The 144,179-nt window shown below is 46.4% G+C and overlaps 2 protein-coding genes across 11 annotated transcripts; one reads left to right on the top strand and one right to left on the bottom strand.

The window, feature by feature from the left end:
- Positions 1-38,105: 38,105 nt before the first annotated feature.
- On the bottom strand, positions 38,106-64,531 carry LOC144158604 (uncharacterized). Of its 3 annotated transcripts, none has more exons than XM_077689611.1 (5): positions 64,175-64,531; positions 60,109-60,258; positions 59,987-60,046; positions 51,650-51,734; positions 38,106-39,211 (listed from the first exon to the last, which is right to left on the bottom strand). In XM_077689611.1, exons 4-5 carry the CDS (start codon positions 51,696-51,698, stop codon positions 38,241-38,243), a joined length of 1,020 nt encoding a protein of 339 aa, XP_077545737.1. In that variant the 5' UTR covers positions 51,699-51,734; positions 59,987-60,046; positions 60,109-60,258; positions 64,175-64,531; the 3' UTR covers positions 38,106-38,240. The 3 variants fall into 3 exon arrangements, with proteins under 3 accessions (XP_077545737.1, XP_077545736.1, XP_077545738.1); XM_077689610.1 differs by having other exon boundaries at positions 38,106-39,177; positions 64,175-64,530; XM_077689612.1 differs by lacking the exon at positions 38,106-39,211 and adding an exon at positions 45,346-47,690.
- Positions 64,532-65,503: 972 nt separating this feature from the next.
- Positions 65,504-140,040, top strand: LOC144158603 (uncharacterized). Of its 8 annotated transcripts, none has more exons than XM_077689607.1 (9): positions 65,504-65,969; positions 72,287-72,433; positions 72,499-72,561; positions 77,953-78,003; positions 78,583-78,673; positions 100,224-100,319; positions 105,966-106,028; positions 115,052-115,172; positions 139,910-140,040. In XM_077689607.1, the coding sequence occupies exons 4-9, from the start codon at positions 77,959-77,961 to the stop codon at positions 139,947-139,949; spliced, it is 456 nt and encodes a 151-aa protein (XP_077545733.1). In that variant the 5' UTR covers positions 65,504-65,969; positions 72,287-72,433; positions 72,499-72,561; positions 77,953-77,958; the 3' UTR covers positions 139,950-140,040. The 8 variants fall into 8 exon arrangements, with proteins under 8 accessions (XP_077545733.1, XP_077545735.1, XP_077545734.1 ...); XM_077689602.1 differs by lacking the exon at positions 139,910-140,040 and adding an exon at positions 136,833-139,342 and having other exon boundaries at positions 65,507-65,969; XM_077689603.1 differs by lacking the exon at positions 139,910-140,040 and adding an exon at positions 136,836-139,342 and having other exon boundaries at positions 65,509-65,969.
- Positions 140,041-144,179: the final 4,139 nt, after the last annotated feature.

The following is a 144,179-nucleotide window of genomic DNA, read 5'->3' as shown; positions in this document are numbered from 1 at the left end:
CCCAATATGTACTGCAGACACGCTACAAAATTTTTTTCCGCCCAGACACCATAAATCTCTAATAATGATGTCATTAGTTGTATTTACTACGGCATGTATTACGTTTCATTATTTTGGTGAGTGAACATTTAATATATCACCCCTAAACATTCACTGTTAGATTCATTCTTGCTAATACTAATAATATTGTGTGTAATTTTACAACTTAAAACCTAAAACCAAATGTTTTATTTGTGCAGAAATGTAATTCTCTATGTAATATCAAACTGCTGCTTTCTGCGTTTGTGATGCCTGTAGATACGTGCATAGTCCGGGACGTTAAATGGCTACGTTTGCGACAACCGCACGATGATCTCTAGTGGTGCAGGAAATAAAGAATTTATTTGAACTGGTAGGGTATCTGATATGCGTTTCTATTGCGCTCTACCAGTTCAACTCAAAAGTGCTGTTGCCGTCGACAAGTAAAATATCCAGTATGCCAGACATTACTGCGATTGAATTCTCTAACAGTGACCTCTGCAATGGTCAACTCCTCATATAACAAAAAAAAGAGCTTTAGTTGGAAATGAGTCGGAAAATTGGGTCTGAGAGTGTTTTGAACGACGCGTCTCCGAACTCTATTATTAGCAGCCGATAATAACACCACCACATTTCAAAAAATTAAAGCCGTTCCACTCAGTGTGAAAGCTGTAGAAAGTGCAGAGCAGTGATTCGCCGTATTGAGCTGCAGCGCCATTATCCGCTCACTGCTGCCACCCACAACATTTAAAATTTCCCGTCTTCGCAGTGCTCGCACGCACCCTGCCTGAAACTGCGCAAGTCCTGAACTGACGGAACGCGGGAGCTGCCGGTTAATTACGCATATTTTTCCTCAAATGTACCTATAGTTTTTTTTGCGGTTAACAACGGGAAGTATGACAAGCGCCAGCGTTTTACGAGTTTCGAACGCTTATGACAAAATTACCCCACCTTCCCGCGAGGGGAACCCTGTGGCGATGCGACGCACCTTGGGGGTTCACTTGGTGTTTCCGTTGGGTTGATTCTCTAATTGCGTGAAACGTGTAAGGAACGCGTATGATGTATTCTTTATTTAACACACGGCGTAACGTTAACGATGACGGCCTTGTGGTCGCTGAAGTGTACGGGTAGTGGATGGTGAAGTAACGGGACCATGCAGCAAAGATCAAGTCTATGCACGTGCCAGAAATCGGAACGCTGGTGCTGGAACGACCGCGGCTATGACGCAACGTGGCGCGGCTATGACGCAACACAATCCAACACAATCCACTTTAATCCAATCCAATCCAAGCCAAGCCAAGCCAAGCCAAGCCAACCCAATCGAATCCAATCCAATGCCCCTCGCGAGAGAGTGTTCGCTATCGGAGAGCAGAGGGGGTGAGCGGCGGAGAGCGCAGCTCGCACGGCGAGGAAAATGGGGGAGGGGTGTGGACGGACAACAATCACGCCGTATGGAGGGACAAGGCGAGTAAATGAGATGCAGTCGCATCTAAAATAAACCGGTGGGCTTTCGAAGCCTCTGAGGTACTCCGTGAACAACAGCGTTACCCCGGGACGCCGCCTTGGTGCTCTGTATACTTGGGTCGAGCGACCGTGCTAGGACAAGGCGAGCGCCTAAAGTGCCCTGCACTTAAAACTCTGAGCAACTAAACATAAATTGGTTAATTAATTGTGGTCCCCGACTTCCCGACGTGTTGTACAGGCATATACTCATGTATAACGAAATATTTTTACCACCTTAATGCAAATCCTCCACAGGGCTCTTGCATGCAAGTAAGCTCTCACTATATGTCCTAGTTGTTTATTGGTGTTGATGCCGATCTGTGTTCCCATAAAAGAAAGACAAGAAAAAATCCAAAGCAAAAAAATAAACACACGAACCTGGAAAAAAACGTTTCGGCCCCAGAAATAAGATCATGTGTTAAATATGTGCCATCGGCCATCCGTAGCTGAATACACCGGTTATTGTCCGTTAAAGAGAGGAGCTAAAGTTTGCAGAGGTAATCTCAGCTTGGTAGTGGCAGAAGTATCAATAAGTTCAGTAGCAGAGAGTGTTCCCGCTAAATGTCCTTCCTGCTGCACTTTGCGAGCGCGGTTCTTCGGCGATTCTCCGTAATGTAGAGGAAACGCAAACGGGCAATAGAAAGGATAATGGTACTATTGATACGACAAGATCTCAGTAGGATTCTAATGTTCTCTAAATCACTTTTTAAGTGCGAATGCACTTTATAAGCGACCCCAAACCATCCACCGCCGGCGGCGGCGGCGGCGGCGGCGTCCGCAGTGCTCCTCTATATTTAAAAAAGAAACAGCATCCGGCGCCAGGTTTCGATCCGAGGACTTTGCGGCCGCAGCGCGACGCTCTACCGACCAAGCCACGGACGCGACGCTGATATCAGTGTTAGTGACGCGCGTTATATCTTTAACGCATTCAAACTACGTCGTCAGCGGCGTGCGTTGGCGACTCAGCGGCGTTATAGCGGCTTGATAACTGCGTGGTGTACACGTGATACTACAAACCCGATGGAAGAGATGGAAGAGAAGGCGGCGAGGCGGTGGGCTGCGGGGGCCGAGCGCAAGCACCGCAAGCGGGCCGACAACCGTGCATTCGCACTTTCACATTCTCCCCCTCGGGGAAATGCGGGGGAATTTTTTATGAAGAGTGCCTGGGTGTGACTGACAAATATGGTCCCACTAGCACAGCGCTCTCACCAAAAGCTGGGATATCAAGCATGCGAAGAAGCACCGCTACACACACGCTGGAAGTTGCATATTTACATTTATTCAACCAAAGTATAAACAGAGAACTGTTTCATGGTCATAAAGAAGTGATTAAGCTATACTTCCTCTGAACATATTGTTATTTAATGTATTTTGACAAATGTTCCGGTTTCCATTTTACTCGCTGGCTTCTCTTGAGGTGGGTTTTGCGTTACAAGTCATGTTCGTTGTCCCACATGTCTCGGCTGTACGCTGTTATATTTTCGTCGCAGATGTCCCCAAACATATCCAAGCACAGTTGCGGGATAGTGTCCTTCACTTCATCGGCAACCCCCAACATGCATTCTGGAAGTAAAAATTCAGCAATATTTCTTTCGTTACATACTAGATATGATAGCTTTCTGATTCCAGCAGGTTGTACCTATGATCTCAATTAGTTACCCTAAGCAAATCTGAACTTTGATTGCCGAAATTAATAATGCTAGATGTTTGAGAAATATTCCACCCACATTTTGTTTGTTCTTGCAGCCAATGTTTTAAAAGGCTGGCCTCCATAAAACAAAACTTTAAACTTCGCCAAAGAGCGCCTCAGGTGGGTAAGGAGAGATGAAAAAGAAACCTGACATTTGAGGGCTTTATTTCTGCGAACAAAGCCTGTTGGTATTTATTCCCCAGAAATAAAGCCTTCATGCATGCTGGTAACAATTAAAATACTTTCTGCTTCTCGCAGTTATGGGCCTGACTTTCTTTTTTACCGTGCTTTTGTAAAGATCATTCTGCAAACTTTCTTGTAATTCCTAATTTCTATATCCCCAAATGAACTGTAAGGTGGTTGATGTCTTCAGATGTACCATTAACGCTCCACTTTTTCAGATATTTTGATAAAACAACACACTTGTGACTTTCAAAAACCAGTATTAATGTTGAGCGCTTTCATTCAGAATATATAAACTATCGTTCGCATCCTTTTACGCCGCCTTTACGTCTTCACACGCGGGTTCTCTGTCGCAACTCAAAGATGCAAACACATTTGTACTAATTATGGCCTGAAACACGTCGCAGATCATTCTTGGGAAAAATTTTTAAATAGACGCGTTGCCTTCTTGGACCTCTCTACCCAGTTTTCTGCAGAAATATATTGAAGGAACGCCGAAACGAGTTTTACTGCCGTAAAACAGCTATACGCACCAAGATGGTTCTTGAAGGGCATTTCCACTATGACGCAGCCCTTGTAATCGGTGTAGATCAAGCTCCCAACTTCCTCTTTGCTTTCATCTGAAAAGCAGAAAGCATGAGCCATCCTATTTACGTCCATGTCAAAAAGTTTCACCCAGAAAAACAATCCCTGTGTTCTGCTGCTTAGCCTATAGGAAAACAATAGAAGGAAATCGCCTATATCACATTACGACTATCAAGCTATGAGAACCTAGAGTAAAGCGATAAAATTTGTAATGTCTTTCCTAATCTTTCGAAAAATGTTTCCACCAATTAAGTTATCGTCAACCTCGCATGTGACAAAACTGGAATTTTTGTATCTCTTTTTCATGTCAAATAGCACCAACGTGTTCGAAAAATGTTTACACCCTTGCAGTTGAAAGCAACGTTTATTGAACTACAATTTAACTAAACGTTCTTAGAGATAGGCATGTTCCTAATTATTTCACCCGCTTTTGTTGCGATAGTTTAGAGTAAACCATCTTGCTCCCAGATATGAAACTGTCAGTTTTTTCTATCTTGAACGCGGCATAAACACATGCTTTTCTCACCACCTTCAGGCATATACACCGCACTGTCAGGAGTCGGTCCAGGTTTCAGGTTGAAGGTTATGTTTCTCCTAAGCGGGATAGAAATGTTCTGTTCATTTTTATTACGCGGTTGCATGTAATGTACCCAAAATACAGATAGAATGAGGCGTGCAGCGCATGCCGCAACGGCGGTCTACAAGAGGCAAATAAAACGACTTCTCCGGCCAAAGAAACTGCTTCCCAAGAGGTACTTTCAATAAGGTAAAGTTCTTATGGTTTCTTTGATAGACCCATTCCTGTGTTAGCGGGGTAAATAAGAAAAAAAGAAAATATTTTCTCAACAAAAAAATTTTCTCCGAAAATTGTGCGGAATTACAAAAATTAGTCACAAAAATTTTTCTCTACTACCCCCGACTGTTGTTTCAACTATAGTTATCAAGAAAATGACCCGTGACAGAGACATGCGTTGAAATGTGTCAAAGCATAACGCGCAATCTTAAGAGCTGAAGTCGCACCTTTGTGACATTTTACGGTGGAACATCTGTGTACAGGTCCTCAGGCGTATTGGAGCCCAGGAGACCGGTTAGTCCTTTAAAGGGACACTGAAGTGACTAGTAAACAATGCGGGATTACGAGCGCAAACTGTAGTCCGGAGTTCCTGGGCCCTGTTTCGACCACTCTGTGCGCGTTTACGCGAATTTATTTAGTAGAAAAATCAATTCGAAAATGCTGTCCTCCTCTCTTTACGCTCGCCCATTTTCTGTGGCGTTTTCGTGTGACGTCAGCAGGAGAGGAGCTGACAATTGGCTGCGCTACTGCACGGCTCGCCGACCTTCCGCGACCGAGTCAGTCGGCCCATCGTTTAGTCCGCCGGCCGCCGACGGGTCGTCGCAATTCGTTCGATCAGTTGAAACTAATCCACAACACGTTTGGGAATGGAAGAATGCGCCTTTCTTTACTTCGTTAGTTTGTACACTGTATCTAGCTCCAAGTCAAGGTCGCTTCACACAAGCGCTGCACAAGCGCACATGCGACGCTTCGCTGACTGGTACGCCAGTAGGAAAATATAAGGCCTCTTGAAGGGGGAGAAGAGTGAGCGAAGTCAATATAGGTACTAAGGAAATAAAATCAACTGATATTTTTACCGGACAGCGTAAAACTAGGGTGCGGGAAGCACTTTTTTGCGCTGGGCGAACAAGCAGAGCGGTCAGGAGCAAGACTACGCATCTGCGAACGCTTTCCCGTCTACGAAATGCAATTGCTAGACGTGAGCTATTGTGGAAACTCGGCGGACGCTTACTGCACGAGCGCAATACAACAAATAGTCACCTGAGCTGCTTGAAATACTACAACTAAATAAAAGTGTAAACTGGTAATACATTATATACCTAATATTTTCCATTGCCGCCAGCGGCCCCCTGTGGCCTAGTCGTCTGGTCCGCTAGGTATGTCACCGCAAGTGTTCTGCCAGTCACAAGTTCGAATCGCCGCGGGTACATGCTTTTTTTTTTATGAGTTAACTTTTTCGTTTTTCGCCGATGTTTTCTATACTGAGTTCACCTTTTTTTGGGCCGCAATGTTCATTGCTCCACGAACTAGTCCACAGAACTCGCGTAGGCTGGCACTGCCGCGCTTGTGAGTTCTCGTTGGCGTGCTGTTGCCATAAGCACCGACTGCTTGCGGGCAGTGGGCACAGGCCAGAATCGACAGACCCTTGGCCTGGTGCGAACACGCTTTTTACGATACAGGCATGAGCGAGGCAAGCTCCAAATATGGGGGAAAAGCGCATGCATTTGAGCGTCTGCGGGGACGCGGAGGGCGTTCATGCACTGCGTATGCCTCAGATAGTGAATGCTACGATTCCAAGCCGTCCTGGGAGGCTTATCTTATGCATTTTACAGCCGACAACATGGCAGAAGCGCGGTACTACGATAACTGGGATATTGAGAATGCCCATCCAACGACGCCATTGAATGTCAAACATGTTGTTTTACAGACTGAAACCGAAACCGAAACTGATTGCTAACCTTGGGCATCGTCTAATCACGGCGCCCCCTCCTCCCAACGTCACAGCTTCGTTTGTGCGGCCGCCGAAAACCGCGCATGGCAGTTTTTCTTCTTTCGCGCTTTGTAAAATAATTAGCGATTTGTCAACAGGATAAACAATGAAAAGCGTGCTAATTTGAGCCAGTCTACACAGTGCAAGCAAAAACGGGAGCTTCACAAATTCACTTCAGTGTTGCAGATACCGGCACGTCCGGGCTTGCTACAGGCTTTCTGTGGGCAGTCCTGCTTTTAGACCACGTGTAGGCGAGGATATTGAATAAAAATGAGGTTATTTTGCGCCCATTTTGTGTGTTTAGTTCAAGTATTTATTTGTGTGTTTCCTTGTGTTGAGTACATATTTAGCGCATCCAGGAGAGCTTACAAAAATGAAACACCTACTCGAGAATAAACTAACTTAGGACTTCCCTTTTACTCCTGCAAACATCGCACGGATTATGCGTACTACAGCTACATGTTGTTTCTTGTAAAGCACTGAAAATTGAGAAGATTACGTGATATTTGTTCTCTTTATTAAAATCGTAACCCTAGCAAAGACGACTTTTCTAAAACGGAAATGTGTAAAACGGTTTCATTGGTTCTGTTTTGCATGTCGCCGAAGACCGCTGGCAAGAGATTATTTGCGGGGAATTCTGCATCATATATAGCCTGTTTTCAGACTTTGCATGTTTTTCTAGAGTACAGAGGTATGCCCTTCAAAAACCCAGTTTGGCGTTGTGAGAGGAAGCGCGGGACACCACTTACTTTTCGTGTCCGTTGCCCCCTGGCAGGGACCAGACGTATGTGGCTGTATTGGCCTCTACGTCGATGTTGGTGCGAGTGCTTGTAACACAGTCAAGGTCTACGTCTTCATCTTGATCGAATATTGCCACCACGTAGGGGAATGCTTCATAAGCCTTAATAAAACGGGGCAAGAGAAAGTGTAGGCTCGTTAAATTTTGCAATATCAGCAGGATGACTCTCAAAGTACCTCTGGCCATGGCCTGAGCGTTGCGTCGTAATGAAAAGGTTTACTTCAAGTTTTCACCGATGGCTTTCCTGGGTACAGGAAGTGTGATTTCCGTTGCACATAAAGTTATTTACAAAATCGTCATGTACATTCATTCGAAGTTCGATTTCTCTGTGATTTGTATTGACATGCCTTATTAAAGACAACGAATTGCGGTTATACATCTGACAACAGTGACTTTCCACGTTTTTATGAGTTATGTATCAGGAAGCTGGTTGGAATTTTCTAAAAAGACAGCACACACCCGCCTTTCATCTGGGCAAGGGTTTTGAGACCTAACACTCATTTTCTTCTACGTAATGCTTCATAACACACCCAGTGCCTCTAGAATGACAAGTACAATTGCCGTCAGGAGTAATATGAGCACGGGAGCTGTGGCCGGACCGCATAGGAGCGCCGTGTAGCTACACCGGCGGTAAACGAAAGGAGCAGAACACGCATGAGCGCCTGCCGACGGTGATAGCCCATCTATACTTATCAACCCACTTCTTTTAAAGCGGCTTCGAGAATTGTTATTCGCAGCGTACTGGTCTTAGCGGTGGTGCGGTAAGGAGAGGCGGTATCTGGCAGCGTCGCTCACAGACCTTCAGCTCACGCGAGCTGCTGGAGAAGCGTCACAATCCCAGAGATATGAAGTGACAATTTTTCTTTTCTAATATATTTTACGTGGGTCTGCTACCAGCGCCATCGCTGAGACCAGTACGCTCCGAACAACGCTCGAAGCCGCATTCAAAGAAGTGGGTTGCGAAGTATAGAGGGGCTATCGGCATCGGCAGGCACGCAAGCGTGTTCTGCTCGTTTAGTTTACCGCCGGTGCAGCTACAGGGCACTCCTATGCGGTTCAGCCACAGCTCCCATGCTCCAATTACTGCTGACGGCCCCTGTACAAATATTTTCATAGAATATCCTAAACAAAAATAGGCCTCACCTTTTTTTACCTTTATAGCAAGAACAACCTAGCTTATTGAAATTTTTTTGCCCTAAAAAAAGAACTACCTACAGCAAACCCTGGGATGGAAAACGGAAAACGAGAATGGAAAACGGAAAACGGGTTCAGTGCTTCGACGTTCTAACTCACTGAATAGAACACATCTGCTAAAAGGAGTTATTCAGTTTTGTCCCGCATTCTTTTCTTCTTTGTCGCCACGGTACATTTGACATTTATCTTGAAACATGTTTTTTTCTGATTCCGAAATTTAATAAAACCGTACGATTGCTGTGGACGGGAAACGGGTACTATGCTGCGAAGTTATTTAGCCACAGTCCGAGCCTCGACTGTTTCGTATGCACTGCGTTATTGGGAACAGCAGTGTTTTCATACAATCACTATCGCTTCTAATAATAGACGCTGTCAAAGAGACGGTCGTCAAAATGAACGGGCCAACGATTCCATGAAGCGATGAAACGCTACTTTTCGCACATTAAGCACCCGGCAACAAATAACTCCAAAAGATTGTAGCAACGAGTAACCAAATATTTTTCTTAAATAGTAGAGGGAACATTATCCATTATTCGGTACTTTTCTTCTTTTTTAGTGCTTTCAGCGCCTATCTACGTAGATAGGGACCGACGGGAAATATTTATAGCTGCTATAGTGCGCATTCGGTAAACTAAGAACCGGGAGCGAACCGGGAACCGGGAGTTTGGTTTGATCAACTTCAGTGAAATTATCACAGTAAGAGTAACCTATGCCGTTGAACGGCATGCAGAGATATAAAAACAAAAGATGGCCGACTCACTTTTCTGGTATCTACGATCTCGTGGGGAAGCTTACGCTCCGCTTTCGCATCTGCCGAGGACAGAGTAAGGACTAAAATCACAACAGGAGCCAGACCTACCACTGGAAGAGATGGCATTGCTTCTGCTGTAAACAAGGCTGATAATCCATGCCAAGTTTTCTGATCGATATAAACATCCTCAAAATACTATTCTGAATAATACTTTTGCTCGCACTGAAGGCCTGCCAGTTACCTGCAATTTACTTTGGTTCCGCCACTAACTTCCCGTATTCCAAATACTCTTTTCTGGCTGCATTATTTCTTCCCGGGAGTTCATGCACGTTCTTCAATTAGGGTACGTGACACATATTTTACGTACTGACATTTCCAACACGTGCTACTATTACAATTCTCCCCTCGTGGGGAGCTGGTTTTCGCTTTGCGCCTGAGACATTACGGTGTGGTAGGTAGCAATGACCCGGACAACCACATGGTGAAGTGCAAAAACGTGTTAGATTTGAAGCAACACGAACAAAGCAAGTGCCGCAAAAAATGAAATGCCATAATTTCCAAGCCTCCCTAGAACTTAGGCAAACTTGTCTTCTCCAACTAAACAACGTGGTTCTATTAACCAGCCCTCCAACGCCGTCCTGCTTTATGAAACGTAAATACATCACGTATGTGGCACTTCCAATAGGGATAACAGGGAATATTTGCCATGCCACTTTTTTAAAAGCATGCCCTCACACGCTAAGTATCAAAGTTTCGTGTAACTCAAATTCATTGTGTGTCTAGATTCAATTTGCATCCGTTGGCGCAGAATTTTTTTTTATTTATTGCGGTACCCTCAGGGTTTCTAGTGCATCCCAGAGTGGAGCGGGATAAAAGGTTTTAAAAAAAGTGTAATATGACTGCATTGATTGATGAAGATCAGTGATGCTGGCGATTGGGACACCGTCACTGTCCTGATCGCCAGCAGTTTTTCGTACGAAAGAATTCAAGCACGAGTTTTTCCGTCACGATGGCACTTGAACCTTATATTTGTCGTCAATGCGTGAGGAAACTTAAAACAACTGAAGAAAGATAGCGCCTAGTCATAGTTAATAAAGTAAATTTTATGAAAAGGGCACAAGTAGGGTATTTTCCTTGTTGACAGTTCAGGAAGGAGTAACTGTACATTAAATGATGATCCACCTGATATACCAGATTAGTTGCGCACTATATTTCGGGCACCATGGTTAGGATAGATTCAACGGAGATAGAAAGGAATAATGAATGCGGGTTCAATATAAAAAAGTATACCCTAGGTTAGATCTGACACGAGATTGTACAACAATAGGTTTCAAGGAATAGGGGCTAGAAGAAAGTTACGGCGCAGGAAGCCTAACATATGTTTGGCGTTACTGGTTATGTAGGCAACGTGCGTTTGCCGTGACCAATCACCGCTTATGTGAACCCCAAAGTATTCGCACGCATTTACAGCGAAAAGAGGGCTAATCTTTAGTACGTAATGGTTGAGTATGCTGCTGTTGCGTTAGGTGTTATTCTCTTGGATTTTGAAAAGACGAAGAAGACGAAGACCGGTTCGGCCGGCTGGTTGTACCGGCTCTGCAAATTCTTCGCTTTTTTGTATTTGTTACGGTTTCTGTGCCATCCTCCTTCGCGCTGTCTCCTCCTAACCTTGCGGCGATCACCCGGAGGCGGGCCCACCGCATCAAGCGGCTTACCTGGAGCAGTGATCGGTCCCTGCGGCACAGCGGGGTACCCCCATCGCCTCCGCTCCATGCCGCCATAATGGAAAACCTCGACGGAAGCGTGCCACACCAGCCTCCACCTGCTGCACCATGCGACCCCGCTATGGACCAACAGTGCCCGCCAGCCCCGAAAAAGCGTGCCGTCGACCAAGCTCCAGAGGACACCACCTGTTCTCCCGAGGACGTGGTTGAAATGGACCAGGTGGCATTCACTCCTGTCACGTACAAGAAAAAGCGGACCGCCGGAATTCCAGTTGTTTTTCAACCGACAGCAGCAGGATGCTCATTCTGGAAAGTCAACCCCAACATCTTGGCCTCAGAGGTCGTGGCAACCGCACAGGAGAAGGTCCTAACGCATCGGTTGAACAAAGACGGCAGCCTTATGGTCACCGTATCAACTCTTGCTGCTGCGAACCGTCTTCTCCAGACTTCCAGCCTTGCCGGTATAACCACTGAAGCCCGTGTACCTCACTCCTACATGGCGACTTACGGGAGAATCCAAGGTGTGCCCCTCGAGTACACGGACGAAGACCTTGGACGCTACCTCAGCAGTCAGGGTGTCATATCTGCCCGCAGGCAAGTTTCCTATGCCCGTAATGACGACAGTGTCGTGACTGAATCGCGCCGACGATCTGTGATTCTCGAGTTCAAATCTGACTCACCACTGCCAGAACGAGTGTTTCTCGGCTTCTGCAGTTTCCCGGTGACGGAATACATGGGATCAGCAACTCAATGTTTTAAATGTCAGAGACATGGACATATTGCCAAGAATTGCCGAGGACCAGTGCGTTGTAAAATATGCGCTGGATCTCATTCGCACAAGGATTGCACCTCTAAGACCCAACCTCACTGCGCGAACTGCGGAGGTGCGCATCCCGCGTCGTACGGAGCTTGTCCCAAGAAAAAGGCTGCTACTCTTGCTCGCAGCGTCGAGCAAATCCAGGGAAAAGCTCTCAACCGACGTGAACCGCCGCCAAACCCTGAGGTTGTGTTTACACCGGTGACGTCATCAAATGACCCACCGCTTCACAGTTTGCTACCGGACAGGTCTTATGCGAGAGCCGTACAAGAACGGACCGCATCTACAAGTTCTCCAAACACGACAGATGCTCATGAGGGAACAACCTCTACGCAGCAGCGACGTACTCGTAGGGACCATAAGACGGCACACCAGCCCACCCAACCAGATGTGAGTTTTCTCATCCCCATGCTCTTTGCGGCTATCAAAGCCCTGCTGCGAGCCAACCCCTCCTCGAAAAGTTATCCTGAAGTCGAGGCCGTCTTGGCTTTGGAGCCTCTGGTTTTCTCATCTTTCAAGGCGTCGCTTCATGGTTGTGAGGTACAACAATGATGACTAATTTGGCGACCCCCCCTCCAACAGTGTCTTTAAACTCCAATCTCAAGAACTGCACAATATTTCAATGGAACGCCCGCGGCTTACGATCAAAACTTGCTGATTTTCACCAACTCGTACAGACATATCAATTCCCGGTCATCGTAATCTCCGAGTCCCGCGTTGGCGACCACTTTCGTCTCAAAAATTATTATTTTCTTCATTCGCACCGCCTTACCGGCATCAGTCGGCTATTGATTGGTTTTCGAACAGATATACAGGCTGCAGCAGTTCCCGTTCCTCCTCATGACAATGAGGAATATGTGTGTGCCAACACTGTGATTGGGACTCAGCGGTTTACGTTTATTGGCGCCTACCTAGAACCAGGATCAACCTTCGATGTTTCCAGGCTTGAAAATGTCATCGGTAGCACATCCCCACCCCACATAATTTGCGGAGACTTCAACGCACACAACGAAATTTGGGGAAGTGCACACACCAATCATCGCGGAGCAAGGCTTGCCGAACTGCTCATAAAACGTGGTATTGAACCATTGAATGATGGCAGCATTACTTACCTAAAAAATCCAACAGTCAGCAGCTGCATCGACCTTTCGTTTGTTTCAAACAACTTGATCCAAAAGTTCACTTGGTGTACTGACCTTGAGACGAGAGGCAGTGATCACTTCCCAATTTTAATATCCTACCTAGATGTGTCTGCGTCACGGCGCGAAACCAAATTCAAGTGCACAGACTGGGCAGCCTTCAAAAACCGTGTCGACGTGGAGATAACCGCCGCCACTTCCGATGACGACCTAATGCCAATCATGGCTCGTTGTATAAAGGAGTCCTCGAGAGTAGTACGGGAGCGCCTCGCTATGAAAACTGACGCAGAATACGAAAGGCTGCGTGCTATCCGTAGGCGCGCTGAGCGGAAGGCTCGCCGTACTAAAGATTTAGAGGATTTGAGGCAGGCCCGCAAAGCTCAAAGGCATGTGAGACGCTACTTGGAAAAGTTGCGTCGACAACGGTGGCGTGACTTCTGTAGTAAATTGGATGTCCGTCAGCCTCTCTCTCGTATATGGCGAGTCATAAAGGGCATGCGCAACAACAACCAACAGCTCAATCCATTCGGGGCACTGTCATTACACGAGGGAATTCCTCAAAAAGAAGCGGCTGAAGAGTATTGTAGGCTCCTGTCTACGATTTCTCTGCCTCCAGTGTCCTCTCTACGTGTTTCTGACACAGTGCCACCTGCCTCCGTACCTGCCATGGACCTTCCATTCTCGATAGGCGAGCTGAATGCGGCAATATCAAACGTCAAGAAACGCTCTTCTCCAGGTTGCGACGGCATAACATATGAGGCGATTTCCCACCTCTCTCATCACTCCCGCTTACGCCTTCTGGAGTATTATAACTCGACATGGCTGCGGAGTACTGTGCCTGCGGAATGGAAAAGAGCCAAAATTACAGCCATTCTAAAACCTGGAAAGCAACCAACACGGTACGACTCTTTCCGTCCCATAGCTCTACTTAGCTGCATTGGCAAAATCATGGAAAAATGATCTTTAAGAGAATGACTTGGTACCTGGAGAACAGGAATCTTTATCCACCGGAGATGAATGGGTTTCGAGAAAACCGGTCTGCTATCGACAACATCCTTGCTCTCGTGGCGTCCCTAGAAGAAGGATTACACCAGGGAGATATACCAACAGTGGTTTATCTAGACATCAAGTCTGCATTTGATTCGGTCTTCCATACAGCCATTCTAGAGTCCCTTGCTGCCCTTGGACTTGGTGGGAGGCTGTATGCATGGATTTCCAGCTACTTGGAAGGACGAGAGCTTTTTATGAGCACACCGGATGGTCCTACGTCATATTACAGTATAAAGAAAGGAGTACCTCAAGGAGCCGTTTTGAGTCCTCTGTTATTTAACATTACCCTAATCGACCTAAAGCGTGTGCTTCCTCCTCGCGTAAAGGTCACAATTTACGCCGACGACATCTGTATTTGGAGTGCCGCAAGGTCACGTCTAAATACACAACAGAGGCTCCAGAAAGCTCTAAAAAACATCTCTGAATACCTTGCTCCGAAGGGCCTCCGCCTCTCACCTGAGAAGAGCGTTGCCATGGCATTTACCCGCAAGCGGATGACTCAGTACCCATTAATCCTTGCGGGCCGTTGCCTCCCCTATGTGCGCACTCAAAGATACCTCGGGATAACCATGGATCGAAACCTCTCCTGGGCCCCCGAGGTTCGGAGGCTACGTACTCGCATTTCCGCGGCGGCGCAAGTCATTGGATACCTTGCCGGAAGTCAATGGGGCAGTGACTGTCGATCCATGGTGCTTCTCTCCAAGGCTTATGTAGATGGCTTGCTGCGTTATAGCCTGCCTGTTTTGCAGCGGCTGTCGACCACAAGCAAAAAGCAGCTTGATGGGGCAAGACATAATTGTATGCGCACCTGCCTTGGCCTTCCTAGGGGCTCTTCCTGCGCTGGTACCGTTGCGGAGGCTGGCTGCCTGCCCTTAGATGTTCTTCGGCTACAAGAGACATTCCGAATATACCTGCGGCATCGATTGCACACATCAACCAATCTTTTGACCCGTGTTGTACAACGCAACGAAAGCTCCAGCTTTGCACAGATGATAAACTCTATTAACATATCTGTGCCATCCCAAGCGCGACCAACCACGCCGTCCAATTTCCCCCCCTGGACTCTGTCACCGGTGTGCATAAAACTCAACATACCTGGTGTCACCTCAAAGCAAACACTCCCTCAATTCTGCCTCCTTCAACTCGTGCTCGCCCACATCAGTGGCTGTTATCCGCATACGGCCCACATTTTTACGGACGGTTCATCTACACCTCACAGTAGTGGATCGGGCGTTTACGTTTCGTCTACCGGCCAAGCGCTGTCCTACCGCCTTGAACGTGCAACGTCATCCACGTCGGCCGAGCTTCATGCAATTAAGCAAGCCCTCCGCTACATTCTTCGTCAGCCATCAGCAGAATGGGCTATATTCACGGATTCTAAGACAGCGCTGCAAACCCTACGGCATGCCAGTTGCTTCAGCCTCCACGACCACGTATCCCGCGACATCATCTACCTGCACCATCTAGCCTACGTCGCTGGGCATCGTGTGACCTTGCAATGGATACCCGCACATTGTGGCGTTCTCGGCAACGAGAAAGCAGATGAGGCGGCTCGCAGAGGGCTACAACTGCGCAATGTAAGGAAAATTTTCTTTACAAAGCACGAGGCTGCAGCGCTAGCGAAGCAGCTTGCCTTAGAGGAACGAAACCGTCTCTGGTCTTTTCCCGAAACTCACCACCCTTTTCTGTATGACATAGACTCTGACCTGAGAATGAGGCTCCCAGAGCGAATCCCACGTCGACTTGAGACGCTCTACCATCGGCTGCGCCTCAACGCAGCCCTTACGAACTCCTACCGACATCGCCTCGGTCAAACCACAAACCCTTACTGTGATAACTGTGGTTTGCCAGAAACTACTGAACACGTTTTATTAGAGTGTCCGGCGTACAAACAGGAAAGGAACGACCTCGCCAAGAAGATCGAGTGCCTCAACAATGGACTTTTATCATTGAAAGCTCTTCTTGGACCATGGTCATCTCCATCATCCCAGCGAAAAGTGTTAGATGCACTGTTTGATTATTTACACGACATCGGCGTCGCAGAGACACTGTAGAATTCCACATCGTCATCCTGTGAGAACACCTGGACTTTTACGTGACCCACGGAACACTCCATGTAGTCTTCTTTTTTACCTCTTCTTTTTTCCCCTCTCTTTCGCCCTACTTTCTTTAGGGCCTTTACCTCCTCCACCCCATCCCCGCAGAGTAGCATGTAGGCGAATACATGCCTGCAGACCTCTCTGCTTTCTTCTAATAAAGAGCTTTCTCTCTCTCTCTCTCTTGGATTTGCATTTAGGAACATTCCACCCCAATAACCATTCTCCTCACCGAGAGGAACTGCTGTTTGGGTCAGTGTGAATTGCTGAGCCGTCACTAGGATTAGTTATTACTCTGTAGATTATGCAATCGTCTTCGAAAAGTCCTTTTGGGGAAGTGATGTTAGGTTGATCGCTGATATACTTTAGGATTAATTTGATTGATTATGAGGTCTAACGCGCTGACGCTACAAAGGCGATGAGGCACGCTGTATTGGAGGGCTCCGGATACATTTTGAACACCTGGGGACCTATAAAGTGGGCCAAAATCTCGACACACGGGCGTTTTTGCTTTTCACCTCCATTGGGAAAGCGGCCGCCACGGCCGGGTAATGTATGTCAGGAAAACAAGGGGCCTTAACACAGACCCTTGTTGTACCGGGAGATACAGGGCATGCGGGCAAATTGTAGTTGTTAGTAGAAACGTACTGGGTTCGATTCGGCGAAAAGTTTTCAGTCCATTTCGGTATGTTATAAGCAATATCTAGTTTGCTGTGTTTCAGTAATAGATGACGGTGCGAGACCGTATCAGTGGCGTTTTTGAAGTGGATAAGGATCCTGTCAATGAAACGGTCACGGTCGGCGGTAGAGAATAGGTCATTCGTAAACAGTTCGAGTTGGGTTTATTAGAAGTGACACATCCTAAAGCCATGCTGATATTTGTTGTAGAAGTTGTCTGATTCGTGAATTGTAATAACAACGAAATAAACGACATCATCTAAATGTTTTCAGGGGGCACTGGTGAGGCTAATTGGTTGGTAGTTGGCGGGTTATGTTGAGTTACCCTGTTAAAGCACTGGCCCCACTCGTGCGCCTTCCAATCACTGGGCAGCGCCGAACACGGCAAGGTCCGGGCGCAACTTTTCGACGATGAAATCGATTAATATATTGCGGTATGTTTCCGAACCCGTTACGGCAAAAAACTCTGTTACGGCACGCCCTAGAACGTCATACGTTCTAAAAAAAACACCTGGAGACTAGTTTACGCCTCGTGTTGGATAGCTTCGTGCTTCAAAGACAAGAGACGTTTACTGCAAAGTTGTATACCTCTACCCCCCCAACGGTTTCATTTACGTTGACGAAAACACCAAGGCGCAAAGAATACACTTACACGCTGCATGCTTCGCCCCTCCCCAGGTCTCCCGTCAGTGGATATGTCCAGGGATTTTTTTTATAACATAACGCCTAACACCTATGCTTCTTAGCTCTCCTTGCCAAACAAGTCCAGTGCGGTATACGTAAAGTATTTTACACCTTATAACAATCCTATATAAAAAGTATTTCTGCTGTGTTGTAACACTCCCTAATTATTTTTGAAACGGATGTCCTAACTCCGAAGCTTCAACACTGAAATGTTTGTAATCTGCAAACTCTGTGGCATATAACAATCAATAACTGCAGACCAGTGGGCAATACAAGTACAACAGCGCGTTATTACACACGCCCACAGTACCTCCAGTGAAAAAACAATCAACTATTATAGCATTCACTCCGAATTCATTCCTGGCTACCAAGAACTTTATTAGAAACAACTACTACATTTGGCCATTGAGTATGATATGAAAAAATCAATTTATTCGGCCAATAATTTCGGATGCCTTCTGCAACTGGAGTTACTAGTACCAGCAATGCAAGCTGGCTCCTTCCGCTCTGCGAAGCCCATTGCAAAGCGAGCAACGTCATGGCTCTCCGCCTCATGTGGGCGTCTGAGAATGTCTTGGCAAAAACAATCGTCCTGCTGAGCGTGCTCTTCTCGGCTGAATATAATCCCGAATGGTGACCGCGTGGGCTTAGCTGAATCTCCAGCGTCGCGGCCTGAGGCTGCCCGGATTCGAGGGGAGGTTTCAGCGCACGAGCGTTGACGTTCCCTCGAGAGGGTCCAGCTTCCACACACAGCGCAACAGTAGCGCGTTCTCCTTTCTTAGCACGGGGCATGACACAGACGGGTTTCCCCTTCGGCGCTAGAGATGCGCTGTACTCAACAACAGAGGAACCAGTCACGCTTGTACGGGTGGTTACAATGCAACAGCTGTGTTCTCCCGTACCGCTGTGCACGGCGGCCCGAAGGGGGGCTCTGCCGCAACCACCTCCATCACCTTTGTTGCCGAGCGAAATATTCCTCTTGGTGCCAGCCGGGACAGAAAGCAGGGCGCGAGAAAGCACGTCAACGACCACATTGCTGATTCCCTTTCAATACTGTACGGATCGTACTGCTTTATTAGAAGAGCCCAGCGTGCTACCGCCCCGAGGGTTCTCAGAGTCGCATCAGCCAAGTGAGCACGCTGTGGTCTGTTTGCACCCCTAACTTCGTCCCGTCCGAATGGACGTTGAATTTCCGCAGCGCAAACACGATAGCGAGGCACTCCCGCTCCGTCACTGAGTAATTCCTCTCTGCGGGGAGAAGGGATCGGCTGGCAAAAGCCAGGGGGTGGAGCACGCCACCGTACTCCTGAAGGAACCCAAAACAGACGACTGGGCGAGTTGGTACATTGTCTTGCTTGGTAACAGCGCAAATAAAACAGGACACAAAAAGAAGAAGGAACGGACACAGCGCTGACTTACAACTTCCTGAAGGAAGATAGCTCCCAATCTCAGGTTGCTTGGGTCCGTTTGCGCGACAAACCCCCTGTTCAGTTGGGGAAACCTGAGCTGCACTGTGTTGGAAATAGCAACGAACAGGCTGCGAAACACTTTCCTGCTCAGGGCCCCAGTACCACTCGCCAAATTTCCCCAACACCCTCGTCAGGGGAGCCTGGAGCTTAGCGTAGGATGGAATGAACAGCCGATTAAAATTGGCCATTCCCAGGAAGCGGCGCTGGCGGGCTTCCGGACTTCCGGGCGGGCGCTGGCGGCGCTGGCGGACTTCGGTGGGCTTAGGAAAATCCAAGATAACCTGCAGTTTCTCTGCATTCAGCTCTATGGAGCCACCGCCCTCCGTGAATCCAAGAAGCTGAACTTGAGTTCACGCTACCTTCGCTTTTGCCAGAGAGTTTTAGCATAGAGGGTACCGTACGCTAACGCTACGGCGGCGGGGAGCGGGGCCCAACTGGGGAGAGCAAATTCGTTACGGTGGAGTGGATTAGTTCCGCGGGCCTGCCGTCGCCATGCCCGCTCATTCCCTCCGCTGAAAGGCACCTCCTCGAACTCCCCGCGCGCGCATGCGCAGTCAGGTCCCGCTAACCCGCCGCCGTAGAGTGAGCATCCGCTAGCCACTATGCTAAAACTCTCTCAGACCCGCTGCCTTGAGCCTAACGAGCAGATCCTCCAAATGACTAGCGTGCTCCTCCAGTAAACGCGAATATATTACAATCATCGAGGTAGCACATCGCATGTGAACACCTTGAATCCCCGAGAACCCTGTCTATCAGTATCTGAAGGGGTGCAGGTGCGTTACACAGCACAAATAACATACGTGTAAAGTCGAACAAACCCCGGTGGCAGATGAACGCTGTCCTAGCCTCATCCTACGAGTTCATCTCCGCCTGCAAGTAACCCTTTGAGGCACCCAGAATGGTGAAATACCTAGCCGATTCCAGGTTCCCAGCTATCGACTCAATTGTAGGCAGTGGGAGGCATCTTGCCAGGTGAGGGCATTTAGCCTGCAAAAGTAAATGCATAAGCGGAGACAGCAGTCTTTCTTTTCTACCGGGACTACAGGAGACACCCACGGGCTGTCGGAGCGCCTGACCACTTTTGCCGCAAACAACTTGTCTAGCGTTCCGTCAATGGCCCGCCGCTTGGCAAGGCTAGTTGGCCTGGTGGCGCCCTCCTCGATCCTGTGTCGCACGAGAACCGCGCAACGAGACAGGTCCATAAAAAGCTTCGCAAACCGGAATAAAATGCCCGAAGTTCGGGCCTTCTCCTTCTGATCCCATCCAACCGCATCAGCGATAAAGGGATGGACTGCATCATCGCGTGTGGCTTTGTTCTTCAACCAAGAAGCACTTGAACAACTTTGCTCTGCTCCGGGGTATTCCCCGGTTCACAGCCCTCCAAACGGCGGCATGCACCAGTGAGAGCCGGCACGAGGAGCAATCCTCACCTCTATGGGAGAAAGGATTGCAGACTACGCGCACCGCATAATGTGAGCATTCCCAATAATATCCCCACGTCGGGGAGTACTGGTGTTGACTGTACTTATGAAATTTGAGCTTTCACGTGCCGAAGCTGCTCGTGTGCTATAAGGTACGTGCGCCGTAGTGGAGGGCTCTGGATGAATTTCGACCAAATGATCTTTAACGTGCGGTGAAATCTTGACACAGGCATTTTCGCTTTTTGCCTACCTCTTAAAAGCGGCACAGCCGTGATCGGACCTTCATAGTTGGCCTCCGAAGCTTAACACCTTGGCCACTGAGCCACAGCGGCGGGTGACTATAATGTAAGGCAGCCACTTTGGAAATTTTGCATGTTTCTTGACAATAATTCAACACACTATTCCAAAAGAGTCAATCTTGCGGAATTGCACCAGTGAATTTGCTTGTTCGGCGACTTGACCACCAGGGGGTCGTTTTGTTCTTGACGCATGCACACTTACCCTTACCGAGGTCCACCCTACCGAGCTCCTTGAGCATTTGCTGGGTAATACAGCACCGACAGATAAATGGAAGTGTACTTGTTTATAACCCCCTGAATGATAAGTTATACGTATAATGCAAGAAGTATTGGTAAACGTGCCCAGGCATGACTGAAGTAACATAGCACGGAGTACTATGAGGATCACTGTGGAGAGAACATTGGGGCACATATGGCACGAGCTCCGTTGGGCGAGTTTGTACAGCATACTTCTGCATGACCGTGTAAAATTTCGGCGGGGACTAGCATGATTTTAGGCATGACACAAAACGCTATTTTACTTACCATCAACAAAATTTTCATTACGAGGTGCGCACGGGAACCCTAGCACGGTTTTGGTGATGTAAGTAATCAAAGCCGTGCAGGAACTCTAATAGATTTTTCAACCTTTGTGTTGGGTGGCGCTTTGTGTCATGCCTCTCATTCTGTTTACCGTTTTGCACTTTCTCGCAGACGTATACTGTGACAGCATCCTAATGGCACCTCGCAGAAACACCCTGCATGCTGTTGTGGGTTTAGGGAGTCCATTGCCCGCAATGCATCATCGGGCAGCAGAGCGTCGGCTCGACTCCGCGTGCTGCCGGCGCTAAGAAGCAGTCCCCTAGTTAGTGACTGTCAACCGCTATATCAGGAACTGGGGTGCTCAAGAAATTTACAGCCTTTTTTTCTGCATAGACACCCTGGTTTATGCAGTAAAACAAGAACGACTTGCCATCTTTTTTTTTTTATGACGCCCATCATCGTTCTGCAGTTGCGCAGTTTGCAAACATGAGCCGTCACCTTTATCTGCAAGACGTGTTGCAGTTCCTAAATCATGGCTATAACTGCAACCAGCGTGGTGTAACATTGCATCTGCCTACTACGGTGCAGTTTGTTGGCTGTCCATTTTAGAGCAAAGAAGCATTTGCACTCATCGCTACCTCAAGTGCAACGTGATTTAGCATGTAAGTTTTAAATTTAAAATTTAGATGTGCCACATCCAATTGGAGGTGAAACAAGGCACTTTAGTGAGAGGTTCTTCTGATTTAGACACTGTCTCTACCGCTCAAAATTACAGCAACAACATCATGTCAGAGGTACAGCCCTTAACAGCGGATGATGTCACTGTCCAATGCTATTACTACAGAGATCCCTGATTGCAGTGATTTATACAGCTAAGTATCAAGCAATCTGTCGCTTGCCTGACGCTCCCGCTCTGCGAGCGGTGCGGCCCACAGCTTGTCATTCGTGGTTGGTTACGTGTCCCTGTTTACGGCCATCTTCATGTGCCCAAACATTTTCAATAATGTTGAGGTCTCCTATCTCAACTCATGCCAGCTGGTCGATACCAAATAAGCAGGTGTGGCCCTCCATTAAGTTTGTAGTGTTGATGGCAGGCCCGTAGCCAGGAATTTTTTTCGGGGGAGGGGGGGGGCACTGCCTGTAGGCCTTGACTATTTGGAGAAAGTACCCATTTTCAGTGATTATTTTTGGTAAAAATTGCAGTATGTATATTATTTGAGTTTTTAAGGGCTATTCCGCTCTTTTATATCTTTAGTTTGAAAGTAATCTTCCAAATAGTACAATATTTTCATACGGACAATATGTCTCAACAAATGCCGCTTATAAAAATAAACGCAGTGTCTTGAGTGTCGTCCGACGGCTCTTTAGCGGGGCCTTGAAGTGCCGTCCGACGGCGCTGCAAGCGTATGCTCCCGTGCCGTCCGGCCGGCCGGCCAGTCCGGCGCTTGAGCGGCAGAGCTTTCAGCACACGGCCAGGACCGCGCCTTCGAGCTTCAGTCGTCCTAAGATACGATACGAAGATCGATACGATACGATACGATACGATACGATACGAAGAAGATTAAGAAGATACGAGAGAAAAGAATTTTCTAACGACGCACTAGCCAGCTCAAGATCGGACGCTCGCGGGAGGTTATATAATACGTTGTGTAAATGTATCCCTAGCTGTGAACAAGCGAGCCGAAACCAAGGTGCAATGTGCGCTCACCCAGTGACTCGGGCACGTCGGGCGCGCGACGCGTGTCGCGCGATGCGGCGGTGTTCGCACTTGCGACGAGAGATGACGCGACTACAATTGGAATAGTACTAAAGCATTGAGGGTTGCGCGAAGAGTAGGAAATAACGAACTCAAGCAGACATTTTTCATCGTCATATTACATCAAGAAATACACACGTTTGCTTTCACGCCACACCTGTATCCCAGACCGCAAAGTTCGCTTCTTTTCACAGACGCAAAAGTTCTGGCACCTTCGAACTCCACGTTGAAACTCTGAGTTTCAACGTGGAACAACGTCGGAACGTGTCGTACCGATACAGGTACGACAAGGCTGCAAGTCAGCCTATCGTCCCGCTATGCATCCATCTATACCTACGAAGACGAAGCTTGCTCTGACAAGTCAAAGTAGTTTCTGGGCACTGATGAGTCCCACGCTGTTCGTCGATTACATGTGTACGCTGAAGCCACTGAACAAAGAGCCGGCGAGCACGAGACGCTGCTTTCCGGCCCAGTGGGCCTGCCTTGGCGGGCCGGGCCCACTTTGACCGGCGGCGGCTCGCCCCCATTTGCCGTTGCAGATGTAAACAAACGTTTCGTTACCGACTACGTCAAGTGACTCTGCAGCCGTGATTAACTATCCGGTTTTGCGATGTCGTCGCGCGACGAGGGAAGAGCGATCAGCTCATCGCCGCCTATCGCTTCGCGAAGTGGCGCGGCGCGCCAATAGTCGCCAGTGGGAATGAGTACGCGCACATTGCACCTAATTGGTTTCGGCTCGCTTGCTCACAGGGATACATTAACACAACGGCTTATATAACCGCCCGCGAGCGTCCGATATTGAGCTGGCTGATGCGTCATAAGGAACTGAGCACTTTTCTTTCGTGCTGGCCGTGGGCTGAGAGCTCTGCCGCTCAAGAGTCGGACCGGCCGGACCGGAGCAAACGAAGCAAAGAGCCGTCGCACGGCACACTAGACACTGCGAAAAATAAAACTACGTTACTCAGGCCCAAAAATAAAAGGACGAATAGCCGAAATACTTTTTTTACGTTTTTATTTCTGAATATAACAGGTTAAAACCACTGCGGCAGAAATAAAGTGGGTTGAGGTGGAGGAAAACGGGGACCGGTGTCCACTTCTTTGAGGTGGGGCGGTCTTGAGCCCGGCTCTGCGAAGAAGCCGCCAGGTGATCTTCTTCCTTAAAAAAGCACTGACACGAAAATTGTATGTTACACTTTTATTGCTTTTATCGATGCTTCGTAGTCCGGCCAACCTGAAACAGCACTTCAGATACTTCAGCGCGCGATAGTTAATTACATTGAACGGCCTGAAATCGTTTGTTTCAAATTTCTGCGCTTTCATCCCGAACGGCGCATATGACAGAATCCCTGGCTGACCTCACCGCTTTGTGCGGACGTCACCGGCGCCCGCCTGAGAGGGTGTTGCGCCCGCTCGCCGCTCGTAAGGTCGCCCGCGTGAAGTGACGTCACGACTTTTTGACGACCGCTGTCGCGTCAGTTTCTATTCCTCTCCTGGAGTGATGTCACGCTGATGTCCATTTGCTGAGTGCCGCTCCGCGCGCTGCTCCGTCGGCGCGATAAATGAGATCCAATTGAACTATGTTCTTCGCGTCGCAGGCCGCTCATATTTCAGCCAGGGTATTCTGTTGAGTGGAGGAAGCGAACTGTGCAATAATATTAACGCCGAAAATTGGTGTCACTGCTCCTTTAAAGCACTGAAGAAATGCCTGCCAGAGCCGAAGTGTGTACGATGGGCCGATGTGCGATCGCGGATCGATCCACTCTCGGAAAGTGCGAGGTCGATGTCCGCCGAGGGACTGAAGTGATGCGTCACGGAGCGCTGCAAAAGCATGGCAACTCCACAGGAGATGCTCGGTAGCGCCTCTTGCAGGGCATGATGGGCGCGGTGGGGTCATGTATCAGCGCGAGTTAATGAGGTGCAACAGTGCTGGTGAGAGTCGTTAATAAGTCCGGGGTCGACAAAGACGTACCGCCTCTACACTCCGGGGTGTACTGGGCGGACTGCGATAGATTTCCTTTTATTGAAGAGCACGCTCGAGAGCTTCAGCCGAAGCCTGGCTTTGAACGCTATGGGCTAATCCTCCGCACTGGCGCCTTAAGATCGGGAGCCTAAAACACAAGCCTCCGTGCCTTCATCGTAAACGTTGCAATTACATTGCTCACGTCCACGGACTCCCTGTAGAGCGACATCAAAGCCAACCCATTCAACCGTTCCTCAACAGAGCTGTTGCGAAGGTAGGTCTTAAAGGGACCCAGAAAAGCCTTCTCTAAAAGTGACAAGAGGCCTGTATTGTCGCGTAGCACCAATATAGCGATGCAATGCCGTTACAATTATTCATCTACATTCAGTATTACCTGCGCCAGAAGCAATTGAATGCACCTATCCCCACTTGCCGATCGACTCCTCCTCCCTCTCTGCTTCCTTCAAAGCAGCTGGAAACACTGGGAATAGCCATGTGACATCGCGACGCCCGACTTCCGTTCTGCGCTAGCTACATTCCTGCGCCTAGGCACGCGTCAATCGCTGAGGACCCGCCTTTGCCGCTTTTGGCTCGGGATCACGCAGGAAAGAGGAAGAGCAGCCAGAAGCCAATGGCAGTGACGCCGCTGGCGGCCGACCTCGCCGGCGATTGGGCGAATCAGGGGCGCCTTCGCCATTGCGTCAGCCGTGGTCGGCTCGCTGCGGCGTCGCGCTCATCGGCTGAGAAAGGCGATCTTCAAAAATTGTTTCCAAATTATCTGTACAACGTATGGGGCTCACACTTGGCTAAAAAATCCCCCGTTATGTGTTCTACCACCCGAATGCATTTGATTGCCACCTTCACAAAGCTTTTCGGGGTCCTTTTAAGGCGCTTCAACGTCGAAAAGCTTCTCTCAGCTGCTGCTGTGGTGACAGGAAGTGTAGCAAGTATCCTGAGGAGAGTACTGATATTTAGAAACAGGCTGGTGTTGCACTGCTTCATGGCCTCGGTCGCATACCTTGGCAGCTCTTCTGGAGGTGTTGCTTGCCACTTCTGCTTCCATATTTCCCACTCCGCCTTGATCACTCTGAGATTTTTTGGTTCCATGTCCGCCATGTAGAATTCTACTGCCGGTTGTAACAACTCAAAGCTGCTCTCGGCGGTGTAATTCGGTAGCACGAGTTGAAGACTCTTCAACATCGCCCTGTGACCAGTAAAGCGCTCGTTTAATGCAGACTGCAGATCATTCAAATACGGGATAAAGCAAGTCCGTCTGTAATATTCTTCAGGAGAAGAGGAAGCATGGTTTTCTCTGTACTTCTGTGAACCGATTTTTCTGGGAATCTTTGGCTGAACGCCGAATCCTCTCGCCGTTGCTTCACATGAATCAAAAACCTCCTTGAACTGATCATTGGCATCTTTTCTGATGTCACTAAGCTGTTTCAGCACCAAGTCGGTATGCTCGAGGGCGAAGCTCATGTCGACGAAATTGCTTTGCAGGTACTGGGACAAACGAAGCGTAAGACTCAAAAACCTTTCGCTCACTGCGAGGGAGACGCGAAAGTTGAAGCTGCACAGACGAGTGTGAAGTGCGGAACCAGTCGCATTTCTCCCTGTTTCACTTTTCATTAGGACTTCCAGCGATTCGACAATGTTAGGCAGCGCTTCACTGAAGAGAATCACGGCTTCCTGCCGCTCAACCCACCTAGCCTCGCAGTACTTATGAAGGCGTGAAAATGTGCGCGAAGAAGACTCGAGGTGCTTCTTGAGAACATCGGTTTTTTTCGAGGAGCTCCTGAATTATGTGCAAACTTCCCCAGTCGTTGCGAAAGCGTTTCGGATGTATTAGATGCATCGTTCAAACAAAGGTTTAACGAATGCGAAGAGCAGTGCGTGTTCACTGCTAAAGGATACACTTCGCGAATCAGGGCCTGCACGTCACGAAATGAGCCACTCATGAACAGGCGCGTAGCCAGGATTTTTTTTCGGGGGGGGGGGTTAAAGTTGTGCTCAAGCCCCCTCCCCCCCCTCCCGACAGAACAAAAATCGCGCTAGTTTGTAAGCGTACCTAAAGGCTAAGACAAAATACATGGCTTGTTCATTAAATAGACTCCATTGTCCGGATAGCAATGATACCAATCTTATCGCAAGCTTCAAAGGGATAGTCGAGATATTAAAGAAAACCTAAGAAGCAGTGGCGAATCCCCAACCACTTTCCGGCGATTTCTCTATGACGTCACAGGATCCTGTTGGTACGATTGGCGCCCAACGACCTGAACCACCGCCACAAAACATGATCGCGCAAATGTTGAAGGGCCTCTAGTTAAATTGATCCTATCATTTGAATTTTAACTTGCTGCTAGCACCCTCATAACTACGTCTTAGTGCTGGCCTAAACTACACCACTGCTGCCGATATTACGTCACTGCAGCGCGAAAAGGGGAGGTGGGCGTCATGCTGCCTTATGTAACTTTCGTTAATGATTCATGACTGCATAAACAGCCGGGTATTCACGATTCTATTTTCCATATGGTCATGATCCATTGCACATACTCTCACCCCCAACAGCGATGCCATCGCTCACCCTGATCATGCTCAGCAGATAGGCCGCTACCGACTCTCTTCATCACAAGCTAGCCAGAGGGTGGTTTACTACCGCAAACACCACGTGGCGCAATTTTCTCTTGGATCCCCTGCTCTTCTCTGGACGCCTAACCGCCGGCTCCGGCTTTCGAAAAAAACTGCTGTCCCGCTATATTTTGCCCGTATCGTGTACTACATCAAGTATGATGTCAAGTATGAGATCTTGATTGATTGTAGGGTTTAACGCGCCAACGCAACGAAGGCGATGTGCGCCGTAGTGGAGGGCTCCGGATCAATTTTGACCACCTGGTGATCTTTAACGTGCGCCGAAATCTCGTACGCACGGGCATTTTTGCTTTTCGCCTCCACCAGAAAAGCGGCCGCTGCGGCAGGGAATGGAACCCGTGTCTTCATGCTCAGCAGCACGACGCCTTAGCCACTGGGCCACAGCGGCGGGGCGTATGAGATGCCCCCCGTTTCTCCGACCTCATGGAGTGATTTTTTTCCTACGGACGTCGTCCACATATTGTACAACTCAAGCCGTACCAACCGCCTCACCCCAATTCACCACACCGCTGCGAGGGCGCTTGTTCCGCCAGAAGGTAATGCCACACGGCAAACAAGAAGATGACTGACGAACGATGTGCTTATGGAAGATTCCCGCAGGATGAAAAAAAGACGTTCAGCGAAGGGTGTTGGTGGAAAGAGGTTTTAGATGCAACGCATCTCATGCTCGCCCCTCTGTCCTTCCTACGTCTGTCCGGCGTTGTCCGCACAGCTGCGCCTCTCCTCCTTTCCTCTCTCCGATAGCGAACACTCTCTCCCAAACAGCTGCGGGTTGGCGCAGCGCGCGCTCACTCCGTTGCTAGGTGCCGGTGGGCAGCGCTGCGCGCGCTGCGCATGTGCAGTACTCTCTCTCTCCGCGCTCTCCTCTCCTTCGGGCGCTGTGAATATAAAGCGGCATGCCGCGCTCCGACGGTCTCAGTCAACGTGTCGTCCGCGTTACGCTTGCACTCTCTCGCAGTACTCGACGATTGCTTGATGCAATCATCGAGCCCCTAACTGTGCACTTTACGGACCACAAGACACTCATTCTCGTCTGCAATAAAGACCGTACCTGAGCATACGTGTACTGCATGTGCATTGCATGGTGAAAATGGAAAATTACGCCCACCTCCCCTTTGCGTCAGAATCCCTGATATAAGCGTAATCAATACGATGGAAAACGCCAATGGAACCCCCCATGAGATGCGTTGCATCACACCAGGGTTCCCGCAAGGGGAGGTGGGCGTAATGTTTGGGTATCCATTCTGGATGTTAGTGGCAGCCCAGTTTTTAGCCATGTAAATAGTGCAAATACTGTGAATGAATTTTTGTGTACGGCATCCTCACCCCATAACAATATACTCGCTGATGGTAGAGCCAGGGAGGATTGCCAAAGACTGTGTCTGTAGTGTGAACAGCAACGAAACGGTAACGCTCACAGATTAAAAAACACAGAAATCTCATCCAAAGGTACTTTCCATGGCCGATACAAGAATAAAACACACCGGTTGGTACGGTGGGAGACTTCATTCTTGACTTTGCTAAAACCCAGAACTGGTGTCTTACATTTGCATTTGGAACTGCGAGATCGCAATGCTGGAAGGAGAGGCAGTGTTCAAATTTAGATTTGACAACGAATCATCTGTCACGTCAGTTACTGTTGTATCCTGACGTTGCGAACTTGCACGCTTGGTATCGTGACGTCAGTACCTCACGTGGATTTTCCTTTCCTTGAGCCACCGCTATAAAACGGCGAGGCTCACAAAATAAAGCGTTCACAATCACGGCGATCTGCGTGCTGTGTTGTAATCGTCCGGCCACCCTCAGTCCCCGCCGGCCCAGGCGGGATAGCAATGGCGACGAGTATCAAACCAGCCTTTTGAAAATTACGGAGGCAACCACCAACCTGCGGAAATGTCGGGCCAAATGCCAGAGTTCGACGACGCAAACGATAAGTGGACTTCGTATGTCATCCGCATTGAATCGTACTTCGAAGCAAACGGCATTGTAGATGATGCTAAGAAAAGAGCGCTTCTCGTCTCGGCACTTGGCACAAAAACCATCGATGTGTTAAGTGGGCGTTGTGCGCCGCATAAGGTTAATCAGTTATCCTAAGCGGAAACGGTGAAGTTCTTGTAAGATTTTTTGCACCGAAGCCGAACGAGATAGCGGAGAGCTTCAAGTTTTTTAGCAGAATTCAAAAGGAGGACGAATCTGCGTAAAGGTTCATTTTGGAACTTCGAAGCTTGGCCGACAGATGAAACTTCGGAGAAACGTTGGACCGCATGCTACGGGACAGAACAGTTTGCGGAATTCGAAGTGTCGAAATCCAAAGGGCCTTGCTGGCTCGACCGAAGTTGACTTTGCAGGAAGCGGAGACCATGGTGCTCGCGGCGGAAGCAGCGGGACAAGACGCAAAGCTGATGAAAGCTCCGGACGTGAAGGTCGAGCCAGAACTACACAAGCTGGCAAGTGAGCGTCGGCATAAGTCTTCATGGAAAAGCACCAAGGACTGGCACGGACCATCGAAAGCATGCGACCAGTGCGGCAGCCAGGAACACTCCGAAGCGACCTGCCCGTTCAAGAACGCCAAATGTTTCCAGTGTTGAAGAAAAGGCCACCTTGCAGCGTTGTGCCACTCGACAGGCAAGTGGAAGAAAAAATTACACCATCTTCCTGTGGGGAACCCTGATGAGGATGCGAAGCATCGTGGCTGTTCCGTGTGGTTCTATTGTGTTGCCGTTATGTTGAGTGATCTGGTTTTTACTAGCTCCAGAGGGAATTCCGCGTCCGGGTCCACATCGGCGGCAAAGGCACGCAAGTACTGTTGGGTTACGGTCCTCGAGGCGCCGAAACTCGTCCATCATGTTCTTGTCGATGTTGTCTCTGTGGTAGAATCGGTAGTCTCCGTCAGCTTTGGTGAGGTAAAGGTTGTTGACATTGGTGCACCGGCTGAGAGCAATGTACACGCCCTCCTCTTCGCCGCTTTGTCTTCTCCTTCTTCTTCTTTGGCGGTTCCCCTACGGGAAGATGGCGACGGTGGTTGAACGCGAACCTATCTCGTGATGGATTCTTTGTTTGGCCAATCCCTAGAGGCATCCTGCCACAATCAGCATCAGAGGAGCTGCGGACGGGGCTGGTTGAGTTGCAAGGCGCGTGGCGCTTCCCGCCACAGCTTTCCCACGGGAAATTCAACATCCTCCTCTAAAGTTTTCAGTTCGTCGTTTCCGTTGACGTTCAGCTTCGCATGCCTTCGTTGTATCAGTAGCTTCTTGACGTAGTTTGAATTAGTCAAGGACATAAGGCGCGTTCGTAGCACTTGCTCCTGTCCCGGATTTGTAGCGTAGTGGGAAGAGCACCGCGTACCTTTTGTTGCGGCCGGAGAGTCGTGGGATCGAAACCGGGCACCGCTATTTCTTTTTTTTATAGTGTAGTATCGCGCAGCTGTGGGTGTAAGGAGGAGAGTTCCGCATGCGCAGTGTGAGTGCAGACGGCGCCGACACCGACGCGGGACAGGCCACCGCTATAAGATGCTCCGCATCTAAAAGAAGTTTGCCATTACGGGTGACGTGGAGTCGGACGACGTCCAAACGCAGTCGCCGCAGCTGTCCTCTCTGAAGCAAGACCCCGTCGTCGAGGACAAGATCGTCGGGCCAGCACGGCGCAAGTTCTATTGGGACACCGGCTCACCAGTATGTGTGTTATCCTGGGACGCCTACAACAGCCATCGAGCTAGCTGGCCACCGCTCGGGAAGTTTGATTTGAAGCTATCGTGCTACTTGGGACCCCTGCCAGTCGCCGGTAAGCTGACTCTCCCATTTTCTTACGGTGATAAGACCGTTACTGCGCCAGTGACAGTGCTTCGTCAGTCAGGGCCATGTTTATGCGGTCGAGACCTCATACAAAAGCTAAACTTGGGAGTTCCTGTCCTTAGCTTGTCCAGCTCTGCCAGACACGAGGGAGGTCAGAACTTGGATACCATATTGACAGACTACAGGGATGTGTTTGAGCCGGAATTAGGCCTATTCAAGGTACCACCCGCGCACTTGTACGTGAAGGAAGGTGTGGTGCAGAAGTTCTTCAAGGCAAGGCCGCTACCATACGCCACGAAGGACAAGGTGGACGTTGCGTTGGACAGACTATTGGCATCCGGCGTGCTGTCTCCAGTGGCGCATTCTGAGTGGGCAACGCCCATCGTGTCGGTTGAGAAAACAGACGGGTCAATTCGGATTTGTGGGGATTACAAGTTAACCATCAACGCAGCGTGTGAAACGGAACAATACCCACTTCCCGTGATAGACGACATCTTCGCTGCTCTCAACGAGGGAGACTTGTACAGCACATTGGACTTGAGCGACGTGTACAATCAGATACCATTGAACGAAGAGTCCAAGACGCTGACTATCATCAACACCCATCGGGGACTGTTTTTTTATAACCGCCTGCCGTTCGGAGTGTCGTATGCTCCGGCTATTTTTCAGCACACCATGGAAACCATTGACAGGTATTCCAGGGGTACAAGTGTACCTGGATGACGCGCTGGTTGCTGAAAGAAAGCTGGACGGGGGAACCACTCTTAAGGCGGTACTCCAGCGGTTTCGTGAGAATGGCGTGAAGCTCCGGAAGAGCAAGTGCACCTTCCGCAGGCCTGAGGTTTCATATTTGGGTCACAGGATCAGCAGCGAAGGTCTACAGCCCCTGGAGAAGAAAATGGAAGCTGTAATGAAGGCTCCAAGTCCCAAGAACGTAAGCGAGTTGCGTTCTTACATTGGTCTTCTCACTTACTACAAGTTTCTTCCCAACATGGCTAGCCTGCTCGCTCCGCTCTACGACCTGGTAAGTAAGGATTCCCGCTGGGTATGGGGCCGGAAACAGCAGGAAGCGTTTGACAAGTCGAAGCTCGCACTGGACCAAGCCAAGATGCTAACGCATTTTGATCCCACCAAGCCACTGCGCCTCGAGTGTGACGCGTCACAGCACGGCATAGGAGAGGTGCTCTCTCATCGATTCGGAAGCATCCACAAGCCGATTGGGTTCCGCTCGCGAAGGCTGTTTAAGGCGGAACGAAATTATTCGCAACTCGAGCGAGAGGCGTTGGTGTTTGGGGTTACAAAGTTTCGGGACTATCTCCTTGGGCGATCTTTTATACTTGTTACAGATCACAAGCCATTGGTGGGTTTGTTCCGAGAAGACCGCCCCACGACCCTCGTGGCCGTGGCCCGGATCCAGCGTTGGGCTTTGCTGCTGGAGCCCATCAGTACAAGATCGAGTACAAGCCCGGGCCTGACAACCAAAACGCGGACGCCCTCAGTCGACTTCCGTTGAACACCCCGGAGGAAGTCACCGTGGAGCTTCCAGAGTACGTGCATTCGTTGAAACAATTTGACAACACGCATCTTTCGTCACAGGTGCTCCGGCAGATGACTTCCAAGGACGAGCTACTCCAGACAGTTCGAACTATCATACTCAACGGCTGGCCACGTGACCACAAAAGATCTGATCCACGCTTGCAACCGTATCTGTCAAGGAAGTTGGAGCTGACGGTGGTTCATGGACTCGTGTATTGGGGCCGTCGAGTCATCGTGCCGGCTGCTGCACGGGAACAGATGCTGGAACTGCTCCACGAGACTCACCAGGGGGCCTGTGCAATGAAGGCGGTCGCTCGCACGTGTCTGGTGGCCACGTTTGGATAGTGACATCGAACAAATGGCGAGTAATTGTCCCTCGTGTGTACAATTTCGGCCTATGCCACCGGCGAAGCCACCTGTTAAATGGCCGATGACGTAGGAGATCTGGTCCCGGCTGCATGTTGATTTTGCAGGGCCACTGAACGGCATGATAATTTTGGTGGTGGTGGATTCGCACACCAAGTGGATAGAGGCAGTCACCATGCCACACGCCACGGCCGAGGCTACTATCACGGCGCTGCGCGAGATCTTCAGCCGGTTAGGTATACCTAGAACGGTGGTAAGCGACAATGAAACCCAGTTTACGTCCGGCGCATTTGCCAAGTTTCTGGCTGAAAACAACGTCAAACACTTACGTACGGCACCTTACCACCCGCAATCAAACGGTCTAGCCGAAAGGGCCGTGCGTACCATATAAGGACGATTTAAAGAAGCTTCAGGTGGGCAGTCTACCTACGCGTTTAGCGAAGCTTCTTTTTAACTATCGAAGAACACCTCAGGAAGACGGACACTCCCCGTCTCAGCGGCTCTGGGGATACCAAATTCGGTCGCGCCTAGACACCTGCCTTCCTTCGCCTGTGTCTTTTCCGTTCTGTACGCAGGACAGCGAAAGGAGGCCTGGCCCCGGTGGCTCTGTCTGGGCACGCAATTTCGGCGAAGGAGAACGCTGGCTTCCAGGAACGGTAAAAGGAACCACGGGCTCACGCATGGTCACAATCCAGACGGATGAAGGTGAGCTGCAGCGACACTTGGATCAAGTTTGCCCGTCAGAGCACAGCAAAAGTGACGAAGGCCTCTTCGAAACAAACAGCGTCGGTGCAAGAAACGGCGTTGGTGCCTCCTGAGGAAGAAGCGGTGCTGGCGCATCCCGTTCCCGGTGAAAACAACCTGGTTCCGCAACTACGACGATCTCGCCGTAAGAAGAAACCAATAGAGCGTTTTTCACCTTAAGGGTGGAAGATTGTTGTATCCAGAACGTTGCGAACTTGCAGGCTTGGTATCGTGACGTCAGTACCTCACGTGGTTTTTCCTTTCCTTGAGCCACCGCTATAAAACGGCGAGGCTCACAAAATAAAGCGTTCACTATCACGGCGATCTGCGTGCTGTGTTGTTATCGTCCCGCCATACTCAGTAATTACTTAAAAGCAAAAATGACTGAAGGAAATGGAATCTCCTGACGAGCTTTGAATTCGAAAGCATTACTAAAAAGGAAATTATGTAAACAGTCTGTGAGCTTCTGTTGGCAGCTGTCATCTTCACTGGCCAGGCCCCATGAGTGGGTATGGTGACGTAGCCGCTCATTGACAATACGTAAACGGACTCTGAACTGTCAGTGGCACTGTCACTGTCATTGGCCAAACCCCTTCAGTGGGTATGCGATCCGACTCGAGAGAATTTAGAACTGTGTTGAGAAGCTATGAATTTGAATTTGGGTAGCCCATATCAAGTCGTAGCAGGGAAAGGCAAGTTATTGTAATCCAAGCACGCAATAAGACTGAAGTGCCTTGAAGTTCACGTTACATGTGGAACAAAGGTGTAAAGCAGTAGTGAAGGCACTTGATGGTCAACAAGTGTTGATTGGTTGTAGGGTTTAACGCGCCGATGCAACGCAGGCGATGAGGCGCGCCGTAGTGGAGAGCTCCGGATTAATTCTGACCACCTGGGGATCTTTAACGTGCACCTTAATGTCGTACACACGAACGTTTTTGCTTTTCACGTCCATCAGAAAAGCGGCCGCCGCAGCCGGAAATCGAACCCGCAACCTCGTGCTCAGCAGCGCAATGCCTTAGCCACTGAGCCACCACGCTGGGCGGTCAACAAGTGTCCCTGGCTTCAATGGTGTGCTTTGTCCTTTTTAGTGTGTAAATTTTGGGGCCATCTGCAGCTCAAACAGCTGAGATTTTCACTTCATAATGCTTTCGCATTAATGGTGTACTGAAGTGTCATTCTCGCCTAGTCGGGTACCCATTATTGAATAACAAGGGACGTCATGCAGTGCATTAACAAAGCCCCGCATATCCCCATCAGGTATGATTGTTTTTGAACAGCTTCACTAGGCAATCGCATTGGCAGGGTCAAGATCACCTACACCTATCAGATTTTTTTCATACCTGCATTGCACTTTCACACACACGCAATGAACTACCGACTATGACGTAAACGGAATCAAGGATGCATGTCCAAACCACACCTAAAATACTACTGACTGCCGTGTTAAGCTGCAGTAAATACCCCTATTTGAGATTCCCTACCTGTCACCTTTTATTCGACTTATAAAGCGAGGTGTAGACTTATCTGTGCCATTGGCATGCTTCTGAAGTTCAAAGGTCATACTTTCGTGTGCCGAAAAGCAAATGGATGATAATAGCGGGCACACTGCCACAGTGGTGTAGTGGCTAAGGCCTTGTGCTGCTGAGCCCTATGACGTGAGTTCGATTCCTGTCCCAAGCAGCCACTTTTCTGGTGGAAGCGAAAACTCCCGAGTGTTTGAGATTTTGGCGCGCGTTAAACATACCCAGGTGTCCAAAATTGATCAGAAGCTCTTCACTACACCGCGCCTTAGTGCCTGTGTTGTGCCGGCGCGTCAAACCTCATAATAAATCACGATACCAGAAACAGCACCTCGTATATGTGGGCAGCTATATAGAACCTGAAATATACGCGCTAAGTGGTCTGTGGAGGGCAAACCGTAAATGATAAAATAAGATCGAATGTCCCTTTCCTAAATGAAAAGGTAAAACACGCAATGGTTCATAGTAAATGTCCCTTTCCTAAATGAAAAGGTAAAACACGCAATGGTTCATAGTAAACACGAAATGCACAACCATTGAGGCTGAGCTTCATCTAACACAACTTACCATACATTATCAGGCTTGATTGATTGATTGTAGGGCTTAACGCGCCGACGCAACGCAGGCGATAAGGGCACTGTAGTGAGTGGCTTCGGATTAATTTTGACCACCTGGGGATCTTTTAACATGCGCCGATATCTCGCCCACACGGATGTTTCTGCTTTTTGCCTCCATCAGAAAAGCAGCTACCGAAGCAGGGAATTGAGCCTCCGTCCTCGTGCTCAGCAGCGTAACGCCTTAGCCACTGAGCTACCGCGGCAGGCTAAGGCGTTATGTCTATTTATGTTGTGTCTATTTATATACACTCATAAAGTGCGGTGGATTAGGCTCAGCTTAGGTTGTCATTGTGCACAGTGTGTTTGCCATCAAGTTATGCGTTTTAATTTTCTCGTTTAGGAAAGAGATGTTTAATTTTATTTGTATATGCGCACGCTCACGAGCATGTGCCCTTGCAACTACCTGCTCTTCCACTGAACGGATCACCCATAGCATACCCATAGACCTAAGAATGTGAATTCAGGTCGTCATCATTGTCAGTTCTTCATAAGGTTGGCTTTACTGTGTGGCGTTTGGCATACACACATCGCAAGTTCAAGTCGCTTATTTCAAGCTTTTCTTGAATAGCTCCATTATTCCTGTCAAAAAAGGTCACGTTCTTCCTGCCGAGAGATCAAACATCCACAACTTTCACGAGAGGTGTCTTTATTATGCACTTTGAAATACTTTCATTTGAGCACACAAACAGTCAACACTGAGGTGAGCACATATCTTAAGCAAGCGTTACATGTACCAGGCCGCAGAGACAAAAAAGCATGTGAGCGGACAGACAGTGGTCATCCACCATTGTTTCAGTTGCTGTGCAGAAGTCATGAAACGACTTTAGAGAACTTAAACAGCGCATTTGAAGTTTAAATTTCCGACATGCTTTGTGCACTTCATGTTGTGGCATCATTGCTTGATATCGATAGTTGCAGCTTTAATGATAGTGCTGGTTGAGCATCTATTCACGTGGCTACAGTTGAAAAAAAAAAGTAATTTTAATGGAAACATGTTTGCACAGGTGAACCACACCGCACTACGAGCAGACGATTGTTTATAAAGAGATATCTACGTATAGTTGTGGCTCCTATCCCCTCCACATCTCTTATTAGTCGTTTTTGCAGGAAATGCCATCTGAACGAATACAAAGGGTAGCAGACACATTATTTTGCCACACACATGATGAAATATATTTCACTATTATTTGAACTTTTGCTCTTTCTTCCATTTTCCCCCCAAAATGATGAATATACGAGGGAATTCATTTCAAAAATTAGGTTTCTCCCATTTTTTTCCGTCTCTGAAAATTAACTTCTGTGTACGTCTTTGCACACTGAAGGGACAGCACGTAGTTGCAGATACACCTCATTTGAATAAATAGGAATTTCGCTGCATTTTTCGAACACCAGGGATGAATTGCGCAATCAAAAAATGTGGCAGCAACCCGATGTGGCAGCAACCCGATAGCTGTCTTCTTTTTATATTTTTCCCTGCATACATGAAAGAAAGGCTGTGTGCATTTTCGGAGTGATGTCCCTCCTGCATGGAAAGTAGTACGAGGCTGGGCCATTAGTTTTGTTTGTACAAGTAGCAAAAAAACGACTTACTGCACAGGTTCTGTGCCGATTACATAAAATGTAGCAGGATGGAGCAGGATTTGCTCTCCGACATTGTTTGCCGCAGCAACGACGTCAGTGCCAATGTGCGTTAGTTGATGCTTGACCAAGTACTGTTTTACAGCGAAGCTTTTTTGACAAATGTTGCAGGCATAGGGTTTCTCCCCAGAGTGCAATTTTTTGTGACTGACCAGATGGCTCTTCTGAGTAAAGTTTTTTTGACAGGTGGTACACCTGTAGGGCTTATCTCCAGAGTGCAACATTTCATGATGAACGAGGCTTCTCTTTTTAACAAAGCTCTTCTGACAGGTGTTACAAATGTAGGGTTTCTCGCCAGTGTGTGTCCTTTCATGATCAAGCATGTGAGCTCTTTTAGAGAAAGTTTTCTCGCATATGCCACATGCATGTGGCTTCTCACCAGAATGCAATCTTTCATGAGAAACCAGGTTGCTTTTTCTAGTAAATCTTTTCTGACATGTGTTGCACACGTAGGGCTTCTTGTCTGAGTGCAATTTTTCATGACAAACCACGTGGCTTTTTTTTAGTAAAGCATTTCGGGCAGATACTGCACACATAGGGTCTCTCACCTGGGTGTGACATTTCCTGATTAGCTAGGTGGCTTCTGTCAGCGAAACTCATTTGGCAGATCGTACATACATAGGGCTTCTGGACAGAGTGTGTTCTTTTGTGACAAAGCAAGTGGCTACTTTTACTAAATCCTTTCTGACAGACGGTACACACATATGGCCTCTCGCCAGAGTGTGACCTTCCATGAGAAACAAGGTGGCTCTTTTTACTAAATCCCTTTTGGCAGATGTTACACACATATGGCCTCTCACCAGAGTGCAATCTCTCATGAGTAACAAGGTGGGGTTTGTTAGTAAATCCCTTTTGACAGATGCTGCATACGTGAGGCTTTTCACCAGAGTGCAACATTTCATGATAAACCAGGTGCATCTTTCTAGTAAAGCCCTTCCCACAGGTGCTACACACATAGGGCTTCTCACCTGAGTGTGATCTCTCGTGATAAAACAGGTGGCTACTTTTAGTAAACCCCTTCTGACAGATGCTACATGTAAAGGGCTTCTCACCAGAGTGCACTCTTTCATGGCAAACGAGATCACTTCTCTTAACAAACCCTTTCTGGCAGGTGCTACAATTGTAGGGCTTCTGGTCAGAGTGAGAACTTTCATGATAAACCAGCTGGCTTCGTTTAGTAAAGCTTTTTTGACATATTCCACAGAAGTAGGGTTTTGTGCTGGGGTGCACTCTCATATGTGCGTCCCGGCTGCGTTTTAGCTTGAAGACTTTCTTGCAAACTGGGCAGATGTAGGGCATCTCACTAGGAGCACCCACTCGCACATCAGCTCCTTGGTCGTACTGTTGATGACAGGACAGGCAGGAATGAAGGTTCTCTCCAAACTGCGTTCCCCCACTGTCGCTGTGAAGACTCCTTAGTGGATAAAATGACACAACATCCATCAAAACTGCACAAAAATAAGGCAGGAAGCAAGCTTAACAACAACTGCATGAATAAATGAACAAGTTTGGCAGCTAATAAATTAATACTGTTCATTCTAACAATACTGTTCTCAACACTAAACAAGAGAGGGTGTCTAGAAATCCTGTTTTCAGATATTCCTCCATAGTGTAATTTTAAAGCACTCTGAATGGCAGTAGATTTCATATGCACAAGCCAAGTTACCAGTCTAGCAGTTTACGTTTATAACAAACCAAAAGCAACTGTAATTCTGAAATTTGTAATCTATGCCTAAAGAACACAGCAATTATAAACACATCGAAAAGCAGGAACCCATTAATAGCGTAAAAATATGTTGCCGTGTCTGCATGGGTACTGCCACTACACCATGAAGGCAACTGCCAGAAATAGGAGGACGTGGCTGATATATTCAGATCTGTATTGTGGCTTCGAAGAAAAAGCCTTGATAAAAAGACAGGTGCCATTTTGACATTCCTCCATGTCTGCATTTACCAGGGATGACACGGAATTCTCTGTTATATGTTGAATACAAAGGTGATAAATATTGGTCACCAGCTTATCTGCTGGGGTCTGCCTATTATTTTCACCACAAAACATTCCAACTATATGCCTCTTTAGTCAACCCCAACATCCAATAAACAGCACTCACTAATGCGCACATGAATTATGGCTCTCCCGATGCAACAACACCTCACATTTGAAAAATCGGCCTCGTACACAGCTTGAAATAAACACCACAAAAGTGTCGCTCTATGCAGCTTGAAGCATGGTGAAACACCGGTTGAGCTTGCTATCACCTATAAGTATTTAAGGAGTGTTTTAATCACAATGGTGCATCCCACTGGTAGAACAAGTAAATAAGTACCAAACAATTGGCTGCGCCACCCTGGTAAATTCGCGTAAACCCCGTCATGTACTGTACCTGATTTCCTTCAATAAACTTGTCACTGACAAATTGATGCTCAGTTTATTCTAGGATAAAGCTGTTGGCACTGCATCAGTGTAAAAAAATCAGTGGTCAGCTGCGCTGTTATCTGACTTCAACATATTGCCATTTATGATACAAATCAGTTATAACACGGCTTCGTTATTTACAAAATACCTACGATAATCAAGATGTACCCCTCATCATCACTAAATACTTTTAAATGCAATATCAGGCTGCTTTACATAACAATCTTAACCTTTCAAAAATACATATTTTATCAATCAGAGAACTTTGACTATCTGACTATTTCGAGTTTTTGCGTACTGCCGAAATATTAACTTTTAAAAGGTTCAAACCGGAGAAACCGAAACGGCTCAGGAACGTTTCTGAGTTCCTCTCTTGTCTAATCCAAAATCCAATCCAAGAACACGTGGCATGCCATAAACTCCGCACATGCTTGCCATTTCGTTATTGTCATCTGACAGGGCCAAATGTCCTTGTGACTTCAGTGCAATGGTGGCCTATGACATGCATTCGTATACAGATAAAAAGAAAACTGAAGTCGTAGAATGCCATTGCCACGCCAGAAAAAAACATGCACGCGACATCTCGCCACTTCGGTTAGTATGAAAAGAAGATATGCGAGTGGGACAAAAAGTATGATAGTTTGCTCTGGCAGACCTTTGGCAAGGCCAAGCTTCGGCTAAAGTTGCCCAACGAAGCACCGGCAATGGAGCGCCGGGGTTCAATGAAGAAGTGGATGACACTTTTTTGAGTTTTGCGAAGGAGAATGATGTGCAGGACATGCTGTCAAAAACTGGCTCAGGGTGTCTACCAAGTTGACATTTTCAAGTTCCCTGAGTTTTCCAGGTTTTCCCAGAGTCTTTTTGATAAATCCCCGAGTGACACAGAACTCTGTTCTACGTCAACACAGGCTGACACCACTTCACTAGCTGCTGTCACCCTCTAAAAAGCACCTTTTAAATTAAATATGACATAATAAAGTTTGAATGCTAACCAGTAATCTTTATCTCAGTCAAAAAGAAACATAACACAGTGGTAGTAAAATTCACAGTGCATGAAAGGTAAATGGCAAAACCATACCGCCATGTTCTCAGCTCGTAGTCAATGCCTCAGTGCAGTATTTCACCACTTCAAAGAGTTTATTTTGGTTTAGATGAGGGACACCTGCATCTTAAACACCGTCAAGTTAGGTGCCCTTAAACGCTGCTATACTTCTTGCATGAAAGCTCTGTGCAAGGTGAGCGGGAAGAGTTTATTTGGGATTTGCATTAGAAATCAGAAACACCTCGAATACACACCGCTATGGTGACTCCGCGTAAAGTTCTTTTGGCATGCAGCGAAAGCTACAGAGCTGACATATGCTCTGCCTTTCCATGCAGTGGAATATAGTTCCAGCTTGCAGTTAAAAGTAACTCTTAAAACGGGGCACAGTGTCTATCTTTGATACTTAAGACGTATTTTGAACACAGCTGTGAAATGTTCAATGTTGAAAATTAAGGGAGTTGTGTTTTTATTATTACACCAGATTCACAAATCAAAGATTTGCAACGTGCGTCAACTAACTAGAAACCACAGTACATGGTGCCAAGTGTTCCAGCATAGGACTGAAAGCTACTACTGCCACTGCCAATGTAGACTGTCTTACGCTGCCACAACAAGCAATCGCAACACACATTTTCTTCCACCTTTCAGGAGTCCGGGAAACATGAAAGAACACAAGGGGAGTGCAGGGGGTCAAGAAGGGTGTGTGTGACTTGCAAGCTGTATGAAGCTAGTTCTCACTGGAACCAGAGACTTCAGATTGCGCCATCAGCCACGGCTCTGGAGGGCTGTCCACTTTTGACTTGCTGCTACTTGAGCCAGCATTACCATGAACTTTGCTTCCTTTATGAGGTACAGCTAATTTTCCCTGATAGAAGCACAAATCCCATAAATTTTCCCGGAGTTTTTCCAGACTATTCTAAATCCATGAGAATTCCAGGTTTTCCGTTTTCCAGGTTGGTAGACACCCTGCAGGCTTCTTTCTGATGAAGCTGTTAAAACAGCCTGCAACTCAAAAATTTTGTTGCATCGAGCTAGTACATCAAACGATAGACACAGAGGTTTGGCGTTACAATGTGTCGTACCACTAACAAAAGCCAGAAGACACCGGAAGATTTCTCAGATGCAGCAGAGGCCTTTTGCTCTTCCAGTAACACCCACCGAACACACTACACGTACAAATTGTTCAACATCTCAAAAAAGGACCAGACGATGGTTAGAATAGGTTCTCTGGCTAACAGGACCAACAAAGTGAATAGTAAGGACCCCATGCGAACTGGTAACACTGGTTGTGCAAAGAAGGGCTTTGCAGTCTTTATATTTATTAAAACTTTTCTCTCTAATGCACCACCTTATTTTTTTTCTTTTTCTGGGGGTGGGGGCAGGGAGGTAATAGAAGGTTGTCATGGAAGGTTAACTGCTTCGTGCTGCAATTTTGAATTATGGGGAAGTTCTGAACAAGGGCCCCTCGCCAAAATTCTTTGAACTATCCCCACGTCGAGGGGGGGGGGTGCAATTGCTCGTATTTTACGGTAATGGCATCCCTGGGCAATGCTTATCACGGACTTCTTTGGTGGTATGTGCATCATGCTCGCACCTGTTTTCACTCTTTTTTCTTCATGAAAATCACTTCGACATGCAGACTTGCAACCCTTCACACCACACGTTCCCAAGAATCGGAGTTCTGCATGCCTGGGGTGCGCTTGTCCGACCCAGGTGCCATTTATTTACTTATCACACAAAATAACATAGGCGCTGCATACACTCGTCCGCCAGTGGCAATCTGCTGAAAGACATTTAACAAGAGGTAGTGACAAGTTCGTCTCGATCTCTGAATACTCGTGCCAAAGAGGCAAACACAGACGATAACAGGCATGGCAGATTCTATACTAGGCATAAACAGGACAGCATTTGCTACCTGCAGTCTACCTGGGGCAATCTCTGCAGCAGGGGAACCTTAATATATTACAGCGTCGGTAGTCCTGTCAAGTAGGGTGATATGTTCATTGCGCAGCGAGGAAAGAAATCCAGATTTCTGATGAGCAGTATAGTGTATGCATTTATTATGCCACCACATTCGAACATACTTGGGTGAGAGGAAATAAATTAACCAGCATTGTGACTAATCCTGCATCTTCAATAGACATGCCATAGACTACAAAGACAAAAAAAGCCGGTGAGAGGTCCGAAAATGGAGTGCCTTTTCTGCTGTTTTCGTCTCGGAAAACAAGTGGAGCCATTCCAATGCACTATAAAACTGCACTAGGAGTTCCAATTTTAAACATGCTTTGTGCGCCTGCAAGTGGTCACTTTATTGCTGGCATATTGGTGACGGCAGCTTCTAATGATGACAGTGGCATTGCTGGGCATTAAAACGCAAGCTGGAGTCTCCATTCAAACATCCTACTTTTCACCACTGTTCAGTACATTTATCAGTGAAGTTAACCAACTGCTGCATTATGGACGGTCGAGCTCTCCTTGTAGTTTCACGGCAGTGGTTGGTTACTTTTTCAAACTATTGGAGCAATTCAAAGGCCAAAATCCGTTTGCACATTCCTTTGAACAGACTGAATCCAAAAAACTGCAAATAGCTTACCACTGCATCTTCACGCACAGCAAACACAATTTCTTCAGTACGGCCTGGTTTTGGTGTCACACATCTGACCCCCCCTCCCCTACCCCACTGTACAATTTCTTTGCCTCACGGAGTTTCCATTTTGTGTAAACTTTGATATTGGCACAGCAGAAGAAGCTTTCCCTCCGTGTTCACATCTGAATAAGATTTGCTTTCACTGGTGAAGCTTTCTGACAGCTTCTACCAACAATTTTGGGAGTTTGTTTACATTTAACATAGCAACATCTATTTATCACAGCTTTTGCAACTGTGCGCCTCTCACTGGAGTGCACTCAAAACAGGTGGGGTGTAGTGCGTACGTACAGCCTTTCTGTGATTGCAGCACACATGCCATTTCCCATTTCACAATCTCTAAATTATCCCCCTTGTGTATTGTACAGTCAATCCCAGATATATCGAACCCAGATATAACAAACTATTGCATGTATCGAACAGTCCAAACATCCCCTCAGAAATTTTATGCAAAAGAAAATACTTTACATATCGAATTATCGACATATTAAACTATTTCACGATCCCCTTGGAGTTTGATATATCCGGGATCGACAGAATATCGAACTTTTCTGAGACAGATTGCATATTGTAAAACCTCTATGATTTTGACCACTATATTTTTGACAAATACTCCAAGCATTCTCAGGGTGCAGTTTTATATTATTGGAATTTTGTACCAGCCAAAAATGTCATGTGACACCTGCTCCTTGCATAAGGCTGCTTGCCAGAGAACAATCATTCATGATAAATGAGATTGCTTTTACCCGTACATACATTTATTAATTAGGACTTATCACCAGAGTGCACTCTTCCATGTCTAACGAGGTGGCTTTTTGTAGTAAAGCTTTTTTGGCATGTGGCACATATGTGGGGTTTCTCACCAGAGTGTGATCTTTCATGATCCACTAAAGGGCTTTTTTAGTGAAGATTTTCTGGCACATGCCACATGCGAAGGGCCTTTTGCCAGAGTGCAGTCTTTCGCGACAAACCAGAAAGGCTCCTTTTAGTAAACTCTTTCCACAGACGCCACACTCGTAGGGTCTCTCACCAGAGTGCAATCTTTCATGATAGAATAGGTCACTTCTCTTAGTAAAGCTTTTCTGACATGTGTTACATACGTGGGGCCTTTCACCAGTGTGTGACCTTTCGTGGGTACTTAAGTGGGTTTTTTGGGCAAAGCTCTTCTCACAGATGCCACACATGTAGGGCTTCTCCCCAGTGTGCACTCTTTCATAAATAGCTATGTACCTTCTCTGGGCAAACGTTTTGTGACAGATGCTGCAACTATAGGGCTTTTCTCCAGAGTGCATTCGCATGTGGTTGTGAAGGTTGCGCTTTTCACAGAAGACTTTTGTCCAAACTATGCAGGTGTAAGGCACCTTGCTGGCACCCACTCTCTTATGAGTGGCCTGATGGTTGCGTTGGCGATGGGACAGGCCGGAATAGAGGATCCCTCCAAACTGCATTTCCCCTCTGTTCTTGGAAAAGCTCCTAAGTGGGCAGAATGAGAGACAGTATTCAGAAAAATGGCATAAAAATAGGGCAGGAAGGAAGTTTGATAACTTCTTGACTTAGAAAACCTTCTTTCAATCTAACAAATTCATAGTGTTCATCCACTCTGCTAGTCCTCAACGCAGTGTAGGCACAAAAGTGCCAACAAAATTCTCACTGTTAAGGAAAAAGCCTACATTGGCCGTTCTGTGAAAACCAGGCATGAAGTGCACCTATAATCACTGAAATTCCAACTGGTTGGCCAATAATTATCACATTCTCGCTTAAACGAATCGGCCAGTGGAAAGGACAGGTCCCACTAGGTACAGCCAATTCAATTCCCAGAACAGATGCCATCAATAACGACACTGCTCTACACTTGCTCCTGCTTCTGAAGAGGTGCAGTGGCCCTGTGAATAATTCGAGACCCTACTTGGAGTGATCTCATTTAATCCACAGAGCAAACCGCTTTAAGTCGATACTGATGGTTCCCAGTTTCGAAGGGCCTCAGGACTCAACCACCGCTCTTAAACCAACAGCTTTGAGCTAAACCCTATAACCACCACAGCTTAGTGTTACCACCGGTATTCCAGCCAGCATGGCTGGCCCCACTGCAGGCACCCCACAAACCACCTGTTGCTATGTCACAAGTAAGAAAACTGCGTCCCTTCATGCAGATACAAGTTTGGATCGAACAAGAGCACCGGAGGCCACTGGAAGACATAGTCTTGTCGCCACCCCCTGCGACCAATAATCTACCATACCTTACCCATTTTCTGACAAAACAAAATTTTTTTCCATTCATCTCTAAATTCGTGTGACTACACCACTGCAGTGGCCGCAGGGCCCTGTTGTGAAGTTGTGTACTCCTACAAACAAATCTGCCACACCCAGCCACTCGATTACCCTACCAGGATTGGCCTCTTCAAGTAGCCTAGCTACCCTAAGGTCATTGTCTTGCCAGGCTCCTTGCACAAACAAGCAGAGCCATGAATCTGTGAAAGTCCCGGCTCATGTTTCTGAAATTTCTCTACTCGCACCCACTCACCAGTGGGTCTGCGTTCTAAAAATTCAGCCAGCCGCACCAACAAGCACCTTCATCCACCAGACCGACAATGTGAATAGGCCAGCTGCTCATAGTTGGAGCACTCACTAAATACAATACAATGTGAACACAATGCAAGGCAGAAGCCAAATGCCACAAATATCAACAAACATTACATGTACAGGGTTCAGGTGTTCCATAATTTTTTTATGGTTTCGGTACAGCATCTTAATATAAAACTCTCCAACTGACGACAATTTCTGGAAATGAAGCACAGTCACTGGCTTCATAGTAAGATGTTACAGTGCCCTTCCAGTGGTACACATTATTACCAAACCAAAGTAGGCTGTAATCACAGCATTTAAACCCTATTTCTGAACAACACCAATTAAGGGGACATAGATGTAGGTCGAAAAGTCAGTTTTTCATAATATTAGTGTCCTTATTTCCTCTTCCTTTATTTACGACAATACATCTTCCACGAAAAAAGTTAAAACAAAATGAAAAGGGCAGCTAGTAAAAAAAAATTGGCACAGCTTGCACTAGTGGTGCAAGGCTGGAGAAACAGCAGAGATGGTGGCCCCTATCCCTTTGTCGTAAACCTGGCTTGTCACCTCACATTTCTGAGCTTGCCACTGAAATTTCCACATGACTGGCAGACCCGGATTGTTTTGTGCACAGGCTTTCACACCTCTCCCAAAGTAGACTGCATTAGGACGCGCTAGAACCCGCGGCCAATGCCGGCACTTGGAACCCAAAGAAATGCTGTTTGCTCGGGATGTGATGATAGCTCAATCGCATAGACATCGGTTTCGTAATGCGAGGAACGCAGGTTCGATTTCGACTGCAAGGAGCATTTTTTTCTTTCGGATTGGCTGCACATTTTACTGTTTCGTGCCACTGCTGACCCCGTACCCCTCAAGTCTTTGGGTTGACCTGGTGGTTAGGTTGCCTGTTTCACAGCGTAAAGCTCCCGGGTTCGATTCTTGAGACCCCCGTCACCACATTTTTTACTTGAAGCCTGCAGTAAAACACCTGCTTGCGGGCTTCTTGCCTCCTCGCCACTTTCCCTCACACTTCAAGGTTTTTTGGTGCGACGAACGAATAATGCTCGGCCTAAACACCTTCGGTGTTGAAAAAAATCAGTCTGAATGACTTGTGGTGACTTTAAAGATTGCATGCATGGTCAACTTTTACCAATCTGAGTTGCTTCACTCCACCGCCATGCATGTTGCCACAATCACAGCCACCTGCGCTGGAGGTGCCAGGCCTCCCTTACTCGAAAATGATGTTAATCCATTTTGCCGCTGCAAGGCAAAAACAATTTAAAGAATGTTTTGCACTGCTCCGAAGCGCTATTACTGGGCCTTTAAATCATGTAATACAAAAGTGGGACTGCCACTGGCTGCCGCCATTACTCATGGCTAATGGCAGCGACACTTCTTGGGGCAGCTTTGTCTGTTGATCTAAAAACTGTTTTTTTTATGGTGAGCAATGAGAAGAGGTGTGACCTCTTTCATTGCTAGTGCCGAATTGCAGGTTGGTGCAAGGGACATGCAAAAAAGAAGCCAACGAATGCAACGAACATGGTGGCGCAAAGCTGTATTGGCATGTGGTATGGTACTGCTCTTTTCAAGCGTCGCGAGGCAATATTGCTAAGTCAGGTGTGGCTGATTTATCAACAGACTTCAATTTTCACAGTGTGTTAAACAATTTGAAATTTTCAAATCATTCCAGGGTGAAGAGGTAGCTGGGAATGGGAGCCGTTACCAGTACAAGCACAGTTATCAGTGGAATTCGCACGACTTGAAGGGTGAGCTGCGTCAAGTGCAAACCCCTGTTGTTGAGGTCATATAAAAGCACAAGGAGTCTCACACCACTACCAAAATATCGCTTGTAAATGGTGGGTTGCCCGCAGCACTGATTTCTGCTTTGTACACATACCATCACGCTGTCACGACTGGCCATGAAGGCTCAAACTTGGATATTCTATCACTGATGTCAGCAAAACAGTTTTGCAATCATTGTGAAGGTGGTATTTGCTGCAGTTGCAATGGGCGCAAACATGATAAGCTGTCATGCTTTCATGATACTTTTATACTAGACAAACCACTTTGCTATGAAATGTTCCACAACATCTCCAAGGAAGTGTGTGCCTCGGCCGCTACAGAAGTCACCATAAACCTTGTGGAAGCAACTGGGGAAGTAGCAGCTCTGTAAGCGGGTCAAGCGGACATTGGTGCAATGTTTGGCAGAACAAAACGGTCACAACTTGAATGGTAGGAAACTTCTAGCTGAGGCACCTATATGTATAAGTTTCAGACTACCTCTACCGAATTTCATGCTTTTTTCAGAGTTTCAGAATCTTCCACTGCGTCAGACCAGAAAAAATACCAGGTCGGGTACGGGTCAGGTAAACCCGTTTTATTCTGGTTGAGTTCTGGTTCGACCAAATCAGACACCGAACCGGTGTGCGAGATTCGGAAGCTTAAACCGGATAGTGAATTTTCTCAAGCTGAATTATTAGTAGAGAGGAAAAAAGTTGTGTAGTCACTACAAAAGCCAAAACCATTTTGGCGCAATCAGAATACTGCTTTCTCCCAATAAATGTGGTGCAATAATAAAGTCATCTTCAAACAATTAGCCCAGATATTACGAAAAAAAACCAGCCAATTTTTCACCCAGTCCGAATGTCGTTCTAGGGAGTACATAAAGCCACCGCCAAGAGACATGAATGTGAGATTTATTTGTGCCTCTTGTTCCAATTCATTGTAGCTTGTGAATGCTAGCAACAAGTTTACACATTGCTAACTCTGTTTTATTTACAGTCACTGAACCATTTTTCAGACCCTCAAGGGACCGAGATTGCATGCGGGAAAATCAGCCTGTTCAAAAAGACCAATTGCTGCAAGAAGTGCCACTTTTTTTACCGAATAGGTTGAAAAACTCATCAGTCTTTCTGCAAGGCAACCAATACCACCACTGCACCTCCCTGTGCTTCCATCCCAACACTCCTCACTATCAGTGCATTCATTCTCAGCTGTACTCTACGTTCACTCTTTCATTCTCCCCCCTGCCTCCCATTCAGCAGTTATACTGCCATTGCAACCCACCCCCCCCCCCCAGAATGGCAATAAATGTTATTCAGTGATGCCAAAATGAGACGTTGGAATAGCCGTCATAAGCTGCCTTCATATTCTGCCCCCAAGTGCAGCAAGGTCACTGAGCTCCCCCAAATATCCGAGACACTGATTAATGAGTACTTTTTCTTCATGCACGTGTTTTATGACAACTAGCAGTTTCAGACAAGCAAGTCGCAGACCTCATAAGGTTTCAAAGGGCATAAGTTGCACAGTAGGTGTTAGCTGTGTCATGACTCAGCCTTCTAATGACCTCGACCCCTTGAGTGAACACCATGTGTCCATGGTAGCCCCAATGCCAGGACAGTGATACCAATCATCTCCTTTCTAACCATGTATTGGGGCAGAAAACATCCGTAACTCTGCTTCAAGGCACAAGTTTGGGGAAATGAAGGCAGCCACAAGGCTACGCAAAGAAAAAAGGCCCTTTTTCAAGAAACTGTGCACCAATTTTGTAGAATGAAATAGAGGTGCCCTGACATCAAACTAGCCCTAACTCAGTTCTTACAAAAATGCATTTACCAACTCACCAAAATATTGATATGCAGCATGTGACTGCAAAGTTAGAGATTCCTCAGACGGGTTCTCTTGCTTATTGCTTACTGCTAGGTTCTCCATCGACATATATAGGTTTCCAAACATTCTCCAATGTGTGAAAATGATGATGGTGTGAGCTTAAACCTCAGTAATATAATTGCGAAAAACCTGGATTCGTTTAGATAAATTTCATGTCCTCATCAAGTTTCTTAAAATGCTGAGCTCAACTTTTTAAGACTGGAGTTTTGATCACTACATTATGGGGCTACACTGTCACACCATGACAAATATTCCATGCTTTTGGTCTAATCAAGCTGAATACAAGCTTTTTCGTGAACACCACATAATTCCTGCGACATGCAAAAGAAAATGTTGCAGATTTCTTTCCGCACGATGTAATCCTACACCATGGTGCTTCTTGGAAAGTCTCCACAGGCATAGACCACTGTTTTTATCAAAAGTTGCCAACAAGATCCTACGCTCCTGCTCGATACAGCCCAAGCTCTCCACTGCATACCACCCCAAAACTAATGGTTTGACAGAAAGGCTAAACCGTACGCTCAGGGACTTGGTATTCATGTACGTGTCTGCCGATCATTGCAACTGGGGCATTGCTTTGTTCAATGTCACACTCGGCTGCAATTCATCAAATTAAGAAACCTCATGTTCTCTCCCTTTTATCTTCTATATAGACATGAGCCAACATTGCCAATGGACATCTTGCTGCCATCGTTTTCATTCCCAATCGTGAACACCAACGAGGTAATCGCCCATCCTGATCATGCCCGTTTGATTGCTCGTGCCCGTTTTTCCATTTCCCAAAGTTCACAAAAGCTTGTTACAACCCAACGCACTGCACCGTCTGCTTTGCTCCAACATCACTTGTCTTGCTGTGGTCTTCTCATCATGTAGGCCTCTCTGAAAAACTTCTGAAGTGATACACTGGCCCTTACCCTGTGGTGCACCAGGTTACTGGTGTCACCTATAAAATGCCCCGCAGTTCCGTCTGCTGTGTCTCATGGACTGCTCACTGACATAGCGCATGCATGCTATTGCCTCCACCCCTACCACTCCTTCATACAATCATGTGCTTCCTAGACTGTACTGTGTCGGTGCTGTAGCAACAGGGGCTATGCAGTGAGGGGATTTGAGATAAAGCTCAGCTAGGCACTGACAACTGAAGATGAAGAGGGGAAAGTCCAATATGCCCAGCAATTCCCAACCAAAAAAGATGAAGTTCAGAACCTGGTTAATGATCGGAGCGTTCGACTAGAAACACTAACGAGATTCTTGCGAAATCATGAGTCTTCAGCTTACTTCCTGTAAAGCAGTACATGTAAATAACTGTATTTGTCGATTTTGGCATTTCATGTGGGTTGGTACTGATGCCTATATGTCACACAGGTTCGTATGTTGCATCTTTCCCTGTTTTGCGAAGTAACGGTGCCCTTTCCATCCATTATCATGAAGTTGCACTGTTGATTTAATTTGCTACGCTAGCTCTGTTGTTGTGAAACAGAACTAAATAAGAAGTTTACATGCTATGTTCCAAAACAGCAGCATTACAAAAGTGGAACCACTGAACCCACCCTGTGTGGCCAGAATGTGGCAGACAAGTGCAGGTGAGAGGACCAGCATCCAATGCACCAGACAGGGTGTCGTCCCCTTCCAGCACTGAAAAATGAAAGGTTAGCGGAGGTGATATAATTGTTACCACCAATTGCAGTGACATACCAATCCTCAAAAAGGCTTCATATATGAATGCACCTGAATGCCTTCTGCCTCCTATAAGATATTTTGATGACAAACACAATGACAGCTTCTGGAAGAGTTTAATATCCTATTATTGTAGACTAAGCTCGCAGTTACATGGTTGCGAGGAATGATCACAGCAGAGCCAAAAAATGTTGACTGCTTCAACAAAAAAGAGGAGGTGCTCAAGGAGTCGCAAAGAACCCAGTTCGGGTGGCGAATGATCACAAAACCAGAGGATCTGCAAACGACCAGGGATCGGTTTTACACCTGGCCTTAGTTCGTGGTCATGGCCCAGGCGAAAACTGTCGCAACACCCGTCACGCAGGGCGTGGTGCTGCCTCTAAGTCCTTGCCTGAGCAGTACTTGCGATCGGTGGCCAACATGTTGATGCAACTTAAACTGAAAACGACCGGCCACGGATATTGTTGACCGTCGGCCATCGAGTCTAGGAGAATGTTTACGTTTTCTCTACACTTGGACAGGCATTTAGAACTTCAACCGAGACCGTTGTGTCTCTTGTTTTGTGCTGAGCTTTCGTTTCATCATTTGCAATCGTAGCCACACATCACATCTGAAAGGCCAGACAAATCTTCAGAAACTGGCATCGGTGACAGGGCTTTCATCTTAAACCTACCTCAAAGAGCCTTGCCTTCTTACCGTATGTGTGATGGACAAAAATGGAGCTCAAGTGATGGCTGTTGGTGAAATACCAGGGCATCCAGCCAAAAGACTGTTTCCTGCTTGAAGTGCCACAAAATGGTCACAAAGCATAAAAAATATTCTAATGCCGATGCTTTGAACAGAGTCATATTCACTGTTCCATCCAACAGATTGACACAATGGGAATGACGGCATCCAGTCAACACCAGGTGTGAGAGAACGTGAGCACAGTTGCAAAAGTGCCGAGGCTTGCAGTGATCAAGTGCCTACAGGCCTACAGCTAACGACTGATTAAACAGGACAGAAGTAACCATGTGACAACACTCTGGCTGGCAGTGATCAAGTGCCTAAAGCTAACGACTGGTTAGATAGGACAGAAGTAACCATGTGACAACACTCTGGCGGTAATATTATAGACCATAAAAAACCAATCTTTGGTTCCTGACTCGAAATTAACAGGAAGAATGAGCACTGCGTACCATCTCAGTCGCACTTCTCTATGCCTACATGAAGCTGAAGTTTACATTGACTGCCCAATCTTCACAAACCACGTGACAGAGACTTGCATGGATAACCCTCTGTGCGAGGTGATTTTGGGAAATGTTGCTGGCATTCGCTACAGCACCGGACGCCAACTGGAGGGGGCAGCAGCACACTGCTGTCTCTCCGAAGGGACATCCCTCTCCCAAGTAAAAGTCGATGTTTAGCAAGGGCTTCAGAAGTTCAAGTAGGCCACGCCAAGTTCCCTTCCCACCACCCGTGAGAGAGGTGAAGGAGGAGGAATGCGCAAGTGCGGAAGAATGAGTCAACCAGATACGTGTAGCAACCTAGTGACCACTCGACATAAGCCCTACAGAGCTCGCTTTGATGCAGAAACAACTCTGCACTGTTCAGTCCTGCTTTGAATTGGTTGGCTGAAAAACTTCACGGCGGACAGCAGAAACGGCATTTGTGCTGGCGCACGGAATTCTTTCCTGCCAGTGTCGGCTGCCATCTAAGAAGGAGCTGGAACAGCTAGCAGTTACAACCATTATTTGGGACTTAGTGTTAAAAATGGCCCATAACAGGATTCTTTGCGGCTACCAAAGCATAAAAGAACAATGAATAGGGTTCTCAAGAAGTTTTACTGGCCAGGCGTGCGACCTGATACCATAATCTTTGTAAAATCGTGACATCTGCTAGTGAACCGTACCCAAATATCTGGTGGGGTGAGTACCTCTCGGAAGCATGCCAGTCGTCGAGACCCTTTCAAAAGAGTAGCTATTGCCATTATCGTTTTTCTCTCCTGAAGCATTCAGAAGGGAATTGGTACGTCCTTACAACGGTAGATATTGTGACATTTTATCTAGTTGCAGTGCCTCTACCAAGAATCAAGATAGAGAAAGCGGCTGAAGGTCTGCTTCAAATGTTTTCCTGCATTGGTTTTCAATAAGAAATCATTTGGGGCAGTGGGAAGTCTTTCCCACTGCCCTAAATGATTTTATCTGTTTGTTCTCATTTACTCAGTTGCCAACGACACCATATCATCCCATGGCCAATGGGCTTGTTGAGTGGATCAATGGCATGCTGAAGCAAATAATTTGTCACATGTGCCAATAAAGCCCCAAGAATTGAGATAGATACCTGCCACCACTACTTTTCGGTTACCGCAAAGTTCCTGAAGTGAGCCTTGCCATTTGACGTTATTTATGATCGATACATCAGGGGTCCTATGGCAATCCTAAAAAAGCTATGGACAGGAGTAGGTATCCACAAAAAAATGAAATACCCATACGACTATGTTGTCAACCTGCAAAGATGTTTGGAAGATGCCTGTCATACTGAACGCGAACAGTTTACCGAAAAGTGCAGAAGCGATACTACGACAGACACACAAAAAGGCACAAACTCAACGATGGAGATCAAGTATTGCTGCTCCTCCCGTCCGACCCGAACAAGCTCATCCTGACATTGAAGGGGCCCTCCACAGTCCGTGAAAGAATTAATGACATAGACTTAGTCGTCGACCTAGGCAAGCAAAGTGGCTTGTTTCACATCAACATGCTGAAAAAATTTGAATCAAAAATGCCAGATGTACAGCACATCAACAAGCTTTGATTGCGCTCCATTCATAGGAAAACATTTACGTTTTCCCTACACTCAACCTGGAATTCGAGAACTTCAACTTAGACCCTTGTATCCTATGTTTTGCACTGAGTTTTCCTTTTGCCGTTCACAATCGTAACATTGCAAATATAACTAACTCATTCGCTTCCATTTCTCCCCACTTCCGTTTCTACGCAGCACACACCTGCAAGGCCAAACGAATCTTTACCACTGTATACACTATTAGAAAGGACACACAAACGAAGTGGACAGCAGGAGCACTCGTGTCGTCAACTTCGTTCACGTGTCCCCTCTTCATTGTGTGTACCATGTGAGACTCAAAGAAGAGATTAGATCAGTGTTTATGGCTAACATTTTAAAGGCCAACTGCACACAAAATTTTGACCTCTTGAATACCTTATATCCATATAGCCTGTCTAAAAATACTGCAAGATACAAAATATGATGTCCAAAATATGCGCATCCATGACCCACACCGCCATAAAAAATTGGTGATTTCGAACCCAAAATTGGAGAGAGCGCGGTCTGTTGGGTTAGGCTGAAGTGACGTCCCAGCCGGGAAGCAAGTGGCTGCAAGCAGCCGGCCGGCCAGAGCAACAATGCCAGAGAAAACGTGTGCTTCACCCTTGCAGCAGCCCTTGGAGAAGCGCCCCCAGCGGAGCTAAACCGGTTCACCAGGCTGGCCAGAGAACCAAGCACCCACTCCATTACAGCCAAGCTCCACCGCAGTACACAGGTGTTCATGTGCCTTGTGTAAACTATATAAGCAAGTGGCTGGTGGTTGCTTTGTAAAATGAAGGGCTTCCCAAATAAGTAGACATTTCTTCACAGCCCATACGAGAGCTAGTCCTTCCGCCTCTATTGCTGAATACGCAGCCTTACGAGGTAAGAGACGGCTGCTGGCATATCTAATAGGATGGGCAGTGTAAGCTTGCCAAACCATGAATGCCGGAAACAAACATTTGACTTACTTAGAAAAGTCTACGTAGGTGCAATCTCTAATGTAGCTCTCGCAACAGCATGACAGCTTTTGAAGTTGAAACAATTGTGAACAAATCGCACCCATTTTTTACGAAAGTTCTTAACGTTCAGGTGAGCTTACGTTGCCTACTTCAAGCTATTTTACCACATGAAGAAAGAACAAAGACCATGGACATGGTGTCAGTTGGAGCAGACTTATTAAACACCAGAATGCCTCGAAAGTTTTTACTAGGTTTTACGAATATAGAAATGTCACTAACATGTCAAGTGAGCGTGCCTACCACCTCAACTTAGCTGCCCAACCAGGGAAACCACAGTGCATCAGGTCACATTATTGCACAGCAAGCAGGTAATTTAAAAGAATAATTGTTTAAACATTATTCCTCAGTTGTAGAAAGTGTTTCACATTGGAGAAAATTGTAGGAGGGTTTAAGCTAACAAAGCCCCTAAAAAAAACAGATGCTTGTTATTTCTGTGGCATTTCTACAAAAACAAGTAAAACGAATTTAGGCCTGAAATGTTATACTAGCCGGGGAGCTGTGCAGTAGCGCCGCAGCCAATTGCCAGCTCATCCCCTCCTGACGTCACACGAAAACGCCACAGAAAATGGGCGAGCGTAAAGAGAGGAGGACAGCATTTTCGAATTAGTTTTTCTACTAAATAAAATCGCGTAAACGCGTCTAGTGTGGTCGAAACATGGCTTGGGGACTCCGGACTACAATTTGCGCTAGTAATCCCGCAATGTTTACATATCACTTCAGTGTCCCTTTAATGACTGCATTCTTCTCAATATTTGTTTCAAAATCGCCGATTTTTAATGGCAGTGTGCGTCGTGGACGTGCATACGTCAGCCATCATTCATTTTTATTTTTATTTGTAATATACTGCCAGCCACCTGTTGGCAGCCAAGGCAGGAGTGGTTACATATTGATACATTCAGCGCTGTGGTGCAGCGGAGAACTCGCGTGGTACAGCGAAACACGTAACCGAACAAGGGAGACAAAGTTTTCTGAGTAGAAACCAACAATCCGAAGAAAAAAAAATAGCACGTAACATAGCCTACAAAAGCACTCTTGGTTAAGTACATCCATCACAAAGTTTCCGGAGCAGGAACAAGCAAAAAAAAAAGAGCGCGTAATACACCAGAAAACAGACTGTTGGGTAGGTACATCCCGACTTCCAAGAAAATACACACAAGTTGAAATGTACACAATGTTTGCCCAATGCGAGGCGATAACACTCGTTGGAGTTTTGCAGGCCCTGTTTGTTAAAAGTATGAACTGATAGATGATACGAATGATCCCGGGGTCACAATTTCAGTGACAGCTTGTGGCAGCCCATTCCAATCCCATATTGTTCGTGGAAAAAAAAGAAAAACGGTGAGCATTTGTTTTTGTGCGGGACATTTCGATTGTTACGTGTTTGACGCGATGTATTAAACTGCACGTAGGTGTTAAAGGGTATTCCTAAGTTCTTGTTAACCATGTTGAACAGAAATTTTAGGTGGTGTAGTTTCCCGCGTGCCTGTAGTGCTGGAAGTCGTGATCGGGTACGTAGCTGATTTGTTTTGAATGCGTTCGAGACAGTGTATGTCTGCTTTCGTATGGGGATCCCACACAACATCTGCATATTCCAATATAGGTTGTACTAAAGATGTGTATGCCAATTGTTTTGTTTTGCTTGTGCAATGTTTTAATCGGTGCCTTAGCAACCACAAACGTTGAATAGCAATTGATATGATTCGAATATGTGTGTTCCAGCTTAGATTTGAAGTTATTGTTACACCTAGGTATTTAAACTGGTTTACAGTTTGCAGTGCAGTTTCATATTTCGTATCTTGCAGTCTTTTTACTGTGAAGCAGTATGTCTAACCCCCCGCTTTCGATGTGGTGAAGCCGCTGTACTCGGCACAGATCCAGTGCTCCCCCTGGCCACTGCCGATTCCTCTTTCACAACTGCTGTTCCCTCGCCACCACCGATGCCTCTTTCACAAGTTGGGCAATCGGCTGATAATGGTGGTAGTGCTAATATCAGATGATTTGTGGAGAATACGCAGAAGTGCAAATAGACACCAAAATGCCGCCACCGCAGAACATCTAGCTGCCACCATTGCCACGTCAAATTCCCCTTCGCCGAGTAGGTGTGAATCTCTCCTGGTTGAAGAGCAACGTGCCTGTTGGAACCCCAACATGAGCCAATTATTCTCCAGCTTAATAGGCTTTCTGAGCGACATTTTCACCGGTGTATCTCGTGCCTAAGTATGTGTAAAGCACCGGATGTCGGTTTATGTGCCTCGGTTGGGAGTGGAAGGACTGGGCTGTGCATGCACAGCTGGGCTTCATGCCACTACTCATGACATGCATGCTGTGCTGGTGAAAGATTTAAATGTGGAAGTATTATGGCTCAATGTGCCTGGTCAGCTGTACTCTGTAATTGAGCAATTTGGGTCTGGGTTAGTGCATCACAAAGTAAGGTGCCTAATACGGAAGAGGGAAATGGACAGTCCCATGTTTTTTCGCTAGAAAGTTTGTCCTGCTTAAGGCCTTCCTGGTTTACCTTGCTGCGGGATGAATGCATGTCATTCACTTGGAGGAAGAAGAGTGGGAATAAAAGAAACATCGGCTCAAACACGAGTGCGAATGGCTGCGAAGACCATGGGAAGCTTCTGCAGCCACCAATGCCACCTAAAGTTCCAGCTCGTTAAGTAGCTGTGAATACCTTCCAAACAAACAGCTACTGCGCACTTGAAACCCTGACTTCGGCCAATATTGTTCAGCTTTCAAAACGACATTTTCGACAGTATCTTTCACTTCTAAGCATGCGCAAATAAAAGGTTGCCAGTTTATGCGTGCCTAGGTTGGAAGTGAAGCGAGGTGGGCATGCACGAGTAGCTATAGATTTCATGCCCTTACTGATGACATGTCTACTGTTCCGAAGGGAGGTTTAAATGTGGACTTCAAATGGCCCAATGCAACCTGTCTGGTGTGGTCTTACTGGTCAAGCGAACTGACTGCATTGGTGTGGTACACAAATAGTAAGACGTGTGGCGCCGGAGTGAAAGAGACTGCCATGTTTGTCTGCGAGACCAAAGCTTGGGTACTCCGAAGTTTCGTTCAGCTAACTGGCTAGGAAGTATGTTCAATCGCAAATTACATTTTTTTTTGTGCACTCCATGGACTGCATGAAGCTTGATTGATTGATTGTAGGGTTTAATGCGCCGATGCAACACAGGCGATGAGGCGCGTCGTAGTGGAGGGCTCCGGATTAATTTTGACCATCTGGGGATCTTTGACGCGCGCCGAAATGGGCGTTTTTGCTTTTCGCCTCCATCAGAAAAGCGGCGGCCGCCGCCGGGAATCAAACCTGCAACCTCGTGCTCAGCAGCGCAACGCTTTAGCCACTGAGCCACCGCGGCGGGTTGCATGTAGCTTCGAGGTTATCCTTCTTCGCACACTGGAAGGGCACTAATTTTTAGGCACACTGAGTGGTAATAAAGTTTTCAAAAGGTCGAATTTTTTAGTGCAGTTGGCCTTTAAAATGTCAGCCACAAAACACTGACCTAATCTTTTGTTACACAACTTTAAAAACACAAATGAGATCCAATCTTTTCTTACACAAGAATGCATGTGGACCTGTTAAAACCAGTTAATGGATGCCAGTAAGGCTTCACAAGCTGCGATTTTGACTTCAAGACAATTTTGCAGTGAATATTGATGTGTCAGTTCTGTAACAAACTTTTGAGGTTAATCCAACTACAGCCATGAACACTGGGTTCCTTCTGTAACACAGTGAGCGAAACAAAGTGCAGCTTGGCCAATACTGTGTACCAGCTGCATGTGCGTGTGAGCAAAAGCCTACTGAGGAGTTGCAGTGGCCAACAAAAGCTGCTGAAGTGCATCTAAACATTTATATGCAACCATTTTTGTGAAGGAACTTAAAATCGATCTAGCATGTTAGGACATCAAAACCTGCAGCAAGGTTTTGGGGAAGTACGAAATTTGTTTGCAAATTTCATAACTTTCAAATGATTTGTTAAATCAAACACTGAAGGTTCAAACATCAAACTGAATTTACATGCAGTCATTACTTGACATGAATGCAGAAGTTAGTATTCACAAATTCCTAATAAACCTTAATTTCAACCTTGAAAATATAACTGATGCTGCATTTTTAGCCATACTGCAATTGGACAGTGCACACATAAAAATTGTTCAGTTAGCCTTCCCCCTTAGTTTCTTCAAATATTGCCACAAAACATCAATACTGCCGTGAAGTAGCAATATCGCAATTAATATTCAAGAACAAACATTTATTGGCTAAACAAAGATGATTCGTATTGTCACCCGCATGAAAAAGAAGTAAGTAATGTGTTGAGTGCTGTGTATCTCAATGGTTGTACAAGAAGGAAAACAGAAAATGCTAACCTGGAACTCCTTCTGTTTGAGAGCTTGAGCTGATGAGCAAAGTAAGTGCACACTGCGTTGCTGAAAAGAAAATTCAGTTAGTGAGGCATACATCCCACTAGGGAGCAGAATATGTGCAGTACCTGTGTTAACAGTGGGAATCATCGCCAGTGTCCCTTGGTTAAAGGATGTACCCGAGCTGAGGGGTGCATCCTTTGACACTGCCAGACTGCAGCCCTTCAACATTGGTAATGCTGCTTGTAGCATACGAGCTGCCGGTATTGCGGTGGCCTCTGGAAGTGGAAAAAATACCAGCAGCGAAAATTCAATCACACGCAAGGCCAAGAGAAGTATTTAAAGCGAATTGCTAGTTTTACTTCCTGCCTGAGAAACCAGACACATGCTTCATTAAACTATCCAAGCATATCTCCTACCATCAAATAAATGACTCAACAAATCAGTTTCCAACTATAAAAAATTCAGGCACTGTCCATGGTCTTGCACGATAGACCAGACTGCAGAAGCTACCACGCCGTGTCCTTCAATGTATCTCACACTTGTTTTGCTAGTGCAAATTTCTTGTGATTACCCAACCAGCTTAGGCTAAATCACTTAGGTGGAGCAAGTTCCTGCAAAGGATTTTCTTACGAGTGAAAAAAAATTTCTTTTGCCAATTTCTGGAAGGCATAAAACTGGAAGTGAGCTAGTCTTAAATGGCAAGGAGTGCATGACCATTCACTTGATTACAAAAGTTGCACTACGGGAGGAACATATAATCTGGCACAAACTTTTTGTCAGAAAACTGGTTTAGAAAAGTGCAGGTGCCGCACAGTCAACAGTTAAATTCTTCCACTGATTGTCACTATTGATAATGCTCAGCAGTAATGTACATCATCCAACGTGATGGTGTGTTGCTTCAGCAGAAGATCACTAGTGGAGTGGGCCAATAAAAATGCAGTTTTGTGATGACTAAAAATTCAAGTTTCCAGCTTTAATAAGCCAAACTTACAGCTTGGCTTGGCAATGATGCACACCATTAAAACAATGTAAATAACTTTAGACCATTAAAACAATGTAAATAACTTTAGCCCACCCCCTTGGTGGGTATCGTTAATGAGGGCTGGAATCTTGAAACATGGGCATTTTCATTTCAGCGCAAAGCGCTTTGGCGCCCGGAACAGAGGTTTTGTGGCGGGAAAGGTGGCAGTGTCCACGTAACTAAGCAAGCAAACGAGGCACCCCAGGTAGAAAGAAAACGGAGCAGCAGCGTCTGGTGAGGGGGGGGTGGGGGCGGCTTGCGCTCATAAGGCGTCATCTGCCAGTGTGTCGCCACGGTTTAGTATGACTCACTGCCTTCCTCTCACACTTTCACCGGTACTCCTCCTCCTTTAGGGCTCATCCGAACCACGTGCATTTGCACGGGAGGTTCAAACACTACTTGCAACAACCTGCTCAGCGGAACCGAACTGCAGCGAGATAACGGCAGAGTAGTGCACACTGCCGTGCGTTTGCTGATTCCGTGGCGACTTCCTCACACAGAATATATGCGCTGTGACTGCAGGTCACGCTATGCAAAGTTTTTGAATTAGGGAGTATAGTAAAAGTCATCAGATATTTTTGCCTCTATCAGAAAAACGGCCACTGCGGCTGAGACCAAATTAGAACTTCTTCGGCTCAGCAACAGAATACCTTAGCCACCCAGCCACAGCTGGGGGTTGTTCAACGACATATCTTAGCAGTTGCTGGGTTACCGTATGCCAGAACCTACCTTATTCACTTACCATCCCATGCAAACGAGTTGTATATGGCGCACTTTGATATTACATTCCAGTCTGTTCTCAAGGATTCATTACTTTTTCAAAGTTTGGTACTTTTTAAGTGTTTCGAGCAGAAGGAACCATCCATCACTTTGACGGTGATGGCAGACTTCCAACCTTGTTCGTTTCTAACGTTTCAGAAGCTCCTAGCCTGACTAGGCAAGACTGTTTACCAGTTCAGGTTTTCCATGATTTGGGTGCAGCCACCTATTTTATAAGAATCTTATAAAATAGCAGCCTGGTGCCGGAAAACAAATTTGTATCAAAACTGCGCAATATGCGCAGCTGTCTCACCCCTGTGAGATGGGGAGCACATGTTGATGCTGGCCATAGTGAGAACATGTTGTGAGTCAAATACCACTACGAATGACCAAGCAGCAAAAGAGCATCTGATTCCAACGCTTGTTCGTTCTAGCTCTGATAAATGTCTGCATCCCTAATTCTCTCCCAAGCATACGATACAGTCAAGGAACAGAGCATGAAGCACAGCATGGATGTCCTAATCTCTCCCTTTTTCTGTACGTGTCACTTTGTGGTTTGCTGTCCACAACCACGGTGTTCTTACGAACTACGCTGTGTTATCGTAGTCAATCTGCTTCGAACTTCAATTGGTGCATGACCAAGTCAACAAGGGCAACAAAAGTTCGTACCACTGGTCTGATCACAGCGGACAAAAGGACATTCCAGAAAATTTGTCAATCTGATTACATTTTCGCAGCTGGTATTGTAGTCGAATTTTATGCCAGACCCAGAGTATGTCGACTAAAGGTATGTCAACTACATCCTAAGTACCTTCAGGCATTGTTTTATTTTTCATGAACACACTGCGTTTAAAGCATGTACTATGGTACTTTCAGCGCAAATTAAAGCTGAAACAGCACCTTGAATGAGCACCCACAGACAACAAAATTTACTCACGCTTGTCAGAAGGCTCTGTCACCCGGCTGCCTTAGGTATATTTTTTTTCACATTACGCATTTCTGCAAATATTTTTGGGCATAGTTTGTTTTCGAAAACACCATGGCGCTGGTAAACTAAACCCATTTTCACAGTGAAAAAACTAAGAAACAGGAAGAGTTCTAAATGGCCAAATAAAAATTAAATAGTGAGTTTCTCCAGGATGTACAGCAGTTTGCCATTAGGAAGTGTCTAGCGTTCCGTCTAGACGGAACGCTAAAAACTGCCAAAGTTCCGTCCAGACTGAATGCCAAATCAAAATCAGCCGATTAGCCGCCATTTCTCGTCCTGGGATTTGGTGTAGTGGTTCCGCCGCTGACAATGGACGTTGTAGCCCCTGGTTCGATTCTCGCAACGTTTTTTTGTGTGCGTGTGTCTGGCCGTGGTTAGCGTTTTGTAATAGCTATACTTCTCGCCCGCTTCCCAATTCACTCGGTGAGAGCAGTCGGTCTTGGTTTTTTACTCCAGCGGCTGAACCGCTACCGCTCACTGGAGCCAAGGCCGACGTAACCATCGCCAGTTATGCCCGATCTCCTGTAATTATTACCAGTGATTAATAATTAACAGTGACTCATGCTAGACAGTGAGCGGAAGCGGTTTGGCCAGTTGGGTAAAAATCAAGATCGACTGCTCTCGCTGAAATATTGTGAAGCGGGCGTCGGGTGGCGGCTTTGAGATCCGTCAGGATTGAGCTGGAGTTAGTTTGATCATCTGTAATTATTAATGATGATTAATAATTATCAGTGATTCTGGCTAGTCAGTGGGCGGTAGCGGTTTGGCCGGTTGGGTAAAAATCAAGAGAGACTGCTGTCAACGCGAGTTGTGTTTCCTCTGGATGGAACTTCAGTGACAGTTGCCGTCCCGTCTGGACGGAACGCTAGACACAGCCTTGCCATTAACAGCCGCAGTATCTTCGTAGTACGGCCGCTGTAGCACTCCGCCGCCGCACTTGTCGCGTCGCTCGGTACTGGGTTGGCCAGAAGCGAGTGGCGCGACAAAGCGAGCGGCGGTGGGTACCGGGGGCTGTACAATTTCGTCGGCCGTACCACCACGTCACTGCACCATTACGACCTCCGCGTCGCAAGCCAAAATCGCTTCGTAAGATTATTCCTACGAATTCCGCACTAGTGAAACCATTAAAGTGGCACTTTGGCACAACAGACCTGCATTTTATACAGTACACAGCATCCGTATCTGATACGAAACGGCAAAACAGCTTTCTACACCTCTTCCTGTTCCCGGAATCGCTACATATCCGACCGAGTCGACAACTCCGCGCAAGTAAAATCAGACAAAACAGAACTGCAATCCAACACACTCAGGCCACCTTTTCAAAGTTCCCCAGACTATCCGAAATCCTGCACGTTGCCGCCCGATACGCGAACGGAGGTTCGGGAGCAAGACCGCCACGAACTGCAGTAGGCGGGGGGCATACCTTTATAGAAGCATCCGGACGGCCCACAAGTTTTCGAGAAGTCGCTCACGGATTACCGACAACGTTGAACTCCCGCGGGGTTTCGCAGTAGAACGAACCACTTTTCTGAACTGCGGCGTCCCGTGCAAATCCGTCAACACAACCACTACTCCAAGCACGTCAGTTGCTTAGACAGAGAAATCATGAACGAACAACCACGGTGCACAGGAAAAATGCATACAAGGTGTAAATTGATGAAGCACGAATGAGAAAACATATTAGATAATAACAGCACAGGTTCGGAACTCTTCTTTTCTTTCCGACTACTGACGGACCTGCGGACGCGACCACCGTTGCCTTCTGTATTTAACAAAGCCTGCTCGAAACGCTTGCGATGGGGACTCTCATGCAAGTTCGACGCTGTTTCTGGTTGATACGATTGCCACTAGGGTTCCTGTATTCCTACGACGCTATTCCAACTCATCCGAATAAAAGGCTTTAGATTAATTGAAGAAGGTAGAAGTGGCACTATTTAAAAGCTAATTTAGTAGCTTTATGGAGATCAAATGACAGACAGTCAAAGACAGTTTGTTAATCTCTGTGGACGATGGAGAAAAGAATTCCTCCACACGAATGTGGCATGAGTCGTATCCTTGCAACCCGCCGATTTTGTCCCAGCGGCGGAGCGCGGTGAACCTTGAGCAGACGACGGCATCGAGTTACGCCCGCGCCCTGTCCGCCACTTCACTTCCTCTTCTGTGCTGCAGCCATCTAGTTGCTTGTATACGCTTTCTTTTCCTACTGTATAATAAACCCAGTTAACCCAATATAACCGAAGTCCAGTGTTCTGTATCAGAACCCACGACGAAACACGGTGAGCTTTGAAGTGGGCGTAACACGGCTACAAGATTTGGAATTTACCTACAGCTAGAAAGACACAGTGGAAATATTACCATAAGCCACTACGACTTGCTTCGATTGTTCTGCGGTGAGAAGATTTACAGGACAGTGGATGAGATATCGCGCATAAAACAGAAGAACGTAGATTTTTTTTTTAAACTTCTGTAGTTTACCCAAGAGATGAGACGTTCAAGAGAGTGCCGTAAACTGAGCGCTGCTTAGTAATTCCTTGGTGCTACCCAGAGACGCATTTTGCTTATCCCTGCCTAACGAAACCCAAAGTCACCCATGCCAGTTTTTGTTAGCAGACGACTCCACGAGCCATTTCGAACGCCCCTGGCTAGAAGCCAGTCTTCTCATCAACATGGCCATCAAATACCTTGGAACGGGGCGCCCTCATTGCAAATAACTTTCTCACGAGGTTCGGCGAGATTGGCTGGCATACGTCGCATTATGGTGGGATATTTTTTAGATAATGCTTGGGGGTGGTGGCCGTAGTGCCGTGGCTGCTCTGTTCTGCGCTGTTTCAATACTGGCTATCAAGCGTGCGTGAAGCAACAAGAACAACGTTCGTGCGCTAAGGTGTAGTTCAGATAATCAGCCCATAGTACAGGGCTTAACCGCGGCCCAACTTAGGACCTCCGTGCCTGTGAAGATGCCTTATCAGTTGCTGGCGAAAATCTCAGTGAGCATCGTAGGACGTGTCTGTCTGCCTGCGTTCGTCGTGGTTGTCGTGTCTCCTTCCCAGCGACGGTCTGTGTTTTTTTTACTGACGGTACCGTTCGGCCGAAGTTGCGTTTAGTGGGACTGAAGTAACGTGCGTACATCAGCGGCATCCCCCAGCCGCCCGTATCGGCAGTGGTGGAGAAGCGATTGAAGACGCCTCGAACTGCCTTCCGTGGGATACCGATTTCAGGTAACCTTCCTCGACGCACGGCCGTAGTGCCGGCTGCAGTTATTTCAAGTCAACCTTGACATACGACAGCATTCGGCGCTCAATTAGGTGTTAGCAAACGCTCGTTTTAGTGTCAGCAAATGTCCCCGTGAAAGTTTCGCTAAAATAAAACCAAAACCGTGACTGCGTGCTAACTGATACGGGGCATTATACGCGAGGTATGTGGCAGCCAGATAAGTGTGCTGACTGATACGGAGCAATATACGCGAGATACGTGGCAGTTAGATAAGGCTGTGTGCAGCGTTCCGTCCAAATGAAACGATAGGAAATGCTGAAGTGCTGTACAGACATAACCCGAAGGGAGGAGTGTCTACGAGTTCTGTCGAGACGGAACGGCAGCTGTCAGGAAAGTTCCGTCAAGAGGAAACGCTACCAGCACGCTCGCTTCGCAACTCGCGGTGAGGACAGTCTCTCCTAAAATTGACTTTTGCCAAACCGCTTCCCCCGACTAGCCAGTCACTGTGAAGTATTCGTTACTATTAATTACAGTCGATCGGACTAAGTCCAGACGAATCTCTCACCCGCTACATCACGCTCGATTCACAATGCGCGGCAACAGCAGTCTGGCTTGATATTTACCCAACCGGCCAAGCCACTTCCACTCACCCAGTGGCCAGATTCGCTGTTAATTATCTAGTACACATGATCGGCCGTACCTCAAGTCATACGTACGGCTAAAGATGCAGTGTCTGAACTCTTTTCTTGTCCTAGAAAAACATGGTTTGGTGGGAGTCGTGGAAAAACTCCGCAGAAATTGTCCTGTGGAAAATGCAATACTGTGTACGCTTCGTAGTTTGTACATCTGATTTTAAATCGGGTAATACAAGGGATTTAAAAATGAATTTTAAAGTTGAAAAACCAAATTTTAGCCAAACTCGAAAAGAAATGTAACAAGGATAGCCTTGTATCTAAGCAGCGAAAATTCGGAATCACCCTACATTATAAAAAAATGTTTACACATCCATCAGGAAAGGGTTTAGCTAATATTTAGGTAGTAGCTCGTAAGGTTTTGTAAGATCAGAATATTCTTTCTAGCCAAGGGCCACTAGGCACTGTAGTTGCTTCCAAAGGGACGTCGTCAGCAGATGATGCAGGCGTCTGCGAAACTGGATCCCTTCTTGGACTAGGTGCAACTGTCGACATTTTCAATCGCATGTGATGTTGAAGGCAAGAGAGGCAGGCCTTTGGAATCGCCAGAACATGGTTTCGCTGAAAAAGGTTGCATACTTATTTTGAGAAAAGAAGCAGCTAAAAAACTACGTTTTTACGGGCACAGCAGGTTGTTCGCCAGGCAGTGGCAAATCTCTCAGTTTATTTTAATGGTGAAGCTGATGGTACTGCGTAAAAATTAGTAAAGCTACCTTAAAGGGACAGACAACCGATTTTTGTCGAGTATATATTCTCTATCCCAAATGAAAGGGCATCACTTAAAGCACCTTGACGAGAAACGGTTTTGCTGATAACGCCCTAGAACTTTTTAAATCGATATTTTTAGATCTACGAGGCGTATGTGTCCCTCCCAAAACTAATGCTGGCAACCATGACATAGAGTAGCTCGGCAACATACTTTTATTTGTATGCGAAATAAAAAACGATATTTAAAAACTTGTTACCAGCTAAAAAAGTTTGAATCGCAGGCTTTCCTGTTCCTTTATGTGTTTTTTTAATGCAACGGTCTATTTTGCACGAATGCGCCATCTGTTGGGATAGACGATAGGTAGAATCTGGCTTCACGTTGTGGAGGCGGGAAGTTCGATTCTCCCCGGGCGCGACGTTTCTTTTTTTTTTTTTTAAGCTGCCGTTGGCGTATTTGGAAACTGAAATCAAATATTTTGGCAGAACAAACGCCCCTGACTCAGGCAGAATCGTCAAAGCTGCTTCGCTGGATCTGTTTACTGAACGCTGCCGTTGATTCTGGGCATGGAGGCTCAGTTAGCCACACTGAGAGGCATGCTGAGAGGCACCCAGTGACGGCGGGCGGCGTGTCTTTAAAAATTTCAGAAGAATGTTTAGAAATACATACGCAATTTAACCTCGTACGAATACTTGTGTTAAAAGGTTTTCAATACGTAAATAAACGTTTCAGCAGTTACAGTAGCTGCTAGGTTTGCAGATCACGTGACAGGGACACATATTGTAGTGTCAAGTTTCGGCACTACGAACCGCCACCCTTCCGATTTCAGGAAGTTTGCTGCCAAATTAAAATTATTTCCGCCAGTTTGTTTAGAAATTGCTTGTGGTTATCGGGCTATATAAAACGATGGCTTTCGTATGAGCTAGAGAACATACACGCGACAAAAATCGGTTGTCTGTCCCTTTAACGACCAACTGCACTAAATTTTCATTCCCCAAATTTGATCCAAATAAGTAGTTTATACTCACGAGATCATCATGGCCAAAAAGCTGTGCACGCACAGAGTATAGTAACTACGGTGAAACCTCGTTGAGCCGTACCTGACGGGGACGCAAAGAAAGTACGTACTAACTGGCACTACGGTTTATCCGAATGCATTAGGTTAAACGGAAACCGAGTTTGGGATTCGGCTTAATTACGTATAAAAAGAAACTACGGCTTATGCGGGTACGGTTTAATGAGATTCCGCTGTACTGTTGTTCAAAGTAGCTTTCTAGCACACGACATTTGCTCGTGGCAGAGAGTCACGTCAAGAAGTTCCAGGCGGCCTGTGACCGAGAAGAGGAACCGCTCCCTGTAGAGGTCGTGTTTCTCTGCCAGGTGCAGGGTTGTCCTCACCAGGGCTTTCACTGCTACACCATCAAACTGTACTGCTGTCGGCATCGCATATTAAAACAAGCTGCATAGAGAGTCATATCCGCCATTTCTCAATGGAACGAAAAAATTAGAAGCCTGCAAACTATACACATGCTTGCAATGCTTTTGGAGTTGGCAAATATTTTTCGCTTGAAAATAAAAAAAATCTCTTATAAATACGTGACCACTTGCTTTTCCAAGTGCAGTATTTGCTGTATTTAGCCTAGCCCAATGCCACCATCATGCCGTGGGCCTCTCCAAAAGTTTGATGACCTAACTAGTGTTGTAAGTGTGGGTGTAAACATCTGTGCGTATTTTTTTTCAGTCGCTAAGCGAATCAAAATGAGCCTTGCTCCTGCTAACATATCACGTACGCACAAAGACTGGCCTTCCTCTCCTGTAAGATGAAACTTAACAAAACTGCTCCTTTCTTAAATGAAAAGCTACATTATTACCTGCCGCGGTGGCTCAGTGGCTAAGGCTTTGCGCTGCTGAGCACGAGGTCGCGGGTTCTATTGTCGGCCGCGGCGGCCGCTTTTCTGATGAGGTGAAAGCAAAAACGTCCGTGTGTACGAGATTTCGGCACGCGTTAAAGTTCCCCAGGAGGTGAAAATTAATCCGTAGCCCTCCACTACGGCGCGCCTCATCGCCTGCATTGCGTCAGCGTGTTAAACCCTTCAATCAATCAGTGATAAGCTACATTATCGTTTCAATTGCGAAATGAAGTATTTACTTTGGTTGAGTCTTAGATTGAGTTTACCTTAAAGGGACACTGAAGTGAATTTGTCAAGCTCCCGTTTTTGCTTGCACTGCGTAGACTGGCTCAAATTAGCACACTTTTCATCGTTTATCCGGTTGACAAATCGGTAATTATTTGACAAAGCGCGAAAGAAGAAAAACTACCATGCGCGGTTTGCGGCGGCCGCACCAACTAAGGCTGTGACGTTGAGAGGAGGGGCGCCGTGATTGGACGATGCCCAAGGTTAGCAATCACACAAGTTTCGGTTTCGGTTTCGGTTCTGTAAAACATAACCAATGGCTTTGTTGGATGGGCATTCTCAATATCTCAGTAATCATCGTACCACGCTTCTGCCATGTTGTCGGCTGTAAAATGCACAAGATAAGCCTCCCAGGACGGCTTGTAGTCGTAGCATTCACTAGCCGAGACCTACGCAGTGCATCAACGCCCTCCGCGTAACCGCAGACGCCCAAATGTCATGCGCTTTTCCCCCATATTTGGAGCTTGCCTCCCTCATGCCTGTATCGTAAAAAGCGTGTTCGCACCAGGCCAAGGGTCTGTTCATTCTGGCCTGTGCCCACTGCCTGCAAGCAGTCGGTGCTTATGGCAACAGCACGCCAACGAGAACTCGCTAGCGCGCCAGTGCCAGCCTGCGCGCGTTTTGTGAACTAGTTCGTGTAGCCATGAACGTTGCGGCCCCAAAAAAGGTGAACTCAATATAGAAAACATCGGCGGAAAACAAAAAAGTTAACTTACAAAAAAAAAAGCACGTACCCGCGGGGATTCGAACTCGTGACTCGCAAAACATTTGCCGCGAATTCCTAGCGCCTCAAACCGCTAGGCCACGGAGCGGGACACCAATGCCTATCTAATATAGGGTATATATTGTACAACCGCTTTACACTTTTATTTAGTTTTGGCATTTCAAGCCGCTTAGGTGACTATTTGTTGTACTGCGATCATGCAGTAAGCGTCGCCCGAGTTTCCACAGTAGCTCACGTCTAGCAATTGCATTTCGTAGACGGAAAAGCGTTCGCAGATGCGTAGTCGTGCTGCTGACCGCTGTGCTTGTTCGCCCAGCGCAAAAACGTGCTTCCCGCGCCCTAGTTTTACGCTGTACGGTAAAAATATCAGTTGATTTTATTTGCTTAGTACCTATATTGACTTCGCTGACTCTTCTCCCGCCTTCAAGAGGCCTTATATTTTCCTACTGGCGTACCAGTCAGCGAAGCGTCGCATGTGCAGCGCTTGTGTGAAGCGACCTTGACTTGGAGCTAGATACAGTGTACAAACAAACCAAGTAAAGAAAGGCACATTCTTCCATTCACAAACGTGTCCTGGCTTCGTTTCAACTAAGCGAACGAATTGCGACCAAGCAATTTTTTTTAACCTCCTTGATTGCGACGACCCGCAGGCGGCCGGCGGACGAAACGCTGGGCCGACTGGCTCTGTCGGCCGGGGAGCCGTGCAGTAGCGCAGCCGTGGCGCAGCCAATTGCCAGCTCATCCCCTCCTGACGTCACACGAAAACGCCACAGAAAATGGGTGAGCGTAAAGAGAGGAGGACAGCGTTTTCGAATTAGTTTTTCTACTAAATAAAATCGCGTAAACGCACCTAGAGTGGTCGAAACATGGCCTGGGGACTCCGGACTACAATTTGCGCTAGTAATCCCGCAATGTTTACATATCACTTCAGTGTCCCTTTAAAGTCATTGACTGCACAATTCCTTGGTGAAGTAGCAAACAGCAGTATCGAGATAGCTTTTTGCATTTTAGTGCATCACCTAGCTTCGGAAACCGATGTACAGTTTCTGGCCAATTTTACAATTTGATGCTCGATGTGCAGCGAGGCGAAAGTAACTGGGTGGATATTCTCAAAGCGGTTTGTGCCTGAAGAGAGTAAAAACAGTAATGCCACCCGTGCGGAGCTTGTTCCCCCAAAAAAGCCAGATGACAGCCAAGGCACCGGCTAACCAAAGTAGCTTTGCTATATCATATGAGCAAATGGCTTTATCAATTTGGACTTGCTATTTTGCTCGCAATGCCATGGATAACTACCCCAGCAGGTGTTTTGATTGAAAAATTACCGCCGGACAGCCCCTTTCATCTCGTTTGGTAACGGTGCAATGCTAGAATGGCATTTAACTCTATTAGCTTTGGCAAAACGTTAAGAGAAGTTCTTTTGTGGATATAACAATGCAAAATGTGATGCTCTGAGTGAATTTAGAGGCTACTGTAAGCATTCGCTGGTACTGGTGCGCCCACTTTCACTCTATCACTTATGTTACGTCTGGCCGCCTATAATCAGTTTCGGCTCCGAAAATGCCAATCACAGGCATTTTCATCTTGCGCACTCCTGTTTGAGATGCAGGGTTTTGCAGTTAGCACTCTTTTTATAGATACTATTTGATCATCTTATTTTTACGCTGTCAAAAACGAGTGCAGTTGGCTATTAAGGAACTTAAAAAAAATGGGAAGAAGCTTGGAATGGCAAGACGTTTCCGAGACCCACAGAGAAAGCACTCTTCCAATCTGGTTAGGTGCAGAAGGGAATGAAGAATACATGTATTTACCACGAGTTGTTTTGTGTCATAAGGAGGTTTATCTGTTTACCCGTTTCATGGATTGTTAAGGCAACTCTGACCGGCAAAACTGTGTGCTTGTTGTTTTCTTCAGTGAAGTAAAACTAGCAATCAGCCTATTACTGGTCGTCTTGGCATTCAGGGTTATTGTGTGAGTTTTCACTCGTGGTTGCATTTTTCTCTTCCAGCGGACCCAATACCAGTAGCAGCCATTCCTCGTTGAACTTCATTGATGCTTAAGAGCTGTGTCATGGCAACACCTGCAGGCAGAGCGCACAGCCAACGTGCACGCCGCAGCCGAAGAACACAAACAGGCATTACCACCAGGGCCATAGGTACCGTCCCTATTTTGTTTAACTGTTACCTTATTTGCATTGCTGACCGTAAATTGTCTTGTCAGGTACCCAGTTCGCTACCACAGGGCTCATCAGCCAAGGCTCCCAAACAGCAGAGGAATTTTCAGGTTTGAATCCTTCATTTTTTTCACTCGTATGACTAAGCTGTTCAGTGTTAAAGCAGTCAACAGAATGAAATTATTTTTATTGTAACGTGCAACTGGGATGGATGGATCTGTACTTTTTCTAGTCTTTGTGCATGACGATGATATGAAGCCATGAATTCTTTTCATGTGTGAATATTTCAAGTACACTGAGCACATTTAACACCAACCAATACTTAAAGTACACTCAGCTACCCGAGATAATAATCATCTGGATACGTGGGCATACATTCCCTGCCAGTAATGAGGTGGCCCTTGCCACTGTCCACGCATTGTGCACCGAACCATTATCTAAGAGGGACAAGCATTCCCTGCTGCTCCTAAGACAGAACCTCTGGCAAAAGATGAAGGTAGTCTGGCCCACTACCACTAAAGCAGAAAAATACTCTTGGCTCCATATTCAGAGTTACCCAGAGAAGAAGCAACCAACCCCTGAAGGCTGCAATCTCCTATCCTCGTCGCACCCTTCTTAATGCCGCATACCCCACTCCATACCTGGCCACTTGTAATATCGGTCCCTTACCTGGCACCTCATACCATCACGGATGGGAGTGTGGGCAACCCCTAGGCGTACCCCCCAACCATTTCCCTCTTACGAACAGTAGGTGTCCTGTCTGAAAAGCTTGGACCGTGGAACCCAGTGCATCCTGGGCTAGGGAAGGTGACCCGGCAGATGCCCGGAAAGTGGCACCAATGCTCAGCCTCCTACCAAAAAAGCCATTGGTCATTGCGTATCATAGGGGTGTAGTGGCAACGCTGTTGTGTTCGTGCTGCAAAGGCTGCAGATGCTGTGGAAGTGCGAAAATGATCGTGCTCACATTTTTAGCATATATGAAGCGATACCTAGTGCTCCAAATTAGGTTGTAGGTGTCTTCAATGCTGTCTGATAGCCTAGAGGTAGCATTTGTGCAATTCTCACTAAATGTAACAACCTACCATTGCCAGAATACGCCTCGAGCTTTGCAATCACTGTGCCGCCTGCCGCTGCTTCTCCACGGCGCTTATAGGATGACTGCTGCACAGCTGATAGCAGCTCGTGCAGAGTTTTGGTTCTGTTTCGCTTCTTTTTGTCTTTCCGCACCCTTAACAACTTGTTATGGTGATATCTGTTAGCAAATAGTACATTTAGAGAACTTCAAAAAACAGCTGCGGCCTGATAGAGTGCTCGAATGCCACGAAGAGCTATTTGGGGACGCAGTACTGCAGTCTTCCTCGCCGCTCTTGCAGGAATCAGCAATGGCAGCAGCATGTCGCCATTGTAACCTCCGAATATGTCAGGCGCAAGTGAATTCTATTGTCGCCTCGTTTAGACCTGATACTGGCACAGTGAGAGGTTGGTTCCGTTTTGCAGTGCGAATAAGGAATGCGGCTTTGTTTCGAATATATGCATCGTAGAAAAATATGATTCAGGAATGTGATTACCTAGTACCTGACAATAACTTGTGCCTTTTATAGAAATAGAGGCCATACGAGCATGTTAAGTATATTCCAACTCTGTGGGTCGTTAAATATGTGCCCACTCCTACCTGATAGCAAGCACCATGGAGAGTTAATGAAATCACAGAAAAATAAATGGTGTGCCTTGTCCGGAAGTAATATAATAGCTCCTGCGGGAATGAAAAAACCCTGCGCAGCTTCGGAAATGCTAGAGACGTTTGTCTTAACTTGCAAGGTAGGGCTCACGAGACCGGCACGATGCGAAATGCACCGATATGTTCGAGGACTGGGTGGGGAGGGGAGCATTTAACTAGTGTACAAATGCGGAGCGAAATCAAGGAATGACCGTTTCAGTAATCACAGACACACAAACTGCGCATTCACTTTCCTTTTGTTTTTTTTACTTGAATGACCAGCTGATCACTCGGTGGGCTCATTTTTTGAAGTGTACAACAAGCAAAAAAAGTTGTCATTGCAAGAGTGTGGTATCTGGTAAGGCCCTCCGATTTCAATTTTGTGGCAGATTCTGCAGGCTGCCTGTCTCATATGACAATGTTTCGAAGAAGCGTTTAGCTGCGGATGCGAATATAAGCAGAGGATATATGTAGCAGACGATGACTGCTTACGAGGGCTCACCTCTTGACGAGACAACCCAGCCGTGAATTCTGTGTGCTGACTCCCGCATGCAATTTTGCATTATCCATCGTACCTATTGCGTCAGCATGTCCGTGAAATATATGCCACATTGGCTTGTTCACGGTAGTGATCAATATCTGAGATATGAAGCTTAACACGCTCTGTCAGGTATGAGTGCTCCTCTAGATTATGTAAGCACATGAAACCGATTTATATCATATTGTATAGTGGTAGCATGAGCGTCTGAACAAACACTGCTTACGGAGATGTTGTTAATAAATTTCAAGGCAGCTGAATTACAATCAGCTTATGCTGGTTTCGCAATGCCGGCCTGTGACACTCACCTGGCGCTTATGTGGACCGAATGTACCACAGTAAGATCGCGTCAGAAACATTTACACTCTCCTCAATGCACCACATTTGCGAACAGAGTGATTGCTCTGCATATATATATGTATTTTCAACGCATACAAACTGAAAATATCAGTCGCGAACATGCCACAAAAGCAGCGGTGACAGTGGTGAGCTTGCTGAAGTCTCCCACAACTGCTTTCGAAATGGGCTGCCAAGGGGATTTCAGTGGTGGCCCTACAGGCAGCGCTCGAGGGGTTTAGGGCTGTCTGCAAACCTCGACGCACTAGGCACATTAAGTATTTATAGAGACATTGGGAGCCGACGCTACGTTCCCCGCACCCTTCAACATGAGCTACACCTAAACATGGCGGTATGTTGAGGTCTGGGCCTGTTGCTTTATGATAGCTCAGAAAACAAAGTAGTGGAAAAACAGTACACAAACACGAGAAACAGTCTAGTGACGGTCTTTATGCCTTTGTTTGTCCTCTTTTTGTAGCATTTTTTTCACGGGCTTTTCATTCTGTGATCTGTTGAAGGATAGAAGATAGAAGCTTCAAACAGCTGTCAGAGCCTTGCTAAAGCATTGGCTGATGAGATTCATGTCTTCTTACCAGGCAGGAAGCTCCAAGGTCTTGCTGGGTACCAATGTAACTGCAGTGGACTGTGTACACCTCGTTCACTGCTTTTTTGTGTGCCGCGTGGAAAATTCAAACCCCCCAGAAAAAAAACTTGATTAGCCCGTGAAAAGGGGTCACACCGAAGTCTCATTTCCTGCGCCTCAAATGATGAGTCTTCTTAAGCTGGACGAAACTCCAATTTTCTTGGGACTGAAGCACTTGATGAAGTGTAGCATGTTACCTCACAGTCTGTTTTCTTGAACATGGCCTTGGCAAATCATACAACACAAAAACAAAGAACCAGACGAATTGATATTGAAGCAAATACCAAAAGTAGGCCATGGACTTCTTCAGTCACTTGTGGTTGGTTTGGACATCGGGGCCACACCCTATTGCAGCCTCAACAGTGTTAAGAGTGGGACCTTTGGGCAGAGTTTGTAAATGGAATGAATGCGACTTGTGCAAGGCTTGAAGGGTCGTGGTGCTGTGGCTGTGAGACACATCGTCTGCAGAGATAATACGGAAATCCACTCCAAACACATTATCCTGGCTTTCAACTGCACGACAACTCCAGGAGTATCAATATCAAGGGCTACATTTAAAACCTGTGCTGTTGCCTAATGTGTCAGCATTTGGGCATGCAACCAACTCCTGCCATGGCTGGCTTACAAGGGTAAAGCTTTTGTCAGGTGACAACCGAACAGAAAAAATTAAGGTTATAGAAATTCACATGCAGCAACTACCAGGGTCCACACCTGGCCTACTGCAGGACCTCGGAGAAGTTTCATCTGAATATATAAATAAACAAAGAGCACGGATAATATTTCTTTCCTATAGGCATGCAACAGGTTTCCTTCTGTACTGCTAGGGAGGTATGCCATCACAGTTTGCCCAGGAACGAAGTGACAAAGTTTTCATCAGCAACACAGGGCCTCGAGATGACCTGTGTCCTGCCGCCTCCCACGTTGAGTTGCCTTGGATGGTCCAGTTCATCACCGTACCACATGCCAAGCCAACAGTGGTTGCAGTGGCCACAAGCACTGGCAAGAGCAATGCTGTGCATTGTTTCATCAGCAACAGCTACCACCCTGCCACCGCTGTTTGTGTCACCTGCTGCGCTCTTGTGCTGTAGGTCAGCAGCAGACCTAAAAGTTGCTAAAATATTACTTTGGTTCTGTGCGGCAAAAGGGAAAATATGCGACACTAGTTTTAATTAGGGTGGTTATTACAAGTTGAAACTGTCAGACACAGGGTGCACTAGTCAGGTGCGATAGATGAAAGTAGTAAATAACTTGTTTTCATTTTTGGCATTTCCTGCATCATGTGGTTTTCAACTAGTGTTACATTCCACTCTTTGGGCAGTGTACACCAGCATGATCAGTTTTTACATTTACAGTTGTTGATCAAGGGAACCTGGCTTGCAGTCTTCGTTTGCTAGCCCATGTTAGGTGCTGTCACGCCAATCTGAAACATTTTTGGTCTGTCTGTGGCCCGATTCAGCCAGCCGGCCAAAGTGAAACAGATGCTGTGTAATAGTCTTATATATCCACAGCCAAATCTAAACATCTAAGTCCGGTGTCAGTGTCCATACTTGTCAACGTTATACCCACAGCCAAATCTAAACATCTAAGTCTGGTGTCAATGTCCATACTTGTCAGTGTTGTGGAACAAAAACAAGACATTACGCAACTATAAGGCAGAAAACCAATACATAAATGACATTTGCAGTGTTTATTAAAAAGTTTATGGATGCTTGGTTTTCAAATGAAATACATCGCCTGCAGAAAACCGTCACCTGCTGTTGCTTGCACTACCTCCTGGTGGCATTTAAGAAATAAAGCGGCAACAGTATAAAGGTTCAACTAGATAGGTACCACATTCTGCTTGGAACGCATGTGGAGTAGGGAAACGTGGCTCTATAAATGTTGTAGTAGGGTGCCTCAATTCACGCACCTCTCCGCCGTACGGCAGCGCTGACATTGAGGCACTCGGCATGCAGCAGTGGAAGGCGGTAAACTTAAACTGACTTGAGCAAACCTCTAACATATTATCTTGGGAGGAACAAGACAGGAGAGGAACAAGATTAGAGGTGAGTGGGAAAGACAAGGCAGGCATTTACTTGGCAGGGGCGCCAGTCAACTATCGTCTTTTGTCGACATTTGCAACGAAAGGAGCAGATACGCGGGCATTTTTTATTTCACCTATTGTTCATAACCTGTGCATACCCACCCGCCATCAATAATTTTATGCCTCTACGTTACTGTGTGCATCACCTTGAGCAGTAAAAACATTCTCTTGGCCTTACATACAGGAGCCAATGGACAGGAGTGTGAGCAGTTTCCGGCAACTTTTCTGGACAGTGGTGAGTTTTGTTGGCCTGCCTGTTTGCGATGTGGTAAAGTTCGAGTTGCACCATTTTGTGGGCCTGTATGCCACAAGCAGAAGGGACGTTGGCACTCAAGTTGTGTCAAGAAATAAAATAGCAGGTGTGTGCCTGAACTACCAAGCATTTTCAATGTGAAGCCACTGTTTACAAAATGCCACACGTTAATGTAACTACAATGTAATGCGCAGTACACTACCATTGCAAGAAATATTTTGGCACAAATCTTCGTTTCAAAAGTAACCACGCTTGCTTGTGTGTAATGAAACAGCTAAAGGTAGCTGCTTCAGATATCTTCAGAATTTCGTTCGATAATTTGTACAACCCCATCTTTTAAATTTTTTCATATACAGTGCGAGCATTTATTGTCAGCATTCATTCCTTTGCATGGGTACACTGCATGAGGATCAATCGCTACATCAATAAAACTGGCTGAAGCCTTTGAAAATTCTCTAGCATCAGCAAGTCCAACTTGGAGGCAAACTACAAGATAGCATGTGTCCAGGGGTTTTTATAAAGCTGAGTTCCTTTAGCTGCCTCTACATTTGATTGTTTCAGTTGTGGATGTCAATACCCCAGGTGGTGCAGTCCTTGCGGCAAAGGCTGGTCCTCACACCCGGTTCTGCGACCCTCATTCCAGCAGCACAGGGTGGGTTGCGATGCTTGCATTGCTGTTTCTTGTAAAACCGTCAACCAGTCATGGGCACGTTACCGAAAAAAAGTAACAGTGTTACAGTTACAGTTATCTAACCCAAAAAAGTAACTCTGTTACAGTTACAGTTACAAATTTTCCAAAAGTAACTAATTACAGTTACTGCAAAAAAGTAACATCGTTACTTTTCCGTTACTGTATAAAACTAAGTATTAGCTAAAAAGATTTGGCTTATTTAATAGAACTGTACGAAGGCATGCAGGTAATAAAAATTGCACCTAGTAAAGCCTCCACGAGCGGATCCTAAAATGATGCACACTCATGCCCAAACCAACAATTGTTGTGTACGCCTCATTTTTTTATTACGGAAGTATTGCTATCCATCATAAGGAACTTTATTTTTTGGTTGCTGCACTCTCACTGCAAAAAATGTATTTGCAAACACCACTGCAGCATAGGAATAGTTGTTTTGCAAAGTTATAATCAGAAAGGCCGAACTTGTACTATACCGAGTTGGAGGACAATACAGCCGAAACAATCTTTCAATGTCAACATAATTTATTTTCGCCTACAATGACGTCGCTTGACCACCCCGCGTAGTGAGAGAGAACGGGAAAACGAAGGCGGAGGTGGCGGATCGACGGAAGGCCCCTGAAGGAAAGGGGAAAAGGTCGTGGGAGTACATCGGTTGTCGAGGTGTTTTTGAAAGATACTCAAAAAAAGCACTTCGTTAACTTTTGATTTCGTACTTGTGGTCGGAGACGGAGACCAATTTGAGCCTTTGCCGAATCGACATTTGTCAGTGGGCCCTCGGAGTCGTTCTCCCGCCCCAACCCCCAGCCACCCCTATCCCCGGAAGGAGACAAGATATTTCCAAAGGGAATAGAAACTGAAATGAACGCTTTACTGTTCCCCCTCTTTCTCTCCCCCCCCCACCGTCCTCACACAGGCGGATTTTGCCGTTTCGACCGGAAAAAACTGCTCTCACAATCCCAGCCTTCCACAGCAATCACATCGCCGATCCCAGGAACCCCTCCCTTCGTTTGCTTTGAGGCGTAGGCCGAACGAAGCTCGCCCAAGTATTCCTTGCACCCAACATTCAAAAGCAGATGTAGCTACTGTTTTCGTTTCGCCTACAGCCCTCGAAACGAAGTCGCGGGGCTTTCCAAGAACATTTCTTCGTGCAGTGGCAGTGTGGTCAGACGTCTGCCGGCCAAGATGCTGGCTGGTATGAGGGCACTCGAGGGCCACCATCGTTGGGGTTGTCGTATGTGTGGAGGGGCATGAAATTTCTTACTTCCTCGACCTCGTTCGAGCACTTGGTACAGCTCGATGAAGCCTCTAGACCAGGGGTGCCAAACGCGTGGTTCCAAATACGGCCAGGGGTCTCTAAAGCGAACAATGGTCGCAAGCAACTGCGACTTGGGAATCGAACACTCTACAGCGCGCACAGGGCTGGACGAGCGCGAGGCCGCCGAGAGACTCCCCGCGGCGTTTTATGACCCTGCAAACGGGGCTGCACGTCGCTAATGAGAAAGCGACGCCTTGACCGGAGTTTTCCAGGCTTCCGCGAAAGTGAAAATGTTTCAGTGCGTTGTTCGGCATTTGTGTGTGGTTTTTTTCCTGTTTGCCTTTGTGTCAAACACTTCTACTGCACTCCAGATGTGGCGAAAATGGTGCAGCCACGCGTCGGACTATAGGTTGTGGCGCATCAACATGCATCCCCGTGCGCTTAGGCACGTGTCGCGGCGTTATTTATGGCCTGGTGGAGAGCGATGTCGCGCTGCTTAGGAAAATACTGCAGCTTAGAAACTGTGAGCCCTTAGTAGACCGCGTGGGACACCACGCACACGTGCACGCCTAAACATTTCTAGTCCAGATGTTTTTCACCCATGAGAAGGGAGTGAGCTGGCATAGATGAAGTAGACGAAGGTTCTGCGGAAGAAAGGCCGAAAAAGTGAAACGCGGAAACTGTACAACGGTCGTTAATGAGTGCTGCTGTAGGATAATTTTTTATAGAAATAAAGTAACTGTAACGATATTTCTCGTTACAGTTACTCCACAAAAAAGTAACAGTGTTACAGTTACAAGTTACTGAAAAAAGTAACTAGTTACCGGTAACGCGTTACTAGTAACTAGTTACTGCCCAAGACTGCCGTCAACTCTATGGGGAGCCCAGGCTTAAAACAACAAACCACTTTGCTCGGATTAAGGTACCTGGTGCAGGAGATTTAGTGGTGCAGGCTCATCTACCAATAGAATTGGAAAAAGGTACCAAAATACGTACTGCTTGAGGAACCTTGGCCGAGGGAACACATATATTCACATATACTGTTGACAAGAATAGTTAGAACAAAGCACTCTAATTGCCTGAAATAAAATTTTCATTTGCAAATAGGGCCATCGAATTGCATTGTCAAGGACTAAGAAATTTTGTGTAGAAGTTCTGTTGCTTAGGCTGGTAAATAAGATGGCACTGAAGGAATGCAAGCATCTGTTTATGCATTAGGGTAATCTTTATCAAAAAGAACCTTAGGAACCTGCCGAGGTACGCAAAGCATAGAATCCAGTGCTTGCTAGCATGAACACAGTGTGCAAAATATTTTTGTGTTGGTTGCTGCCTTACTGTTATGTGCAGCATATCAATATTTAGCAATGTTGGCAAAACACTCGCGTATGAATTCAAAGTCATCATGAGTGTGGTTTCTTGGGAGAGTTGGGTATTTATTACGAAAAAAGCACTGGGGTGGGGGGAGGGGTGAAGTGTGACACAGCAAGACAGGACACTGTGCTACTAACTCGTTTACTCTTACTGTGATTTGCCCGATTTTATGTGGAGCACAGTAAGCAGAAGAGAGGGGAAGGGAGGCAAACAGTGTAAAAATTGCTAAAAAAAAAGTAAGCACAGGGTGAAAAGGATGACTTGATAAAAAGGTTGCTGTAAAGGAGCCCACGTTCGCGGTAAAACGTACTACTGTGAAAAGATTTGCAATTCTTTGTCAATGAAATAGAAGCAGTGCTAACTCTCTTCTTTCAGTGAAACTATGTGTTGGGCCCCGATGATTTCTCTGGGTAATTGCGCGTTGTGTTGGGCTACTGTGGTTGTCTTATCAAACTGTGGCGTACATTTTGGCATACTCGCACAATCTCTTGAATTGATGGCGAAATGTCCAATACCCATGTTTAGAACGTTATTTTTGTGTTCTCGTAGCCTAATATTGAGGTATTGCCCTGGTTGACCGATATACTGCCTGCCACATCATAATGGAATCTACATACTACCCTCAGAATATTTCATGAATTGGGGAGGCACATAGCCAGGATTTTTTTTTTGGGTGAGGGGGGGGGGGGGGCACTAAGGTTGTTCTCAAGCCCCTCTCCCCACCCCCAAAAGAAAAAAAGCATGGTAGTTTGCAAATGCCCTTAACTCTTTCACGACGGCGCCATAAGCAATCGGAAGCCGGCGTCCGATGATTTTAAATCTCCCGCAAAATCTGAAATCGGCGCTCCACAGACAACTATCGCCATCTGGTGTGTTCATTGGCAACTTCTCTTTCAATTTCGGTTTCGTTTGTTTATGTGTCTCGTGCGGTGGCGGCGTAGCAAGAGAAATTTGAACTGAAGGGGGAGGGGAGGAGGAGGAAAAATGGCGTCGGGTTCGCGCCGCGCTCCGCAAAGTCGGACTGCAGTAGCAAGCACTTTGGCAGCTCCTGCTGTCGATTTTTGTGATTCCGGCAGCAGTGAGGGGTCAAGCAATGATGTGGGATCTTCAGATTTCAGTTAGGACGACGAAGCTCCGGTTCAGGGGCCTGGCACTTCAACAAGCGCTGGCAGGCAATTTCGTTGTGACTCCGCGCTGTATTTATAAACAAAACGTGCTTCTTATCTGACGACTGCGGTTTTAATTTTGTGTTTAGGGTCTCAAGAACGTACGGCCAGGATATTTTGCCAAATGCACCGCGCCGTATCGTGCTATCACCTTCAAGATAACGTGGCGCTCGTGTCAGATTAGCGCTGCAGCGTTCAGGTGCGACGCTTGTAGAGAGCGCTCGATTTTTTTTTCTTGTTTTTTACCACCGAACTGATAAGAATTTTGTGCGAGGACACAAAAGAGTATACCGTAATTACCCGATTCGAACGCGCCCCCGATTTTCCTGACAGAAAAACTAAAAAACTTGCACCTCCAATTGTAACGCGCACGGAACTGTGTGAGCAAGAAAAACGAATGCGAGAGAAACGGGTGATTTATTTCCCCAAGTAATCTCACTCATCTCACTCCTCGTCGCTCTCCGCTGACCACAATATCTCGTCCTCGGTGCCGTCAAGCACGTTCGCGATGCCACACTTCTGAACTAACGTTCAACCATGGTCGATGAGATCGTGGCCCACGCCTCACACGCCCATCCCGCGAGCTTCTCCAGAGGCGCACGCTTCAGCCGACCGCTTGTTTTGAACGCGTGAGAGCCGCTGCTGCCATTGCTGTTATCAAGCGCACAAATGGAACGATTTGACGATTTGTGTGAACGCCGATAGAAAAGCCTAGGCGCCTATGCTTTCTGCGTCCGAAAAATCGCTGCTAAAAGCTTTAGCGCCATCTTGACATGGTGATGGCGATGGTTGGGACGAAATTTTCGCTGTTTCAGTTTCGGTTTCGTATCCGATGCTAACGCGCATGCGATTTTTCGACCTATTTTTCTGGAAAAAAAGTGCGTGTTAGATAGAATCTGGTAAATACGGTACTTGGATGCACGTTTTACAGGGACTCACTCACCCTTGACTGCCTTCGTGGCGTGGCACAGCCGTCAACTGCGCTAGGTTGACGGGCCCTCAAAAATCCAAAACTTGGTGTACACTGTTGATTTATATGTTGAATAATAGCCAAGGAACGTAGGAACAATTTGTATATCTTAAAATACCTGAAATAATTTTTAGTCTCGGTAAAAGCTCCGATTTGTGTTTTTTGTATACTTTTCTTGGGGGCTTTTTTCTGATTACTTGACGAATAAACCGTAAGTAATTGTACCTGTAACAAAACTGCTGCTTTGTGTTTGGAAGAGCAATCTATAAGCTACAATTTCATGCATAGCAAGGCTACGTGTGTCCAGTAGCTCAATAGAAAAAAAACGTTTTGTGGAAGCACTCAAAATCGGCCGTTTTTCCGCCGTAACGAAAGAGTTAAAGGCTATGAACGAAAAATACATGTTTGGATCAGTAGAAAGACTCCATTGTCCCAATGACAATTACACCAATTTTATCAGAAACTTTAAAGTAGTAATCAAGATATTAAATTAAAGATAGGAAGCAGTGGCAACTCCTCGGGCACTTTCCGGTGAATATTGAAAATGACTAATTCGCTGGGTGGAGAAGTTTGCATCCATGTTGTCTTGCAAAAATTGTGTACAATTTTTTAATCATCTTTTTATTCTGCCCCCTCAGGAGTTTTCTCAACAACAATAAGGAAGTGGAGATCACAGGGAAGCTGTATTCCTGCCTGTCATGTCAACAATGCAATGACGAAACCACACATATGAAAGTGTGTAGCAGTAGCTCGCCCTTCATATGCTCTGTTTGCAAGGAAGTTTTCCATGAAAAACACACCCTGGACATTCACATGAGAATGCACTCTGGAAAGAAGCCGTATGTGTGCAGGGTGTGTCAGAAAAGCTTCACAACAAGGTGGCACCTGGTTGCTCATGAAAGATTGCACTCTGGTGAGCGGCCATATGTGTGTAGCGTATGTCAGAAGACGTTTGTTAACAAAAGCCACCTGGTTGTTCATGAAAGATTGCACTCTGGGGAGAGGCCGTACATATGTCGCATCTGTCAGAAAAGCTTTGTTAAAGGAAGTGACCTGGTTAGGCATGAAAGATTGCACTCTGGTGAGAGGCCATATGTGTGTGACGTCTGTAAAGAAAGCTTTGTCATAAGGAGTGCCCTTATTAGGCATCAAAGTATGCACTCTGGTGAAAAACCCTATGTCTGTGGTGTCTGTCAAAAGGCTTTCTCTCGAAGACACAACATGGTTACTCATCAAAGATTGCACTTGGGTATAAGGCCCTACATATGTAGCATCTGTCAGAAAAGCTTTGCTAGAGGAAGTGACCTGGTTAGGCATGAAAGAATGCACTCTGGTGAGAGGCCTTATGTCTGTAGTTTTTGTCAGAAGACCTTTGCTTACAAAACCCACCTGGTTAATCATGAAATATTGCACTCTGGTGATAGGCCTTACACATGTAGCATTTGTCAGAAAAGCTTTACCAAAAGAAGCGACGTGGCGAGGCATGAAAAGATACACTCTAAGAGGCCCAAAGTGTCTAACTGTCGAAAAAGCAGTGGCCGGATTAGGCATAAAAAAATGCACTCTGGTGAGAAACCCTGTCTGTAATTTCTGTCAAAAGGGGTTTACTCAAAAAGGCAACCTGGAAAGGCACAAAAGATTTCACTGTGTGGAGCTTGTATAAGTTGTGTATCCCTAAAAGCTGTAAAGGAACACTGAAGTGAATATTTAAACTGTTTTTGTTTTGATTGCATAGACTGGCTCAAGTAAACGCACTTTTCGTTATTTATGTGGTTTATAAAGCAGTATTTAACTTTTAAAGCCTGAAAGAAGAAAAATGCCAAGCGGCATTAGTGGCGGCCACAAATGCAGCAACACGCATTTGAGACTCGATTTCATCGGATAATGTGTAAGGTTGTCATTCAAAGCAGTTTCGCTTCTGTGAAACAACATGCTTGGCATCCGAGATTATCGGTGGCTGAGAATTTTCAGTATCTCAGAAATAGCCATACAGCATTTCTGCCTGTTGTCGGCTGTAAAATGCATGAAGTAAGCCTGCCAGCAGGGCTTAGAATCATAATGCTCACTAGCCGAACCATGCGCAGTTGCTGGATGCCCTCTGTGTCCCCAGAGATGATCAAATGCGAGGTACTTTGCCCCCACCTTTGACGCTTGCCTGGCCTGTGCCTCCGTCTGAAGAGGTGTGGTTGCACTAGTCCGAGAGTTGGATGATTCAGCACTGTGCCTCCAAGCAGTTGGTGCTTATGTCAACACCATGCCAACGAGAGCTCACCAGCATGTCAGTTTCAGTGTGCACACATTTTGCGAACTCGCTCGTGGAGCAACAAATGTTGCAGTGCCAAATAGTTAATACAGTATAGACAATGTTACCCAAAAACCAAAAATCAACCTAAATAAAGCATGTGCTCTCGGGAATTCGAACTTGAGTTTTGCAAAACTTGTAAACCCAGTGTTACAGATTACTCGGCTATAAACACAGGGTGTCAGAGAAGGAAATGTAAAGTTTGTATAGTCTAGCATGTTGATTTTGTTTTGAGTTTCAGCATTCCCAGCAGCTTCTATTATTATTTATTGAATAGCACTCATGTAAGCCTCCTCCAAATTCTCACAAATAGTATCTCATCTGTAGCGACTGCATTCCTTATGCAGAAAAGCGATCGCAAATCTGCGGTTGTGCTGCTGACTGCTGTGCCAGTTTAAAAAAGGTGCTTCGCACACTTTGGTTTTGCACTTCACAATAAAAGTTCCGGTATTTTAATGTTTTAGCACCTGCATAACTTTGCTGACTGTTGCGTCTTTAATTGGCCTTAGATATTTCTGCTAACATAATAGATAGTGAAGCAACGGTTGTGCGCTTGTGTGGAGCTATGTGGACATTATAAACTTTACTAAGCATTAGTCTACAAAGTAAGGGCACATTCCTTTGGGTATAAATCGTGTCGTGGCTCAGTTTCAACTCAGCGAACAGATTGCAATGACCTGCCGGCTAATGTTACAACATTTGTTGTTGCCACCCACCGGCCGACTGACAGTGTCAGGTTTGACAAGCTGTGCAGTACTGCAGTCAACTAAAGCCATCTCAGGTGAGCGTCATATGAAACGTCTTAGGAAATCAGCAATGAGGATGGGAGCACTTTCTACTTAATTCTCTGTGGACAGCACTTATTACTTGATTTTTTACTATATAAAGTCGCATATGCACACCGGAGACAGTTGAAACATGGCTGAGGGACTCCAGACGATTATTCAGTTGATGCAAGTAATCCCACAATGCTTAAGAAGCACTTCAGTGTTCCTTTAAGAAAGTGGCCTGTTTCTGATTCAGGTCAAAAGCGAAAATGCCTATGTTCTCAAGATTTCGGTGCACATTAGAGGTCCCCAGGTGGTCAAAATTAACCCGGAGCCCTCTACTTTGGCACGCCTCATCGCCCGCCTGTTTAGCGTCAGTTTAAGTCTAAAAAAAAAAGTGGTCACCTAGTCACTCATCAGAAATTGCACTCTGGTGACGGCCCAATATACGAAACATTTTCCCAAAGAGCTTTGCCCAAAGAAGGTATCCAGTTAGTCATGAAAGGCTCCATGGGTGAAAAGCCCCATGTTCAATGCACACAATCATCTTTGTCAGCTTTAAGCGCTGCTGCCATACATGTGCCAGCCATGCATTCCCTGCATGCGAGCACACCAGACGTGTGGAAAGAAAAAATGGTCTGCACAGATTTATTTCATTCATCAATCCACTAACTATGAGCAGATGTTCTTAAATGTTAGGCAGATAGGTCTGCTGGACGAAATTGCACCATGACTGGGTGTTGTGCAACAAAAGTATCACTACTGCTCGTGTCTGGCAGCTGTGCCCCCTGTTTTTTTATGCCTGTGTGGTCTATGGCCTGCTTTGTGATTGCGAGGCAACCTTAATGTTATTGTAATGTATCTGCTCACAGTTGAACCCAATTCAATGTTCTGGTTAATAAATACATGTATGACAGTGCTCATGACAAGTTCGAATTTTTTTGTTGCAGCGCCATCAAAATATCACCCATTTCAATGGGAGACGTGCGCCTCAAATGCAATGTTTAGGGTACTCGTGTCTAGTCGGATGTTTGGTTATGCAAAGCTGAAGAGTTTGCTTGTTATCGTCCTCTATAATACATTTTCTTTTGGCATAGTGGAGCACAATAAAAGCAAGCAGATTCAATGTGTCTGTTATTTTACATCACCTTTTTGTAACAAAAAAGCCCAACATTTATTTCTTGCTGCTGAATATGAAAGTAGCTGTTTCGAGATGTTTCAAGGCGTCTTCAGACGACCTGTGTTTCATGGGGTGCTACCGTAGGTGAGCTACATTTTACTTGTGGACGGTACCGACGCTTGTGTGCCTTTAAATGGGCGTGAAAGCCTAACCACCATTCTTCATTGAAGCTGCTTATGGGTAGGCTTTTATGGGTTTTCTTCCTGTCAATAAAAAAACTGGGTTGCCCGAATCCCTTGCCGCAAAGCCAGCTTTCCCAGAAACAATTATATGAGAACTGGCCGCTAAATTGACTCTAATAAGTCACCTGGGTTTTTTTTACTTGTTACATTTAATTTGCAGCAACGTTGTAAACATGATAGAAATCTCACCGGTTTTCAACAAATAGGCTTATACGGGAGGGAATGTAGTTTTTGTTTGAATATAACTTTCCCAGCAAACGTTATGTGAAACTTGCCGTTAAGGCGATTCTATCAACACCAATTTTCATATTTCTTCATAGCTAGTTGACGGTGAGGTTGCTAACGTCTTTAAGATTTACATCTGATCTATATAAGGGCATCACCTAGGGGTGATGTAAAGCCATCACCTAGGGTTACTAGAAGGGCATCACCTAGGGTTACTAGAAATGTCTGTAAAACTTCTATCGAAATTTTCACAGCAAAACCCATATGAAAATTGTCTGGTATGACCATATGAAAATTGTCTGGTATGATGACTCTATCAAGATGACAGAGGTTTATAATATATCGGAAGGCCAACTTTCTCCCGGGGGGGCAAAGGCACAAAATGGCGACTATTGCCATTTAACTGAAACTTTGGCAACAACCTTCATAGTTTCGTTTATTACCAGCATGCTTAATAGGAGCATATATCAATTATAACACAGCACTATTCATTTGCAAGCTTAGTGATGTCTTGGATGAACCACGAATACCTCATAAAGCAGCTTGGTGTTGGGAGAAGCAAGCACAGCAGCTCCTTGCAAAGCAGCACTGCCGGGTCGAATAAACACCTATCATTGGAATGCAACAAATACTGTCCAATGCATCATTTAGCACTAAGGTTTCGTCCATGAGAGTTTAAAACTCCATAGCAACGTTAGCTCAACCATCAATTGGAAGTAAGCTGTGGTGCATGTAACGTCACTTTTTTTGTCCTATTTTACTTTTGTTAAATAACCTATACATGACAGGCACTTACTACACCAACCAGGACTCCGCTGTGCAAGCACCATTTCCTCTTCCATCACAAATGGAAGTAACAACGACCGTGTCAATTTGTCATAGCTGCAAGGGGAAAAAGTGGCAGCTATGCAATGCAACCAAGGTTGCCAGATTTGGCGATTTGTCACCAAAGTGGCGACTTTTAGACGCTCGTGGCGACTAAAATTTTAATGGGGCAACTTCGCTTTTTTTCTGGTTCTTTTGAGCACTGGCAGTTATTTATACATTCTCATTCTCCGTTCTCTTCCGACACCTTACTTCCAAGAAAAATGGTTCTATTTGGTCATTCAGTGCATTTCAGGAGTCAAAATGAAACCTGGAAGCCCATCAGAACAAGAAAATAGGGACGATATGGCGAATTCGAGAATAGGGAGGCCCCAAACAGTTGGTGTCACTCAAAATATACCTATGTACACAGCTGCATACCGGCACAATGCGACACTTTTGTTCCTTTTTTAAATATCGATCAACTGCTGTAAAAATGGTGTTCAGTACTTCGGCCAACGCTGTCAATTTAAAGCGTGCCTAGGCAGCTCACGAGCACATGAAAGTCCATGCAGGCGGTTGGGGATCATGCATGACAGTTTATAATTGGCACAGGAACGTGAAAAGGCAGCGAAAGGGGTAGAGAAGCAGTGTGCAGTGAACGAACGTTCTATCATCGTTCATATTGTTCAAGTACGTTTTTTAAACTTCCATAGTTCAGCTTTGTTTGTATACGTGATGAACAATTAGTTTTTCGGGCCCGTAGCAAATGGTGAATATTCGTGATGCAGTTTTGCTACTTCTCAAAATTTGTGCCCATTTCCTCTATGCAGGCGGTAGAAAAGCCTGTGTTTTACATCACTGTGGTGCAAATTGTGATTATCCTGGTTACTTTGAAATGCTCATTTAAAGGTGGCCACTTTTCTGGCTATTTTCCACGGATTTTTGCTCTGAGGACCTGGCAGCCGTGATTGCAGCACTGTATATGATGAAACAGTCCTTTTGCGACATTACAAAAGACGCAGGACACACTGAAACCACCACAAAGCTCATCCGCACAAACTCAGATCTTGCCGAGTTCTCGCAACAGTGCACGGCTCCTGGCGCTTTTTCTAAAGGAAACACAAATTGTTCCGGAAAACAAACCCAGCTGCTGGAGGTTCAAATTTGATATTAAAGTTGCGGTTTTCAATACTGATAACCTCAAAAGTGCATTAACCTGGAAATTGTAGGATTCATGGCTATGGGCCAAGGGATTGTCCCCATACTGATTCTGATTTTTGTCCTTTACCGAAAAAGACTGTCCACCCAATCATAACTGGCGCACGAGCTGATTAAGGAGTTGAATGTTGATTGTGCTCCATTTGAAGAGCAGTGATGTCTAGAAGAACTTGTGAGCGAAAGATGCGCGATGAAGTGTCTTAATCGGACCACTCATTCAGAACTGTGTTTTGTGTGAACCATCTGATGGCACTAATTTAAACGTTATTGTAACTACATTGCGATCCAGCTGAGGGGTTTGCAACCTACTTGCCACCTTCATGCGTACAATTCCACACTTGCTATGTTGAAGAGGCGGTCTGCTCCCAAAAGCAATAGGCAATGTGGACTCGGTGCTGCGAGCTCTTGCTCACTTGCTCAAATGGAGCAACATTGCTGGTGAATCTCCTGTTTGTGGGTATGTTCAACACTGAAGACAAGAATAAGAAGAAGGCGCCGAAATCTGCAGTGCCTACTTGGTATGTACGTCTTTTTATGCTTGAGGCATTGTTTTGTGGTTCCAACCTATTTTTGTACTAGATTTTGATTTACGTGTCTTGGTACGAGCTGTGGAATTGTCATTGAAATAATGAATGCCAGTTTGTTCAACCTGACGTTTTCAACCTTATGTTCACAGGTTAGGTTGGATGAAAAGTAGATGCCAAAATATTTATGATCCGGCACTGTTTCAAGAGGCATACTTCTCAGTCTATCTTGATAAAATGGGGTTGAATGTGCGTGTGAAGTGCACGTGTTTACATATCACATTTAAAGTCATATTGCATTTTTCACACCACATTTGAATAATGTTCAGATCACATTGAAGATAGCCTGTGTCAGTTGGGCTTTGGCAGCATGGGGAACAATGCAATCATCTGCGTAAAGGCGCACATTGCAGGTCAAAACAGGCCCCGGCAGAACACCAAAACTAACACTGGCAGCACCTGATTGACAGCCATTTATCAGGACACATGAGGTGTGATTATGAAAATAACCTGTTATCCACTGGAGTGTCACGATGTAGGCCAAGAAAAGACAACTTATGGAGTAGCAACGAATGCGGAACAGTATCAAATGCCTTTTTGAAATACAAAAATACGCAGTCTTCTGTTCTTTCAGGCGAAATGATAGGAAAAGATCATGGCTAAATTCTGTTAATTGGATTTTGGATTGGAAAAGACTAATTCTGTTAATTGCATTGTGGAGGAGAAGCCATGCCCAAAAGCCTTGTTAGCAATTCGTAAAATATGTATTATCTTCCAGAAGTTTTATTATGGCGTTATATGTTGTATGTTCAAAGATTTTACTGCAGACACTTGTGAAGGATATGGGCCTATAGTTATCAGGATTGCTTTTCGGGCCGCCTTTGATAATGAGCGTGATGCTTGGGTTTTCCCAATCCTCAGGTAAGTCACCAGTACTGATCCACTTGGTGAACAAAATAACTAGAAAATGGGCGATTGTGTCGGAACAGGCATGAAGGGCGTAAGTGGGTATGCCATCAGGTCCACCAGCACAAATAACTTTAACATTTTGTAGTAGCTTAAGTGCACTATTAAGGAGACAGTGACGGGATCCATTCATTCATCTATGTTCTGAGACACTCGGATTGTTTCCACAATAAGTTGCAGAGAAAACAGACTGAAACGATTGAAACAACTAGCCATTTCTTGTTTGTAAGGAAAAATTGTGCTGTTAACGTGAAGACTGGATATACGTGTATCTTCCCTGCCCTGGTAATAAAAAATTTCGACATTTCTTTGGGATTTTTCTTTAACTTGGTTTCCGAAGCGCATAAATATTTGGCCTTGGCAATTTTGTTCCGGGTTTTTATGTCATTGTAGAGGAGCCCCATGGCAGCCATCATGCTCAGTATTTTCTTTTAGGGACGAAGCCCCTTAGGGGGCCAGGCTGTGTGCGTCTCATGTCATCGTAGTATCGTGGTCTGTGGCCACGGTACTAAAACACTGGGACATGTTTTCCAGAGCCTCATGCTAGAACATAACATGTATAAAAGAACACACCGGTACACTCGCCCCTAGTTGCTTGAACAACCAATTAGGGCTGAAAGGCAAGGGAAAGCTACTACAAGCATTAGGACGGGGACCGAAGAGAAGGTAATACCGGACACGTGGCATACTAGCAGGGCGAGCTTAATCTATAAGCACAAAGGAGACAAGACTAAATCGAGCTCGTATAGGCCAGTCACTGTCACGTGCGTGATATATTGCAGGCAGTAAAATTTGAACCAGAGCAGTGGGCAGAAGAGAACAGAGTGCTATGGGAACTTCAAAATGGGTTTCGAAAGGATAGAAGTCTAGATGACAACCTATTTGTAGTAAGCCAGTGCACAGAGTTGGCGAAGATGCAAAATCGACCTTTGTGGTTAGCCTTTCTAGACATTAAAGTGGCATATGACAACGTATACACAGGGAGAAGCTATGGAAGGTTCTGAGAACGAGGGAGTGGGGGCAGAATTTATTAGCTTACCCAGGGAACTATACCGGAAGAACCAGGTGCAAATACCGTGGGAGAGGGTACTATACAATAGGCCGGTATACACCTACAAGGGTTTGAAACAAGGATGTCCTCTTTCACAAGTGCTGTTCATGATCTACATGGCGGGTTCAGAAAGAAAGCTAGTGGGCAGTAGGCTGGGATTCGATTTATCTTGCATTAAAAATGGACTGGTGGTGGAACAGCGAATTCCAGGATTAATGTACGCAGACGACATTGTTGATGGTGGATGACCGGATCAGGGCCTGATGGATATATGCGGAGAGGAAGCAACGCACTTTGGGCTATCTTTTAGCAGAGAAAAATCAGGGATCGTGGTTTTCAACGACGACACGGAGCGTAAATCAGTATCAGTTCAACAAGTATAAATACCACGGATAAAGGAGTATGAATATTTAGGCTTGACGGCACAGATTACACGCGTGTGCATGAGGCCCACCTCAAAACAAAAGTAAGACGGAACGCGGCTGAAAGGAAACATAGAGCACTGTGGGTCTACAACAAATACGAGGTGGTAAAGGGGGTCTGGAAGGGGGTCATCGCACCAGAATTGACTTTCGGAAATTTGGTTCTGTGCATGAAACCAGAGACCCAAGCGGGCCTGGAAGTAAATCGGAGGGCAGTAGGTAGGCTGGCCCTAGGGGCCCATAGCAAAACTATGAATGAAGCGGTACACGGGGATATGGGCTGGTCATCCTTTGAGACAAAGGAAGCGCAAAGCAAAATAAAATTTAAGGAGAGACTACGTGACATAGAGGAGGAAAAATGGGCCGCGCAAGTGTTGAGGTACCTATATATGAAGAGCATGGACACGCGGTGGAGACGGATGACTAGACAGCTGACCAAGCTGTACGGAAATTCGGTAGGCAAGGTGGGGTATACAGAAGGTTAAAGCAGCAGAGACGACGAATTTGGTATAGAGAATGGAAGTGAAAAAAAACCCTGGAGACTTGTAGAATTGAGAAACTAGAAATCGGGAAGGAAGGTTTTTATGGCAATACGCGAGGCAGTGCATTGCTTTTTGAAGCATTGGCGGGGTGTCTGAGAACACAGGCATACACAGCTAACTACAGGCAACAGGACGAAACTTGTGTATGCTGTGGCAGGGATCGGGAAACCATAGAGCAGATTGTCATAGACTGCACAGAAATACGACCGCGGCAAGACGATGGGGGAAGCGACGTTTACGGAGGCTTTCGGATTTGGTGTGTGAGTGGGAGCCTCAACTTCAGGGCCATAGAGGTGACAAAGAGGCAGCTGGAGTGGTGGTGGAAGAGAAGTAGAAAAGAGTGGGTAATATACCACGTTATAATTTAGAATAGAGTGGGAAGAGAGCGGGTAATGTACGAGTAATATACCGCATTATAATTTAGAACAGAAGAAGGCGGAGGAGTGGAAGTAAATGGGAGCAGGTGCAGGAAAGGGGGGAGGGAAGCGATGGGAGTTTAAAACTGTGGGGGGGGTGGGGTAGGGGAATAACCTAGTGAAGGGAAGGGAAGGGCAAATAACTAGAATAACACAGGCAAGTCGGTTGGTGGCAACCGACGTCCCGATACAAAGGGAGGGTCTCTAATCATCATCGACTGCCATTCTCCCTTTGTGGCGCTGCAAGCGTACCTACAAGTGACAAATTGTGGTTATTTAACAGGTGAGTTTAACAGTAACGTCCGACAGCATCGAAGTGGAGATGCACGTCGAGCTGTGCCTTACGGAGAAGATTTCAGGGGGCAGGAAGCTGGCTGGTTTATTCCTCACTAAATTTGTCGCATTTGCGTGTTGTTGGTAGGAGCCGAATTACGATGAAAAGACACCGTGCTTGGCAGAGGTCACCGCGGCCGCCGCAATCTCTGGAAGACATTACGGATAATTGTAGACATGGCTACGAGCAACGTACACCAACTCTTCATAGAGTAATTGTAACAACGTTGGCTGCGAGTGTGCCAATCCTTCCCAAGACGACTTGCAGATCCTGCCACGGCTGCCTGGAGTCAATGACTAAGAGCTGCTGAAAGTCTACTATGCTGAGGATGACTTTCCGTTAGCTTAATACATTGAGCTGAAGCACAAGGTGCAGGCATTGGTTCAGGCAAAGTTGGCCGAGCACAACATGAGCCTCTTCCGGTCACTACACTCGGATGGCAAGTCCACCGCCCAGAGGTTCTGGAGGTATGTCACGTCATGGGACAGGCCAGCCCCCCTCCGTGCCAGCTTTGGCATCGGCTTCTGGACACCCTATCCTAAACTTGAAGGGGCACCTCACCGAGCACTTCACTCGTGTATTTCAGGACCCCGATCCTTCTGCTGAGATGTGTGGTGGGCAGGGGGAGGACCTACCACCTGACTCTACCTCAGCCAGGGCCAGGGAGGAGAGCCCACGTTATGCCTTCTCAGGGTCGGCGGTGGACCGGGCCTTAGCACATCTGTGGGCTCGAACAGCCACGGGTCTTGATGGTCTGTCAGCCCGTCTACTAAAGGGTCTTGGTCCCAGTGCAAGGGAACAGTTGGCGTACCTGTTCACGGCCATCATAGAGGGAGCGCCAATCCCTGACGACTGGCGACTAGGCAGGATCACCCTTGTACTTACAACTCTGCACACCTGGGGAGCCACCGGCCACTGACCGTCACGAGTATGGTGTACCGGCTGTTCACGAGCATCCTCAAGGACTGGCTCAGCGGCTGGGCCGAGGCGCACAACCTCCTGCCGGAACTGCAGAATGGTTTTCGACGGGGTCGCAGACTGGACGACAACCTGTTCATGCTTAGGCAGTGTGCAGAAATCTCCAGGAAGGAAAGCTGCTCCTCCCTGGTGTGCTGCTTCTTGGACGTAGAGAGGGCATATGACTCTGTACCCCATGCTCTTCTCTTCTAAAAAGTGGCACTTCCGGGTCTCCCGGGGGCCCTTCTGGACACGGTACAGCGCCTGTACGAGGGCAACTCTGTCGTGGTGAAGTTTGGTGGCACTCAATCGGCACAGATCCAAGTGGCCAAGGGACTCCGCCAGGGGTGCCCACTTTCACCACCACTGTACATTTTCTATGTCGCTGGCGTAGAGCAGGAGCTGCTCAAATCAGGCCTTGGCTTTGGCTTGAGATTCAGCACCAGGGGTCTGGACGACAAATGCAAACTGCCAAGGTTGGCTTTCGCTGATGACCTGGTTGTCATGGCGGAAAGTTTGTCAGAGCTGCAGGCACTGTTGGACATTAGGTATGTATGCGGAGATCACGAAACTGCAACCTCGGTTCAACATCGAAAAGACGACAGTCGTCTGCCTTGCTGGTGGGGAGAACGTAGACAGTACATGCACTGATACTGGGCGTAGAACACCTCACCACTCGAGCGTCGTACAAATACCTGCGTGTGTGGCTGGGGGCAGACGGGGGTTTGTGCGGTGACCAGGAGGAAAATCTCTGCGGCACTTTGCACTGCGGGCTCAAGGCATCCTCAGACGTCAGGCGCTGTGGGGCTGCAACCGCTTTGCGATGGTACGCGAGCTGTGGAAGCTGGTACATGTGCCATCTCTCACATTCGCCAACGCCGTGATCGGCCTTCCTTCGGAGACCAGGGAATGGCGCTTGAGCGACGGCAACGCGAGGTGGGACGCACATCCGTCGGGTACGTGCCATGGCTGTGCAGGGCGATCTGGGCTGGTCCTCCTCTGAAGCGAGGGAAGCCTCCAGCAATCTAGCGTTCAAGGGCTGCCTGATGAAGCGCGAACGCTGGGCACGCCGTGTGTTTGAGTACCTGGCGGCGACGTGGCTGCTCACAAAGTGGACGCGCAGATTATATAGCCCGGAGAAAAAGTACGGCCTCTTCCGAGAGCCTGTGGAGGCGGCGGCCTCGGCAACAGTGTGGACGCGTGAAGTGCGGCGGAGGATATGCGAGCAGGAAGGGACGGAGTGGCGCCGTGCGTGCTCCGGAAAGTCATCGCTAACCCTGTACAGAGCACACAAAACCACAACAGCCTTGGAAGAGTCAGTAGCATTAACTCTATGCTTGGAAGCACGCACCTCTTCGAGGACCGGGCAGGGGCACTGCGCACGTTGACGCGGCAGAAGAGGATAGGCAATTCTGTGGAAAACGTTATCGACGTGATGTGTCGAGCTTGTGCGCAAGCTGACGAAACAGTTGAGCATGTGGTGCTGCAGTGCGCTCAGCTTGGACCGCACAGGGATAGCGAAAACAACATGCCGCTGCATGTTGCACTGGGGCATAGAGAAAAGCGCCGTCTTGAACAATGGAAGAGGGCGACCTTAGACCGGTAGCAGCGGAGGTACAGGTAAAGTGAACTAGAAGAGGACTGGGAAGCGGGGTAGAAATTCTTCGGACACAGCTGTCTTATGCATCCTGAACGTGCTGCTTATTTCTCTCGCCCTCCCCCGTTTTGTTTTTTTTGTTCATTTTCAGTTTTTGGTTAAGGCAGACATCTCTCACCCACCGTTGCAAAAAGTAAAACCGCACCATCATCATCATCACAACCATCATCAGTCCAGCGGAGGAGCCTTATACGCTTGCAGCGCCGCCAGTGTCAACCGTAACTTCACCGACTAGAAGTTGTGACGGCGCTCCGCACTAAGGTGTGTGCCAGACCTTTAGGTTGACAACCATTTGCTGAGCACGAAGTTATCTCAATCGTGTTCTGTTTTTCTGCTTCGCAACCTGTTTTATTGTGCACCACTTCAATGCTGCCAGTAGTGCATGCGTGAAGTTGGTCTGCGTTGTGACACGTCCGAAGGATCCGGTGAGCTTGTGCGCACACCTTTCTCTTGGCCTCGTAGCAGCCTCTGATGAGGTCTTTGTGCGCTTGCTCGTCGCGCTCCTGTTCCGAACATCTTTTGCCGTCTCGGGCGTCCGGTGCGCACTGCCTCTAGCAGCTCGGCTGGCTCCGTCAACTGCACGAATGCGTGTTGTCCCACGGCTACCCATGTCTTTAGCCGGGTTTGTGGAAGCGTGGCCTCCGCGATCAGCTGCCGGCGGCGCGCCGTTGCTCCGGCCGTCCCATTCGGCGCTGAGCCAGGCGGGGAGGTGTAATCACGGCCGGACTGGAGATGCGGCGAGCGCGCACTTTCATACGGCCTGCGCGCCCAAGGAAACGATACAGCATATTCTTGACAGAGTGAACACGCTTCGAACCAACCCTCTACCCTCCCAATTCTCCTTTTTCTTCGTCGACGCATCGCCTCTGGCCGAGTGAGCCGACGACGCTTGCCGCGCGTGTTTTGGATCTGCCGCGGAATATCACCGGTACCAATGAATACTTTCGCTGCTATGTCTCACCAGAAAGATGACTCGTTGTGCGCTTCAGTTGCATGATGAAGAGTTTTAGCTGAATGTTTTTGACAGTGCGCTCCGCTGCCGGTGGTCCGCTCAGCCCGACCGGAGCGTGAGCAGCAGAAACACTTTTAGCTAAGCGATAACCGTATCTCCCTCGACGGGAAATCATTCGCGTCCCTGGTCGTGCCCTGTGCGTGTGCAAGCCAAGACATCATCCGACATGAAAAATAATTGATATTTCAGTCACGGAAAATGCCGTGTTTATTGTCTGTCGTGCCATTTTCATATAATATAATACAGTCGCTGATAAGATATGAAGGCCTCGCATATTTTTCTTCATGTGCCCTGCGTTAAAATGTTTCTTTCAAATGTTTCATTCCGCACTTCCGGATGATGATGTTAGGCTGTTTGACCCTCTTATACCGAAAATTCAAAAGGAGGGAAGGAATCGCCTATTTTAAGGACGCTCATGTAAATTAACACGGACAGGTATCACCTGTAGCCACGGCAGAGCTAGGGCCACGGGGTAAGGCAATGCCAAAAGCGTGCGTGCTGCTCCTCTACCCCGCCCGTGTTGTAGGTCAACTGGCAAGGGTTGGGCCGCAGCGCCACAAACTAGCGGTGATGAAAGGTGGGAACTACACCCGAAGCGCAGGCCGTATGAAATTGTGCGCTTGCCGCTCCTACAGTCCGGCCATGGTGTAATTTTGTTAGCTCCTGTTTCCGCCGCGACGTGGCGGCCTTAGCCCATGGCTGAACAGATACTCATCTGGTCGACGCTGCCTGCACTTTCAGTTGTAAATCAGCCTTCGTTGTCACGTTCTCATGCCAGAAAAACTCAATATGTGGTCGATGTGTTTTGGCTCGATCCTACAAGTACAAAGTTGTCTACCATGCGTTGTTTAAAAGCAACGATTGTCTTTGCACGCAGCTTTAGTGGTTGTTTGTTTGAAAGCAGAATGCCATAGCACAGGGTTTTGTCACATTTCGGGCAGAGTGAAGGCCAGCGTGCTGAATTCTTTTTCGCTGCTACAACATTGTCGCGTGATCTTGCAGCGCGAAAATATGCTTTTTTGCCTTTCAAGTTGTTTCGAAAGCTCTGGCTATTTACTGTGAGTGTGCGTGCGTGCATGCACGAAAACAACGCAACACCAATAAGCTCTCCTGTATTGGGCAGGCAACTACGATAGTCAAAAGATGTAAGTGAGGCTTCCACGGGTACGAATCAATCATTTTTTTGCGTTTTCTTTTAATACGCCTTGGGGTCTTAAGTACTACTGCAATCTCGCTACGAAATTATTTGCTGTGAGTGAAAATTTCGCGGTTTTCCGCGATTCGTTTCACACCGCTATCAACTCAACACGTTTTTTTTTTTTTCAGAAGATTGTTTCTGATTTTATAGATTTGCTGGGGTAATATTCTGCACATAATTTGTCGGCATGGGTTTTTTATTAAGGGTAATATTTGTTTCAGTGAGCAGTTTACCTCAAGGTGATCACTAATATCTGTATGCGTAATATTTGTACTGTTAGGGATACTAGTAGTTAACACATCTAGTGGAAAACTACCAATCATAACTCGTGTAAAAAATTTTATTACATTTCTTAGACTAGATCCATTTATGGTAGACTGGAAGTCTCTTTGTCCATTTCTATCTGCAAGCATACATGTCAGTAAACGGCACCACCACGTTTACCCTGCCTATTGCGGGACAAATACTGATGGCCATTTGGCCGTCCCCACTTGACCCCACCTCTGATGCTGAATTTTACGTCTCCATAAATAGTATCGCAGTAAAAGTTGTGCCAAACGTTTCAAGTAGTGTTGCCATGTCGTCTGCTTTATTTGTCAAAGACCACACGTTTAAATGAGAAAAAAGGAAGCAACATGGGGGTGGTTCTGTGTTTACTAACGGTTGGATTTCCGTCGGTTCAATTCTTGTCGGTTCGATTCCCATAATCTGATTCTTGCTCAGAACGCACGGAATATGCGTTCAGTGCATTCAAAATAATATGTACGAGATTTTCAGAAATAAGGCCGGTGAACATCTTGTGTTTTGGAACCATGCATGACTAAAAAAAATACTGCTGTGCAACAAATTCACTTATGCTTCACCATGGGGCATAGTCTTGCCAAAATTTCAAACGCACCAGTAACTACCCTAATGGCACCCGTAACTACTTCTTCCTTGCTCCTGCATTGGTGTGCAGTAATTTTTTTATTATTAAACGTCTCCCACAGGCTGCGACGGCCGAGTTTTCGCCCTCTACACGCGCTGCGGTGCGGCGAAAGACGTGGCCACACCCCTTTTCAACGTACGCTCTCTCCGGGCGATTGGTACGGCCAGAGCAACGGTGTGCCACCGGCAGCTGATCGCAGACGTCACGGTGGGAGAGCTGAGGGCTATCTACCAGCAGTATCCTACAGGCGCAGGTTGAGGGCTGATGATGCCTATTCCATAGTGAGGGCCGAACTGAGGCAGTTTTACGCTAACCGTGTCGTAAAACCCAGGCGGCTGGAGATATCTGAAGCGCACTTTTGAATTAAAGTTACGCAGTGTCTAGAGTTACGTCCGACGGAACCCAGAATCGAAAACTGGGGTTACGTCCGATGGAACTTTAAGCCAGTTTCTAGAGCTACGTCTGACGGAACCCAGAATTGAAAACTAGAGTTACGTGCGACGGAACTTTAAGCCAATGTTTTGAGTTACGTCCGACGTAACGTAAAGCACACAAAACATTTTACAGCCAACGGCACCAAATACCGTGACGCTGTGTAGGTGTATCCGCAATATTATTGAAATGGTCGCTGGTACAATACATGACATTAAATTCCAAAACACAAATGTTGCTGCTTTGCGGCCAAACCGGTTCAGAATGAATAAATCATAGGTGACATGTTTGGCACCGCCTGTTTCCCGTCGGTCGAGTGGTCAGGAGCGTGATATAAGCGCCCACTATACTGCAGTGATGTGGGTTCGAGTCTCACCTGCGTTGATGTTTTCTTTTTAATTAAAGGATTCAGATTTTTCTGTACTAGTCCACATACACTTCTTTCCATATCCAACACATGCAAGCAAAGGAAAAGAAGGGAATTGTCCAAATAGAACTTCCTGCCGTGGCAGCAGCGCCAGTTTGTAGCGTCTGCAGTTTGTGCTGAGAACAAATTACATGGGTCAAGAGCCTTTTAACAAATGTAATTAATACGTCTTGGGGGGGGGGGTTAAATATTTGACCTGATTATTCAGCAGGCTTTATGCACTCAGACGTATTTATTACAGTTGTCACCTATGATTTATTCATTCCGAACCGGTTTGGCCGCACAGCAGCAACATTAGTGCTTTGGAATTTAACGTCATGTACTGTACCACCAGCGATCATTTCAATAATGTTGCGTATACACATATAGAGCGTCCTGGTATTTGGTGCCGTTAGCTGTAAAATGTTTTGTGTGCTTTACGTTACGCCGAACGTAACTCAAAACAGTGGCCTAAAGTTCCTCGGACGTAACTCTAGTTTTCAATTCTGGGTTCCGTCGGACGTAACCCTAGTTTTAGATTCTGAGTTCCGTCGGACGTAACTCCAGAAACTGGCTTAAAGTTCCGTAGGACGTAACTCTAGTTTTCAATTTTGGGTTCCGTCGGACGTAACTCTAGACACTGCGTTAAAGTTAACACTCTTCAACATTACGGGGGAAACACCACCGCATAAACTACCCTAGGATAAAACCAGAGCCGCACCCCACATGCCAATTATTGCACAGCAAAGTACTTGAAATACGTCGCGAATAGAACATCTTAATATGCAGTTTTCATGAAGTGGGGAACGAGGCCTTCGAATGTGGTGCAACCCAGCCAGGCAGGGAAGCTTGCTTGTTTCTGAACAGTTGTTTATCCGACGTCTCCGCCAAGTCTAATGAACAAACAGGCAGTGCATGTTGTTCTCCCCAAGTTCGCTCCTTCAGCCTCTTTTCCACTGGCTTATCTTGTCCTTGGAGCGCTCATGACAATTCAGTGTCATTGAGGTGTTGCTTGTTAAAGGTGCCATGAAGACAAAATACAGCTTTGCTCATTTTCAAATAACTAGTCTTTAGTAACTCTCTGAGCTGCATTCCAGTGCAAAACACGGTATTTTAGCTAAACCCAACAAATATTCAAAAACACAAATTTCGCTTTCGTGGGATGTTGATTAATTGATTGTAGGGTTTAATGTGCTGACACAAGGCAAGGCGATGAGGGGCGTCGTTTTCACCGGATTAATTTTGACCACCTGCGGATCTTCAGTGTGCGCCGAAATCTCATACACGCGGGCTCTGCAGGGATGTGTTAGGGAAGTAGTGACGTAATGTGAGCCAGCACTACTAAACATAGTTCTCACTGCCTTAACTACCTGCCGTGGTGGCTCAGTGGCGAAGGCGTTGGGCTGCTAACCACAAGGATGCGGGTTCGATTGCCGGCCGCGGCGGCTGCTTTTCTGATGGAGGCGAAAAGCAAAAACGCCCGAGTGTACGACATTTTGGCGCACGTTGAAGATCCCCAGGTGGTCAAAATTAATCCGGAGCCCTCCAGTACAGCGCACCTCATCGCTTGCGTTGCGTCGGCGCTTTAAACCCTACAATCAATCAGTGTCTTAGCTGCGTGTTAGCATTCAAGCGACAAATGGAACTGGAGTCCCCACTTCAATTGCCCAGTCACGTTTCTTGGGGGTCTTAGGCCGATGGCCGCTGATCGCGCGAACAAGATCGTGACGTAAAGAAATTGCCAGAAAGCGGCTGGGGATTCACACTGGTAAAAGGGGTACTGACACAAAATTTTGAAGGTGAGATAACTTCGGAGATGGATTGGTGTGAACACATGTACATCATTTGCAAAATATCAGTAGCAAATACAGCCCAGAACATATTTAAAATCAGTTTTAAAGTGTGCGAAATGCAACCGAGCAGCCAGCAGAGTACCTTGCGCAATCGACATTCCCTGGATTTTTTGTAAATAAACAACGTTCCCTAGCCGCGGCAGCAATTTGCACTCGCAGCACCGGCGTCACGTCCACGGACGCTTTTTAATTAAGCTGCTCAAGAGATCAGTAAGTGGGGGCATTCGCAGAAACTGCCGGCGACGCGGATTCGACGATGCTACGGCTGCTGTGATATCCGTCCAACGGTCTCGTGGTCAGCTTTGTTAACACAAAATCTCGCGCTTCGCTGCACTCGCTGAAACCGAAACTGTGACTGGCTGCATTTTTTAAAAAATGCTTCTAATTAAACAACAATTGCACGCTGAAGCAAATGAGGTTTCCACACGTGATAAGTAGGTCAATAGCTACTTATCCTAACAAAGACAAACCGTGATGCAAAATTTTTGTGTCAGTGCCCCTTTAATATGTTTTCCTTAGTACTTCCATTATCTGTTTGAGGTTTACAATACAGTTGGGTGTTGTGGTTATCGGGAGAAAGCAGCCCTTTAATGAACTAAACTTGTATTTTGTTTGCCTGGCTCCTTTGACTCTGACACTGGCCTATAAACGAAGGTAGACTTGTTCGGGCCTCGTGAAGGATGCCGTGGAAACTTGTTCAGGCATGCTCGATTGAAAGGAGCACTGCTTTCAATCTCTGCTACAGCAACTACCAGTTCTCTGCATCCTAGAGCCATCCTAGGCAGTAAAAGTTGCAACAACCAGCCACAACAGAGGATGATGGGGACGAGGCATCATCCTTGTGGCAATTAGTGATGTTTAAACCACGGAGCAAGAATTATTGAGGAGGCGAAACAGGCCTTGCTCTGGTGGCACGTTAAAGCCACGGCGCCGGGCACAACACCGACGCGCCCTCTGTCGCCAGGCACCTAAAGGAAAAGGCTCGCTGGTTCAAGGTCAGTCAGTGCATAGCCGGCTGCTATCGTGGGCAGACGACGCCGACGAATCCCTCGCACGACTGGACTTACATTGGAGTCGATTTGTGGTGGAAGAAATCTTCGCGTTTCAAACATCGTCGCTGCAAGATGAAGGGGCTTTGAATTTTTTAGAACACGAAACCTGCAATAAAAAAATTACACCATCTTCCCACGTGGGAACCCTGAGGAGATGCAAAGCCATGCAAACTCGAGATGGTTCCAACGTGGGAAGATTGTGTAATTTTTTTGCTTTTCACCTTTATCAGAAAAGCGGCCGCTGCGGCCAGGAATCGAACCCGCAACCTTGTGCTCAGCAGCGCAACGCCTTAGCCACTGAGCCACCACGGCAAGTCGCTGTCAGAATCCTTGGCGTCCATTGTCAGCTCATCGGATGGCGCAGACCGAAGCAGCAACTGAAGGGAGCAGCGGCGCGGACCTGGTTTATTTGAAGTGGCGAGGAGGAGGAGGAGGGGGAGGAGGAGCAGCTCGCACAGCTGTTGGGGAGAAGAGAGAGTGACGTTATCACAGCTGGTGTGGTGAGGGGGGAAGAGGAGGAGCGCACACGGGTGGTGTGGAGAGGAGGGGAGAGTGACGTTATCACAGCTGGCATGGAGAGGAGGAGAGGTGCGGACAGACGCCGAAAGGACAACGGACATAGCCCCGAGCAAGAGATGCTTTGCATCTAAAATCATGGCATGATCAGTTCCAGTGAATGATGTTTCTCATCCTCTCTGCCATTAGTTTATATTTAGACTGCCCTAACTTCGCTGCCCTGCCTGTGCAACATGAAAAGTGCGCATATATCTGAGAAGCCAGCGAGAGGCAAAAGCAGCGAGAGGGAACAATTCGTGGCGGGAAGGCGGAGTCAGCAGACGTCATCTGCTCCGGGATTCCTTCTAGTACTTCGTTTTATGCGCGGTACAGCTCGTAACTAGGGAAGTATTTATCAATAACTGCTGCTAAAATGTCTAGCACTTCCGTGTATTTATCTTACAGAAAGAAATCTGGCAATTTTCACAATATATTCATTGATATTACGATTTGTGCGTCCGTCCATAGAACATGCATGTAAACTATGGCAACCCGCTTGACGCGTCATCTGTTGTGCTGCTGCGCAATACTGCATTTCCTCCTCGCCAAACAGTGACATTACACGCCGCCCGCCCACGCTGTCCCAGTCCAGCAGATTCCCCTCCTGAAATAATTCTTTCTCCGTGGCTTCAAAAATTGCTACAAAAAATGGAAAATATGCTTGCCAACTTCAACTTGATGACTGCATAGAAGATAGTACGGCATTGTGGTTTGCTAGGACACAAGCTTTGGAAGTATCACTCTTCAGGCACGACAGCCAACAAATACTGGTCCCTGGATCCTTTCTGAGAGTAGGATGTGTTTGTATTGCACATGTTCCACTTATCAACTTTTATCACATATTCGGTCTCCTTTATTACAGGAGGCCTTTGAAGTTGGGATTAGAGGTGAAAAAGTGCTTCACATAATAATGGTTCTGTTTTGTAGAAATATGTGGTTCCTTAAACTGCATTACTGCAGCCTTTTTAATCCTTTCAACAAAAAAAGCTTGTAGGACTGATGACCGCAAAAAACCTGGAACAGAAAACATTGGCACATGCAGAGCAATGGTGTGACAGCTCCTCCGATCCGGGCTACCACAGAAGCCGCTGAAAAAAATGCATGTAGAGTTGTTGGTCCTTCAGTGTTTCTTTATTACAACAAAACGGCTGTTTAACATTTTGTTAGCAGAGGGCATGTCTGGTGACTAAAAGGTATGCATGCCATTACCTGCAAGAAGTGAGACTAGCGGTAACTTTATGACTGGATGTCTTGGTGTTTGTTTAAATTTTTACTGATAGCTGTGTTTTCCACTTTCAGAAGAGACATGCTGACAGCAAGCATAGCACGTGCAAGTTCGATTCCTTAGGGCTCCGTTATAGCAATGTCTGTGGAAGTCACCTTCAGCTGGGGTGCATCCCGCAGCCAAAAGACACAAGCCGCCGTTACTACTGCTGCCATAGGTACCTGCCCAATTTGATATAACGGCCGATATGTATGTGTTTTGAATTCAACTTTCTTTGCAGGTACACAGTGTGCTCGGACGTTCCTCATCAGCACAAGCTCCCAAACAGAAAAGAAATTTCCAGGTTAGAGGTCCTGTTCTTGCTTTTTTTATGTGCATTCTATATATACTTAGCAGTAAAGACCAAATCATAAACAAATGTCTATTTTGTTTTTTTGCATTCCTCTCACCTCACTTTTATATATGAGCATGCATTAGAGGTTAAGATGTACTTTTATTCTGTTTTTATAGTGCCTTGGGTGCCTATTTTAGCGTTTGTGCCTAAATGCCTATAAATATCTATAAATGCATATTTTGAGGAGTGGCAACTATATAGACACTATTTAGCCTTAAGGTTCACTTTTAACTGCAGTTTGACATGTTACCAGCAGGGGTGGAAGTGCTGCTCCATTTGCTCCACAGTGCTCCAATCTGCTTTTATTGCTCCATCCTGTTCCAAAAGGCAGAATTGCGCCAAAAATGCTCCAAAGTGGCACCGCAAGATCTGTGGAAACTGAGGTGAAGTTTAATGCATGTCGCATTGAGCACGAAGCAGTAAGCACTCATTCGTTCAGCTGTCAGTCCCGACATGGCGTGCTCCGCTGAACACCCTAAGGGATGCTCGGAGCTTGGAGTTGCTTGTCACAATTTCTCGGTCTCCTAATGACGGCGCGGTTTTGCGGAACTTGGGAGTGACCTTGGGGTGCGGGTGAATTCATGAACTTCGGCCCGAAATTCAACTTCCCCACACAGTGCACGGTGCCGTGATGCATGCGTCGGCACCAGCCGTCGTCGCAGTCTTTGCAGTTAGTGTAAAAAAAGCAATAATTAAAGTGGTTTGTATATTTGAGTCGGGCCTTCGCCATTCTATCTTATCAAGAGTGCGCGCCATTCCAAAGGCGAGATGCCACCATGCCCTGCCCACCAGGCGATGCTCTGCATAAGCGAGAGGGAAGATCCTCTTACGCTAGCAACTATCTGCTAGTAATCAGCTCCATTGTTATCTTGTCCAACGCTGCCTGTTTCTTGTGTGGGGGGGACTGAGCGTTCTTTCCCCCTCGTCCATCTGCCAAGAAATCGTTGATAAACACCCGTATGTTACTTATTTGGATAAACACAATGCACTTTCACAGTATTTTTGCTTAGTTAGAAGTATGTATATTACGGGGTCGATCCTTTGCTTTGTAAAAAGGAACATTTAATTATTGTTACCTTCTCTGGAATCTGGTTAGGTATAGTTCAGATTACCTGTAGGTAATTACTTCCTCTCTCAGGTTCTGTTAGGTGTAGAATGAAGGTACACTTTCTATGTTAGGTGCAAGACAGACCATTTTGCCTAGCTCGGGTCTTGGTTGCTTTCCATGGCAGTAATGGTGTTATTTTTTACTTGTCTGAAGTGTAGTTAGGTGCAGCTGTTTAAAGCATCACTTATCTCTTTTTTTTTTATTAGTGATTGCTCTGTCAGCTGCGATGCTTCAATTCTGGGAACGTATATATTTCTAACTTGTCGACGAATTGGTCTGCTCGGTATTGATCAATTGTTGCGTCAAAGTTGCTTGAATGTTCTTGGTGCTTACTAGAAATGAAAAACTACAAATGACGTTTGGCTCTAGAAATCTTCTCCCGAGCACACTTGCACTGCTGTGAAATTCGCCTGTTGGTGCTCCAATGCTGCTCCAAAACAACAGTATTCCTGCTCCCTGAGCTGCTCCAACTGTCTCAAACCCGCTTCCACCCCTGTACCTGGTATCGTTGACTGTTTGAAACTCTTGGAAAACAACCGCAAGCAGCAGTGGAATGGAATGCTCATTCTCAGTGACAAAAGGCACAATTTTGAATCCAAAAATCTAGAGGTGGTGGTTTCTTTCCACAATTGTCACGGTGATTCCGGGACTAAGTTTCATGTGCTTTCCAAACATTTCTTCAAGCATGTGCAGTTGCATCCTTGTTTCTAGAAGCGTACTCAAATCCAACTCTATTTCTAAATTCAACGGTTGAGCATTGAACAAGCCTTTGTTAACAGATCACCAAGCCTATGTTAACAGAACAGGTCAACGCCAAAGTAACTGTGCCTCTGCATTTCCCTACGCTCTTAAACTAGCAGCCAAACAGATGTTGTTTTATCCTAAATCTGCTTGGCTGCTAAACCTCTTGAAAAATGCTCTTCAAATATGTGAAAGTGTATTTGACAGTGTTAGGACAACTTGCCTGAGTAATTAGGATAATATTATTGTTCATGCGATTTTCTTACACAGTACGCCCACGACGTACTGTCTTGACAGAGGAGTTCTGCAGGGGTCTATTCTTGGTCCACTCCTCCTCAACTTAGCTATGAATAGAGTCGCCCGCAAACTGGAAGTGGACTAAGCTACTCACTTTGCAGTCTGCGCTGGTGGTATTGTTGTATGGACTGAAGCAGCAAATTATGACAACAAAGACCTTATTCAAACCAAACTGCATGCTGAAGTATTCAGTCCTGAAACGTCCCTTTTGAATTTTAACTTGTATCTTTGCCCAAACAAGACGGAGTTGCCATCACACATTGATGGCATACGCTTAAGAAATCCAATGCAAGTCATCCGACTCCAAATTGGCAACACAAGTATCGACTCCAAGAATTGTACCATTACAGGGTTGCACAGGTCCTTGAAAACCTTGAAAACCTTTGAATTTAGAAGTGTCAATTTCAAGGCCTGGAAAGTCCTGGAATTTTAAGTGGCCCTTGAAAACCCTTCATTTTTCTTGAGAGAATCAATGGCCCTGTCTTTTCACAAGAATTTGAAGTGTTTGTCATGGATTTTAGGTGTTAACAAATGTGAAGAAACACTGTAACAATCAAGTTTCAGTGTATTGCGTGAAATTACAAGTTTGGTGGATTTCCATTATTAGAAGGCAACATTGGGAGCAGGCACTTGTCAATCCAATCTATATGACGACACAATCCAGTGAAAGCCAGCTTCTGTTCTCTATCTTGCATCTTCCATCTAGTCTGTGGACGCTTGCTCATTGCATGTTTGCTGTGCCTCATACGCTCCATCTAGGTTTGCTTTTACGTGCAAATGGTGGACGTGTACATAGTTCATCCTGCCTTGAAGCAACACTTGCTCAATTTAATTTCAGCTGATACTCGTGCTGACAAAGCAGGAGGTGCAGGCAACATTAACTAAGTTTAGAAATCAAACAGCCTCAGCAAAACACAAAGAAGACAAAAAACCTCTAAATACCAGCCATGAAATAAAAAAAAATAAAGCTGGGGGAGCATATACAAACCAGTTAGCACCTATCTAAATGTGCACTAATGTGCCTAGGTATTGTGCAATAAAAAACTTTTGCATTGTGTTGGAAAAGTTATAAATAATCCCAGATAGAACATTAGATGGGGACCTTGAAAATGTGTTTTCTGGTCCTTGAAAGTCCTTGAAAACCCTTGAATTTTTGCTTTTGAAGCCTGCACGAACCCTGCATTAGACTCTTTGTTTAACAAGTTAGCAGTTGTAATAGCCCTAATGCGTGGATACATTTACATACCTCATGGAGATACACCATGCACCTGATATCGAATCTCTAACAAGTATGGCGGTTCTCGGCAATTAGCCCGTGCTGTAGCCCACGCAGGATGACATATGGTTTCCCGTCTACGAATTCAAGTCAAGATAAATCCAAGAACTCAGAATTCTGAACAGGACACTAATCAGGACAATTACCAAACGTCCAAGGCATATGCGAATGGTCATTCTTGAGCAGGCTATCTGTCTCCCACCTGTCATTAACTTGGCCAAAGAAATACAACTCTGATTTCTGAACAATCTCGAGCATACTCCCCGGGGACATACCATACAGAGGTGGGATCTTCTAATAAGTGGATTTGACGCCAGGACCATCCAGAAAACACTTTCACCATGAGAAGGACCTATACTTGGCATCATTCGACGCCCCATATTTCGGTGACACCCAGAGGCCAGAGGACGATATGTCCAACAGCTGTCAAACGACAAGGAAGAAGGTGAAGTTGGTCTCTTTACCGATGCTGCCGTTACTGACACTGCTGCACGTATCGCTTGGAAATTTCCAGAGCATTCTCAGCTAGATGGCTCTCGCATCATTACTGAAACCTGTCGACTGACCGACGAAGTGGAAATCTTTAGATTGTTCGGTGCTCTATGAAGCATTCATAATCTCTCAAAACAACTAGAAACAAGGAAATACAGACTCGTGACAGACTCTTACGTGGCACTCCAGGAGCTTAATAAAGCCTTCACGGAAAATTTTACAGCTAATTTCATACTAAAAACAGTTCGTGAGCTCAATTTTGCAAGAATCCGTCTGCATGGCTTGGACACCAGCACATACACTAGGAGTGCAGGGTAACTGGCACATAACACTGCCCGGGAGTGTGTACAAAATCGTCCCTTCGTCCCCCTGATCATCACTGAGTGCGCTGCGTCCACCCAAACAGATGTACCCAGTACCAACTCACAAGAAGAGTAGCGATGATTCAAACGACTCAGCAGGAAATGATTGGCAGAAGCTTCCCCACCTGGTTTTTTTTACATCTTTAAGGACGTTAATGAGGAGAAAAATCTTCGCCAACGAGGTGTATGCAGATGCCACGTATAGACCGGACATAATTTCTAAATGGGTGAGAAATCAGGCTTCGGTGTCTAAATGTACCTTCTGTGCAGCACAGACCACCCCCCAATCTTTTCCATCTAATTTGGTCTTGTTCAGCTTTCTCAGCTGGCAGAGAACAACTCCTAGAGTCTCAGGCAGCCCTGCAATCACTAACAGCGCACTTGAAGCTTATTAGTGGTGATCCCCGCACCCTTGAAAGGGTTGCAAACTTTGCTTTAAAAAATGGTCTGCACAGAGTTGTATAGTGGCTTACCCACCCTTTTTTCTAGTGTTCATGCACGTGATTGTACCCGTGTGAATCTTCCTGATAGTGCTCCACATATCAATGACCAGTGCCTATGTGAACACTCAAACCATGCCTGCAGCTAACCGGAACAGAAACTCTAAATGATTACTACGTCATGTAATCATTACTTCTAATAAGTGTCTTTCCATTTCCTTTTTCCCATAACCCACACCAGGGCCTTAGGCCTCTTCTTAAATAAAGGTCATTCATTCATGAGAAAATTGCTGGCGTTGTACCTAATAGTCCTCATGTAGAAGATTGTTAATTTGTTTATTTGTAGTAATTATTTGTCTATATTTTTGTGTTGGAATTAGACTTCATCAGGTAGACATGCAATACCACTTTTTAATCAGTATTCACAGCTCTCAAGTATTTTTTGTACCTGTTTCACTGCATGTGACGCCTGCACAAGCGATAGTACCCCTTTAACATAAATGTGGGCACTGTACTTGTAGAATTAAGTCAATAGAGCACTATTAGTCCAGCAGTTTTACTGGACAATTGAACAGCTATGTTCAATTTTTGGCACTATGTGCTATCATAAACAATAATGAGCAGTTTTTTTGTCCTAGAAAGAGGCCTTGCACATCTTCGTTTATAATTATTTGCAGTTAAATTTATGGCGCCTATATTTACGCTGTTCGAGGCCCCAATTGCTTTGCCTGCGTATTTTTGGTGCCTAAAACATGCTTCTTGAAGCCAAGAAATCGAGCCTATACTGATCAACATAATAGAAAAAAACAGATTAGTATATCATTATTTTTGAGCCCCTTCTCGTGTACATGGCGATATCCTGAAGCCGTGATGTTTGCCTGTTCCAAATACAAATTATACCCAGCATGATGCTGTTAGCATAGGGTCTGGGAAACAATGTGTGTCAGATCAGATGTGTGTCAATGTGTGCCTTTCATTTGCACGTGCTTATGTTTACAAGGGTAGCCCTATATTGCGGGCGAATTACTCTAGATCTCAGAAAGATTCGGGCGAGATATATTATCATGGTTCAAGGGGTACTGCCCGAAGGGGATTCAGATAACGTGTAGGAATGAAGGGCCAAAGAAAAAATTGGCGCAGCTTTCACCAGTGGTGCAAGGCTGGAGAAACAGCAGAGCTGGTGGCCCTTCTCCCTATGTCAGAGACCCAGCTGTTCAAAGCCAACGTTACCAATAACCCAAATGAAATAATGCTGGGCGCCCGGAATGCGATGATAGCTCAATCAGGTAGACACATTTTCATAACGCAAGGGACCCAAGTTCGATTCCCACAACGGGAAGCATTTTTTTTCCAATTCAAGGTTTTTTGTTTGCATTGGACAAGTTACTGCTGGGCTAAACAGCTCCACTGTTATAAGATGAAGAGGATGGGGATTTTAAATTAGCTGCCATGAAGTGGACCAACTACGGAATGCTGTTAACGCTAAAGGTTTGGCAGCAGCGAATAGGAGGGTGGCAAGTGCGGCTGAAGCAAAGAAAGCCTACCAGAGCATGCCGCGACTGCTGGGAGAAAGAACCGAAGCCCAGGGCAAGCGGGCTGAAGGGGCGTACAAGATCACCTAACGAGCAAACAGCACGAGCGGCGGACCGACCTGTCGTCTGGGACGTGGCCAGGCATTGACAATGCCATGCAAGCCTGGGCTGGTGCGGGCCGACATTGCATTGGTCCCAGCCTCCAAGTCACACGTCCAGCCTGTGCATTGGTCACTCCAGTGGTGACAATCAGGCGCCCAAGTCTAGCCTCTACGCCTATCAGCCTATGCTGTGATGGTCCCAGCACGGTGACACTTCGAGATGTTCCCAGATGCCTCCTGCTGCAACAGCAGCGGGTACCAAGGCCAGGGGCTGCCTCTTGCTGCATGAGCTACCACAAAAGGTAGCCACAAAGGACCCGCTTCTAGACGCGCATTGCAACAGCGTCCCAACAACTGCGCACAGCAATTGCGGCAGCACCACACCGGACTACGACTACCACCACATCACGGAAACGCTAGTCTACACCACGTCAGCCCCGGCGACCAGGGTAGGCCAGTCCAATAGGGACCGGGCGGCCGTTGTATGGCACCACCATCGCTTCAGCGAACAGCGCCGCCTGTGGCGAACCGCTCGTCAGTGGAATGCCGGTGGCGGTCAGCGCAGCATTATTGTGCATGGCTTTCTGTCGTTTTTCTGTGGTGCGGCTTGCAAAGCGTGCATAACCACAAGGGCTTTTTTCAGATCGGTAAATCTTGTGCGTGGATGTGACCTTTACGAGGCATGCCATGTGTTTGATTTACGCCCATACTCAGTATTTACAAATAGTAGACGACGCTCAATGCGCCAAGCTGGAAGTCAAGCTGGAAGCGAAAGTCCGTTCCTTCATGTAATTTTTTCATGCCTGCATGCACTTTCGCGTATCAAGGAGTATATTGCAGCTAAATGCTCCCACAAAGCCGGTGTGTGCAACCAATCCAGGAATGCTGCGGCGCTGGCCTTCCTGGCATTCCTTTTTTTGGCAGTTGATGACAAAACGGCGTCGGTGTCGTGCACAAGTGAAAGACAAAGTTGGGGGGTGCCTTCTAAGATTTACCTGAAAACAGAAATTGTGATGGACGACGCTTCCGTAACTTCATTACCTACGGCTGAAACGTGTTTAATTTCACAGAAATGCTCTTACTACAGTCATTTGGAATCGTTGATAGAATAAATACCGCATGATAGTAGAACGCTATTGCTTGTCGTGGAGAAGCATTGATTTATAAGAATAACTTAAACTTTTTCCAGCGTGTTGGAAATGTGTCTGTGCTGGAGGACTCTGGCTGATGGACCCATATTTGAGGCAACTAATCGCACGTTTTTGGTGTCTTCACAAGGCATTACATGATTTTTTTAGGTACTCTGTAAAAAATACTTAAGCATTAAAAAACAACGGCGGCTGACGTTAACACTGCCACATTTTTTAACTATTGGTGCCAGCCTTTATGCTACGCAGGTGGTAAAACGGGAAGACGAGGAGGGATGGTTTGTGGCTTGGGCTGTTGGGTGGGTGAATAACTTTGGCACTTGATAAAATTACCACCACAAACATGGGAGTTCCACTTTGGCTTTCAGGCTCCCATGCTGTCACAGTGTCGCTCACCAAAATCGAAGGCACAAAGCTCACGGTTTCAGAAAGTGTAAACTACCGACATTTCTACGACTACATGGTAATCCATATTGTACGCAAGTGCTTTTCTCTTTCTCGAGGTATCCCAGCGCTAAGGCTGGCGTGGAAACCGTAGTCATTGAAACCAGTGAAGACAATTTAAAGTGGTAGAAATGAATACTAATATTCCTAATAGTTTTATTCCTACTCAGATCGCGCGGAGCCATGGGGGCAGAGCGCTGCAAAAAGTGCTCATGTCAATGTAGCCCATTCTCAACCTAGAAGCATCCAATAAGTTTGCGTAGCCGTTAGTACATTTAAGAAGGAATGAATACTAATAATAGTAGTTTTATTTGTACTCGGAACGGGTGGAGCCAAGCGCAAATTGCTGCAAAAAGCGCTCATGCCATTGCAGCCGATACCCAAATTTAGAAGCGTCCGACAAGTTTACGTAGTCGTTACTGCATCTAAGAACCCAACACATCTGTCTAGACTTCGTTTCATCTCACATATCTGCTCAAAACACCACCAAAACATTCAAAGCACCGAAGCAAACACGACAAAAACAACGAGAGCCTGTGTAGTCCAATGCAACGGCTCATTCCACCGGCGAGGGGAGCGCCGAGTAGTGGCGCCACCCGTCCAGCTGCCCGGTCCCTATAGGGAGGCATACTCGTGGTACTAAACTTAAAGGTCTGTTGTGTAAAAACTTGATAGAAATGGTAGCGGTTCGAGCTGTATATTGTGTGCTTTTTTAGGGGTAGTAGGGTAGGAGTTCTTTCTTGTTGGTTTTGTGTCGTTTCATTGTCAATATATTCAAGGGATTTCTCCCTGTAAATAAATGTATTATTTTTTTTTAAACCACTATCGGCTCTCCCTCGTCCATTTTTCTGAGCTGGTCGAGACAGCGTGTGACAAATGTAGTGGCCGTCCCGTTGCAGTCAAGGCTGTTCAGGATGTGTCACTGTATTTGCTCACTTTGATGATTCGTATAACACTGCTTCAAAGCATTGCAATAAACGGTCTCTCTGAACATTGTGCATCACTCATTGCCTACCATTGATGTTTTTCAGTTCGGTATGCGGGGAAAACTCAAGATAATGCATCTCGAAAATTCCATGCTTCAGGAGGTGGTGCTCACATTGCAGCAGAAGCTGGTCCTCAGTCCTGCCCCCGACGTTCAGGCAACACAAGGTGGGTTGCAATGCTTGAAGCTGTGCAGAGCCTAGGCTTACAACAGGAATTTCGTCTGAGAAGTGCGATAATCTGATGCAGTAAATCAAGATGAGCATGGTCGTGTACAAATGAAAATAAGAACAGCTTGAGGCACTTTCTGTGCAATAAATGAGCCTACACTTGATGTGCATGTCAATAAAATCACAGCTAGGAGTTTAGGCATTAAATGGGCACAAGGTTTTTCTGCTTATCCAGTTGGACTGCATTTCCACAAATTAATACTAAGCTGATGATTTGGGCTAGTTCACACTTGTGAAAACCTAGAACTGCTAACACAACAAGGATAAACTGCGCCGACTCAAAACTTAAAGTTTATTCTACATACTTCCCAAAGATGAAAAGAAGCAGTGAGAAAAAAAACCACCGAATACAATTTTTGAAGCCATACACGGGAAAGACAACACCGGGAAAAAGCTGAAGTCAATCACTTCCACAGACAGCAAATGTCAGATATTGTCATGTAGCCGGGGATTATGCAGGCTTCTTTAAGGAACGAGGTTTAGTCGAGCAAATTTGAGCTCCACTGAGAACTGGCAGAATACAGAAGTGGCAAAGAAGCAGTCAACAAAGTGATGTGCCCAGGCAAGTGTCAGCGAATCAAATGCCTTGGCGCCTGCCCTGCAAGTCTTTCTGCATTATGCTTCCCGGAACTGTCGAATTAGATCGAGAACACTGGCGATCAAAGATAGGTCTAGTCTAGTTGGCAACAGGGTGAAAAACTCTGTCTATTAAATAAGACAACCTGTGTGGCATGCAGAAGAATAGAAAGAAACGCGTGCTTTGCTTCAAAAACATAAACCAGCCAGATGCGGCTAGATGCTGGCAGCAAAATATCTCGGGTAAACAAAAACGCAAGTCAAGGTTTGAGGTATTAACCCCCTCTGTGAGTGTATTGACACGATACTGAAATAAAACAGTAGTCGAAAGAACAAAAAGTTTCATTTAGGTATATTAAGGCTGGAAACAAGCCACTTGGACTACTTTGAGCCGTGTGCATCTGCCTGATGTTCTGGTGTCATTAATGGAGACAACCTCGTAGATAAGTTGGCAAACATGTCATTGAATTCTGTAGGGTCTGAAATACCATCGCAACAGTTTCTCACTGAGTCCACGTTGTCGAATTGGAGTCCAAACCCACATGGTCACCTGTGTGATACTCAGCATCTCGGCGTTGAAGGTTGTAGCATCCGTTGTTCAAGAGCTGCTGGCATATTATGTGCACTGGAGCAAGCTGGCGGTCCTCCTCCTCACTTTGAAGATATTCTTGTACGTTGCTATTGAGGCCGTCGTCTTCTAGTCTGGCGGCACGTCATCTAGCATGGTAGTCAGCTGCCTTCCATAGACAAGTTCAAACAGAGTCATCTGTGTGTTTCCTGGATAGCTGTGTTGTGCCAAACGTGACATAAGACAGGCCTTCTTCGGGTGTCTTATGTTCAATGTTACTGTACATTGACAGCGTATCCATGGTCATGTTACTGGGGCGTTTGGTTTGGCTGCTTGTTAGGGGGTGGTATGGTGTGGTTCTTCAGTGATCTGTGTTGCTTTACATCAGCTCTGCAGTGAAGGTCTGTGATTAGGACTTTAGGGGCTTCAGGTCGCAGCTCAACTTGGTGACTAGCATAGTTCCCTTGGGAAGAGTGGTGGTTTCTGCATAAGGTGTCATGCAATCTGTGGCTACGACAGTCCACTTGTTCCCGGGTCGTGACGAAGGAACCGGTCCAGAAGGTCAATTTCAATTTGCTGGAAGGGCCTTTGATGGTAGGGCGATGGGCTGGAGAAGTTCAGCAGGTCTCGGCGGTGTTTTTTGTTACTGGCAATCACAGCGGCTTCGGGCGTAATGGTTCACATCAGATGTTAGGCAGGGCCAATAGCAATGCGCTTTGATTTTGCCAAGTGCACTAGGTACACCCAGGGGTCTGGATGACGGTCTGCCATGGCATGCTTCTAAAGTTTCGTCACTCAGGTCTGCAGGGATGACAAGATGATACCTTGTTTTTGCGGTGGGATGGTAGTTTTTTTTTTTTTTTTTTGACAAGAACCCGTGGGCATGGCGACATTGCGTTCTTAAAGGTGGTCAGTCATTTTGTGCAGCCTGGGGCCAGCACGCTGCCAGGCAGATATTTAGCTCTCCGTCATTATGCGTAAAAATGTGCTGTCTTTTTCGGAGTTCTGCGCTGGTGGGTCTACAGGGGTGTGTGTGATAGGCAGTCAGTGTCTGAGTGTTTCCTGCCGGATTTGTACACTTGTAATGTCAAATTCCTACAGGCGCAAACTCCACCGACCAAGGTGGCCAGACGGGTGCTTTAATTAAGAAGAGATGCGGGTGACAAATCGACCGTTTCTTGGAAATTTTCACTTTTATGTATTCCGTTATATCATCATCTTTGAACATTGAGGTGTGCCATTATAAAAATTCCAATGAAAATTTTAACCAGAAATTACTGAAAACTGCCTCTAGGTTACTTGCGGTTGCATGAAAGTCTAGAGAAACCGCAGAAGTCTTTGCGATCTGTGTATCTTGAGGAACAGGCGCCATCCGCCATTTGCCATCACTTGGGGCAGTAGAGTTGTCTGTGCCCTGCCGAATGGGTGGCCCAATAGGCATGTAAGCAAACGAAAAATTAAGAAAGCGTTTTTTCCTCCAAGTGTCTGTATGTGCCTTTTGAAATGCGCACCACATCACATGGTGTGCGGGCACCACGACATTCGCTAGTGCCACACCCGCCTGCCGTTTTAGCACTGTGCTATATCACCACCCGACTAGCACTGCCATTTTTTAGTTTATTCGCGCGAGTAATCCCACTGGAAAATGTGTGTGTGAGGCCCGGAAGTTTTGAATCGAGCACGAATGTAATGGGAGGCAGCATAAAGTGTCTTAAGGGGGGACGCGGGTCTTAGAATGGTCAAAAATGGCCAAAATATCGATTTTGAGAAAATCCAATTTTTGGAATTATTGTACCTTCAAGCACCTGCCTTCAAAATATCAACGCGAAATTCCATCGGGAAATACTCTAAAATCATGTTTTGAAACGCCTCGAGGGCCACGAAATGCCCGGAATTGGGCAAAAGTTGCTTCAAATTCCCGCGCGCCCCGCGGGCGAAGCAGCCGACCGATCGCCGCCATCTTGGTCTTGTTTTGAAGCTTGTTTCTTTGTGCGCATTTTGCGATATCTCAAAATGGCGTCGCTTGAGTAGAACGACCGCCCTTGCCAGTTTTCCGAAGGCACCTTCTCGGCCGCCGATTGGCTAGAGCGGGCGCGTGCGGTTTGAGTTCGCCATACGACCCCTCCCATTGGTCGGCGCGACTGCTGTCATGGCGGTCGCCATCATGGCGTCTGCTACGCGCGTCTGACGGAGTCCGCTCTTCTGGCGCAGCGCTCGCTTAGAGCAGTTTTTTTTTTACAGTTTCTTCTAATTCTTCCATCGCGTACTTTCGTGAATGATGCCAGGAGACGTACGTTTGAAGAAGACAACCCGTCATGCGCACGGAAAGCGAAAGCGTCGTCCGCCTATCCCAAGGTCGCGTGGTGCGACTTCGGGCCGCTCGACTCCACCGGATGAGAATCGTTCGCCGCCTCGTATTGCCTCGCCTGCCCCATCGCCTGACCAACCACCTCTGGAATCCATACCTGGTCCAAGCACGTCCTGCCGGCTTGACACGAGGTATTACACGGCGGAGGAGATCGCCGCGCGTACGAAACACGCGGACGAGGTCAAGCGCGGAATGGAGACCAAGTAAGCAACGCAGCGGAAATTCGACCTCCTTGAAGTGGATTTGGCGCACTCAGAGGAAGAATCCGGCACAGATTTTGTCTTAGTGGATTTTGCAATGCTGAAGGACCTTTTTGCGCACGTCAGGTGCGGCAAGTGCGGGCTGGCGGCGCCGGATTTGAGGAAGCCTGACCGGCAGTACGGCCTCGCCGTGAAGCTCGAGGTGACGTGCTCGGTTTGTGAACACCGTGTGGAACGTTTTTCCTCGCCAAGGACCGAAGGATCTGGCAATATCACTCTTTTTGAAGTGAATATGAGGGCTTTGAAAAGTATTCAAAGCATCGGGAAGGGGGTGACTGCTCTGTCAGATTTTTGTGCTGGTATGAACTTGTCCCACAGAGGCCTGCACCACAAGACATTCCAAAGCGCACTTGAGGAAAGTGGTTCAGGTTTGCGAGGACACTGCAGCAGCCTCTGAAGCTGATAGTGTGCGTGCCATCAAGGACTTGTACTCGAACCTTGGTCAGCCGCCAAACAACATAGATGTGATGTTTGATGGCACGTGGATGACAAGGGGACGGTTGTCACACATTGGAGTGGGCTGCATCATTGAAGTGTACACCGGCTTGGTGATTGATCATGTAGTCCTTTTTAACTTTTGCTTAGGTTGCGCCATTGGACCCAAAGCTTCAGATGAGGGCTACGAAGATTGGCTGGCAGACCATGAGTCTCAGCGAAACATTGACTGTGGTGCAGGACGCATGGATGTAGAGCCAGCCCTGATAATGTTCAAGCGCTCGCTCTCCAAGAATGGGCTGCGGTACACAACCGTGATGTCCAATGGAGATAGCCGCACCATGCACGGCTTGAAGGAAAAAGGCGTCTTATGGGTTTATCCCCATAGGCCAAGAAAGTTTGCCTTTCGGCTACATTTATTTTCCCCAAAACTCTTGAGGGCCAACAACATGATGCATTTGCGGAAAACGCACTGCGCAGTGTCCCACCCCTGTATCCTCTCAAACTTCCAGCATAAAAACCGCGAATGAAATAGCCTCACCAAAGAACAAAAAAAGGGGGGCACCTAAAGCAAGTTTCACCCTCACACTTTTGCCGTACACAATATTCTGGGTACCACAATGCACTGTAATAGATGATGGCACTTCACGAAGGACTGTTGCAGTTTTCACGACGCCAGCAAGACACCACCAGATTTCACAACGCTAGCAAAATGCCAACCGATTCGAAGTCGATAAATTTTGCTAAATTCCTGATTGGGTCCGTTACTTGGCCTTTTGTATCTCCAGTTCTAGTTGACATTTTTGGAATCCAAAGACAGATTTGAAAATGGGAAGAACATGTCTTTGTTACTGGGAAATTTTGAAGCTACACTACTGATGGTTCATCTCATAACACATGGCCAAACTTCAAATGCAGTTTTCTCAGTTTCATATTTTTGGTAACTTCCCTCAGCCTTACGCAGCTTTTAGGAAACTTCTTTTTGCTTCATAAGGTCAATCTTGGTACCATTTTTTTCAGTACAGCCTGAGGCAGCCGATGACATTCTTAGTTTTTCTGTTTAGGCTACGCATAAATAATGACTTGCAGTTATTTTGATGAGCCAAAATATCTAATACTGCCATTTTTTGTACTTGACATATTTTTTTAGGATGCTGTGACTTTAGAGAAAAACGAAGAATGTCATCGGGTATGGGAACTCTCTGGCTATCCATTCATGTAATTAAAAGCGACAAAATGCAATGCGAAAGTTCATTAAAGCTGCGTAAGAAATTACCTAATTGCGGTTTAGACTTTGTATGATAACTTTTGAACTAACAGCACCAGCTCAAATATAATTGCATATTTGAAATCTACAGAGAAAAGCACATCCGTGTGCAAATTTTCATAAGTTTCTACCCATAAACAAAAAAGTTAGTTTTAAGACCCTCGTCCCCCCTTAAAGGTGACACTGACTTCCATCCCACGGCAGCAACCTACTAAAACGACCTGACAGCCACTAGGCCTAAGCAGAGCATCGGCGGCGATTGCGACAATGACTTTGGTGACGTGATTGATGCTGTTACGGACTTCATCAGCATTTTTAACGAGATGGATAGAGTTATCGAAAAACGATGAAAGGCAACTCAGTGATCGCAATTCCTGTACAGTGCTGTGGGACATCGACGCATTGGCGATACTTGTGGTTGATGCAGCCGAAACCAAGCTTTTCGCAAGCGGGCTGAGCTGCTCAATGAACTCGTCTTTCTCGAGTTCCAAAAGAAAATGTTCACAATAGCAGAGAATTCTAGGCCCACATGAGACTTCTAGACATTCGCTCTTTGAAGTGGACACAATTTGAAGCATGTTCGAGAGCGTTCGGATTAACAGATTTCAAACTTTCAAATGCATTTTTCTCATTTTGGCATTTTTAGAGGTTAGTGCATTTTACCAACGGAGTTTTATGCACTTAAAATAGTCATATTGTAATGAAACTTGGCCTAAACTACTCTTTAATGTTTGCAGAGGGCCATTATCTATTAGAATTGGTGATATATAGTCATTATAAAAGTAAAATCATGAAATATTTTTCAAGGGCTCCTCACATACAGCTGCCTGGCACTTCTACTTATTCTGAGAACATGAGAACATTTTTTACTTCTAAATTTAGGCTCTAAATGCACACTATCGTTTGTAGCTAGTATAATATGTCATTACTTGATGCTGTACATAAAAAATTTAATATTAAAAAGTGAAGTGAGAGTAAAAAATCCTGTTTTGATATTGCATATATGATAATTAAAGAACTAATGAGACTACATAAAAACTAATGGACCTTTTTCCAGTACCGATCCTCCTAGCGGCCGCCACGCCGAACTAAAATTGGCAGCAATGCACGCCCACAAAACGTCGAGCTTTCGTAGAACTCGTCCACAAAAAATATCCTGGTACTGTAGCCCCTTCCGCACCAACCGGTCACCCGTGCCTTTCACGGGAATGTCACCGTAGCAGGCGTGGTTCCCGTGACTAATTCGCAGTGGTTGAAGCGCCCCTTTTTCTTTACTTTTTTTTCATTTTTGTTACTCCCCCACTGGCTTGTATGTGCTTCCAGTGTCAGCCTCAAATGTATTTGCCCCTTTCCCTAGAAAGCCCTTTTTGTGTGCACTTACGAACCCACTTCGAGCTGTTGAAAGAGAAAAAATAAAAACGCGCAGCTCTGGACAGCATAGCCTCTCCCCAAACAGAAAGCTGGGGGGGCGCCCTTTTGTTTATTTTGCCGGAGGCTACTGCCAAGAATGGCGGACCAGCAGCCCGCGCATGCGCAGATCGCTACTGGAAAAAGGTCCATTGCAGTTTTGAAATCAAAGAAAAATCTCTCCGTGGTAAAAATTTTAGAGCCCTAACTAGAAAAATAAAGTTTTACAAGAGCATCTTCCCTTGAGTTCACAAGCCAATGCAGTGCATTGGAGTCTCTTACCACCTCAAATGGCCTACCATAGATGTAAGGGCGAAACTAAGATATAGTCTATATTGTTACGTGGCAAAGACGTGTAAGTTGGAGCTATTTATAAGTCAGAATAAGCTGGGAAGCACTGGATTAGGCAGCAGCGTGAGTCCGGGGACAAGCGTTGTCGTTCTCGTCGTCTTCTATCCGCGGCGCAGCGCCCACCGCATGTTTGGCACGAACAGGGATTGCCCCGTCACATGACCCCCGGCGGAAGAGGCACCGTCTCGGTGCTGTCTAAGGAGAATCGGTTGGCGGGGGCTGATATGGCTTGAGGCGGGCGACATGGACAACACTGGTAGGCGGGACAGTAGAGGACGAGGCCCAAGTAGAGACGGTAGGAGCAACCTCATACGTCACATCTGTGACGCGATGCAACACTTTGTATGGACCAGAATAGGGTTGGAGCAGTTTTTCGGACAGGCCAACACGACGTGCAGGGGACCAGAGCAGGACGAGGGATCCCGAAGGAAAGTGGACCGCGCTGTGACGTTCGTCGTACCTTGTCTTTTGTGAGACTTGCGAAGCAAGAAGGTGGTCGTGAGACAGTTGACGAGCTTGATGGGCGCGAGTGATAGCATCGCGAGCGTATTCAGAGGAGCAGGCAGGAAGGAGCGAGCCCAAAGGCAAAGCCGGTTCACGGCCAAACAATAGATAAAATGGGGAGAAACCGGACGTGTCATGGCGGGAGGTGTTGTACGCGAAAGTTACGAATGGTAATGCAAGGTCCCAGTCTCGGTGGTCAGAAGACATGTACATAGACAGCATGTCGGTCAGCGTCTGGTTGAAGCGTTCGGTTAGGCCATTAGTTTGCGGGTGATAGGCCGTGGCAAGCTTGTGTTTCGTCGAGCAAGAGCGGAGGATGTTGTCGATAACTTTGGACAGAAAGTTTTCCCGCGGTCAGTTAGAAGCTGGCGGGGAGCGTCGTGGTGCAGAAGGACGTCGTAGAGAAGAAAGTCAGCGACGTCACTTGCGCAGCTTGTTGTAAGGGTGCGGGTGATGGTGTACCGCATCGTGTAATGTGTTGCAACGGCGACCCACCAGTTTCCCACTGACGACAGTGGGAAGGGACCAAGTAAATCGAGACCCACCCGGAAGAACGGCTCATAGGGAATGTCGATGGGTTGAAGTTCTCCAGAAGGAAGTGTGGAAGGCTTTTTCCGACTCTGGCAGCTGTCACACGAGGCAACGTAGCGGCGTACAGATCGGTAAAGGCCAGGCCAGAAGAACCTACGCCGCACTCGATCATAAGTTCTGGTTATCCCTAGGTGGCCTGCGGTGGGTACGTCGTGTAGCTGGTACAGGACGGTCGAGCGCAGGTGGCTGGGCACAACGAGGAGGAGGTCCGGACCGTCAGCACGGAAGTTATTGCGGTATAAGACGCCATTTTGTAGGGTGAAGTTGCGTGTGGAAGAATCGGGTGATGAAGAGGTAAGTCGTTGAATGAGGGAACGGAGCGACGGGTCACGGTGCTGCTCGTCACCGATGTGGAGAAAGTCAGATATTGCGAACACGCAAGCGACATCAGTAGGTGGGGTGGCCTCAGGGGGCTCAACAGGGTGACGTGAGAGGCTGTCAGCGTCTTTATGCAAGCGACCCGACTTATAGGTGACGGAAAACGTATACTCCTGCAAACGTAATGCCCAGCGACCAAGCCTTCCGGTGGGGTCTTTCAAGTTGGTAAGCCAGCACAGCGCATGGTGATCTGTGATGACTTTAAAATGTCTGCCGTACAAGTAAGGACGAAATTTTGCGAGGTCCCAGACAAGAGCAAGGCACTCGCGCTCTGTAATGGAATAATTGCGCTCGGACTTTGGCAGCAAACGGCTGGCGTATGCAATCATGCGGTTTTGGCCGGCTTGTGATTGGGCCAATACGGCGCCGATCCCGTGGCCGCTTGCGTCGGTACGCACTTCGGTGGGAGCGGAAGCGTCGAAGTGACCCAAAATTGGTGGTGACATTAGGAGGGAAATCAAAGTGCTGAATGCTTGTGCTTGATCGGGACCCCATGTAAAAGTGGCACTGTTCTTCAAAAGGTCCGTGAGAGGACGAGCGACGTGTGCAAAATTTTCTATAAAGCGGCGAAAATAGGAGCAAAGTCCAACAAAGCTGTGGACATCGTGAGTCGAGCGCGGCATGGGGAAATCGGTGACAGCCCGAACTTTGTCGGGGTCGGGCTGAACTCCAGAGGCGTCGACCAAGTGCCCAAGAATTGTTATCTGGCGGTGGCCAAAGCGACACTTCTTGGAATTTAGTTGGAGACCAGCGCGTCGAAATATTTCAAGGATATCTGACAGGCGCTCCAGGTGTGTCTCAAATGTTGGTGAGAAGATGATGACGTCGTCTAGATAACACAAGCACGTGGTCCACTTAAAACCGCGCAAAACAGAGTCCATCATTCTGTCGAATGTGGCCGGAGCATTGCACAGACCAAATGGCATAACCCGGAATTGGTAAAGGCCATCCGGGGTCACGAATGCAGTCTTTTCGCGGTCTTGCTCATCAACGGCTATCTGCCAGTAACCAGATCTCAGATCAATCGACGAAAAATATCTGGCACCATGCAGGCAGTCGAGGGCATCGTCTATGCGCGGAAGCGGGGAGACATCTTTTCTCGTGATCTTGTTTAAATGCCAATAATCCACGCAAAAACGCCACGTGCCGTCTTTCTTGACCAAAACGACAGGGGATGCCGACGGACTAGAAGACGGTTCAATGATGTCCTTGCTGAGCATTTTCTCGACCTCTTGTTTCTCGACCTCAGAATATTATACGCGATATGGCCGTCTTCGCACCGGTGCTGCATCTCCAGTGATGATGCGGTGCGTCACAGCGTGTGTCGTACTCAGTGGACGGCTGCCTAAATCGAAGATGTCTTTATAGGACGTCAAGAGAGAACGAAGAGCGTCGGCGTCGATTTGCGAAAGATCGGGTGCGATCATTGCTGCGACTTCATTCGCTGGGAGTGATGACTGCACAGTGAGACCCAAACAAGGCGTCACGGGCTCTAACGGGGTAGTAGCGGTATGTGCTTCCAAAGGGCACAGTGATGAAAGTTCCATTCCTTTCGGTAACACTTGAGGGAATGAACCGAAGTTGAGGAACGGGAGACAGGTCTTGTTGTCAACAATAGTGACTATAGTATGCGGCATAGTAACACTGCGTGACAAAAGCACATCCAGAAGAGGTGAAACGACGTAGTCGCCGTTTGCAACAGGGGAGGACGGGGATAAGGAGATGTAGCTGACAGCGTTTGGGGGCAAACGAACGTGTTCAGTGTTGCAACAGCGCAGCTGGGGTGCGTCGGAAGAAAGAGGGAGAGGAAATTGGAGGCGGAGGAGTCCAGTAGAACAGTCGATGAGAGCGGAATGCTCAGAGAGAAAATCAAGGCCCAGAATGAGGTCATGAGGACAGTGTTCGAGTACGGTAAACAGAACGGCTGTTTCTTGGTCAGCGATGCGTATGCGAGTTGTGCACATTCCGATGACTGGAGGCGTGCTGCCGTCGGCGACTCGAACTACACGGGACGTTGGCGGCGTAAGGACTTTGTGGAGACGGCGGTGAAGGCTCGAACTCATGACGGAAATCTGGGCACTGGTGTCGATAAGAGCTCGTACTACAACTCCATCGATAAGGACTTCAAGTAAATTGTGTATAGTCGGCGAAGTCAGTAGAGGATTTACGGGCCGGGTCGTTGATGCAGCGTCACCTCCTTGAGCTGCATGACTTAGTTTTCCGGAGGGGGTCGATAGTGGTCGGCCATTGGGGAGGGGCGGCGAGGCTGCGGTGATCGGGACTGGCGGCGTTGCGGCGACGGCGATCGGTTAATTCGGGTGTTGGGACTGGTAGAGTTGGGCGGGTTGAAGTCAGTGCGGGAAGCGAAGCAGTTTTGCCGGTCATTGGAGTAGCCAAAGGATGGTCGAGTACTGTAGTTGGCGTAGCCGTTGCGGAAGGTCAGGAGCCTGCGGTTGCGACAGTACCGGGCAATGTGGCCGACTCCAGAGCAACTGAAACAAATCGGTTTGTCGTCCGGTATACGCCACTCAGCAGGGTTCCGGCGGGGGTAGCGGGGAGGAGGATGGTCGATGTGGGGACCGGGGGACGTAAACTGTCGTTGGAAAGTAGAGCCAATCGCGCACACAGGGTGAAGGCCCAGGTTGGCTATATCGTCGCGGACAACGGCTTGAATGGCGGAAACGGTGTGGAGCTCGTTCCGATCTGGCCCGTATGGCACCGCAGTAGTAGGGGCCATAGCCTCCAGTTCTCGGCGCACGATTTTCGTTATATCTGCCGACGGCGGAATGGGATTTTGTAGGCGTGAAATACGGGCTGGTGGACGTCCATCTTCACACGAAGATGTAGCTGCTGTGTGCGGAAGCCTTGTGAAGTTGTGGGCGATACGGCGTCCTTTGGCCTCTTCGAATCAGCGACATTCTGTAATGATGGACTCCACTGTGGCACAGTCTTTGCTCATAAGAAGGTGGAATGCGTCATCCGCAATGCCCTTCAGTATGTGGCCTACGGGATGAGTTGTTCACTGGATCTCCGCAACCTCTACCAAGGATGTTACGTGGCAAAGACGCGTAAGTTGGAGCTATTTATAAGTCAGAATAAGCTCAGAAGCGCTGGATTAGGCAGCAGCGTGAGTCCGGGGCCAAGCGTTGTTCTCGTCGTCTTCTATCAGCGGCGCAGGCCCACCGCATGTTTGGCGCGAACAGGGATTGCCCCGTCACAATATTGTGGCAAGGCACCCCTTTTTCAGAAGCCAAATAGAGTCTCTCTTCTTTTGACAGAGTGCAGCTGGTGTGGGCAATTACTTTTTTGCTGCCATTCTTGTTTTTGGACGAGGACTCAGGCACATGCCTTTATCACTTGCATGTGTGTTCATTTCTGTCTCACCACATTGCACAGGCGGGTGCTCTAGGCTATTTGGAAGCCTGGGGTCCTACTGAGCTTTGACCCAGCAGAATAGAATACTGTCTTTTGCCTAAAACGTGAGGGCTTCGGCAGTGTTCGACATAGGCTGAGCAGTTTTTCTCTTCCTTCGACAGACCACGGCTGGCGTAGGCGCTTACTTCTACGCAACCGCTTTGCCTTTGGACTAGGACAGCACCCAAGCCAATATCACTGGCGTCCGCGCACATTCCCGTTTAGGCATTTTTGTTGAAATGGGCAAGCACAGGCAGGCATTGCAAGCGCTGTAGCCACTAGCTGAATGCTTCCTCTTGGGTGTTTTCCCGGCTGAAAGGGGTGCTATCTTTCGTCAAGCGCGTGAGTGGCTCTGCAATGCGTGCGAAGTTTGTAACGAAGCACCGGTAGTGCGTGAGCAGTCCGAGGTATCTTCGCACGCCCTTCTTGTCTTTCTGTCTTGGGAAGTTCACTATGGCTGACATTTTTGCCCGGTCAGGCAGGACTCCTGTGGCATTGAGGACTTTGCCCAAAAACTTGAGTTTGTTGTATGTTAAGCGGCACTTTACAGCCTTCACGATTAACCTGACGTAGTACAGTCGAATCCCGCTACAACGAAATTGACGGGACGCGCAAAAAATTTTGTTGAAGTGGAAATTCGTTGAGGCAAAATCTGCCCCAACGCACCACGGAAAGGCCAAAAAAATAGCCCCGAAGGTTTCCGCATCATTGGCACCATAATACAATGTTTAGAAAGAGGAGATGCGCAATAACGTCATGTTTATTCGGATAGCAAACATACCAATGGTTATCTGTTTTTTTTACCTGCACGCAAAGAGCACGTTACGGAGGGGGGGGGGGGGATGAAGAAATGCAGGTTCAAAACGTATTGCTATACAGCAAGGCATGTCCACCGAGCTGATTACTTGCAAATAGCTGCTAGGCCGTCGGAAGGCTTCTAGCTTGTGGCAGGAGCAAGCAGTGCCGTTATCTTATACTATGACAGGGCACGGCAGCTACTGACTTTGGCAGGCAAGACGTACATGCTTGGATTTAATGCGACTGGGCGCTCGTTACTAAGATAGGGTGACTTGGCTTTAACACCAAACACGCAAACATGATTTTTTCTCTGGGCTATGAAGAATGGCAGAGGGCAAACGGCAAGGACAGCTGCTCACAACGCATACATGACGGTGCCCCACCAGCAGCAGAGCACATTCGCACAATTTCAACTGGATACGGATTGGCTGTAGCTCCGTTTTGGCGAATCAGGCCTGCGCCTCATGTAAAGATGGCCAACCACATCGTTATCACCAGCAAACAATGGCATCCGCCTATGAGTATTTTTTGTTTTGGGTGGTGGTGTGCGCGTGTGGCGCACGTTTTCGGTGCAACTAAGCGTCCTGAACGTATAGAAAGTTACAGATAGCTGGCGTTATGCTTATTTTATTGTAAAACAAATGTTCAAACTCAGTCCCAATGAGCGTAAATTTCGCTGAAGCAAATGCAAGCCAGACAAATTGTTCGTTGTGGCAAGGACATAGTTGCACTGACTTCTATGGCTAACTGACGGGGAATCGAAAATATTTCGTTCAAGCGGACATTTCATTGAAGCAGAGTTCGTTGTAGCGGGGTTCGACTGTAATGGCCTCAAGTATGGGTAAGATGTTTGTTGAAAGTCTGCTTGAATACCACAATGTTGTCGAGGTATACAAGGCCAGTGTGCCATTTCAGGCTAGCTAGCAGTGTCCATGACTCTGAAACATTGCTGGTGCCGTGCACAGCTCAAGGAGCATCACCTTGAACTTGTATAGGTCGTTCAAGGTTACGAATGCAGTCATATCTTAGTCTCTCTCGTCCACTTCAATTTGCCAGTAGCCTGTCTTCAGATCCGTCGAAGAGAAGTACTTCGCATGGCAGAGGTGGTCAAGGGCATCGTCGATTCATTGCACGTCCTTTTGGTGATTTTGTTCAGTTGCCAGTTGTCAATGCAGAACCTTAATGTGTTGTCTTTCTTGAGGGTGGTAATGCCGTGAACCATGCATTTTGTTTGTGTACTCGTGCTTTGTTTTTACCATACACCGGCACCCAGCTGTGTTATCAGTGTTTCAAGCAAAGTGCATGTATCCTTCCGCACGATTGTGGTGAATGTTTTAAGGAAGTCGCTTTTGAAGACAGCCTCATCTGTCAGGGAGCTTTCGTGGTTTTCGAAGCAAGTTCGAGCTTAATCTTTTTAATAGAAGAACACATGCCAAAAGGTTTGTTCGTCACCTTACCTGTTAAAGATTCGGATGCACTCCACTTTCTCCAATCAGTCCTCAGGGTCTTCACAGGGGGGACCTGGGGAACGGTGGTGGTTCCCGGGGCTGTTGCAAGACGATAGGGGGAGTGGCTTCATGCACCATGTTTTCGGTTGTGGTGGTCTTACTCTTGGTTCTGTCTGGTAGGAGACCAAACTCAGCTGGCTTGCAGTCGGTGGCTTGCTCGGCTTGGGCTGGCTTGTCAGCTTCCGGAGAGCATAGAAAGCATAAAGGGTGCATTCCCAGCACCTTTACCAGATGTCACGTACCAAAGACGTTGCAGCTGTCTTGAAGGAAAAGCAAGTTTGTTGAGTGAACTTGTGGTCTCCTAAAAACTCAAAGAATACACAGGCGGCGAAACAGCAGTTAACAAAGTGATGTGTGCGGGCAAGTTTTGGCGAATCGAATACCGCGCCGGCTGCCCTGGGCATATTTATCTTTTGGCGCGATTGTTTCTCAAAGCGTCGAATTACAATGAGAACACTGGAGATCAAAGAAGGTTATTCTAGGCTAGTCACGTCAGGGCCAAACACTCTCCCTATCAAAATATAATAGACCGTGCGGCATTCAAAAGAAAGGAAAGGATACATGCACTTTGCTTGGAACACACAACACAGCTGGGCATTGCTGGATAGTAAAAACAAAAGTATACAAACGGAATGCATGATTCACATCAAATACACACATTTGGGCGTTTTTTAATTGTGAATAATGGGAAGAGAAAACATCCTTAAATGGAGCCGTAGAGGCATCATTAAAATTCATATGATGTGTATGAGATACTTCATGCCAATCAGCCAAGTGTCATGCACTTGCAAGACACTCATTATAATAATACACAGACATACATTATGACTCGTTATATGTTATTTAGAAAGAACAGAGATGGCTGCACACACTTTTAATGCGGCGTGGCCATCACCCGAAAATCTTATTGAGGTCATAGCATCATTGTGAACCCTGTCCTTGAGGCTGTAGCGATTCGTACAGTAGTATTTAATAGGTTAATAACAGTGTGCCCCCTTTACATCCTTTCTGCTTCCAGCTCTAGAGCTCTGATTTTGAGGGGCTTGTATATCAGCTGCCCGAACCCTTCATCTCGATAGGAGACCTGAATGCACATAATCCTCTTTGGTGTTCTTTCCTCACGAATGCCTGAGGTTACCTTATTGCTATGTTCTAACATCCTTGGGAGCATACGTATTCAACAAAACAGCTTTAATGCCATAAGATGGGACATAACACTTATTGACATCTTGGTTATGGCTCTGCATTTCTGTTTTCCTCTCTTGAGCGGGACGTGGACAGGAACCTATATGGTAGTGACCACTTCCCTACCACATTACATATATCGGCAAAAGGCATACAGCTGCGAATTTCTAATTTCCCACCAACATGAACAGTAATGATGATGATAGAGTCGCCCACAACTAAGTGGTACGTTCGCACACACATGGATAGCAGGACGCACGTGCGTGAGTTCAGAACATTACGCTTGTACCACCGGACGTGGCTTGGCATCGCTCTTGAACGGCGCCAATAAACCTTGAAGATCGGCTTTCCCTTCTACAAAATTGGTGCCAAAAATCTGAGCAGCAAGCCGGCATTGCAGTGAGCCATCTCCTGGCAAGCTTGAGGAGCCTTCCTTTAGCTACAGCCGGCATCGATCGAGTCAAGAACAAGCACACATCCTGACCGGCTATGAACATGAAGATTATCAGCAAGGTGGACCAGCTGCTCCAATCCCAGAAGTTGGACCTTTCGGCCTTTCATGTTTTTCAAGGACGTTTTCAAAAGAGCAATTCAGCATTCCCCGCACTTAACGCTGCGCTTGAAGCCCACCTGTCCGACAAACAAGCAGCAGAAGACTATGCTTTGGTCATGGAGTATGATGACACAGAGCAAGCAGCATACTGGCTTCACTCAAGCACCATATAGACGTGTTGAAGTCATCGACGCACCACACTGCTCCCCCTTTGGTTGACACCAGCGGGCATCAAAGAGCTGCAATTTCTTCCAGACAAGCCTTGCCAACTAACCATGAGTTTGGAGCACGTCTGCCGAAACTAAAACTTTTGGGGTTGGATGGAGTGATAACGCAGTAGCAACCTTTTTGGGACGTGGTTCGCAATTCTATTCACGAGAACCCCTTGCTGTCCAATATTGGCCACTTCCATTACTTGGTTTCGGAGCTGGTGCTGAAGATGTTGCTGGCCTCCTAGTGAGTCTTTATATCAAGATGCTGTTGATATCTTGGAGAATAATTTTGGCAATGGCGAAGTGATCAAGCAGAAGCACTTTGAAAATCTGCGGAAGCTCAGGCTTGTCAATTCATCCAGCAATGTGACTGTTTGAAGAAGCTTTACGATGCTGTGCAAATGAGCCGAAAGGAACTGGAAAGCTTAGGCGTTGGGATGTGTTGTTACGTGGGTATGCTGAAGTGCTCCTAACGTCATACCTGGCGACATCATTGTCAATTGCTTCAAACAGCAGAGCCTTGCTGCGAGCATTGGTTCCACAAGCAGTAAGAGCTCTGCAGAACAGAAGAAGGGACACCTGTTGTCATTTCTGCGAGCGGAAGTTTAGTGCAGGGAAAGAAGCTTTCATATTAGGAAGCCACAATGAATTGAAGAAGCTGACCGTGGGTCCAGTAAGCAGACGCTATTCCGGCTGCTGCCGTCTTTTATAACAAGGTTCCAACTTCGTCTTGCTTCTTAAGGGAATAATGTACTGACGGCATCTTTAAATGACAAGCAAATTCTCATGGCAAGTGAAGGCCATTGCTTTAAAGGGATGGACAACCCACTTTTGTTGCGTATATGTTTTCTAGCTCATACGAAAGCCAGCGTTTCATATAGCCCAGAAACCACAAGCAATTTATAAACAAATTGGCGGAAATAATTTCAATTTTCATGTACAAAGGCTCTGCAGTATGGGCGCGTGATGCAACCACGACACTCGAGATAGCCATGATTGAGTTGAGCGGAGTACATGCGGACCGACTGTGTGTAGCAGCGCTTACGTGCTCCCACTAAAGCGGAAAGCTTACATTAAATATCTTCCGGCCAAATTCGATTAAGCAGTTACTTTTATGCCCACTGAGCCCTAAAGAAACTGATTTCTCCTGCATCGCAACTGTCTAATGAACACGGGTGAAACGAAGATGACCACGTTCAAAGAGAGCAATTTATTGCCACCAGCACTCGATGTTCAAGTCCTAGTGAAGTCCGTAAGCAGTGCTTGGTGTTTCTTGACCTCGTATTCTGACAGCGCTAACGAGGCTCGGTCTTAAACATTCGCGTGCGCCTGTGTGCCTCCGCAGAACGTCGATGGCATCCATCACTTCGGTGGCGGTCGGTCTACCGTCGGTTTCCCCAACACTTACTTAGGCTTTTCTTCGGAACACTTTTCTTTCCCTTGGAGTGCTCATGCTGCTTACAAGACTCACCGAATGATGCACGAACAAAATATTAATGTGGTTATCAGACAGCACAACCTAAGCAGCAGCACCGTAAAGAAAGACGTGTAGAAAAAAAAAGCTTGAAGTAGGCTTCGGCAGCCTAAGCATAAAGGGCGCTGGTGTAGGCAACGATGGAAACGTCAAAATGGTGGCCGCACTATTCAACCGTCTATGACCGCTAGCGGTTTGAGCAGCTTCTTTCATTGATTTTAATTGTTGTCAACCGCAGATTTCACGTTTTCTTTCATTTTAGCCGTTTAAGAGTTAATGCGAGTACTGAATGTTTTCAATGTAGGCTCTGAGAGGCAAAATAAAACGTGCCTCGACCGGAATTTCGTTCTTCCTTTCTTGCTGTGACTCCGTTAAATCGGAAGCGCCGCATGAAATCACTTTGTAAAATCGAGATAAAAATACATGCCTTTAGCAAAATTTTGACAGAAAACTTGAAAAAATTCGTTATATCGGGAATTTTGTTAAATCAAGGTTCGTTATAACCGGGTTGAACTGATTGGATATATCGAGCTAATCGTGGCACATATTATAGTTTGCTATACTGGCTTTGACTGTAAATAATTTTTTGGTTTTCTTTCCCTAGTTGCCCTTGTGCCATTAAACACGAACCATCGTTTTCATCATTACATGCATTTTTCATGCATTTTTAATTTTTTTTTTGAACTTTTGACAATCAGAAATCGCTAACGTGCTGAGGCAAAAGGCCTCTGTAGTAGTCACCTGACTAGGCCCCCAGCGCCTGACAGTGCCAGTGGCAGGAACAGAAGCAACTATACTTGCCTTAATAAATATGAATATGCATAAACACTTTCACTTACCACAACCACACCTTCCTTCAGTGAATTTTTCCTACCACATACCCCCCAACTGCCCATACTGCCCCGCCACCCCAAATACAACTCGTTTGGTTTCGATGTGCCCTGCCAACCCCCCACACACACAACCACACACTCTTGAGCAGTGGGAAAGCTTGCTGCGCAGTGGCCAGCTCACAGATAAGAAGTTACTTGTGACGAGCGCCCGGGCCGCCGCACACAGCGTGGATCACCTGACTAGAATGTCCACCCACCGCCTACGGTCCCACTATGCAATAATAAAAAACTTTTTCCAATCCAGTACAACACTTTCAGTGTAACAAACAACAGAATACATACTACATCCAATACAACACTTTCAGTCTAACAAACAACAGAAATAATACATACTACAAAGATATATAACTGAGGAGAAGTACGCGCTTTTCTCGTGACGTAATAAAATAATAAATACAAAATAAAATGAAATTGACACGCCGTCACTCTGCTTTTGCCAAGGAAACAAAAATAGTGTAAACATATATACAAAATGACAATAAAATCTTACACATCACGTAGAAAATACGTTTTTGTTTTCCGTCTAAAAGCGGCTACCGAGGAAGTGGGCTCAGTCATGTCAAACAGTACAAAGTGACTGTTCAGGAGATTAAGAATGTGAAATTTAAGTGTTTGAGTGCCGTAATTCATTCCAGTTCATATTCTTGTAAAGTTTTTATGCCGGAAATTATATACGACATCAGTCAATGTAATTAAAAAGAAAATGCTCTGGGTGTGTTTTTTATTCCACAAAAATTGTTTCACCCAATCAATATCAATGCCAAGTATGTATTCTGGTTAAAAGTATGGAAATGTATTGACATAGCCTGAGAGATCATGGATGAACCATAGACCCTTCTTTTGCATGCTATGCAAGCCTACCATGAATGATTTGGTAGCAACTCCCCATACAAGTAAGCAATAACGTAACCGTGGGTGTACATAGGCAAAATAAAGTTGTTTTTTGTTGTCAGCAAAAGCACTCTAAATTTACTCAGCATGCCAACGTGTTGTGCAACATTACATTTTATAGCACTAGCATGACATCCCAAAAAAGGTTTTCATGAAATACTACACCTAGAAACTTGGGTTCGGAAGCTCGTTCCAAATGTTTAGATTCAAAAGTAAGTGTATTTGTAAAAGTAACAGGTCTATTAATAGAACTAAAAACTATATACTTCGTTTGATTAATGTTCAGCTGAAGCTGATTAGAGCTAAGCATGCATGCTTGTGGTAGCCTACATAGAGCCTACGTTTGCTTGATGAAAACGCAAACATTTCATTTATCTTCATTTGTTGGTTCCCACCAACAGAATGGCCCTTACAGTGATACACAAAGCAAAGAAAATAAAAATAAAAACTTTAAACAGTAACATTCAAAAAGAAAAAAGGCAATGGACTCTGAATATGACCCATGTGCGTAAGACTTACCACAAGGCTTTTTTCAGCCTGCCGGTAAATTTGGGTAATGAATGCTAAGTAAATTTTTGAAAACTTTGGTCGCCAGAGTAGTGTGGGAGAAATCACGTGAACACTGTACCTTTTTGGACAGAAAACTGGTTTGTTAGGTTTATTTGAAGAGCTTTATTTGTAGGCAACAGCTGGTTAACCAAGAAAAAGGACACTCTGGTGAGAGGCCCTGCACGTGCCACTTGTCATAAAACCTTTACTGCAAAGACCTTTTTGGTTCATGCAAGATTTCACTCTACTGTGAGGCTCTATGGGTGTAGCACTCATCTATAGAGCTTTGCTGCCAAACTTTCACTTTTAAAACATAGGAAAACGAATAACAGCAACAAGCTGACTTCATAATGTGTCTGAAAAGTTGCCAAATCATTGGTAAGCCACAATGGCAGTAGAGTTGCAGAAAAGAGTGCTGAGAAATTTGCACTGGAACACATGTTGCACTGACAGATTGCACGCTGGTGTAAAGTCAGTGGGCTGTATGTATTGCTGAAGCTTTGCTCAGAGGCATACTTTGGCCATGCATCTGGTAGAATAATGACAAGAGGCCCCATTTCTCCGGTGTCTCTTGGAAGGGCTTTCAGGAACTGAACAGGTCTATCACGACAGGCTTCACTCCACAGTGACCATTGTATCACTGTTATCACTTTAAAGAGCTATGCTACAAAAAATTTGCGGATGGAAAATGTTTACAGATTTCAAAAATGACTGGAAGGAGAACTTGTGAAAAACTCGCCGCATTCAACAAACCTTGGTTTTCTTGAATGGGTGGGTACTGGTGAAAAGCTGCCTGCAGCATCTGTCAGAAAAGGTTTGTAAAAAACCTAATGGCCATAAAAATGGATACTAGTGAAAGTGCAATGTGTTCAACCAAAATTTTCCCCGAAAGCAACGCTGTTAACTGCAGTTAACACTTGTATGATGTTTTGTCTGTGATGCACTTTATAAAAGCTATAACTAGGCACTGTGGAAGTGGCAATTTTAGCTTTCAAAGCAGATGTTTGCTTTGAATAATGTTGATGTAAATAATTTGAATAGTTCGGGAAAAATTGAGAGCATTTTGACTGCATGAAGATGGAAGCCAGCGAAGCTGTAGCTATGCTGGTGCTTTGCTGTGGGGAAATTTTGCTGCGGCGTATACATTATCACTATTGGCTTACATCGGTGTTTCAAGCAGGCAAGTTGCCATTCATCTTCTGTAGATTGAAATTTCGGTAATGAATGCCAATTAAATTTTTGGAAACCTTGGTTGCCGGAGTACTGCGGGAAGAATCACGTGAACACTATACTTTTTTGGACACAAAACTAGTTTATTAGGTCAGGCAGCTGGTGTTCCGCTTTGTTGCATTATTCTCCCACTGTTTTTTCTCAATCTTGTGTCTCATTTCGCCAACTTCGAAATTTTTCCACTAGCAGCAAGAATATCCAGTTCGAAGCGAAGCTGTGTTCCTGCCTGTCCTGGGAACAATGCAACCACCAGGCCACTGATGGGAAAGTTTGTGGCATTGAGGTGCCCTATGTCTCCAGCGTTTGTGAAAAAGTCTTGCGTAAAAAACACATCCTGGATGACCACAAAAGGCTGCACAGCGGCAAGAAGTTGCACATGTGTAGCACCTGTAATAAGGGCTTTATTCGAAGAGGCGACCTAGTTGCTCACGAAAGAGTGCACTCTGGCCAAAGGCCCTTTTTGTGTGGCATCTGTCAGAAGAGCTTTAGTCAAAAAACTAACCTGGTTGCTCATGAAAAACAGCACTCTGGCAAAAGGCCTTACGTGTGTAGCATCTGTCAGAAGAGCTTTGCTTATAGATCCAATCTGGTTAGTCATGAAGGATTGCACTCAGGCGAAAGGCCTTACTTGTGTAACGTCTGTCAGAAGAGTTTTACTGATAAACACAGCCTGGTTGTTCATGCAAGGGTGCACAATAAATCTTACACGTGTAACGTCTGCCAGAAGAGCTTTTCTCGAAAATTCCGACTGGTTATTCACGAAAGAATGCACTTAGGCGAAAGGCCTCACGTGTGTAACATCTGTCAGAAGAGGTTTACTGAAAAACACAGTCTCGTTGTTCATGAAAGATTGCACTCTGGCGATAGGCCTTATGTGTGTAGCATCTGCCAGAGGAGCTTTACTCGAAGGGCCCACCTGGTTATTCATGAAAGGTTGCACTCAGGTGAAAGGCCTTACGTGTGTAGCATCTGTCAGAAGAGTTTTAGTGAGAAACGCTGCTTGGTCAGGCATGAAAGGCTGCACTGTGGCGAGAAGCCGTAAATGTGTAGCTGCTGCCTACCTTTTATCAAAGGACCTGCTTGAATAGGCACAGATTGCACTCTGGGAAGAGGTCATTGCATCATCTGTCGGAAGAGCTTTATTTGTAGGCAACAGCTGGTTAACCAAGAAAGAGGGTACTTTGTTTGTGAAACCTTTACTGCAAAGAAATTCCTGGTTCACGAAAGATTGCACTCTAGCGAGAGGCCCTATGGGTGTAGCACTCATCTAAAGAGCTTTGCTGACAAACTTTCACTTTTAAAAAATGAGAACATGGATCACAGCAGAAAACTGAGTTCATAATCTGAAAAGTTGCTTAGAATCATTGGTAAGCCACAATGGCAGTACAGTTACGAAAAAGAGTGCTGAGAAATTTGCACTGACATACATATTGCACTGTGTCAGATTGCACGCTGGTATAAAGTCGGTGGGCTGTATGTATTGCTGAAGCTTTGCTCAGAAGCATACCTTGGCCATCCATCTGGTGGAACTGACCAGGGGCTCCATTTCTCCGGTGTCTTTTGGAAGGGCTTTCAGAAACTGAACAGGTCTATCGTGAGAGGCTTCACTCCACAGTAACCATTGTATCGGTGTTATCACTTTTAAGAGCTACTCCACAAAAAATTCGGCGGATAGAAAATGTTCACAAATTTGAAAAATGCCTGGAAGCAGAACCTGTAAAAAACTAGCCGCATAAAACAAACGGTGTTCCTGAACGGGTGGGTGCTGGTTAAAAGCTGCCTGCAGCATCTGTCAGGAAAGGTTCGAAAAAACCTATTGGCGTATACTAGTGAAAGTGTAATGTGTTCAACCAAAACAATCATTCCCTAAAACTACTGTTCCACCACGTTAACTGCATTTAACACTTGTATGATGTTTTGTGTCTGTGATGCACTTTATAAATGCAATAACTAGGCACTGTGGAACTTGCAATTTTAGCTTTCAAAGCAGATGTTTGCTTGGAATAATGTTGATGTAAATAATTTGAATAGTTCGGGAAAAATTGAGATCCTTTTCACTGTGTGAAGATGGAAGACGGCGAAGCTGTAGCTATGCTGGTGCTTTGCTGTGGGGAGATTTGGCTACGGTGTTTTCATTATGACTATTGGCTTACATCAGTGCTCCATGTGGGCAAGTTGCCATTCGTCTTCTGTAGATTTATATCTGTAGATTCAAAGAATACTTTTGTTCAAAGTATGGTTTGATTGCTTTCAATCTTGCCATGTACAGGTTTTGCCGTTTTTTCCTGTTATTGTACCTTTGCCTTATTGCACTAGCACCGCAGATTCTCTCGTGGCATATATCTTGCAACAATTTTTACTTTTTTTGCCCTTGGCTATTGTCCTGTCTCTAATTTTGTCTGAGTTGTTTCCTAATTCTTATCTTGCTTTCGGACGACTTGCATTTTTGGGGGTATTTTCGTTTGATTCTTTTACTTTGCCTGACTGCCCTCCCACCATCTGTAATTCGTTTTTCAGATGTAGCTTGTATGTTGGTTTGCTACAGTTTTTCTTGTTTCTCAGTTGAAACTTCCTTTTCGCCACTATCCTACTTCTGCGTGCACTCTTGGGTCTGTCAAGTTGGCTTTGTAAAACATCTTTCCCAGTTCCCATCAATGTTTTGTGTGTATGTTGTGTGAAATAAAGTCAATTCACTTTCTGTCCATCTTATCAGCATTAGGAAGTTATGCATCAGGACATTTCTTGGTTTCAATAATTCTAGGGCACTATGAAGATCTATATCACGGCATCTCATTGCATCCTGGCTATAATAAAGTAAATATGGTCCAAAAGGTGTCAAAAATTCTCCCAAAAAAGTAATACCAACTCCATGTAAAATGCAAGATGCACCTTGAACGGTGTTTTCTGACATGCTTTACCACCATGCAAGGCAGTTGTTGTGGCACTGCAATCGCGTCAGAAATAGTTTTCCACTTCTGAATCGCCTCATTTGTGGCCACCGTATATAATCAGAGAAATAAAATGTTTCGACACACAGGAAATGAGAGCCCATAAATTAGCATGTGACAATGGCATTGGGCGAAATTGGCCAGAGCAGCTGTGGCGATTTTGTATTTTCAGCGGGGCCCTTGCAGGCAGCATTCATGGCCTGTACTGGCTACGTGATGCCGGTTATATCGAACTTCGTAGTAATGCAACAGCACAGACAGATGGAACACAGAAGGAAACAACATCAGCGCTATATCAACTGATTTTTTTTGCAGAGCGAATACTTGTATCAGAGCACCTGCACTGTTGGCCTAGTCATGACCTATACAACATGTACCTATGAAGAGAGGCTCAAGAATTGTCCAGATATGCAACTTCACGCTTAAGCAATGATATTGACATGCAACTAGCGCAGTCTTCAGATTTTTTAAATAAAAATGGATTCACCAATCGCCCTAGTGTAGGTATCTTTTTTATCAGCTTCTCCCTTTTATGGCAGATAGCGGCCACAGTTTTAGAATGGGCCGGCAAGTGAGACGTGGGCATGCCCTTACGGGTGTTGCAATGCTCACGCCGGCGCTCATTGAAGCATAGCGCCTTTTGCCCAAAGTACATTTTACCACTGGACAAAGGGATGCAGTAAGTCACATTGCTTTGGTAATCAACAAATAGTGATGTTCTGTGTCACAACCATTCGCTAGTTGAAGATCTCTTCTGCGTAGTTTGTTGTCAATTTAGGGTATCGGCCTGTCTAATTTGTTGCTTGGTAAACTTGCACGCAATCTTTTTATCTTTACGGAATGGCGTGAATGTATGCTATAAGCACTGTTTTTGCTTTTCCTTTGTGTGGCCAGGCCTGCCTGGATTTATCAGTTTTGTAAAACCCTCGACCTGATGCACAGCTTGTTTTATTTTCTCTCATCAGCAAAGCTAGTGCCCATGCTACGAACTTGGGACTGTGTGTATGAATGAGGATTTCTTTTTTTTTTTTGATGGGACAAGTAGCTTTCTTTTATTTACGGGTAATTTGTGGCTTGGTTGCTAAGCCAAAACCTGCAGTCACGAGGCTCAGCAAACCGTTGCAGTGAACTCCCATTTTTACGACTTTTGCGTGGCTGGACGACTAACTCAGCGTGGCCTTGTTGGACTGAGTGTCCGAAAGAGTACCGCCACTTAGGCAGGCAAGTGAGAAGCGGCGGCCACTTTGGTGTTGATCAGTGTTGCCAGTATATATTGAGCGAAGAATGGCACAAATGCAAATAAATAGCAGACTTATTCCACACAGTCTGGAACTGCCCTATACTTTGGCACGATAACACCTACCTGGGATATAATTTGGCAAGAGAACACCTACCTTGAGGGTCCTGGGATTTAGCACTGTCCAGCAGGAGGCAGTCTCATAGCCTTCAACCCAGCGTTTGGGCTAATTATGGCACTAGCGCCATATTCTCCACTGGCGAGCCTGGGGAAACTTTATTGCGTTGTTATTGCCATAGCAACGCTGCCGCCATGTTGGCCTTGAAGGCGTTTTAATTGTCATGGCAACAATCTGAGGAGGCGCAGCTTGCGTGGGCAAAAGGTGATGCTCTCGCCCTCTCATGTCGATTTGATTTTGCCACCACCCTCCCCGTCCCCCCGTTTCCTGCAGGCCAACCAGTAACTGATTGATTGATTGCGACGGCGCGCCGACGCAACAGGCGATGAGGCGCGCCGTAGTGGAGGGCTCCGGATTAATTTTGACCACCTGGGGATCTTTAACGTGCGCCGAAATGTCGTACACACGAGCGTGTTTGCTTTTCACCTCCATCACAAAAGCGGCCGCCGCGGCTAGGAATCGAACCCGCGACCAAGTACTCTGCGGCGCAACGCCTTAGCCACTGAGCCACCGCGGCGGGTTACCAGCGGGTAACCGCCACTCCGCTACAGTGAACTATTCTAGTTCACTACAGCTACGCTGCCTATTCGCCGCGAGATTGACATGTAGATGGCGACAGCGTCGCGCTCCAGTGTGGATGCTCCGCTGAGCGGCCAGTAAGAATGCACACTATGGCCGTGCTTCGTGCTTTTTTCCCGCCGTATGTGCGCACGAAAGGCGCAAACAAGAGTGGTATGCTGTAGTTCGGTTCCTCAATGTTCAATGTATAGCATGGAAGCGGCAGTAAGTTTTCATTACTACGCCAAAAAAGCGACGACCCATCGGGAATCTCAGAATGGCCGTAACAGTGACAATGAACTTGTACGCCGTGGCTCGCAGCAAGCTCGATCTTTCCAGACTATGGCTTTGAGCCTTCAATAAAAGCATAAGCAGAAACAAATCATGAAGCCTCGATCTCTGAAATTCAGTTTGCAACGGCAATCTCAATCGCTTTCACTGGTAGCATGACGCAATCTTGCATTTGTGGGATGCCCTTCAAGGGTAACACCACCTACCTGCCCCGACATTCTTTCTAAGAGCTTACGATATTTTTTGTGTTCGAAAGGCAACATAAAATTACTGAATTTTCATCGGCGCAGAGATATCAATGTAACCGCTCGAACGGGTCTTTTAAATGAAATTTTAGCGACTCTGAAGGAAATTTTGATGAATAACGGTGTCGGATCACTTGTTTATGGCTTTCGTAGCAAGTGAACTTGCGAATTGAATTGTCAACGCACGCAGTACAAGCAACATCTCATGTTTAGCTAGGTTTTCGCAAAGTGACAAGCAGGTTTACAGTGTGCAAACCAAGCTTCTGGGACCTCACGGTTAGCACAAATTTTCTGTTACCGCTGCTCTGACCATTTGCGTTCCTTTTAAAATCTAACAGGTGCCTGCAACAGCGAGATGTGTTTGCATTCTTGCGTATAAAGTCGCTTACGAACCCTGAAAATGGCAAATGAAGTTGCTCTTTTGCAGATGTAGTAAAACGTTTCCTTTTTATTTCTCGTTGCGAATCAGCGAAACGGGTTCCCGGTAACTACTTTGTTATGTAAACTGAACACCGCCTTTGTCTTGGCGTTTAATTCTTGACGATTGGTTAAAAAAATGCAAGGATAAAAGTTTTCTGTGCATTTCGTTTTTTTTTTCGGGAGGGGGGGGGGGGGTGGTGGTCTGCCAACATTGCAAGAGCAGCGAAAAGAGAACGCATGTAACGCGAAAAGCCAAACGTTGGTTATCAGTATTACAATCGAAACTTAAGTACGCTAGGTGTCGTATTCTGGAGTGCTGAAAAAGCATTACTTCAACACGTATTTTCAAAACTGATTAACCCCCCTTTGGTCCGAGATTGTCCAGGAATTGTGGCTCACCTTCTTCAAAATTGTATTGAAAGCAAGCATTGTGGGAAAAAAACGAAAAAAAAAAACAGCGAGGCACACACCCCTCACGCGTGGGCAACAACGTGCATTATATTACGCGATTTTTTCTCTTTCTTTAAACTTAGGTCCACCTTAAGAGACGTGACCATATTAGGCATTTGGTTATGCTGAGTGAGGCACATTTCTGGACAAGATGATTCATGTCGGGATTTGAAAATGGTATATATGAAAATGACCCACGAAATGCCGCATGACTGATGCAAACTCGCAACTGCTTAATTTTACCGAGAAATCCTTCCTAAATACTCTTGCGCATCCATAGAAACGTATTTTAAATAATACGTAAAATTAGCAACTCAGTATAAACAACGACTGTCCAAAAATGGTATTTATTTTAGAAAAGGTACGAGAAGAACGCGGTCACACAGGCTCTTGCGGGTGTAAAATACGTCCTCGGTAATGTGCGGGTGATAGTGCACGGGTCGTGGGCAGTGTAGTTGTTTTTGTTTGTTTCTTCTTTTTATAAGGAAACAACGTAATTTTAGAAGGATGTGGCAAATGCAAGGGTATGCACAGGTCTTGTCGCTTCTTACCCGTTTCGCGTACTAAACGTTTATCCTTTAAATAATGACCACGCCACCTTCAAAAACACCGTTCGACGCTCCCGAAACGGCAGACGGCTGCACTCACCAATATGAAAAGTGCAATGTGTGGAAACAATGTTTATAACACGTTTCACACTCAAGCGGTGACCACGGCGAAGATGTTTCGTGGCCGCTGATTATTGCGCATCTAGAGGAAATGCGGAAGCAGAGGTAACTATGTCATTGCTCATTGTCAAACGAGTACACATATTGGTTGTTTTGTCGTGTGCAGCACGCGTCTTACACCGCGCGCAATGTGAACAAGCAGACGACCTGAGAGCGCCATCCACATTATAGGAGCGGTTCGTCCCGCCGCCGCCAGGGGCCGACTGTGTTCGCGCTCGGGGAGAATAGATGATGATGATGTTGCTTAGTGGCTTCCCCTTTGTAACTGGATAGCGTTGCACAGCGGCCTTAGTGGCAACGCCACTGTACAATCACCTCGCCAAAAAATACAAACAAAATAAATAAAAAATAATAAAATAAAAAGCAATTACTTTTACGATGTTTTTGTGCTAGTCTGACTTATTTGTTCGCATGTCTTCCCAGATTGTTCTCTTCTCTTTTCTCACCAACATTCTAACCTTCTTTTACTAACCTCTGC

Source organism: Haemaphysalis longicornis, unplaced genomic scaffold (genome assembly GCF_048455015.1).
Source record: "Haemaphysalis longicornis isolate Haplotype H1 unplaced genomic scaffold, Haemaphysalis longicornis Haplotype H1 scaffold_10, whole genome shotgun sequence".
Taxonomy (NCBI): Eukaryota; Metazoa; Arthropoda; class Arachnida; order Ixodida; family Ixodidae; genus Haemaphysalis; species Haemaphysalis longicornis.
This window is presented reverse-complemented; position numbering and strand designations above follow the sequence as displayed.

Excerpts from the sequence above, each read along its gene's own strand:
- LOC144158603 (XM_077689602.1), top strand. The coding sequence starts at position 77,959 with ATGGACAGGAGTGTGAGCAGTTTCCGGCAACTTTTCTGGACAGTG. Across the intron at positions 78,674-100,223 it reads CCTCATTCCAGCAGCACAGG|GCTGCGACGGCCGAGTTTTC; the intron begins GTGGGTTGCGAT and ends CGTCTCCCACAG. Across the intron at positions 115,173-136,832 it reads CGACGTTCAGGCAACACAAG|CAGCAAGAATATCCAGTTCG; the intron begins GTGGGTTGCAAT and ends TTTTTCCACTAG.
- LOC144158604 (XM_077689610.1), bottom strand. The coding sequence starts at position 60,232 with ATGCTACAAGCAGCATTACCAATGTTGAAGGGCTGCAGTCTGGCAGTG. Across the intron at positions 51,735-59,986 it reads TCAAACAGAAGGAGTTCCAG|TGCTGGAAGGGGACGACACC; the intron begins GTTAGCATTTTC and ends TTCATTTTTCAG. Across the intron at positions 39,178-51,649 it reads CCACATTCTGGCCACACAGG|GAGTCTTCACAGCGACAGTG; the intron begins GTGGGTTCAGTG and ends TTATCCACTAAG.